Genomic DNA, 144,179 nt, shown 5'->3' on the forward strand with positions numbered 1-144,179 from the left:
GTCTGCTACCCAAACTTGTCTGCTAAGATGGCTCACAAACTCGCACCCCGGTCCACACCTTGTGTCTTCCTTGGTTACCCCTCTGAAAACCGGGGCTATAGATGCCTTTCTCTTGCCACTAACAAAATTATCTTATCTCGCCATGTCACTTTCGATGAGTCGGTGTTTCCATTTGCGTCGTCCTTCACAGCTAAACCCGACACTTACACCTTTCTTCAACCCGCTGACCATCCCCTTGCCCCCCACATTTATGACCACATCGCTGCTACCCCTCCTGCTCAACCAGACCCCCCTGCATCTCCCCCTCCTCGCCATAGCCCTACCCAACAGCAACCTACCCCTGCTTCGCCTGCCACACCCGCCACAAATCCTCAAACAGCCACACCCATGGACTCCCCTGCCTCCACGGTGTCCCCTGCCTCAACCAGCACTCAACCCCTCACCCCGTCACCACCACCACCACCCCCTCCCCCTCCCCCTCCTCCCCCTTCCCGCACCATGACCACCCGTGGTATGAACGGGATATTCAAACCCAAGGCTCTCATACACGAAACAAAACCGAACCTCAGCCCTCTCCCTAAGTCCCCCACCCTTGCCCTTCGTGACCCGAACTGGAACGCAGCAATGCAGGCCGAATTTAGTGCGTTAAAGGAAAATCATACATGGGATTTGGTACCCCGTCCCATGAATGCCTCTGTTATTCGGTGTATGTGGTTATACCGTCATAAATTTAAGGCGGATGGTACATTGGAACGGTATAAAGCCCGTCTCGTGGTTAATGGTAAGACTCAGCAGGTTGGTGTTGATTGTGATGAGACCTTTAGCCCTGTTGTGAAGCCTACCACTATTCGTACCGTCCTCAGCTTAGCTACCTCTCGTTCTTGGCCCATACATCAACTTGATGTAAAGAACGCTTTTTTACATGGGGAACTTGTCGAAACTGTTTATATGCATCAACCTCCTGGTTTTGTTGATCCCTCTTGCTCCCCATCATGTTTGCCGTCTGCGTAAGTCTCTCGTACGGTCTTAAGCGGGCTCCCGGGCTTGGTATCAACGTTTTGCTAATTTTGTCATGTCACGAGGTTTCCGTAGTAGCCAATGTGATACTTCTCTATTTATATATAACCACGGGGGTGACATTGCCTATCTTTTATTATACGTGGATGATATTGTGCTTACGGCCTCGAATTCTTCGCTTATTCGCCGCATTATTGCTGACCTTTCTCGTGAATTTGCCATGACTGACCTCGGGGTACTTCATCATTTTTTGGGCATCACTGTTACTCGTAATGCAGGAAACCTTTTTTTGTCACAACAACAGTATGCCAAAGACATCTTGGGTCGTGCTAATATGTCTAGTTGCAATCCATCGACCACACCCGTTGATACCGGCGCTAAACTGAGTGCCACGGCCGGCCCTCTGATCGATGACCCTACCTTGTACCGTAGTCTCGCCGGGGCACTACAATATTTGACGATCACCCGGCCTGATATCTCTTATGCCGTCCAACAGGTTTGCCTATTTATGCATGCCCATCGGGCTCCTCATCTTCATTTTTTGAAGCGCATTCTTCGTTATATCAAGGGCACTATTGATCATGGTCTTACTATCACTCCATCTCGTCCGCATACTCTCACAGCCTATTCCGACGCGGATTGGGGTGGTTGCCCGGACTCCAGACGATCTACTTCCGGCTACTGTGTTTTTCTCGGGGATAATTTGGTGTCCTGGTCGTCAAAGCGCCAGCCCACTATATCTCGGTCTAGTGCCGAAGCCGAGTACCGGGCCGTGGCAAATGCTGTGGCCGAAACAAGTTGGCTCCGAAATCTATTACTTGAATTACATGTACCTGTTCGGAAAGCCACACTCGTTTATTGTGATAACCTATCAGCTGTTTATCTCTCCAATAACCCGGTTCAGCATCAACGTACTAAACATATCGAACTGGATATACATTTTGTACGTGAGAAAGTTCAGGTTGGTACTGTCCGCGTTCTTCATGTTCCCTCCGCGTATCAATATGCCGACATTTTCACAAAGGGTCTACCGCGCCATTTATTTGATCGTTTCAAGACCAGCCTGAGCGTCCGTCCTCCTCCCGCTCCGTCTGCGGGGGTGTATTAGTAAATATATGTAAAGATATTTATGCCTAGAATTAGTCTTGTATATCCCTGATATCTAGCCGTATAGTTTGTAACCATATTCTGTACTCTCCTATATATTTGTCAATAAGATAACTCACCCATCAGGGGATTACATTCAATATTGACATTGACTTGGACGTCGAAATGTCTGGCATGGAGTATTCTGAACCTAAAGTTCACTTATAGGAACGACGATCCGTGGTAAAGCTAGGGGGTTAGTAGGGGCTCTCGCTCCCCTGGCGAATGTGATGATTTTCGTAATTTTTAGTTACATTTTTCGAATTTTTTCAAGTGTACGAATATATTTTACCCGTTTACCCCTCTAAAATTATTCACCCCCTAAGTTCAGTCATCTAGCCAAAACCCAGATAATCCTTTTTTTTTTTTTTTTTATCCAAACTACTTATTTTATTATCCAATAAAAAGCATGACATGGACAATTACATTTGTAACCTATTTGATGGTCGGCTTTTGGCCAAACTATATAGTCGGACTCCCACCTTTTTTTTTTTCGTCACGGCAATCAATCTTTTTTTCTTTTTTTTTTTTAGGGATAGCAATAGAATTAGACTTAAGGAAAAGACAGTTGAGGTTATGAGAACTTCTTAGTTTTGGTCATGACAAAATGACACGACATTTTAAAGATGAAAGGTTTATAAGACCATGCATGGGGACATTCATTTCAAAGAGGAAAGTAGACACTTTTAATTTTCTTTAAGGGCAATTTGGAATTTCATGAAATGTAGAGGGGCCATAATTAATACCTTAATTAAAGGATTATGTCGAGGTAAAATAAAACTGTAAATTCATTTTTACACGTTAAGATCGACTCATTGCTAAATCATCAGCAATATTGATAAATACAGCAATATCGATAAATACTCAGATTATTTTCCAACTCATATATTCATAATGAAATAGATCAACTATCAGTCATCTCTGAAAGACTGCTTCTACAAATCACTCGCTTATATAAGATACATGAACATTAGTTAACGAGAGTCTAATCTTTCACAGTCGAATGAAATCGATCTCTTTCATAAGGTTTAACACAAATTAATGATTAACCTAAATTAGCTTAAATTACTAACCCAAAATTAATAATCTTGATAAGCTACTAATCCCCTTTTATGCAAGCTTAGCCACTCATAATTTAAGTGGATGAAATAAAAGAAAAGACCCTCATCTTTTCCTTTATAATTTTCTTATACTTATATGATTACATTTCTCATCCAATTTGCTAAAAAATCAATCACGAGACACCCTTGAACTATCCCCTTTGAAATTCATCCTTTTTCCCTCTTCTTTTCATACATACACATCTACTTTTATTTATCACTTCTATTAACAAAACCGTGAAAAACTCTTCTTTATTTCCTTCTTGAATCCTCTCATATTTCCATTCACAATTCATAACAAATAATCCATAACTTCTCTATTTTTCTTCTCATTTTACTCGATTTTATCGGTTTTGCATTTACTATGACTAGTGTATATTGTAAAACTACACATCGGGTCGTTCTTTCACGTAAAAATCTATAACCTTAGTTTTCTTTTGGTGTATCGGGAGTCACAAGGGCCATTTCCTATGCTGCATGGTTACAGACATAGGTTATGAGCATCCCTTTTCACTGATTTTACCAGCTGAATTAGCTGAAGCATCACTGCTCACTGATTTTACCAGCTGCTGAAGCATCACTGCTCACTGATTTTACCAGCTGAATTAGCTGACATTTGATTATCTGTAACGTAACTGAAACACATGAAGATTCACTTGGATTCTCGTCTCACAACTCGTACCCAAAAACCATGCATTTGAATCAATTCATGCACTTCCTAAAATCAATCCACACCTTCAGAAGAAAAATCCAACTTAATTTCTTGTAATACAAGTAACCTCACAAAAAAAAACATGGAAGTATCATGCTTTTCATCAATAAGGCACATGAGACTAAGGAGAAAGAGGAGATCATTGCCTATAAGATCGATTTCTTCGGCGTCAAGAAAGAATTGGGATATAGATGGAGAGAACAACATGGAGAAGAAGAGATTTGATAGCTTAGAATCATGGTCAATGATATTAGATTCGGAAAACGTCGAAGCGTGGGAAGCAAGTAATAAGGATAATCAAGAAGAATGGACAGCAGATCTTTCACAACTATTTATAGGAAATAAGTTTGCTTCAGGAGCACATAGTAGGATTTATAGAGGGATTTATAAACAAAGAGCTGTTGCTGTAAAAATGGTGAGAATTCCTACACATAAAGAGGATGCTAGAGTTAAGCTTGAACTTCAGTTTAAGTCTGAAGTTGCCTTGCTTTCTCGTCTCTATCATCCGAATATTGTCCAGGTAATACTACTTCTAGTACTACGTATACTAGTACTACGTAGTAGTACTGTAAATGTTAGCTAGCTTAACTACGTCAAGAAATGAAACTAACCTGGTAAACAGCGTAGGTATATATATATATTCCTATATTACTCCGTATTTGGTTTATTTATTGTCGCATGTGTAGATGTCAGTTAGTTTACCTTGAAAATTATTATTGAATTGTGATGTTTTTAACGAGAGTACAAAAACTATTATATCCCAATGTCAAAATTACCAAAAGCGTACATGGTGCATGAATTATCCGACTTTGGAAATATTGTATGGTTTTGAGTTGTTAAGATAAAATCTCTTACCGAACAACTATTCTTGCTTTTGACGAAAAGGTACTTGTGACATCTCATAACCACCTTTCTTTTTTATCGTTATTTGAACTGGTTGTGAGACGTCTTAAACTTGTGACACGTCAGAAATCAGAGTTTGTACGTTTTTGTGCCTAAAAAGGCAATTGATTTAGTAATTTGACTCTTAAATAAAACAAAAGGGAAATTACTAAAGTAAATTAATACATTTGATTCTTATTTTTCTTAGATGATTTTAATTTTAATTAAATTCACTTTATTAAAAATTATGATTATTCTACAAATTATAAAGAAACATCAGTCTTATATGATTGCAGTTCATAGCAGCCTGCCAGAAGCCACCAGTATACTGCATAATAACAGAATACATGTCCCAAGGGACACTAAGGATGTACCTAAACAAGAAGGAACCATACTCCCTCTCAATCGAGACAATCCTTCGGCTAGCCCTCGACATCTCGAGAGGAATGTCGTACCTACACTCACAAGGAGTCATACACAGGGACCTCAAATCCAACAACTTGCTTCTAAACGACGAGATGCGAGTCAAGGTGGCTGATTTTGGGACTTCATGCTTGGAAACACAGTGCCGAGAGACTAAAGGGAACATGGGCACGTACCGGTGGATGGCGCCTGAGATGATTAAGGAGAAGCCTTACACTAGGAAGGTTGATGTTTATAGTTTTGGGATTGTTCTTTGGGAACTTACTACTGCTTTGCTTCCCTTTCAGGGTATGACCCCTGTTCAAGCTGCTTTTGCTGTGGCCACTAAGGTTAGTCTTATTTTTTTTTTTTTTTTTTTTTTTTTTTTTTTTTTTTTAAGTTAAGGGCCACTTTCAATATGATTAGCCTAGAGGTGTAACCGAGCTGATCTTAAGTCACAACATTATCCCAATGCCTCAATGGCTCCCGCAGATTGTAAGGTAAGTGTCGGATGTACGCAGCCTTATCCTTGTGTTAGCAACACAAAGAGACTGTTAATTTACTAATGACTTAAGATGAAAAATTGCATCGAATAATTACCACTTCATCAAAAAAGGAGCACAGACACTTTAGTTTGCCATTTTGTTTATTCTATGACAACTTGAGCTCGTCAAGCCCGAAAAATTGATGCATGGGCTCGTACTTGGCTCAAAACTCGTTTTAAAAAAAAAAAAAAAAAAAGGCCCAACTTCCTAATGGCAAGTTGTTCAAAGTGTCATTTAGTAAACAACTATCATTAGACGGTCTCATATGAGAATTTGTACTTAAATTAAAATACGAAAGTGTAGTATTATTGCGAGGGAATGACTCATTTTATTCATTTTCTTGGATGTTTGATAATGATTCACAGAATGCACGTCCACCACTACCAGCAAGCTGCCAACCAGCCTTAGCACACCTAATCAAGCGTTGCTGGGCGGCTAACCCGAACAAACGACCTGATTTCAGCTACATTGTGTCGGCCCTCGAGGAATACGACGAGTGTGTCAAGGAAGGACTCCCTCTTCCTTCACATAGACGTTTGGTGAGACGTAATGCACAACATGCCATTGTTGATCACTTCAAAGGCTGTATTATATCTTTAAATAATAATACAAGTAATAATAATAATAATAATAGTTCATCTATACCTGTACATGCCTAATTTGCATTGCCAACTTTTATTAGGAATCCTTGATTTTTATCTTCATTAGTTTATAATAATGTTGATTATTTAATATTTATGTTATTTCATTAAAAGTTTATGGTCACCATGTTACCAACACTTGGTCTAGTATGGATTTAGTCAATGTTAATCCATAGGATTTAATTTCAATCTCTCAACGTAACCCATCATAGTTATTAATATTCCGCCCCATTGGGAAATTTTTTTTTAATTATTTTAAATTATTATCCTATGCATAGTGGGCATAGGTTAGAAAAACCCTAATAATAATACTTCGTAAGACGTAATGACCTTCTCTTTGTCATTTTCAAATGATATTGTACTTTACGTCAACTTAATTATACATTTTTGAAATCATTGATTTCAATAATTTCGAAATGTATAATTATACTACGAGTATAAATTTCTTATCATCAGATAACGGCATAACGCGGTCACCTAGTTACATCTTATTACAGGTAACATTTACGTAATAGTCGTCTGCCACATTCTTCAGGTCGTCTTAAGGTACAAATTTGGGAACTAATTAAGATTAAAGTCAATTGTACGCGGTTATAAATAATTTGAATCTTAATTATTGTATGCTAATTGTCAAAACTAATGTTTGATATAAACTCTATTTAGTCCACAATATTTACTCCCCTTGTGTCCTTAAGAGTCAAGTTTGGTTTGCATGCATGCAAATAAGTAATTAAGTATACGTGAATTACTTGCATGCATATTCGAGTGCTAGTCAACTACGGAGTACTAATAATGCATGTGATGTATATATAGTGTATAGGTGTATACTGTATAAGGTTGATTCAATAATTAATACCTTACCAACAATTTAATCTAAATTGATTTGAAAATAACCTAAGTTAATAATGACATGAAAATAACCTGAGTCAATAACAATGACTTGAAAATGTTGAACATCAGCAGTCACAACATAATTTTACGTGAGTGGATGAACAACGGACTTAAGTTAACTATATATTCCGTATTTAAACAACAACGAACATTTTCAGTCATGACTTTCAGTGCACTTAGGCCCAGTTCTTTTGGACTTAAAGTCACTTAATTTAAGTTTACTTCAGATCCAATAAGTTCAGTTCAGTTCAGATCAGATCAGATTCTATAAGTTTAGTTCAAATCTTATAAGTTCGATTCGATTCGAGATCCTATCGATTCGATTCGATTCGATTCTATAAGTTCGATTCGATTCGAGATCCTATAAATTCAGTTCAGATCCTATAAATTCACTTTAGAAAAGTTATATACAGAGTATTATTTTAAAAAACCGACGCAAAAATATTTGACATTATTAATTATTCGATACATATATACATTATTATTTTTAAAACAAAATCATCACTCTTCTCATTATTTTTTATCGTAATGTAACCGTAGTATAATGTATAAACAAACTAATATATATAAAGCGGAAAAATGTTATTATCTTACCTTTTGTTTTAGACTATATTTTCTTATCAGTGTTCTCTCTTGGCTGCGCACTAATTTCTTGTAAAAATTTTATTTAATCTCAATAAAAGTTTGCATTTTTTATAATAATAATAATAATAATAATAATAATAAAAGTTGCGGTTTTATAAAAAAAATATTAAAATTAACAATAATAATAATAACAACAACAACAACAACAACAACAACAACAATAACAACAACAACAACAAGAACAACAATAACAATAACAATAACAATAACAATAACAATAACAATAACAATAACAAATTAATAATAATAATAATAATAATAATAATAATAATAATATTTAAGTTAAATTAATTTAAGTTAATTTAAATTCGGATCGTGTAAGTTCAGTTCAGTTCAGATCCTATAAGTTAAGTTCAGTTCAGTTCAGATCCTATAAGTTCAGTTCAGTTCAGATCAGATCCGTTTCAGTCCAAAAAAAACAGGGCCTTAACACGTTAAGAGAAAATGGGCAATATTTTGTCTATGTTACACCCGAGACCCGAACCCAACCCGAATAACTAATTTGTCGAGTTTAATCACGCTTCTCGAGTGTTGGGTCACGGAGGCTCGAGGAGGTTGTCCCCTCTTACATTATCTCCTCCATGCTATGCAACTCATGGGGTTACGACATAATGTTGGAGGATGCACATTCCTAAGAGCAACTTTACTACGTCCAACGTATTATTAAGAGTTATCAATTCACCGAACAACTCAAATTCCATATACAAGTACATGTAAAGGTGGAACAAAATCGTATAGAAGAATGGAATTAGTAACAAAAAATATTCTTCATGCTTTGTGAAGCACAAGGAAATGGAGTAATTATAAAAGTGAATACTAGATATGAAAGTTGGTGAAATAACAATTACTGTATACTCTGTATTATAAAGCAATAGACGATGAGAATATGATACTTTGTGCACATGTAAATTTTAAAACAAAATTAATTTAGCATATTTATTAGACAATAGAATATGATACTTTATGCACAATTAGATTTTAAAGCAAAATTAATTTAGCATATTTATCAAAAGCTATTTATTTGATTCATTTGGTCATATGTTTATTTGGCGTGCACAAAAACTTCATAATAATTATTCTGTCTTAAACTATTAATTATTTGCTTACTTTTTTATTTTTATTTTATTAATGAGTATATTTTAATCAAAGGTGAATAACAAACTGAAACGAAAACTATATTATTGTTGTTAAGTCTAACGGTCGAAGGCACTCATGCATGTTGAAGCACACAATGTTATGGGAAATGGAAAGAGGAGCATACATAAAGATATTGATGCAATAATAGAGGTTTAGGGATGGAAACAACTACGTGAAGTGAATTATTGTAGGCCACCGAGTATTGAAGACGGTTTGAATTCTCTGTTTCATTTTTGTGTATGGTTTTGATTGTGTTTTACTGTCTTAATCTTCTAACGCCTCACTCCTTTTATAATATCTAAATATTTATTTTTAATGTTTAATGTTTATTATGTGTCAAATGAAGAGATAGTAAGACACAAAATTAAACACGAAAATGAGATAGGAAATCCCGACTCATTGAAGACCATCGTTCTTTCGATTGACCATAAATCTAAATGATGATACTATCACATGAATAGTATTGAAATGACAAATTTTAGATTAGTTATTTGGACGACTGTCTAGTTAAGTTACCTCTCCAAGGGTAATTATTACTTCGTCCACCCAATTCATATTATGAGATTTTTTTTCATATTTTGAGATATTGAACGGTATCTCTTAAATATATACGAGTAAATATTAGTTTAAGTTATTAATCTAATTAAAATATAATTTATCATAATTTAATATTAAAATTTTCAATTTTATCTTCAAAATACACTCTTTTAATGAAATCAAAGTTAAAGAATTACAAGAAAAAAAATGAATATTAGTTCTTTTGCTAGGAAACTAAAGGGATATTTACTAGATGTAGGACATGAACAACAACACTAATTCTTATATAAAACGGTTTTACACAATTACTATTGTAAAATCATGTGTTATTTTACATAATAAGCCTCGTAAATACAGATTCCACTACTTATCATATTTGGGTGAAAAGAGTGTCAAAATAATTTGAATTGTGATTTATTTTTCAATGTCTTATTGTAGTCGATTTTACAAGAGACTTACTCGAATAACAAAGTACGTGAAACGTGACCATTTGAGTTAGTCTAACTTGATGGGATTCTATGTTCATAATCAGAGTCCAATTTTTGTCTGATAAATATAATATTACCGATTTATAGTAAATAAAATAAAACACAAATTTTTGGGTAAGTCGTATTACATAAGATGAGATTTTAAAAGTTCACCAAATGTATAAATTAACTTTCAAACTAACAACTTTCTAAACCTACCTCAAGAAATAGAAATTTTACTTTAGTTACACAAGCATCTTACCCAAATTTTTGCCACGCAATTAATAATTTGTATAACCACTCCATTATCCACAAAGATGACTTAGGATAATACTTAATTATTACTTATGTATACCTACTTATAGGATGATGCATGCATGATAAAATAGAGGGTAACCACAAATATTATAATTTTAAATTTAAATACCAACAAGATTAGGTGAAGAAAACTTCTGCATTTTCATAGATTCATAGTTCATTATTCTAATAAAAAAATTGACCTTGTGTAATCATATTATTCCCTATTCATAATCAACTTCTTTTAGTTAAATGTCTATATCTAACATCTTGATTTAATATGGATAAAAATGATCAGCCTCTCTTAAGACTGACATATCCGTCATAATTAACCTATTTGTATGGATGAGACAAATATTTTATTAGTCCTCACTTCTTACTTTTGTCTCATTTGCCATATTTAATCCGTTTTAAGTTTAAGACTGATGTTTCCATCTTAAACAAGTTTTATGGGATAAAAATGTTACAATAGAACTTTTAAAATTTTGGTGAATAGGTTTTTGACATATAAAAAATTCTACCAAACTAGATTGTACTCCATTCCATTTTTTTTTTCTTTTGGAGCCGTATTTTAATCAAAGGTAAACAAGTTATCATGGGAATGATGAGTAAAAGAATAAGGTAATTCTGCAAAGTGCCGAAAGTTAAATCATCAATACCCTATTCATTTAACAGAAAAAGAGGGAAGAAGCGTAGAAAAGTGAGTGAAAAGAAAAGGATGTCTTTCTTTTAACAAAGTGAAAGTAAAAAAAAAAACATCATGCTTGACATCTAAACTACTAATGTGGAGTATAGTGTAATTTCTACCCAATTGATTTATGATTGAGTGTTATTTGGTTGTAATTGATGGCGATTTCACGTGTTCGTACATGATTTTACAAATTGATTTATCAAATTAACAGTATCATCCGATAATTCCATCTCCGTACATAAAAAATTTATGAATTGATATGAACTAATTAGAATGTAGCTAACCTTGACTCGTAATCTTTGTAACACCTTGTCAATGACAATAATCACCACCAACCAACAAAAATTAGATGCAAAAAAATCCACCATAAGTTTTGGTAGATGTAGATAGAGCAACCCCTAACAAATTAACCAAGCTAAATACTTTGTGATATAATAAGATTGAGAACGTTAGAAAAACCGTAATACAATTAATGACTCTTTATACGAAGTATGTATTAATAGTTACATTTGATCATTATTTATAACTACAAATGAACTTTCCCTAGGTAAGTTCATCTTTAAAACTTGAAAACTAAGAAAATATCAAAACTACCCATAATCTTCTCTACATTGATATTACAAAATGAACAAGGGGTACTATTCCGTCTCAATCATCTATTTACATTTTATTTCATATTCATTATAAAGGGGTATTTTGACCAGAGTAAACAAATGATGAGCGCGGACAGAGATATCATACAAGATCAAAAACTAGGAGGAAGAAAAAAGTTTACATGTTGTACAACAAATACAAAGGGAAATTAAGAGAGCATAATTATATAATTACCATGAAATTAAGTCTTCATAATCTTCATTAAAACACATGATTTTAACCCCAAACACTTCCCCAAACAAAACTCACCATTTTCCTAACAATCCCCTGTTTTTCCCCTGCATCGTCATCAACTTGACCTAATCCACCACCATCTTCAACCGATACAACTCGACTCGACTCAGGGTTAACCCGGACCGATCCTTCATACTTCTCATTAACACCATTGCTATCATTACGTATAACATTATTAACATTTTTCTTCTTGTCTTTCTTGTTGACTCCTTGTTTCTTCTTCTTTTGAGCTAATAAATTTTCTTCTAGGGCATCGATAATTTCATGAATAAGTTGACGATTAGGAGAAGAATCCCAACGTGCCCAATATGATGTATAACAGTTAAAACAGTAACACGTAAAACACGTTACATGACCGTTATTATTACTATTATTATTATTATTACTACTCCCGTTGTTATTATTGTTACTGGTGTAAGGTTTCTTGTGTTTTTTGGGTGATGAGGAGGTTTTAGAAGGATCAAAGTCAAAGGGGGTGGTTGTGGTGGTGCAAGAGAGTAGGTAAGCCAAGACTTCTTTGTCGGAGACGGAGAGGGCGGCGGCGAGGGCGAGGATCGTGGCCGGGAGGGTGGAAAGGGAGAGGAAATGGGAAGAAGGAGGGGGTGAAGGTGATGGAGAAGGGTGGACTGTTCCTTTGCGATAGAGTTTCTTCATTGTGTTGTTTAATTGTGAAATGTGGTAGTTGGTTAGTTGTATGTTGTGTAGGAATTAAAGAGTGAGGGAAGGAGTCTTATCTACCATCTTGGAACATTTTGGTAAACATGTAGCTGTTTTAGTTGGGTGGTTAAGACGGATATATTATAGAGAAGATAAGTTTTGATTGAATTATGGATTTACGGTACTAAATTTTATATAAAATGATTGGTAAGAGAATTTTATTATTGGGATAAAGATAAAATAAAGTAAATATAAATTATTTATTAGGATAGAGAAAATAGTTAATAAGATAGAGTTCGTGTTTAACAATATTGTAGAAAAACATATAATCCCCTAATTGGGTGATTATGACTGATATCATATACCCCTCCATTTAACTCCGCTTTGCAAGTTTGTTTTATCACGTTTGTCAACGCAGCTTTTACGCATAAATATCATTAGCTGCGTATTTGCAAAATTATAAAAGTTAGATATTTTTAATGTACGCTTTAAGACGAATCAAATAAGATCTCACATGAATAAATTTTCACTTATGTATCGAGAGAAAATTGGAGTTGAATGTCCGCTTGTTAATAGTGCGCAAAAGAGAAAGTTGCAAAGTGAAGTTGAATGGAGGGAGTGTAGTACGTAGTAGTTAGGATACATTACCTTAATATGTGTCTAGATACATAGTCAAATATATGCAAAGATTAATAATTAGACTCATTCTGTTACAATTATTTGTTTGCGTTTGATTAAAATATTCCTCACAAAGAATAAAAATGATAAACAGATGATGGAGGCAAAGGGAGTAACTAAATAAATGTACAATCTAAAAAATATATTATTTGTTTACCTTAAATTAAAATACTAGATAAAACGAATAATAAAACAAGTTAATAAATTATTAGAAACAACGAGAATGGCTACATTGATGAGCATGACGACATATATTTGGAAGGGTAAAGTCAGTGAGTCACGAGCATGGGCGGACATTATTGATTTCCACTTTCGGGCCTGGGCTGGCAGCTGCTCCAACCTTATGGGCCGGGCCCAAATACTTAAATTCGGGCTTGTTTGGTATGAAAAAGTTACTGTATACTCTTTCCTTCTCAATCATTTTTTGATGAATTACTTTCGGTCTCAGTCATTTCTTGGTGAATGGAAATTAGTGTATGTAATGTAACATTGTTGCTTTTAAACTGTGTATCTTTAAAAGCTATAGTTAGGCTCCGTTTGGTACGACACTTCAGGTAGCTTATTTGACCAAAATTTCAGCTACCTGATTTTTTTGCAAGTATTTGGCAAGTAGCTTATTTGGTCAAATAAGGTACCTGAAATGAAATGCTAGCTCAGGTAGCATTTGAGAAATCAAGTGTTCCATTTTTTACCCATTTATTCTATAATATTAAATAATTTTCATATCCTTTTGCGTCATTTTACCAAAATCGGCTACTTTTTCAGCTAGTTTGCCAAACACATTTTTATATAATTAGTTACCTTATCAGTTTCTAATTTTCAGCTACCTTATCAGTTACCTTTTCAGGTTTCAGCTATCTTTTCAGGTAGTTTTGCCAAACAGAGCCTAGTGAATGGTAACAGAATGGCTAATAATTAAAATAGAATTTGGCAAATAAGTTACGACGTAGACTATCCCACGATGGGAAGATGTCAGGCAGGTGCACCTCCTAAAGTGCAATGGAGGCCATGAGCCTCCATGATCGCTCATAGACCCCGTCCAGGTAAGTATGTTGCTTGATCTTCCACGTCTCGCTCGCTTATGTACTGTTTTCGCTTATCTTTTCTTGTTATTTCTCTAGTGTGGGGGATGTGTTAGCCCGCGATGCCCAAGATTCTTTCCTGATTCTCACCGTTACCACTCTCTCTCAAATCGAGCTTCCATCGGCATAGACTGCTTTCTCGATTGAAAATTGTCGGAGCATCCTTGGTCGAGAAACTGATACATCCTCAGGATTTTGCCTGTAATGAAAATTTCTCCTGTCGGAGCTCAAGTGATTATTGTCGGAGAAGAATGAAAGAAATTAGGGGTCACCAACATACTTACTTAGCTGGACGGGGTCTATGAGCGATCAAGAAGGCTCATGGCTAAGAATAAGCACTAGTGTCTTTGTAAACTACCTTGTGAATATTCAGAGATGAAGACCTGGGAGGCTTCGGCCATCGCCCTGGCTTTAAAGTTTACACACTTGATGTGCAGCATTGCCTCAACACTTCCACAGCACAGAGACGGAAATGTGAAGCGTCAATTTTGTAAAATGGAGTAAACTAAGCATCGAGAAAATCTTATGGTATTTATTCGATGGCATTGCAAATCATCAGTTCAGGTACAGTTCTTCACTCATGATGGGATTCCCGCAGAATTGCAACAGACTAACAGAGATGTGAAATTCAGCATATCAAAATATGTTTTCCGAATCATAAGCTTACATTCCGGTATAATGGACAGTGTGTTAGACTACATAAGAGAAGGCGAGTGAAATTTTTCTCAGAAAATTGATTCTCATAACGCAGCATTCTGTTTTATCGTTTAGAGAAAATACAACTGAAATTTCCTATAATTACTGATTTAATAATCAAGCTCATCTCATCATGCTCCTTACAGCAGACCAACAGCTTCTTTCATGCCACTCAACAAAACAAGATGCAGCTCACCTTCAGGCTTGCAAACGAAAAGTCGGAAATACATGAATTTCATAGCAGCAGCCGAATCCATGCATAGTCAGTCACCTCCTCTTTCTTCACATTGGCGCTTACATCTATTGTCTTCCTAGAAAAAGAGGACGAGAAAACAATTCAAATGAAAACTATGGCGATTATACAAAATCATTTTACATTGCAGCCTAAATCATTTTACTTCCATTTGTACACCCTTTCATCGCTTCTATGAAGCTCATGAACAGTTGTACACAGCAGCCTTGCAGGCAACATCTTTCACAATGCGCCAAGAAGGTGAACACACTGAGGGTGTGTTTGGATAGCAACAAAGGAGGGAAAGGGAGGGGGGGGGGGGGGGGAGAAGGAGGGAAGAGAAAGGGAGGGAAGGGAAGGGGAGGTCGAATGGGGTGTGGGTGTTTGGATACAATTTCCCTCCAAATCTTTCCTATTATGGAGAGATTTTGCTTTGCCTTGGAGGGAAAATGGATCCCTCCAAATCCCTCCCCTCCATTTCCTTCCCCCCTTATTTGCTATCCAAAGAAGGGATTTTAAATCCCCTACTCTTCCTTCCTTTTCTTTCCCTCCGAATCCCTCAATCCAAACAACACCCTGAAGGATCAACGCATTCACCTCATATCAGCAACTCGAGCATATTCCAAGGCAGCATCAAGGAAGCATATTACTACTTGCCAACTTCTTATTTTACAAAGTTTATTTTAATTCAATACCTTAGCAATGAAAATTGTGTCTAGAGTTAATAATGAATTAACGCTGAACAATATCAAAAGACAAATACTAGCAGCTCTTAATAAAAATCACAACACTCGGATGTAAGACAATAACTCTAGGGATCTGTTTGGATAGGAGGATTTGGAGGGAAAGAGAGGGGAGGGAAAGGAAGGGATGATAAATCCTTTGTTTGGTTAGCAAAATGGAGGTGGAGGAATTTTGAGGGGAGGGAAAATGAATCCCTCCACTTCCCCCCTCCAAGCCAAATTATTTCCTCTCCAACAAAGACAAGATTTGGAGGGAAAATGACCTCCTCCATTCTCTCTCCCCTTCCCTTCCATCCCTTTCTCTTCCCTCTTTCTCCCTCCCCTCCCTTTCCCTCCACTTTTGCTATCCAAACACACCCTAGGTGATATCCAAAAGTCGGACTTTCAACAGTTTAGCATTGAAAGCTTCAGATTAGATCAGCTATTGGGTATTGACTTGATCAACATCAAACGGGACAAAGTACTAAAGTAGCACATTAGTGTTCATGAAGATTTTGAAATCGCAGATATTTTCATCTTTTAGTAATCAGTGCCCCAATCCTTGGAAGGTAAAGAATAATGTCACAAGAGTATCCCTTTAGACAATCAAGTCATATGATTCAAAAATTGTACTCGGTAAATCATAAGAGATCACTAATAGGTAAAAGAACTCTCACAATGGTAGATCAACTTACTTGAGATTCTCTTTACGCTAAACTCAGATATTGATCAACAGTCTCTTTCATTGTATCCAGCTGGGCAAGGACATGTTCCAGCTTCTTGCAAGAGATCTCACTCGCTAACCTCGCACTGTAATCACACTTCTCAAATGGCCTATACTCACACACACTCTTGATTTCTTCACGCAAGGTCCCTTGAATGTCCTTTAGATACACAAAAGCACACACCAACATATTTTCAAAACTTACAACTCTAATAAACCGACGCTAACCCGAAAAACAGTATTATACATATATATTCATCACCTACTCATCAATCAATGCAATGACTCTGAGCATATTCAGTGTACCAATTTGTGTCATCGTCCACAATTTACCCCCAACCACCCACGCTACAACTAGCTATCTTGCAAATAAATTCGACATCAACAACCAAATGCAACCACGAAATTCACCAACTTTGCATCAAGTTCCTATCTTTAAGACCCTAAGAACGCTTCTGATCCCATCTAGCTCGAATCCGGAATTATTCAGCTGGTAAAAATCAAAGAAACAACAAAACCATCTTCCCTAAAAAAGAAACTAACCCATTTTTTTTCTAGCTAATCCCACATTACAGAACATACTCCCTCCGTCCCGGTCAATTGTTGTCCTTTGGTTTTGGCACAAAGACCAAGGAAAGGGAAGGGCGCCAATTATAAGATGACAAGTGGATCAAATTGAGTGTGAAGGATCAAATTGCTCATCAAATGCAATCCTAAAATAGAAAGTACAACAATTGATTGAGACACCCAAAATAGAAAAGGACAACAAATGACCAGGACAGAGAGAGTATTTAATAACATAACAACAATTACTCGTATAAACAGTAGCGGAACCAGGATTTTCAGTTAGGGGGTCGAGATATCAATGCTATAATGTAAACTATAAACCATCCGATAACAACAACCTCAATGGCTTCTGCAAATTGTGGGGAAGGGGATAAACTAATTTAAAAAACCCGATATTCTAACTAAAAGTTTCTAGCCCCCTTAATTCCGCCACCGCGTAAAAAAGAGAGTTTTTGAGCAAAACCTTGATTAATTTCATGAATTCGCCGCAATTGTTGTTGAGTAAATCCTTGCGGGGTCCACCTGGGTTCGCGAGTTCGTCCATCACTCCTCCAGCTAGCTCCATAACCCTAACAATTCTCTGCAATTACATACATTAAAGAAAACAATTAGATAATAAATTATAATTCCGAGATTTAATTGAAATTAAACTATGAATTGATAATGTAAACGAGAAATTGAAGTGAAGTAGTAGTAATTAGGGAAGAATTTGAGGGAAAAAGTTTACGTTTTCGACGTTTTGAAGGCGTTGAAGTGAAGTATTGTGAGGTAATTTTGGGGAATCCATGTTCATCGTCTCTCTCTCTCTCTCTCTTTTGAGGGATGTCGAATGAATAAGGGTTATACGACTTGTAATTTTATAATAACGACCTTGTTATATATAGTCGGGAAATTATCGGGTATACTCGGTAGATTAAGTGACGATGATTTTAGATTTAAGTAAAAATGGGATATTATTGGGTATACTCGGTAGATTAAGTGACGATGATTTTAGATTTAGGTAAAAATGAGATGTTTTTGAAAAGAAAAAGTGAGATTTTTGTTCGATTTAATGTAAAATAGACTAACAAACACTTGAAATCTAATCCGTCTTGGCTTGACTACTCGATGGTCCGCAAGTTTTGCTCAAAAACTCGAAAACTACTACTATAACTCTATAAGGTTTGGCATGAGTAGAGAGTCATAGGCTCGTAGCACAATAGTCCACAACCAAGCACGATAATAATTTCCATATATTTTCTACTCTATCTTTTTGTAAATTGTACTCCGTACCAAAATATGACAGACATTATTAGGTTAATTATACTCGGAATTGACTTGTTCGATATTTCTCATCGTCAATACATAGCTTTTCCCGTAAAAGAAGTTGTCTTACGAATTACATTCAATTAAACCCCTTGGTCTTTAATTAAGATCACCATACAGCATGCAACATCTCGAGTCTCGACAATAACTTACGCACCTTATTTAATCGTAAAATCGAGCGCCAAGTATTTGACAATTTATGGGCCTAGCTTCGTAGCTCGACTACTCCAAAAGTGCAAAGCATGTTGGACAACTAGAGAAAAAAGAACCTCCCAACATCCAGAAAACTATTGACATCTTTTACACCAACATTTTCCTTCAATAAAGATATTCTCTGATTCATTCATTAATGGCGTCCTCTAAGCTTCAAGCTTTATGGAATCATCCTGCGGGACCCAAAACTAGTACTTTTTTTATCTCTCCATTTTTTTTTTTCATTTTTTTTATGTACATCCTAAGATTTTGAATTGAGACTCTCCCATTTGATTGGTCTTTTTGTTATAAATTAGTGTACATTTGATTGGTCTTTTTGTTTTATAAGATTAGATAATAACTGGGTGTGTTTGATTTTGCTCGATTACCTATTGTTTGATTTCTGATAATTGTGGGAATTTAATTGTGTTTGTTAGAGATGTTTGGATGATTGTGTGTTTTGGGAATTTGAGTTATGAAAAGATTGAAACTTTTTCACTGAGATTCTTGCAGATTTTGTAATTCTGATTATGATGCAATGAGTTTGCTGTATGATGGAGTTAAAATATTGTGAAAAACAAATTTAAACAATGTAACAATTCAACAGGATTGGGTAAAAACAGTTCTATGGTATGAAGGTAATTGCTTTTCAGGTTTTAAGTCGAGTTTTCGACTCGGTACCTAGGAACCTCACCCTGTAGCAACTGGGAGAGCTCATGGCATCCAGTCGTAGAGTCCGACTTAATCTAGCTTTTGATTTGATGATCATTGTTTGCTATCAAATTTGTGGACTTTATATGGTTGCTACATTTCAAACCTTTGAATTCAATATGCGCTTTAATAAATGCTAGTGGATTTGTGTGTCTGCGCGCACTTGTACCAATCTGTAATGCAGTCCTTTAGTTATATGCAAAACCAGAGGGAAGATGGTGTGTTGGTAACATATCATCAAACCGTCTTGCCAAAACCAGTTGCACACTGTGAGACACTCATGTTATATTCCATTCGTTAAACTACTGAAAGCTATGTTTTGAGCTCTTTTTGTGATCGTTTCCATGTTGATTCGATTCAAGGACTAATACAAGGATGCTTAATGAAAACTATATCGCTCTGAAAAGTGTGAGCTTCAAAATACGAGTGATTATAAAAGTTTGTATCTTGACCGTTAAAATTGGGTATTGATGTTGACTGGAGATCCTTTGGTATCTCTACTGAGCAATGGGATTGTTGACCTCCTAGAAATGAGAAGCTGTTGCAGTAATCTTGATGATAGGAGAGAAGGGTACTTGTTGATAGCTTGGTCCTTGAAAGCATTCAGATCAAACCGCAGTCTTATATGCTGTTGTAACTTGTAACATGGCTAATATCGGGGTACAAAAACCGGTTCTGGCCAAGAAGTAGCCTCCATGTCAATGAGTTTTACCAAGCAAGAGCCTTGTCACAGTTTGAGCTAAATGTGTAAGCTTGTGATGTAATGAAGATGATGGATGATGCTTGGAGCTAGAGCCTAGTTTTAGGCTTTGATGTGATGACGGTGTTACGATTACTAGACAACTGTTTATTTATTGACTGGTTACCTTGCTTTTGTGTGTGGTGAATTGTGATTCAGTGAGCATATTGGTGATTTTTTACGACTTATTCTAACATGATTACAGTACTTTCAATCTGCCTCTTTGGTTGAAATCTTATACTGAGTATCCTAATCCAATTGCGATTGTGCATGTCTTATTGATCTCTCCCACGACTTTTTCTGGTGCAGTTCACTTTTGGGCTCCTACATTCAAATGGGGCATCAGTATAGCCAACATTGCAGACTTTGCTAAACCGCCTGAGAAACTATCATATCCCCAACAAATAGGTATCTCCCAGATTACCGATTAGAATTAACATCTTGCATAATATCACCTGTGTTCCTTTGATGGAACTTCTGTAACTTTTGATGCAAGGACTGTTTACTAACTTCCTTTCCTCCTTTCCTCAGCGGTTGCATGCACTGGCATTATCTGGTCTCGCTACAGTACAGTAATTACCCCTGTGAGTTCTTCTCTCTTTCTTCCACAGCATGCAAAACTCAGTTTTTAAGGTGGTAGTAAATCCTGCATGGGTTTGTAGTAATCCCTATGTCATTCCCATTATCTTATTATATCTTCATTAATGTTGAAATCTGTTGTGTGAAATGTTAACAGCTCGCGGTATGCTGGATCTGTTGTGTGAAATGTTAACAGCCTTGAACAATCTGTTTCTGATACCCGAACCAAATTGAATGTCTGATTTTATAGTTTTCTACAAATTGTTTTGTGCTCATGGTGTCTCCCGTTAACCTGATACCTTCGCCTTTGTTATTGTTGTGATTTGATGTGGTGCGTCTAGTAGACGTTGCTCCTTGAGTTTGTTATTGTCCGTGTTCACTGCCCAAGTATGCTAAAACACGTGTTCTATGAACTGCAGAAAAACTGGAACCTTTTCAGCGTAAATGTGGCAATGGCAGGAACTGGTCTTTACCAACTTAGCCGAAAAATTCAGTAAGCATGATCAGTCTTTCATTGTGTTCAGTAGGCAGATTATTGCACTAGAGCTCGGCATTTCCGCTTCATGCCACCCAGTGTTCCTTTTTATATTGTTCATTATGTACATCATACTAACTGTTTCATACTTTCGTACATCATTTCAGGCACGACTATTTCCAAGAAGCCAAACCCATTCCGGCAGAAGAATAATGTCTCAAAGACGCAAACTAATGTCTGAAATTTTCTTTCTGATTTTCTGATGCAAAACTTGTTTTAAGCATCCTCTAGACTCTGATGCCTTCAATTTTTTGTATACCACTCGACACTCCCAACATTACGCAACATTGCATTATTGTAGTTCTCTTGCATGTCTCAGAAGTTCCGGTGTCCATTTCAGATCACTGTAGATAACTCAATGTCTTGAAACCATACCAATTTCAGGTCATCGTAAATCGTCTTAAAATTTCCGGTATCCATTTCATTGATCATTCAACAGTCCAGTGTCATTTATGTTATCAAATTCATTTCTTGTCATTAAATTTCACTCAAAGGTTTTAAGTTCAAACTTCGTTATAGGCAAAACCAGAGTTTTGATGATAGTCATGTATGACGGGAATTTAATCGAGAATGAATCCTCTCTATTTCTTCCTCTCAAGGCTAAATTTCACAGGATCCCAATTAAATCTAGTCCAACCTTTAATTTTATGACTAATCATAACCAAAATTACTCCAATTAGACACATGATTTCATAATTAGTATACTCATTTTATGTCCATATAATCAAAAGACGTCATGATTTCATAATCAACGTACCCATTTTATTATGGAAAAAAAAAAGAGTGGAAAATGTAGGCAACATTAGACGCAAAACTGAGGAAGTGGAAACAGTAATGCCTGGAAGATGCCTTTAAAAAATTAATTAATGTAAAGAGAAGGGTCTCTTAAAATGGCTGTATTTAAGCCATCTCCTCTTCTCTCCCTTCTCTATATTTCCGTCAAAAACGTATGAAAATGAAATGAATAAAGCGAAACAAAAACCCGTAAATAAATAAAATTACAAACTTGGCTAGTACAAAAAATGGGGAAAAATGTAAGAAGCTCGGTAAGCAGAAATGTTGATTAAAATTAACAACAAACGGCCAGAAAGCTTCTCATACGAGGAATTATTATAGCTATAGCCGTTTTTGGCAAATCAAGAGATCTAGTATTTTTATTAACCATCCTCTTGGTACAATATAGCTTTTCAACAGAATTATATATATGTCTCTTGTAAAAGAGTTTTACAATAAAACATGTTCTAATGATTTTGTTTAATAAAAAAAAATTAAAAAAAAAAAAAAAAAATGAAGAAAGAAATATTTTCAGAAGAACATATAGAGAGAGGTTGTGAATTGGAGTTGCTGTGAGATGGTTTATATAGTAGAGATTAGGGTAGAATGTAGGTCTTGGGAAGTGCATGGGCTGTGTTATGTAATGGGCTTTGTTTTGGACCTTTACACAAATTTATGATTTACCCCGACTTGGCCCATATCGTATGTGGTAGACTTGACAAATGAGTTAACCGGGTCGGTCAATTTGGTTTCGGATTATTTTCGGGTTTGCTAGAACTCGAGTCGGATTGTGGAGGGTCGGGTCAAATCGAGTTCAGATCGTTTTCAAGTTTATTGTTATCGAATTCTTTAGGGTTAATTGCCAGTTTGCCAAAAAAAAAATAAAAAAAAATTATCGGCTTGGGTTATGTCATACGTGTTAATTTGAGTTCGGGTGTTGAATCGAGGATAGGTCGGATCAATTTTGTTAGGTCTAAATTATGTGATCATTAAATTGGACTATGTTATAATTCATATCTTATTTATATAAAACCAAAATCTGTCTAGGGTTTCCTAGGGTTCGGTCCTAATTTCTTCGCTCATCCTCTCTTCGAGGCTTCTCTTACGATTTCGATCGTAAGATTGGTCTTTCTTTGCGTTTCTTCTTTTGTTTCTTGTTTGCTTTCGTGTTACTTGCAGGTTGCTAATGGAGGGTCGATCAAGGGGCCAACGTAGGGATGGAAAACAGCCGATGGGATCTGATGAGGGGTTGTTTGAATGGGAGGAAGATACGGGAGGGACAACTGAGGAGAAAAAATGCGTTCTGGTGGGAAAACTCTGGGCATCGAGAGCCATCAACGTTAAAGCGGCGGTAGATACTATGATTAAATTGTGGAATCCATCGAAACCGATTATGGGGAATGTGATCGATGCGAAGGAGAAGACTTTTATCTTTAGCTTTGGTGCGGAACGGGATAGGGCTAGGGTTTTAGAAGGGCAGCCGTGGCACTTTGATAAGTTTGTCTGGTGCTTCGACGAACCAAATCAGTCAGGTAAGATCTCCGACGTACCGTTATTCCTTTTCCCAATTTGGGCGCGGATATATGACCTACCTCTTTCGGGTAGAACGAGTCTAGAGAATGCGAGGAAGCTTGGAAATTGTTTGGGGAATTTTATGCACTTCGAACACGGTCCGAATGCTGAATTGGATAGGGCCATCCGTGTGCGGGTCTTATATGATATTCGGGAACCTCTAAAGGCCTCCATTCCTATACGGATGAAGGGTGGCTCCACGAGTCGATTTGCTGTGAAATATGAACGACTCCCGACATTTTGTTATGGGTGTGGTCTCATTGGGCACGGGGAAAAGGACTGCGAGGAGGGGCCATATGATGAAGAAGACTTAAAGTTTGGGGAATGGTTGAGAGCTTCGCCATGGAAAGTGGTCAAAACGGAGAAGGAGGGCACGGGAAAGGCTGCTAGGAATTTAAGGCCGCTGTTTGATGAGGTGGAGAAGGAAGACTCGAGGGACATAATTTCAAGTATGATTGAGAAACTTCAACATATTGCTCTGGATTTAAAGTCGAAAAAACATAGTGAGAAGTGGAATGGTAACACAGAGAGGGTTGGGGAGGAGGAAGGTGTGTCACGGATGGCAATTGGCGAGGGGCAACAAGCTGAGGAGGCTGACGGGGGTAGCAGAATAGGGGAGGTGCGCTCGTTGGAGGGGATGGGAGGAAGGGAGACTACCTGTGTGCCTTACGCTGTGGAGGTGCTGATGGGGGAGGGAGAAGGAGGTGAGACGGTGGATGCGAGGCTAAAGGGGGGACAGGAAGCTGATGGGAGTGGTGGATGTGGAACAGTTCGGGGCTGGAGGAGGTTAGCAAGGGAGGGAGGAGAAGAAGGTGGGGGGCAAAGTGGTACGACAGAAGCGGGACTGGTGACTACGAAGAGGAATAGGGAGGAGAGTGGATTAGAGGGTGGGCAGAAGAAATGTAAATTTACTTATGACGGGGGCGTCTTTGAACCTGAGGCGGAGGTTGACGGTGGTCAACCCCGCCGGGCCCAATGAATATCATAAGCATTAACTGTCGGGGCTTGGGCAACCCCGACACGGTGACTGCGCTCCGTGAGCTTGTACGGAGGGAGGCCCCGGCCATACTATTCTTATGCGAAACGAAATTGTGTGGTCGTGAAATGAGGAGGGTGCGTGAGAAGATAGGGGGTTACTTTGGCATTGAGGTCGATAGTGTTGGAAGGTCGGGAGGATTGGCGTTTTTATGGAAGAAGGATATTGACTGTACTTTTATTTCAGCGTCCATTCATCACATGGACTTTCGGGTTCGTGGGGATGGAAATGAGTGGAGGATAACTGGTTTTTACGGATGGCCATCTGTGACGGATCGTCATTTGTCGTGGGAGCTCCTTCGCTTACTTCAGTCACAATCGCAACTCCCTTGGGTTTGCATTGGCGATTTTAATGAAATTATGTACTTGACTGAGATGAAGGGTGGAAGCCGTCCACAATGGCAGATGAATAACTTTCGGAATGCGCTTGATGACTGTGGCTTGCGGTGTATTGCTTGGGAAGGGTATAACTTTTCGTTTGATAATGGACAGGCCGGTGAAGCGAATAGACAGAGCATGCTTGATAGAGCGGTATGTACTGGGGAATGGACTGATTTGTTCCCTTTTGCTCGATTGTACTACCTAGCTAGGGATTGGTCGGATCACGCGCCAATAAAACTTGTCCTTAATAGGAAGGAAACGGCTGAAAGGCGGGAAAGGAGTTTTAAGTTTGAACAAATTTGGGTGGGGGAAGAGGGAAGTGGGGAGGCAGTGGCGCGTGGGGTGGCGAGAGGCAGGGATGATTTGGTGACTACTTTAGAGGAATGTGCGAAAGAACTGCAGGCGTGGAAAAAGACGGGAATTAAGCAAATTAGCCGGAGTATTGGGGGAAAATTGAAACAGCTGTCCAAGCTAAATGAGGAGGCACGGTCCGTGGAAAATATTCAGAGAAGGAAAAGGCTGGTTGCGGAATTGGCAAAGCTAAGGGGGCAAGAAGAGAGGTTTTGGAGGCAACGTTCGAGAGCACTTTGGCTCAAAGACGGGGATAAGAACACTAAGTTTTTTCATACAAGAGCCGGGGAGCGCAAAAGCAAGAACCACATTGCCAAGTTGATCGATGATAACGGGATTCAGCGAGTGGGGGATGAGGAAGTAGCTAATGTAGCCAACGCATATTTTCAGGGGCTATTTCAATCTACCCAACCGATGGTCACGGATGATATTCTAGTGGGAGTTGGAAATAGAGTTACTGCAGCCATGAACGATGGCCTTCGACGCGCATATACCGAGGAAGAAATCACTGAAGCGCTTAATCAAATGCACCCCTTGAAGGCTCCGGGACCGGATGGTATGAACGGCCTCTTTTACCAAACGTATTGGGACCAGGTGGGTCCGTGTGTGACAAGGACGGTTCTCGCTATATTAAGGGGAGAGTTATCACCGAGGGAGATAAATAAGACCAATATAGTTCTCATTCCGAAGAAGAAAGCTCCTGATAAAATCCGCGAATTCCGACCCATTAGCCTTTGCAATGTAGCTTATAAACTGGTGTCAAAAGTACTTGCGAACCGCCTAAAAGTCTTTCTTGGTGAAATTGTCTCGGAAAATCAAAGCGCATTCACCCCGGGGAGAGCCATCTCGGACAATGTCTTAATTGCGTTCGAAATTTTCAATTTTATGAAGGGACATAAGGGAAGAGAGGGTTTTATGGCTTTGAAGCTTGATATGGCGAAGGCGTACGACAGAGTGGAGTGGGTCTTTCTGGAGCGGGTCCTTAGGGCGATGGGTTTTGATCGGGCTTGGGTTCGAAGGGTAATGGATTGCGTCTCAACGGTCTCCTTCTCGGTTCTAATAAACGGGCAGCCATCAAGTACTTTTATACCTGCACGGGGCTTGAGACAAGGTGATCCCCTTTCACCGTATTTGTTTATCCTTTGTGCGGAGGTCCTTTCCAGCTTGATGAGACGGGCTGTGGAGCAAAACAGCTTGCATGGTGTGCGGATTGCGCGGACTGCCCCATCGATATCGCACCTCTTATTTGCAGACGATAGTATCTTTTTCATGAGGGCATCGACCGAAGAGGTTGAGACTGTTTCGAATGTGCTTCGACGGTATGAGAATGCATCTGGGCAATTGGTGAGTCGTGAGAAAACTACGGTTTCGTTTAGCAAAGGCATACCGAGGCAGAAGCGAAGTAACTTGGCTACGCGATTGGGTGTTGTGGAAGTGGAGGAGCAGGAGAGATACCTGGGATTGCCAACTGTTGTTGGACGATCAAAGAAGGTGTTAACGGACATCTTGAGGGACAAGCTGAGTAAAAGACTAAGTGGGTGGCGCGGGAAAATATTGTCTAGGGCTGGTAAGGAGGTTCTTATAAAGGCAGTTGCCAATTCACTCCCTACCTATGTTATGAGTATCTTTAAAATTCCCGTCAGCTTCTGTGACGAGCTTAGAGCTTTAATCTCTCGCTTCTGGTGGGGACATGATGAGGGGAAGAAGGGGATAAGCTGGGTAGCGTGGCGAAAGATGTGCAAACCGAAGGGTCTTGGGGGGATGGGCTTTCGTGATTTCCATATGTTTAATATCGCTTTAATCGGAAAACAAGTTTGGAGATTGCTCACGGTTCCTGATTGTCTGTTTACGAAACTGATGCGGGCTAAATACTTCCCTAATGGAGATGTTATGTCGGCTTCGATTGGCAACTCACCTAGCTACACTTGGAGAGGGATGGTTGAAGCGAGGGAGGCGCTTATGACGGGGTGGAGGAAAAGGATAGGGGATGGGCTCTCAACACGGGTTTGGTTGGATGCATGGCTGCCAGGAACGCAAACTGGAAGAATTATAACACCACCGGTTCAAGGGTTCGAAGATTTGAGGGTGGCTGATTTTTTGGAAGGGGATGGACTCCGCTGGAGTCATGAATTGCTTGCACAGTGGCTGCTGCCAATTGATAGGGAGCGAGTCACCAATATCCGTATTAGTCCAAATAAACCGGGTGATGTTTGGTATTGGGTCGCGGAGAAGGATGGCATCTATTCGGTGAGATCAGCTTACCGTAGGCTGGCAGGGGAAGCGGAGTCAGTGGAGGTAGGAGGGGCGTCAGATTGGGAGAAGGAAAAATGGTTATGGAATCGGCTGTGGAAAATCCCGGTATGGCCCCGAGTGAAGCTCTTCTTTTGGCAGCTGTGTAGCGAGGCGCTAGCAACAAGGGCAAATATAGCAACGCGAATACGAGGTGAGTGCTCTTTTTGTTCTTTTTGTAATTCTTATCTTGAGTCGGATTTGCATCTTTTTCGTGATTGTGCAGTAGCGAAGAGGGTTTGGGAGGGCTTGGGTTTGGACGAGGAGACAGAGGACTCGGTTGGAGGGGTGAGAGATTGGGTGGAGGCTAAATGGAGGGCCATTGGAGGGCGTGAGCATTCGGTCTTTATGGTGGGTTGCTGGGCTCTTTGGGAACATCGAAATAAGGTGGTATTCGATGGGAAGGAGGTGGATCCATGGGGAGTTATCCGTAGGGTGGAAGATGTGATGGAGGAGATCGAAGGGGGAGGTTTTGCTAGGCCGAGAGGTGGGGTTCATGAAGGTGGAGCTGGTGGAGGCGGCAAGCAGCGAGGATGGGTGGCTCCTCACGCCGGACATGTGAAGGTGAACGTGGATGCGGGAGTGAAGGAGGGAAGGGGTGTGAGTGGTGGGGCTGTGTGCCGAGATGAGCGGGGTGAGGTGCTCTGGGGACTATCGTGGGTCGTTGAACAGGAGTAGGAGCCCCAAATGGCGGAAGCGGTCGCGATATATGAAGGAGTACAGGAGGCCTTACGAAATCACCACTCTCACGTGATTATTGAAAGTGACTGCTTGTCGGTTGTCGAGGCACTCAGGAAGGAGGCACCAGGGAGAAGCAATCTTGCGTTAGTTTTAGCAGATACTTTATCGCTTTGTAGTTCCTTTATTTCAGTTCAATGGGTGTATACTAGCCGTACGAACAATAGTGTCGCCCATGCTTTAGCTCATTTCTTACCTTTTGTTGCTGGTAGAGTTGTATGGTCGGATAGTCTACCGCCGACTGTGAACGATGCTGTTTTATTTGACTCGTTATCTATGCAGTAAAGCCTTCGGGCTTTCCCTTTCAAAAAAAAAAAAAAAAATATTTCAAGCATTCTCCTTAGCCACATCATCACATTATTTTTATTTTTTTAAGTAAATGTGGGACCCACAGAAAAAATCCCCTATCTATAAAAGCTGAAGCAATTAGAGGATTGTGATTGGTCCCTGATTTGTAGGAAGTAAAAAATCTTTTATTTCAAAATGCAACCCACGTTCTATGAAATAGATTAATTACCATCTCTCTTCTACCTAACTAGGTTCCTGCTTTCATAAATAAATTCATAAATAAATCAAGATTAGATTAATTAACATTATGCTATGCTTTCATTTCATAATTAATCCGTGAATCAATAATTAAAATGATTAATAATTACATCCAAAATAACCAATTAAAAAATCAATATACTACGTTTATTATAATTACAAAACAAAAAAAATCTTCATTTGTTACTGATGTCTTCACGACACAATTTAATGCCCAATTAAAATTTATGCCACTTAAAAAATTCAATAGTGGTATTAAATTTACATTGCTATGATTTTAAAATACAAAATCACTAAAAAAAATATCATAAATCATAATTTAGAAAATAATAATGTCGGCATGATTAAAAAATCAAAATAATTATAACCAAATTAAATACATAAATAAATCCGGTTGAAAAAAATGAAGCTTGGATTGAGCAACTTAAAAAAATTGGTGCAATGATTAGAACTTGAGTTTCAATCAAAAATTTTACCTGGAGGCATTCAACAAAAAAAAAATCATGAAAGCAGGAAGATCTAAGGTAAAAATAGATTGAAATAGATAGATATGTGAATGTTAGGAAGTCCATAAATTGTGCAAAGACTCCATTGTATTGTGTGAGTATTTAATAATTAATGTGTTTTATAGAATATGAGATTGAATTAAACGGGTTGTGTATATAGGAGGAATATATATGACATTTTGATTATGAATAAATGGTTAATGGATACAAGGTTAATGTGATAGAACTATAGAAGGTGATCAAGTGAGTTAAGTGAAGGAGGCGGTTGGAACTTGGAAGTATGTTCAAGAATTTAGGTTTAGTAATTATGATGGGTTGGGCTAGGTAGACTTGGATATAGACGTGGTAAATGGGATATTCAGGTTGAGTTCGGGTCGGGTCACATCGGATCGGCCCAATAATTTATATGATCACTTCGAATCGGGTTATATTGGGTCGGGTCAATCTGGGTCGTTTATGTTATTTTGGGTCATGATTTTGCAGTAATTAAGTCATTTTAGGTCAATCGGGTCACTTTGGATCGGGTCAGTTTTGGGTCGGGTCATTTCGGGTGTATTGCGTCACTTTCGGGTGATACATTCCCGGTCATTTTCGCGTCTCGGATCATTCGGATCGGGCCAGCTTTGCTTGGTCTACTTGGATAAATGGATAGTTGGATTTCATTACTATTTCACTTTTTGTCAATAAAAAATATGAGAACTTAATTCCGGATTATAATTTAAGCTACGACATATTCGGTACTGCCTTCGGTTATTTGTTTGCTTTGGGTTTAGCACATAGACAAAAAAAGGGGTAGGTCAATCATTAGATGACAAACGGACCAAATTGAGTATCGAGGATTCAATTCTCTATTATAGGCATCCCTAAAATAGAAAAGCAAACAAATAACTGTGACGGAAGGAGTATAAACAACTAATTTACATCTCACATTTTTTTAGTTATAATTCGAACATTCAATTTTATCATATCAAATCCATAATTCTCAGAATAACAAATCATATGTAATAAGAAGTTAGATAGAGAAATCATGAAGTACTTCACCTAAATATTTAGGTCTCATTATATTTATATGAATTATCAGACGTCGAATATCAGAATTTTAAAAGAATCCCGTGCAATTTTCTGCACGGGTGTAAAACTAGTATGAAATTAATTGCTGGAAAATTATCATTATGTTTATATTTACGTTTATATTTTCTACACGTAAATATTACTGAATAATAACGAAAAAAATAATTTAAAACGTAGATAATTCAGCCTAAATTTTACTAATAAATTACACCAATTGTTAAAAATTCAGTCCAAATTTGTACTACAATAATAAATTACAATAACAATTAAAATAAAGTACAAAAAATACATCAACTATAACAATCAATATTGTTACAAAAATACTAAATACTAAATTTAAGTTAAATTAACCGTAAATAGAGTAAGAAATTAAAGAACAAAATACTAGAATTTTCTTTTAAAAAAATAAAAAAATAAGTTATTATCTCATAAATATATTCAGTCAATATAACTTTTCTATATGACATGCTTATTGTTTTATATACATTGCATTTAATACGAGTATACTTAATACTCTATACCATGTTTTAACACTGCATTTTTGCAGTGTTTTAACCTATTATCACTATAAGAGAAATAGGGTATAAAATATTCATGTATTTTAGTTAATATTTTTTAAATATTAATAATTATTTACGACAATGTCTGAAAACTAGTTTGTATTTATTATTTACAATTAAATAGTTGTGGAAAAATTATGGTCAACGTTTGTTAGATTGAAACCAATTGGCGCAAGTAAATTACTTGGGACACAAGTTATCGCAAACGACTATGAATCCTAGTCCTAATGGAAGAAAAAAACGTCGTAGTAGTATATATATAATCAAAATCCATCATACTTGTCATTACAATTCATTCGTATTAATCCTTGCCAAGTTCAAGACAAACATTTTAATTCGATATTAAATTTGAAATAAGATGGAATCTTCGAGTTCAAGTTCATTATCTTCATGGCCGTGGTTACCGGATCCTTTGTTGGAACTAATTTTGTCGAGATTAAATCCGCTATCAGGCGACTACTTTCGATTTGGGGCCGTTTGCAAAGATTGGTATAAGATAATGAAGGATCATAGGAATGTTATACGAAGTAAAACCCAAATACCATTGTTAATGATCCCTAGTAATAAAAAGGTAAAAAGTAGGAGAAGTTTCTTCGACGTTACTTGTAGTCGAAGGTTCGATTCACTCCATGCTCTTGTTCCGTATAACATTAAGGCTTGTGGTTCTTCACATGGTTGGTTAATTTATCTTGAAAAAACTATGAAAATTGTTTTGTATAACCCTTTTCAGTCACATTCGCGTAAAAATAGAGAAAATATAGGTGTTATCAAATTACCTCCGGTTATGTCTATACCGAATGCTATACCCTACGAATATAGTGTGTCTAAGGTTATGTTATTCGGGAACCCGTCTATAACCCAAAATTACGTGGTACTTGCGTTTTACTCCGCGACCAATAGTTTGGCTCTTTTAAAAGGATCATCATCATCAGCTCCTAAAAAGTGGATTTATCTCAAGGATATCAGAAACGATCTCTACAAATTTTATACGGATGCAATTATGTACAAGGGTTTTATTTACGCCGTGGCTGCGACCAGGGGGATCATTTCTATCGACCCATACAACGATTTGGTCGTCAAGGAGATTTTTAGGTGGCCCTCTATGTATAATATTCCAACATATTTGGCGGAATCGTCTAAGGGTGATTTGTTCATATTGAGGAGAATTTTGGACGAAGATGATAATTCTTTATTCCCGACCACGTTCAGTTTCGAGGTGTTTAGGTTAAAAATGGAAGAGAACCCGTCCATGGAAGAAGTTGATAGCCTAAATGGAGATACGATCTTTGTAGGCGATGGCAGCTCGATATGCATTGCTGCTTGTGACTTCGATAACTGTCAACCAAACTCTATATATTTCAGTGATGACGGTTTTTTTCCGATAATTACTTATCCGGAAGATTACCATTGCGGCCCCCGTGATACAGGCATATTCAATTTAGAAGATCGTAGTATCAAACCTCTGTATCCATATGATCTCTCTCATAAGTATTTACCTCCCGCTATTTGGGTTAATGTTGAATATATAGCTCCCTTACTCCCTCTGTTGCTGCTTCTCTATTCTCCATCAGCATTATCAAGCTGCCAAGCCTTCGTCAGCACTCTGGAACTATCCAGAAGCTTCTGTCCACATCAGCATTGCTTGATTCTGTTAGAGTAACAACCTGTAAATAGTTTGTTACAGATACTTAGTTAGTTAGAGATATTTTACAATCTGATTGTATATATAAGGAGAATGTACATACTTGTAACTTAATTTTTGGATCAATAAAATCCACACTTTATTTACTCTGAGTATTCTTACTTCTTCAGAGTATTACAAACACAAAACAACAGAATTCATAATATTAGAATTCAATATGGTATCATCGTCAAACCTTGATCCTGATTAGATGATGTTCATCATCATTTTGATGCATTTTTGATAATCAATTGCGTTTTTTCGCCATTTTTGCATCAATTTTTCTTCAAATTGCGTCCTTTTTCGCCAGATTTCTCAAATTCTAGTCGTTCTTCTTATTTTCCACTTAAAATCACCTAATAACGTTTTGTTTTTCTTTCAAAATCGCATAATCAGCGATATTCTTGTTTTTTGGCGCAATTTGTTACTCCAGACTTCCGCTGTTCTTCGCTTTAAGCTACTGCCATGGCGACTCCTACACCTTCATCTGTGTACAAATATCCTTTACACCTTACTACTGGTGATCAATCTCTTCTGCAGTTACTTCCTCAAGTCTTCTCAGGGAAGTCCTTCTTGCACTGGTCCAGGAATCTCCGCATTGCCTTGATTTCTAAGAATAAGCTCGGTTTTATTAATGGAACCTGTGCTAAACCAGCTGCGACTGATGCGCGTTATCATGATTGGATCAGGACAGATTATACTGTCATGCGCTGGATTCAGTTTTCTCTCGCTGAAGATATCGCCAAGAGTTTCTCATATGTGACGTCTAGCAAGCAGTTATGGGAGGAACTCAACGAGCGGTTTAATCAGTCCAATGCTCCTTTCCTCTATCAACTGCGTCAGGATGTCAGTCAAATCAAGCAAGGAGATATGTCTGTTGCAGAGAATTATGCTCAACTTCGTTCAGGATGGGAAGATATCAGGTCCTTGGATCCCCTACCTGAATGTGATTGTGGAGCTATTTCTTCTTGTACTTGCAACTTGCTGAAGAAGATTGTTACTAGAGAAAACACGCATCATATTCTTGATTTTCTCATGGGATTGAGTAAGAAATATGATGCAATCCGTAATCAGATTCTTACTCTTGATCCACTACCTAACATCAATCAAGTATATGCTAAAATTCATCAGTCTGAAGTCCAAATGAGCATTACTGCTTCTGCTGAACCTGTTGTCAACACTGACAGTGTTGCACTTGCTGCTACTGCTACTCCAAAGAATGTTTGGAAACGTGACACCAAGAAGGTTAAATATGACTCTTCTGGTGAGCAGGCAGATAAAACCAGCAAACCTGCATACTATTGTACTCGCTGTGAGAAAGAAGGCCATACTTTGGAGTATTGCTGGGTTCACAAAAGAGAACAGGCCAAGAAAGCTGCACATTCTCAGAAAACAGACCCTGCAGTCCCAGCATCTGGCAGCAGTGGGAATCGTTTTGCAGCTAATGTTGCAGAAGTGAGAGGGTATGAGACTGACACACCTCTGGAATCTGTTGCAGCTACTTCTTCTTTGATGGATACTTCTTTTATCCAAGCTGTTGCTAAGGAGCTGTTTAAACTACAGTCTCAGAATACAGCTGATACAGTTGGCTCTTCTTCCTTCTCAGGTACTGCCCTTGCTGCTAGTGCTCAATTATCTAGTGATGTTGCCTCTGGTGTTGATTGGATAATTGATTCTGGTGCCTCTGACCACATGACTTACAGTCTCTCTCATTTCCATAACCTTAGACACTTGGCTAAACCATTAAACGTTACCTTACCTGATGGCCAAGTCAAGACAGTGTCTTATGTTGGTGATGTTTCTATTTCTCCAACGTTTATGTTGCACAATGTCTTATTTTTACCTGATTTCAAACACAATTTACTCTCTTTAGGTAAATTGCTACACAATACTCACCTATGTGCTAATTTTACTCCTAATGGTTGTTTCATTCAGGACACTTTAACTAAGAAGATCCTATGTTCTGGATTGAAGTTTGCAGGCATCTATCATCTTAGTAGTCATAATAAATGTAATCAGAATACTTGTACTTCTGAGTCTGATAGCAATCCTTTTGTTTCTGCCAATGTAGCATCTTCTGATGCATATCTTTTGCATGCTAGGCTAGGTCACAGTGCTTTGTCCACTTTGAAACATGTACAGCCTCAGGCAATTTCTATCATCAATAACAAAAATTTTCACTGTGATACATGTTTATTAGCCAAGCATCATAAAATTCCTTTTCCTGTTAGTACCTCTGTAACTAAAGCCCCTTTTGAGCTCATCCATATTGATCTTTGGGGAGGGTACAGGGTTTTGGCATTAAATGGCGCTTCTTATTTTCTTACTGTTGTAGATGATTACAGCAGGATCACCTGGACAATGTTGTTAAAACATAAATCTTCCGTCCATGAAACAATTGGTCATTTTTTGAACTATGTCAAAACTCAATTTAACACTACTGTCAAAGTTATACGGTCTGACAATGGCACTGAGATTCTTCAGAAAGACTGTGCCACTTTGTTTGCTGCTAATGGCATTGTTCATCAAACCTCTATACCTGGAAACCCTCAGCAAAATGGGCGGGTTGAAAGGAAACATCGTCATTTGCTTGAGGTTGCCAGGGCTTTGAGACTCCAAGCAGGGCTACCTAAGAGATTTTGGGGTGATATGATCCTGGCAGCTACTCACATTATTAATTTGCTTCCAACTTCTGTCCTAAATTGGACAACTCCTCATGAACGATTATTTGGCACACCACCTGATTATACACATCTCAAGGTCATAGGATGCTTGTGTTATGCTGCTAGACATGATGTAGATAAGTTTGAGGATAGGGCAATCAGGTGCATCTTCCTTGGTTATCCCATGGGCAAGAAGGGTTATAGGCTATATACTTTGGACAGCAAAAAGATCATCTACAGTAGGGATGTCATATTCAGAGAACATATTTTTCCTTTCCTACAAAATGACACACGAAATTTCTCTTCTCATAACATTCCCATCACCAATTCATCTAATGTCCCTTTGGAAGATGAAGATATTGAACCTCAATATCATATCACCACATCTACTGAACCTACTCCCACCAATTCTGGTTCTCAGAACACTGGTGTTTCTGGTCTCACCACTCAGACTCCCTCTTCTGATTCAAGAGCTGCTGAAGTGAGAAAAACCACCAGAGCTAGACAATTTTCTTCACGGTTGATTGACTTTGTTTGCAAAGGTTTACCACCTTCTATTACAGGAAATGCTGTTGCACACACTGCTCTTAGTGCAGTCCTCAATCTGGAAGGATATTCAACACAGTATCAAGCTTCTTGCTTTAATGCTTTTCAACTGTATGAACCTTCCTCCTACAATCAAGCCAAGACTGATCCTAATTGGCAAAGAGCTATGCATCAAGAACTTACTGCACTTGAGCAAAACAATACTTGGATTTTAACTCCTCTACCACCTGGCAAAAAGGCAATAGGAGCTAAATGGGTTTACAAAATTAAATTTAATCCTGATGGCTCTGTTGAAAGATATAAGGCCAGGTTGGTGGCAAAGGGGTATAGTCAGATTGAAGGAAAATATTATAAACATACCTTCAGTCCAGTGGCCAAGTTCACTACAGTTAGATGTCTTATAGCAATAGCAGCTGCACAAGGATGGCCATTACATCAATTGGACATTAATAATGCCTTCTTACATGGCTTCCTTGATGAGGAGGTTTACATGAAGAAACCTGAGGGTTATAACAAAGGGGATCAGAAACCTGAGGGTTATAACAAAGGGGATCCTGGGGATGTTTGTTTCCTTAAAAGATCTTTATATGGCCTCAAACAAGCTTCAAGACAATGGAACCTTGAGCTATCTAAATTTCTTATCACTCATGGGTATAGCAAAGCCAATTCAGACTATTCCTTGTTCACAAAGGGAGACTCCATCAACTCATTTGTAGCTATTGTGGTCTATGTTGATGACCTCCTCATTACAGGGAATAACTGTACTGCAATTCAGAGCATTAAAGACCAATTACACAAGGCCTTTACCATTAAAGACCTAGGACATCTAAGGTACTTCCTTGGAGTTGAGATTTCAAGGTCATCTGCTGGGATACTCTTGAACCAAAGAAAGTATATTATGGATATCCTCAAGGATTCCAACATGACAAATGCTAAACCAGCAAAATTTCCCCTTCCTACTGGTCTAAAGTTGTCAGTTACTGAAGGGCAGGTTTTGGAAACACCTGAACTTTATAGACGCCTTATTGGTAGGCTGCTATACCTCAATTTCACCAGACCTGACATCAGCTATAGCGTTCAACAGCTGAGTCAATTCTTGTGTGAACCAAGGCAGCCACATTTAAATGCTGCACTACACCTCATACGATATTTGAAAAGAACTATCAATCTGGGATTGTTCTATTCTGCCCAAAACAATCTCGTCTTATCTAGTTACTGTGATGCAGATTGGGGTTCGTGTGAGTATACTGGGAGGTCTTTAACAGGGTATTGCATATCTCTTGGCAATTCTTTAGTTTCTTGGAAAACCAAGAAACAAGCCACTGTAAGTAAGTCTACTGCTGAATCAGAATACAGAAGCATGAGCCAAACAGCCAGTGAGATTGTATGGATTAATGAATTGCTCAAAGAACTACACATTGCATTACCTACTCCTATTACATTACATTGTGACAACAAGGCTGCTCAACAGATTGCTGAGAACCCGATGTTTCATGAGAGAACTAAACATATCAGACTAGACTGTCATTACATCCGAGAACAGATCACTTCTGGACTACTTAAAACTACTCATGTGTCTACTTCTCAGCAACTAGCAGATGTTTTCACCAAAGCTCTTGGTCAGCAACAACATCATTCTCTTATTGCCAAGTTGGGACTTATGGATACTCCACCTAATTCCCACTTGAGGGGGGGTGTTGAATATATAGCTCCCTTACTTCCTCTGTTGATGCTTCTGTATTCTCCATCAGCATTATCAAGCTGCCAAGCCTTCGTCAGCACTCTGGAACTATCCAGAAGCTTCTGTCCACATCAGCATTGCTTGATTCTGTTAGAGTAACAACTTGTAAATAGTTTGTTACAGATACTTAGTTAGTTACAGATATTTTACAATCTGATTGTATATATAAGGAGAATGTACATACTTGTAACTTAATTTTTGGATCAATAAAATCCACACTTTATTTACTCTGAGTATTCTTACTTCTTCAGAGTATTACAAACACAAAACAACAGAATTCATAATATTAGAATTCAATAGTTACGCCTCTGTTTTAGCTAACGAATTTTTTTGTAATCTATATAGTATTTATTCATTCACCTTCTGTCCAAAAAAAAAAAACTCAATGTATAATTGTATATGATATTTAAACATTACTTCTTTATTAATTAAATAAGTTTTTATACGAGTATTTGATATTGGTCCATTTTCCTAAATTTGGTATTTTTGTTAAGGTTCTCTCATTTTGTAACAAGTATTCCCGTCAAAGCTACCGTTCTCCCTAGGCACACCATTTAGATCAAGTACGTAAGAGAATTCTTGTAATATTATGAATGAATCAAGTAGTTACAACTTAAAATGTTGGATGCAATCTTCCTTATACTCCCTTCTATTCCGAATAGTTGTCCTATTGTTTATTTCCGTGTATTCACATAACTGTAGTCTCATTGTCTCATTCTTGTAATATTTTTTCTTACATAATGACCATACTACCCTTGTTATTTTTCATTATTTACAACTTAACCCATCCTTAGCCCATCCTATTAGTACTTTTCATTGTCCATTTTCGTCTATTCACTCACTTTCTTAATTCTTGTGTTATTAAACGATTCTTACATAAACCGACGTTAGCTAGATTGACTTGTAGTCAAACTTTCATAACAAACTTCCAACTAACAACCTATGAATATAACTAACTCTAACAGAATTGTATTCCATATATTCCGACAGGGCTTTAGCCTTTAAACAAACATTTTATACATTAATGCAATAAATCTGTGAGATATATTTTAATAATCATATTCCGATAGGGCTTTAGCCTAAAATGAAATAAGACGACAAATGATCGGGACGGAGAGTAATTCCTTTAACGACCAAGTACTACTATATATATTACCCATTTAGTTTACTTTGCCTCTCCCTCCCTCCTCTTCATTTCTGCCATTAAATTATTCTCTTACTTTTTACTCTCAATTTACTTTTGACTACTATGGCTTTTAATCTTGATTTAGCCATAAAAAATGGGGCCTGATGAAGCCACGACCAAAATTGATAATGCCACGAATTTTTCTATGTAAATGCAAATTGCAGGTAAGTAGTACACTCGATAAATTCGTGGCGTTAAAGCTTTATTCTCTGGCATTATCATTGCCCTAAAAAATAATTGCGTTACTTGTCAAAAGATTTTCAAAAATAAAATGGAATTGAAAGCACATTTTAATAAAGTTCACAATAAAGATAAATATAAATGTCCACACAAATTGTGCAATGTTGGTTTTGGTGAAGATTATGAAATGGAGCATCTCAAAAACCGTCATCCCTAGGTGAATTCTTGATTTCAAATTCTTTTACGTATTGTTTGTACGTACATATTGTTCCAATATGAAGTGAAGTCTTGTTTCTTGATTTAAAAATTTTTAGTATTTATCCCACGTTTATTGCATGTTCATAAGTTCATATGGGGAGAGTACGATTACATTAATCGGAGCACAAACTCCGAGTAAGTATGGTAATGTTTGTTGCAAGTTTATCGTTGGATTCGTGCAATCAATACACTTGATTTCGATCAATTTATTCAATTCTTGTTTCTTGATTTCATATTACAATTCGTAATGGTTTATGAATTGCAATATGAAAATATGAAAATGTAATAAATTTGTTTAGGTATTTACGTGATACTGTATGGGTTTAGTGCAGGCTTTGGTATGGTCAAAATGGAGTATCGAGCAGTACGAGCACGAGTGCAGCTAATTACGGAGTACGAATTAGTTAATATTCAGAAATCAGAAATAAGTATGTTTTCAGCTTAATTCTTGTAATAAGGCATAAGCCAGTTCAACTTTCTTGAAATGCACTACTTATTAATAAGCTACGCTAATAGACTAGAGTATGATAAACACTAGAAATAAGTTGAGTTCGCTTTTACGATAATTCTGTTTTGCGGTTACCGATGTAATAATCTTTATGACAATTGTTGTGGATATAATTGTTGTGGATATTTGATCTGTTTTTGGTGATTTCAATTCGTTTATTACGTATTACAACCCCCGTTTCTAGTTCCTCGAGTAGGGATGTCAACGAGCCGAATTTGGGCAGGATCCAATAGGATACACTAAGTTCTGGTACGAGTGGATCTCTTAGCTATTCTGTCTACCTGTATTGTATTGTCAAACATGCATGCCATCCATCTGCCAGGTCAAGTTATTGGCATGGTTGTCGCAAGTTTGATTTGTTGGGGTAACTTTAGCTTGTTATGCTACTGTTGCTACGAATGGCATACAACCACGCTGTTTTTTTGCTACGAGAATCGGCCACGAAGCCATACTTAATCTCAGCGGGAGGGATACACAGTCAATTGACTAACCCGGGACATTGAATGTCACTACTTCAATAGTCCATGCTTTTTCCGTCTGAGTCTTAGTGTGGCTCATTGCCGTTTCTTCAAACCTGAAACCCAAACTGTATGAGCGAGTTGATGCATTGTATACAACAAATTCACTATATGCTATATTATCCATTTTTTAAATGGTTTTAGACATTAGAATCCCCTGTTAGTGGTTTTGGGATCATGTCAAATAGCAAAATGACCGATTCAAGCAAAAAAACAGCGTGGTTGTATGCCATTCAGGCGAATGACTACTCCCATGTTTAGGGTTCATGTCAAATACCAAAATGGCCAATTCCTTCCCTACACAAAATAAGTTGCCCAACGAAACACTTGATACCGACTGCATAGTAAGGAATTCACAGGCGACGACAGGCAGTAGATCAGAGTCTTTTCCAGCCAAAAAGTCAAACACATAACCAGTTAACAAATGACCATCACAGTATTCTGCCTACCTGTATTGTCATACATGCAAGCCATCCATCTGCCAGGTCATGTTATTGGCATGGTTGTCGCAAGTTCGATCTGTTGGGGTAATTTTAGCTTGTTATGCTACTGTTGCTGATATTGTCTTCGGCCTCCCACCATGAGGGAGCTCACAAGAATCGACCACAGAGCTGTATATATAATGCCACTTCTTCAATAGTCGATGCTTCTTCTGTTCTAGTATGTGTGTCTCATTGCCGTTTCTTCAGTCCTGAAAGCCAAACTATATGAGGGAGTTGATGCATACAACAAATTCAGTGTATGCTATATTATTCCAGATAGTGGTTTTATTGACACATAAACTAAGTTAGTAGCCATTTGCATTAAGCTCAAGCTTCCTTCTTGCATGCGTGCTCCTCCAGACGCACAAGTTGAAAGCCGCCAAGCGGCCCATTTGCCGAAATTTTTTATATGGTTAAGATTTTAGAATCCCCTGTTTAGGGCTCAGGTCAAATACCCAAATGGCTGATTCAGGCAAAAAAAACAGTGTGGGTTGTATGCCTCGCGGGCTAATAACTACTCCAAGGTTTAGGGTTCATGTCAATTACCAAAATGGCCGACTCCTCCCCTGCACAAAATAAGTTGCCCAGTGAAACACTTGATACCGACTGCATAGTAAAGAATTTTAAGGTGACATCAACGGGGGGTGTAGATCAGAGTCTTTTGTAGCCAAAATGTCTAAAATACACAACCAGTTAACAAATGACAAACTTTACACAGGTTTTTTTGTTGTACAGTGTGAGATTTACATCTTCAGTTCTTGTCCCCTTTGCCAGCGTCATTGTAAATTTGCATCCTTTTCTTTGTTTCGGAGGAGTTACGACCATTATATACGAGACAACATTGTTTTGATATAGTGAGCATGGTCAATACATTTGGAAGCTCGTGTGTCCATTAGTAAGGTTATAGTGTCAACAATGAAATCATGGGGACATATTCTTAAAATAAACCAGACCAGCAAGGTTTATGGCAAATGGCAATTGATGATAGCGTTATAAGAGAGGAAAACAAAAGAGGAAGGATGATCCCTAGAAAGGAGAAACGGGATATATGCAGAAATCAGAATGAGGAAGATTGAGCACGCATTGTGGTGTCACCAAGTGTTGGTGAATACCCTTCCCCTCAACTCAATACGCCCCCCAAAAACTACTGAACAATATAGGTTATGGGTTTTCGTAGCTCAGGTCAATACAAGCTAAAAGATCCCGAGACAACACCCCGTGACTCTGTGAGGTAGCATGTGCCAAGGACACTCCAGGGGAAATGCCAATGTAAATGAATTTTTAAGAGTGGTGTCAACCATTAAATACACTCTAGCCTCAAATGAACCCTACCCGATCCCTGACCTGTTCAATCTATAGACTAAGGTAAACAAATGACTGGGACGGGGGGAGTATAAGACTTTCTGATGCAGAAAGTACACAAATCCGACAGTAGCAGGAGAAGGCATTAGATATATACAAGCAATGGACATTTGTGGCACAAAACTTTCACACGTCACTAATACACACTTTTCATGCTCACTATATGAATTGTGTAATTTACCCTCACATCAACCACAGACATAAAATAATAGAAGAACCAGAAGAGAACTCGGTACCTATATTGAAGTCAGGATAGCAGCAGCATCATGAATGGGACTCCATTGAGTTTGTAGAATATCAAGACAGAGCTCCCATCAGCATATAGTATATAAGATGTAGAGAATGATTATGTTATTGAATGAATATTTACGTATACAATTACATGAGCTTATATACAAAACTAGCTATCCCTAAGATCTTGCATAACAAGATATACAAAATAAGGAAAGGATCAAAACTAAAGATACATACAATAAACCATACATATGGAATGGCAAATAAGATAAATAAAAGATATACTTTCCTATGGTACAAAAGATTGCATAAGATAGTTTATTCCTTAATATTCCCCCGCAAGACGGACTGTCCATCGAAAAGGCCGATCTTGGATAAAAGAGCTTCAAACCGAGGCCGAGGTAGTGGCTTCGTTAGAATATCCGCTAATTGATCATTACCACTTATATGAGCAACATGAAGAGTGCCAGCTTGAACCTGTTCACGAACAAAATGAAAAGCAAGAGCTACATGTTTCATGCGAGAGTGAAATACAGGGTTAGCGGAGTAGTGAGTGGCACTTAAATTGTCACAGTAAATTGCAGGAGGAGAAGTGAAGCGAAGATCGAGCTCAGTAAGAAGGGAGTTGACCCATAGGATCTCAGACGTAACATGAGCAACTGCGCGAAACTCAGCTTCAGTAGACGACATAGCAATGGCATTTTGTTTCTTGGAGGACCAAGCAATCGGATTCTTGCCAAGATAAACGATATAGCCAGAGGTGGAGATGTAGTTGTCCGTATCTCCGCCCCAATCCGCATCACTAAAAGCGTGTAGCTGGAGAGGATTTTGACGATGCAAACGAAGACCAAGATGCATCGTTCCATGAAGATACCGTAGCAAACGACGTAGGGCAGACCAGTGAGCAAGCTGAGGACGTTGCATGAACTGGGCGAGTCTGTTTATAGCAAAGGAGAGGCCAGGCCGTGTGAGAGAAAGGTACTGCAAGCTGCCAATGGTGGAGCGATAGGCCGTAGCATCACAGGCAGAGGTATTTGTTTCAAGTGTAAGGGAGGGATAAGTAATCATGGGAGTGGTAGATGGTTTGCATTCAAGCATGTCAAAGCGCTGTAGAAGATCATGAATGTATTTCGTATGGGAGAGTAAAAGTCTTGAGGAAGTAGGAGTGACCTCAACGCCTAGGAAGTAGGAGAGGACACCCAAGTCTTTGAGAGAAAAACGAGAGGCCAATTGTTGGATAAAATTGGTGAGAAACTGAGTTGACGGTCCTGTAACAATAATATCATCCACATATACGAGAACATAAAGAGTATTGCCATTATGAGTGTAGATGAAAAGGGAAGGATCAGCGAGGGACGCTTTGAAACCGAACTGGAGCAGGTACCGTTTAAGTTCATTGTACCATGCTCGGGGAGCCTGTTTAAGGCCATAGATAGCCTTCTGAAGCCGGCAAACATGAGTAGATGTATCATCATTGATGAAACCGGGTGGTTAGGTCATGTATACGGTCTCATTGAGTGTGCCTTGGAGGAAGGCATTGTTGATGTCGAGCTGTCGAAGGGACCATCCTTGACTGAGAGCAATGGAAATGAGCAATCGAATTGTGACGGGCTTAATAACCGGACTGAAAGTGTCAGTGTAATTGATGCCATGCTTTTGATGAAAACCTTTGGCAACCAATCGAGCTTTGTATTGTTTAATCGTATTATCGGGATTGTATTTGACACGGAACATCCACTTGCAGCCTACCACAACGTGAGCTTCATGGGCAGGGACGAGTGACCATGTGTTATTTCGAAGTAACGCGTTATATTCCTCAATCATAGCGGCACGCCATTGGGGTGAGGCAAGGGCTTGTTTCGACAAATGTAACGTGACGGGATATGTATATGCGATTTGTGGTGGGATCGAGACAGTGATAGGCACTTTGAGTAGTTGAGTAGCCTAAGAAGACACAAGCGATTGATTTTGGATCGAGTTTATGGGAAGTGTAGGGACGAAGCCAAGGGTAGCAAAGGCAACCAAAGGCACGGAGTTTGTTGTAGCTTTGTAATTTGTTGAAAAGACGGAAATAAGGAGAGTCATTGTGGAGAGTAGAGGTGGGTAAGCGATTTATGAGGTACACGGCTGTAGCTAGTGCGTGAGGCCAGTAGACGGTGGGGATTTGGGCGTGAGTGAGGAGCGATAAGCCAGTTTCAACTATGTGACGATGTCGCCTTTCAGCGTACCCATTGTGTTCGGGTGTGTGAGCCAGTGAGGTAAGATGTGATATACCGTGTTGAATAAGGGTGGGAGTAATTTTGATATATTCACCTCCATTGTCAGAGAAAAATTGGATGATTGGACGATTAAAGAACTTTTCGACAAGGAGTTTGAATTGGTTGAAAATTGCAATTGTGTCGGACTTGCGTTTGAGAGGGTATAACCATGAATATTTTGTGAAATGATCAACAAATAAAACATAATATTTATAGCCATCACGAGAGTGAATTGGGCTGGACCAAACATCGAAAAAAATCAATTCTAAAGGAGCAGATGACGTAAGTGTAGAAGTAGCAAAAGGTAATTTGTGGCTTTTATTGATTTTGCACGCATTACACTACTCGAAATTAGAATCGGAAATAGATAAATTTGAACTACGCTTTAGGAAAGAAAAAACATTTGATGAAGGGTGACCCAAGCGGTGATGCCACAGCACAGTGGAGATGGACGACGAAGCATGGAAGGCTTGAGGTGAGGACGGTTGCCATGTATAGATGCCACGATCAACGTTGTCGTGGAGCAGTATCCGTCCCGTTGAGGCATCCTTAAAGAAGAAGGCAGATGATGAGAACTCAATAATAGCATTATTATCGAGACAGAATTGAGAGACAGACAATATATTACGAGAAATTAAAGGAACATGAAGGACATTGCGAAAAGAAAGAGAAGAGGAATTAAAGGGAATGTCGAAGGAACCTATATTTGAGATTGGGAGCGAGGAGCCGTCACCAATCACAACATCGTCTGGTCCTTCATAGGGAGCATGAAGAGAGAGCGTGGACAAGTCATTGGTGATGTGGTGCGTTGCACCACTGTCGACGAGCCACGATTTGGGTGCGGAGTCAGATGCAGTAGCGGTGTTGGCTTGAGGTCGATAATTGGAGGAGCGAGGAGGGCGAGTGTAAGGTTGAAGGGTGAAGTTAGGATGGGTTTTCTTGAAGTTGCGACAGGACAGAAAAGTGTGGCCCTTGTAGCCACAGTACTGGCAGACGGAGGCTTCTTTGGGTGGGACATATTGGTCAGGTGATTGTGCGGATGAAGTGTAGGGCTTAGGAGGGAATCGTTGCTGCTGGTGGGGACGAAATTGAGCAGCGAAGGCAGTAGTGGGTAGTGGTGTAGTTGTTGTGGTTTCAGGATTTTGGAGTTCGTAGTTGATTAGTTTTTCGTGCAAGGCTTCGAATGAGATTGGTGTGTCGCGTGCTTCAACGGTTTCTTTGATAGCACGGTAGCGAGTGGAGTCAAGGCCACGGAGGACCTTGGCGATAATGTCCTCGGGATCCATGGGTTTGCCGAGATTAGCTAGTTCAAGAGTGCAGGTTTTGATTTTGTGTATGTAGTCGGTTATGGTTTGGTCCGGGGTTTTGGTGATGGATTCTAGTCGGGTTTTGATTTGAAGAATGTGACCCCTCGAGGGGTTGGCGAAGGTGGAGGCTAGGGTGGACCACGCATCTTGTGACGATGTTGCTTGAGTCACAAGCGGGACAATAGAACTATCAAGAGTTCCGACTAGAGAGGCAAGTAGAAGACGGTCTTGTCTCGACCAAGAGGAATAGGCAGGGTTAGGGGCAGGTTTATTTTCAACGATGACAGTTTTTGCGGGACATGGGTGAGAGCCATCGAGAAATTGGAAGAGTTCTAATCCTTCAAGGAAGGATTGAATTTGGAATGCCCATTGAGTGTAGTTGGTGATGGTGAGGGTTTTGCATTGAGAGAGATTGACGAAGATGATGGGAGTATTGGGTTCGGCAGTGTTGGGGAGAATGAGTGCGTGATTGGCCATGATTGAGGAGGTAGATCGTAGGATCGAAGGCGGTTGATACCATATAAGATGTAGAGAATGATTATGTTATTGAATGAGTATTTACGTATACAATTACATGAGCTTATATACAAAACTAGCTAGCCCTAAGATCTTGCATAACAAGATATACAAAATAAGGAAAGGATCAAAACTAAAGATACATACAATAAACCATACATATGGAATGGCAAATAAGATAAATAAAAGATATACTTTCCTATGGTACAAAAGATTGCATAAGATAGTTTATTCCTTAATATAGTAATTTTCTGAAACATCTCATTAGGCAAGTCTGTTTGGAAAAGAGCATCAAAAACAGGCTGAACACCAGGATTTGCGATTTTGTGCTACCAAAACCGGCATATACAGCAGCAGGAACTTTCCCGTCATTGACTTGAAAATGCTTGAGTGTCGGTGTAATAATAAACAAGTCTCTCTTCTTGAGTGTCTTATAGAAAGCCGTGTTATTCACTTATCCATATCAATAAATCCAGCAATGATAGTACCCTCGATAACTACAATGAGCTCAGTGACACGGTGTGTGTGTGTGCAGGGGAACTGCTCCTCCTACGGCCATGTCTACATTAACTTAGGAAGGTTAATGACGACGGCTTAAACCATTATATCTTGTGCCTACCGGCTACCACGCAAAACAGCAGGTCTAGAGGAAAATTGTTCCCTTTGACGAACAACGTTGGGATTCCAATTATCATAATCAGGCAAGAAATTTTATTTAGAGCCAATCCTCAATCACTATCACCACCTAAAAGCATCATCATTGTTATTTACGAAAATTAAGACCGTAACAAAAGCACAATCGTCGTTGTTTACGAAAATTGGTATCAAGCATGTCCTAACTTCATCTCTTTCTATTCAAATCATCAATCACTACCACCACCACCACCCAAAAGCACCATCTAAAGGTTTGTTATCTCGAATTCTAGCAAAATTTATTAAGTATTAATCATCATACGTAGTATATTCACAACACCTCCATTATTTTCTAATGTGGGACAAATAATATACCATCTTTTTCACACCTAGCTCGATATCTTACCTGAATCCTGAAATACGGACAATTGCTACTTATTATACCTAATAGTAGTTATATTTAATAATATGAGCAAATACTATATGTTAATATTCGTATGTTCAACAACCAATCCGATTAATAATGAGCAAATACTAACAAACTAATCTTATCTAGAGTATAAAATTTTTCGCGCGTATATAGGTAACATTTGGACAATTTTATCTTATTGCTAACAAACTAATCTTATCTAAAGTGAAAAGTTTTTCTTACGTATAAAATTAACATTCAACGAATGATTAGGACGGAGGGAATATTGGACGATTTTTACGACTTGCAGTGTGTTAGGAAAGTGAAACAGAAAAGCATAACAGTTTGTTTAAGACTCTGTTTCGTAAAACTAGCTGAAAAGCTAGCTGAAACCTGAAAAGCTAGCTGAAACCTAAAAAGCTAACTGATAAGGTAGTTGAAAATTAGCAACTGATAAGGTAGCTGATTATATAAAAAAAATGTTTGGCAAACTAATTGAAAATATAACTGTTTTAATGAAATGACTTAAAAAGATATAATAATTATTTAATACTTATATTTAAGGAGTAAAAAAGGAAAATAAAATAAAAGCAGGTACCTGAAATCTCAAATGCTACTCTAGATAGCATTTTATTTCAGATACCTGATTTGATTAAATAAGTTAATTGTCAACGGTTACAAAAAAAATAAAGTATCTAAAATTTTAGTCAAATAAGCTATTTTGACCAAATAAGGTATCTAAAATGCATTGTCAAACAGAGCCTAACTGATGTTTCGCATTTAATTGAATTCCCATTCATTCTTTAGGAATAGAATCCTACTTTTGTAAATTTCCTTGGTTTAGACTTAGGGGTCGCTTGTTGCCACCATCAAAACAGCTGAATTGAAAAATCCTAGAATTTGAAAAAAATGAGAGATGTTTGATTATCCCAAATTTTAAGATTTTTTTTCTCATGAATTGTCACGTCCTATGTAATAGAGGAGGTTGATTACCTACCCTAAAAATCTTTCAATTCGTACCTAATTTTATAATAAATGTAACTCTTTTTTTTTTGTTGAATGTGACCATTTTCATTGGTAAACCAATTTTTTATATGTAGAGAGTCATTTTTACTTCAATTGCAAATGACTTAAAAAAAGTCTTCTAGTAATTTTTTGAGAAATCGTCCCTTAAAAGACCAGTTATATACCGAAAATATACCGAAAAATAAAAGGAGTTGTTTGGTCTATAAGGATGATACGAGTACAACACACTATATAACACTATAAAAGTTGTAGCACAAAAGTAGGCTTCTTGTTAGCTTATACATTTGACTTTGGCTATTTCCATCAAATCAACATAACAAAACACTAAATCGAAATAATTAAGATCACAAAAACAAATCAAAATACTCTTTTGAACAAAATCCCCAAATCAAATTTACCAAAAAAAAATTAGAATTTAAAGATTCAAGAAAATTATTCATATTTTCTTAAATATTAGTTAAAAAAAATGCCATATCAAAAGAGAGGAAATGTGATATTTAGCCCAAAGGTATTAAAAATGGCTATGGGAATTCTAGGCATGTGTGTTATAGGCTACATTGTTGGTCCTCCTCTCTATTGGCATCTCCTTGAAGGCCTCGCCGCGTTTCGACACACTTCTTCCTCCTCGTCTTGCCCCCCTTGTCAATGTGATTGCTCGTCTTCTTACCCTTTTCTTTCTCTTCCACTAGGTATATTGTATTTGCCATCGCTTAAAGTTACGTACTCTCGAATTTAATCTAGTGTTTTTGCGATTAGTCTTGTGTGAAACTGTTGTATGTATGAAATAAATCGTTGATCTTATTATGAGTGTCGTAATTTAATGTGAAAGTGTCGTATGTATAAAAATAAATACTCTTCGGAACAAACATTGCCGAGGATTTTAGACTAGCAGGGGCGAAATGGTTATACTATCAGGCAACCTCGAAAAAAATCGAAAATTTTAACTAAAAATTTCGAAATTTTCAAATCTCGCTCCACCACTAACGCGAACTGTATAGGTCAGAACCTCGTTTACCCTCGACTTAAAACAAATGCTGATGGGTTTCGAAATCAGGTTAACATCAATTATAGAGGTAAGAACCTCGTTTACCCTCGACTTAAAACAGATATGACACGAGTACATGACACAACCTATTTGGCAGCTCGAGTACCCAAAACCTTATCTTAAGACCCAAGACCGCCTCTTAAGCACTACGCTAAGACCGGTTTAGCTATTTTGACGACTGATGTTTTCTTTTATATTCTGATTGCAGGACTGAATACGTCATTCACAGGTTAGGCTTTCTCACAAAATACTATCCTACAACCAGTTGTATAATAGCATTGTACAGCCGGTTCAAAGTTGTTGAGCTCTTATACAAAGTTGTTGAGCTATTTTACGAAGTTATTGAGTTTAATAATTATTCAGTTAAACTCAATAACTTTGTACCATAGCTCGATAATTTTGTTAATAAAGCTCGACAACTTTGTAACAAAACTCAACTACATTGAATAAGTTGTATATACAACCAGTTATATAATACATTAACTGGGGCTGTCTCGCAATCTATAGTAACAGCCGATCATTTCTTTCTAATAGAATCGTAAATTTTGATCAATCTTACTTTGTGCAAACTATCAGATTGTATGAAACACGATCCAGAAGTAAGCGAAGAGATGGAGAAGCATTTCGCGGAACTAGTAGCAGAAGAGCTAAGGCAAAAAGAGGCAGAAGCTTTAGAAAACCAGCAACGGTCAGAAATGGCGTTACTTGAAGCCAAAAAGATCGCGTCTCAATATCAAAAGGAAGCCGATAAGTGCAATTCAGGGATGGAGACTTGCGAAGAAGCTCGAGAACGTGCAGAAGATGCCTTGGAAGCCCAAAGAAGGGTTACTGCATTGTGGGAACAAAGGGCTAGGCAAAAAGGATGGAACGACACGTTTATTACTCGAAAAGCTCGTCACAGCAGATACTTAAGTCATTAAACTTATAATCTCAAGCTTGTTATATCTTTGTGCTACATAGTTTCTTGGACACGATACGACTGTCGAAAATGGATTTTGCAGGACCTTTACAAATCCACATCTTTGAAACTGACATCTAATTCTCGTATGGCAACAAAACGACTCCTTATAATCAAATGACAAAGTACTCGTCTATTTAAACATGAATTCATATCTCACAGACGAGATTTTTTGGCTGAAATTCTACTTCGTGAGTTATTGAAGGCTGTCAGGGTTTGAACCCGTGACCTTTGGCCATACTGACTCTGATACCATGTTAGATAAACCATCTCAACCAAAACCTTAAGGTGATGGTTGAGGTCCAACTATTATATTTATTCCTATTATTCGTGACAGTTCTCCTGTCCTTACTACATAATCACCCAATTGCATCCGAATCCTGGATCGACTAACATGAATCGTCATATAGAACACTATGAATTATGGTAACATTGACAATTTGTCACGCATTCATTAACATTAATATCAAATTAATACTCGATTAGAGTAGTTTATTAGTCTTAGTTAAGCTTTTAGTTATGTACCTAATTAATTCCCCAATAGTTGAACAAATTTTAAGGACCTACACAATTACAAAAGTTCAGAACTTTATCCCATTAAGGAAAAATAAAATTTGATGCAATAATGCAATCTATTTAATGTAACCAACAACTAATCCGTGTTCTACACAAATTATACTATAAGACCGTCATATGATGTGATAAAAAGTGACCATTTCATGGTAAAAATTGATCATTTTATAATAGTATAATGTGATCACTGTTAATCATAAATAAAGTGTACTTTTTTTTACGGTCATACCATACAACGGTCGCACACAATAACTACAATACTGCTACGTGAATCACATAGCAAAATGTGTTTTTTGCATGACTAGGAAAATACCAACATTAATATATTTTTTGATTGAACTAAACGTGTACATAGTAATATGTTCAAATTTTGCTGTCAAGTTCTTGTAGGCAATCTGTAAGAATCACAGTTAATGCCTTAACCTAATTTGTTTTATTAGGTCCTACAGAAGTAGTACTCTTGTAGTGTGTCAATTAATCATGGTACTAAACAGTAGCGAATCCAGGAAAATTTCTTTCTGGGGTCCTGATTAATATTTAAAATCTATACACACATAAAAAAGATAAAAATTATTTTTTTAGCCTGAAAATTAAATAAAATACGCAAAAAAAATTCTGTTTCCGGTGTCTGCGCACCTCGGAATGCCGTGAGTAGATCCGCCGCTGGTACTAAACCCGGATAGCAATAATGTACCACAGTCGACTGGTCGAGTTACTAAGGCCGAAGGTTATCGATGTACTGAGATAAAGTTTCTAACCGATTCTTAATACTTAATATCATACATTAAATTACAGAAACTTTTTGAGTGTACAAAAGTTCGTGTAGGACCGTCTCATCGTATAATTGAGTCACAAAACTTTCTAGAACTATCACAGTACCACCTATATATACTGCTGTATGTTGTTCAGTAGGACTGACAACAAAACTGTAACAAAAACTGAAGTACATAAACTCGTGTAGGGCGGTCTCGTCTAAGAAGAGTAAAAATGAGAGGAATGGAAGGCAAGTTTGCAATGATAGTGCAGTTAGTGATACTATTGCTTGTGATTCATGGAGGAGAAAGTGAAGGCGGTGAGTTAGTATACAATTACTATGAGACGACTTGTCCGTTTGTGGAAGACATTGTAAGGAATGAGATGTTGAGTATTTTTGTTGCTGATGTTACTGCTCCTGCAGCTTTTCTTAGACTTCTCTTTCATGACTGTCAAGTTCAGGTACGCCTTCGCTTCCCTTTCGTGCACTAATGCTGCACGAAAACAGCATTGCTCTATTTAACGTAGAGATAAGACTGCGTACATCTGATCTCCGTATTTACATGATTTCATCTCTTCTGAGCTTCAGTTCATCATGCATTGCTTTATCCAAGTATTCAGGATCTTGTTTTTGTTTCGACACATTTTACATTAGAAGTCATCTGTGAGATTTCGCAATATAAGAAGTGCAGACAGCTTAGTAAGCTAATTTACCTTGTTTCGTGAAAAATCATAGAATCCCGACATAATAGAGGCAAATTTCCCTAGAATCTGCCGCGGTCCATCAACCATTATAGGTCATCTTTTGCTTCAATCATAGGTCAGTAGGTCACTGTGATACGCATTGGAATGCGCACCACTCCTCCCATAACTGCATCATTATAACGCGACAGAATCAATCATAACCAAAAATAATCATGTTAAGGGACCATACCCAAGTCATAAATAACACCATTTATTGACTTACATCTGTACTTAAACACAGTGGGCTGCAGTCAACACGGCCGCTATCTAGGTACATTGATTGGTTCAGTTTCTTACATTATTGAGAGTCTTTGAGACAATCGGATGATAAATGCTGCACGAACTCTGACAATGCAGGGATGTGATGCATCGATTTTACTAGCTTCACCAGACTCAGAAATACATGCTTCCAGAAACTTGGGTATCAGGAAACTTGAAGCAATTAATCAAATAAAATCGAGCTTAGAGGCAACTTGTCCAGGGCAAGTCTCTTGTGCTGACATAATAGCCTTAGCCGCCAAGAACTCAGTCGCGCTATCAGGTGGCCCGTTCATTCGAATTCCTCTAGGAAGAAAGGATTCTAACACTTCCAGCTCCATTCAGGCTGATGCTCTTCTTCCTTCAGTTACCATCAATGTCGATCAACTAATAAGTATTTTTGCGGCCAAAGGAATGAATCTTCAAGAAACTGTTGCCATTCTAGGTAAGCAACCGATAAAACGTTTTTTTTTTTTTGTTTTGTTTTTTTTTTTATGACGAGGGGGTTGAGTCCCCCCGGGCCCATGCATTCCCGCACCACCACATGGACCATGTAAGCCACCCCCTTCGGGGATCTATCGCCCCAGCTTTAGTAACTCTGAGCTTTGAAAAATACGATAAAATGTCTATTGATAACATGACTCGAAACAAATAGAATCTAACCGGTCACAAATTCTCAGAAGAATTGACCAATCCCGATAGTGACGCAATTTGAACTGAACTGAAGTGAACTAAACCCGAGCTCTATATAACCCAATCCAAAACCGATCTAAGTGGCCTAAAGCCAGCTTATTGAGACACAAAAAAACTGATAACAGACATTTACATGGTTTTTACTTTGCAGGGGCGCATACGTTAGGTGCAGCGCACTGCGTCAACGTTGTGGACAGACTTTACAAGCCAAAACCGACAGATCACATGGATCTTCAACTTCAGATTGCAATTAGAGCTGCTTGCGCTAATACAGTCCCTGCAGCAAACATGACACTAATACCAAATGATGCAACTCCGACAATATTTGATACCAGTTATTACTTTGGTATACTCGCGGGCAGAGGCTTATTTAGCATTGATTCGAGCATTTCAGTTGATCCACGAACCATGGTGATTGCCACTCAGTTTGCTGCAGACCGGAACTATTTCTTCCGGACCTTTTCTTCTGCCTTCATCAAACTCGCTTCTGATAATGTTCTAACTGGTAACATGGGTCAAGTCAGGAAGCAATGCAACCGTGTAAACTAAAAAAATACGGTATTAAAAGAAATGATTATACAAATACCGACATCCAAATACACGGTAGACGCTTGAAATTCTACGATGAAGTTCATAATACAAGCATAAATTAAGTAAAAATGCGAAGTTTTACAAATGCTTTCAAAATTGTGTGTAGTTCAAAATTGACTGAAAGGTCTATCTATCCATTGTAATTGCAGTTCAATCAAGAACATTTAAAGAAAACGGAATTTACAGTAGAATGCCTTCCGTCACTTGATCTTTTCTGCCGATTTTTTGCAACATTTGCCACAGTATAGTTAAGCTCTACACTATACAACAAACTATTCTGCACAAGTATACGTATAATCTAACGATATTATACTGCTCATATGCTGCCACCAAGATTGTTGCTGAAGTTTGAGGGTTAGACATGTTAAAACGTCGAAATATAAACATCTTGTGTGGAGAGGGATAACCATGAATCGTCATATACTGAAATCACCTAATCCCTCGCTCAAAAACCGCATAGCAGCTGCTTGGGTGAACTTCCTTGCAAAAAGGAAGCAAGGAACCGATGTAGAATTGACTCGGCACCACTCTGTTCTATACTCTGTCTCGTAGTATATGTGGTTGATATCCTGTCAAGAAGAATCAAGATTTACACAAGGAAATAAGAAGATTTTTTCCCGGGGTAAGGGGAAATTTTTAATTCATTAACATCAAGGATCATTCGGGATGCACATGAACCCGCTTTTTTAACCATTATAATCATATCAGACGTTTGAACTCGAAGAAAAAAAGCAACCACACAAGAAGATCCATTTCTAAAAAGCATTGCCTAATCTGTACTCCATTCCAATTATCTCTCTATTTTCTTTCGGTTATCCCAAAATAATTAGTCCCTTTCTCCATCTATTAACGGAAAAAGTGAACTTAATATGCTATCCCTAATTAACATAATAGGATATACGAGTAAGTGATGCACACTTAAAAGATTGTCCACGTAAGAGATTTTAATGAACACCATGATACAATAGATAATAAGGATATGAAATACGCGTTAGTCAGTTTGCACTTTGCAGTTAGTGGTGTTTGAGCATAAACATGTCCTAAGATCATGAAATTTCCCACCTTTATTCCTCTAATCCGTCGGGGAGTTGTAGCTGAAGCGCTGAAGGTAACAGGATGCCATCCTTTGCCTTCCATTTTTGAGGCAGATTCATTCCACTCAGTGTACGTCAATGTCCTACGTTCAAGTTCCTTCTCAAGGCCTGCCATCTATAAACAACTCTACGTTCAGATTCTATATCATGTGATCATTAACTGTGCAGCATGGGCATGGTACAAGTGGAAAACACAGGTATCACAAAAATGCAGCAGTGACTATCATTGTATTAAAACCCTGGCTGCAAATATGGTGCAATAGCTAAATCAAGGGCACGATGAATGACTTCGAGATGAAAACTAAAATCAAATTTAATACTAGGATGAGTTCAACATTATCATAGTTAAAATGGTGAGTACGAGCGTCATAATTTCAGAGAGAAAATATTTCAGCCACACCAGGGGCAGAAAGAAGAGACGGCACTCACAGTCAGCAATGTCGGCAGATAGTGCTCATCAGGAATGCAATTGTGCTGTTTTTGGAGTTTCTGCATTTATAAGCATATAAATAGTTACAAATCAAGACTATGTAAGCATGTAACTGGGCAGCCAACCTGTTGTGTTTCAGCCTGTTACTCTATTAGACCACTTTCACTCAGACTTGGGCTCAAAACGGCGTGGTTTTTCCGTGTCACACTGTCACAAAGCTATTGCAAACGTGGTCTTGATTTCGCAATCAATTGTAACTGTTCAAGGGTTCTAAACTTCTACCAAACCCTGACATTCAGATGTTTACGAACTAAACCAAACTACTTTGGGACAAAAAAAAAACCTAAAAACAACCGCTACTGCATAAACTTCGACAAAATATGACATGAAATGTAGATATATGAAATGAAATGGCTGGAATATGTGAAACTAACAAGGGACCCTTAGGCAGCTAAGAGTTCAAGGTTCAACGATAAGCCTTGCTGCAGTGAACATACCCCATATTGGCCATATGTTGAAAAGGCTCGTCAAAGAGCCTTGAAAAACCCTCATATATCGAAATAATAAATCCCACGGTCACCCATGCCAACATTATTTTAGGGATCACAGACTACAGCAGATAATTTGATGTGGAATATCAAGAGTCAAGAGTCAAGATTGACTTACCAGATTCAGCTTTGCATTCTTATTGTCAACTGGAGGACGTCGCTGCAAAGAAAATATTTAGAAGCTAAACAGATGAGTAAAAAGTTTGGTGGTTCATTTTTTCTGCATTAAACAAACTAAATGGCACAAATCTTATGCCCAAATTAAGGCTATTAAGTTGGTTAAAAAGGTGAATAATAAACGCACAATGTATAAGAAATGAAAACTTCAGTACCTTACAGAACTTTCTGAAGACTGGAAAGACAATCTCATCGTCGACCATGACTTCTGCGTGTCTCCGAATCAGAGTGAACCACTATGTTTGCCATGTCAGAATACGAAGTAAGAGCAAGGAAAACAAATGTTCAGTTGAATGCTAAACATTATCAGACGAATATTTTGAAGATTCACGGTGCAGTTACTGTATGAGTATGACCTTGCTGAATAAAAAGAAAATGGACAGCAATAATCTTTCATAGTCACTAAAAACTGCAATTGCATTTCTTCAACAGCAGAACTTATAAGTGGCAAAACTCATTCACATTACCACACCCACTGCGTAAATGATTAACCCCACAAACTACTCAAGTAAACCGATTGAGATCATTACATCAGCAGTTGGCCTTCATACTTACGGCTTACCAATGGTAAGATCTTTTGCACTAGACTCTAGAGGTACTGGCACAAATGATCAACCCCACAAGTCATTCACCAAAGCCATGAACCAAATTGAGGTCATAATACCAATAGCTGGCTCATGCCTGTTAATGGTAAGATTGTTTGCAATAGACTATAGTGGTACTGGCAGATCTGGCACTTGCCAGCAGAAAATCAAGAATCCAGTGAAGTGCCGTGCCCTTTTCTATATGTCAGTTAACTAAAAATTTTTTAGATCAGATAACTAAGACTCCAAGTAGCGGTTGCATTTAATATACTGCAACGATGTATCTTTGGACTACTACTTGTGTCCTCCTTTTCAATGTCGCAAACTGTTTCTCCCAATCCAGTACAAATACTTGGCGAAAACTGACATTCCATTCACTGGCAAACAGCTTTTTATGAATCCAACATTGGGGGAAGTGCAACATATTCCACCTTCCAATATTTATCATCATAGTGTACGCCGTAAACTAGGATAAAGTAAGAGTTACGGTACAGATGACAACTGCACAAACTTGAAGCAAAATCCTGCCACTTGATCTAGCCTATAACTAGTACCCAATATTCAGAAGCTGGCTATCAATTTCCGGAAATTCCACAGGTTCACACTATAGTTACTGAGATTACATCATTACAAAGCAAAGAAGAAGTTGATTACCTGTGATCCTTTACGCCATTTATCTTTTGGTATTATGGGCGACATCTTTGTGTTATAGCGACCTTCCTTTTTATCAAGAAAGCTGGTATGAAGTCAAGGCAAGCCAAAATTAATGTCAACAAAAAAAGCAATGCAAGCAAACTAAGTGATGAATGACATCAAAACATACTAACCAATATCAAAAGTTTTAAAAGTTACCTGTCTACGAAACTTTTGGGAGATCCCATAATATAGTCGTATATATAGCTAAAATTGTACAGAGGAACACAACTGCATAGAGGAGAAAAACTCATCAGAGGAGCCATCATACAAATAAAGCGATCACATTTCAGTAATAAAGAAATTCAAACACTACATAGAGATGATAACAACCTATCTGAAAGAAGAACAAATCTCTGGTTGGCAGGGTCCTCGAGTGCTGCATCGAGCAATAACCTTTCGGCTTCAATCATACTTGATTCACCCCATAATACCTGCACTTTAGTTTGTTCATTCCCAGAACAAAGAAAGGTCAGCAAATACACGACAAAAACTCCAGTTCCAAAAGTAGGAAATCAATTACTCAAGAACCTGAATGCTATTCTTCAACTGCCGGCCATAAAACAAAGGCGAGCGGGTTGTTGATTCATCAAACACAAACCCAGGTTGAGAGTGAACATAAATTGAATAGCTTGATGCCTCCACTCCCTGCCACACCCCAATAACCTCATTAGCCACACTCACTAATCGACAAAAATGGGAAAAACAAATGATCCTATCCCTTTTTCCATACTAATAGTAATGCTACACAAACACTAGTTCAGTAATCAAGTTCCAATTTTCCCTAATACTTGAATTTGTTCGTAAAGTTGCTACCTTTACCACAAATTCATACATAATACAAACTTTACATACAAAAATGTATCTCAATTTTTCCATACTAATAAGCAATGCTACACATACTCTAGAACACCAATAAACTTCAAATTCCCTTAATGCTTAAATTTTGTTCATAAAGTTGCTAAGTTTACCAAGTATCCATACATATTCACATTAAACATCCACAAAAAGAAATTACTGAAATGATGATCAAAAACACAATTGCTAATGAATAAGCGATAGTCTTGCTTAAAACCGTCTTAAACTTACAACATAGTCCGCATAACTATGACATGAACCACATAACATGGAAAGACAAACACTATTACACTTAAGAGCTTCAAAATTTCCTCAAGGCTTGAATTTGTTCACGAAGTTACTAACACATAAGAAATGATGATCAAAAATACATTTGCTAAGAAATAAGCTTAAGAAATAAGCTATAAGCGCTAGTCTTGCTTAAAACCGTCTGCATGTCCATTAAACAATACAAATTCTTACTTTTGATGGTCACAAGCTTGTGACGACTCACAATCAATTTAAATAATAATGTTAAAAAAAGGAAAAGGAGTTGTGAGACGTCAGTGAAATGATATATAAAAGCATTAGTCTTACTTAAAACCGTCTTAAACTTAAAACATATAGTCCATATACTCGTATAGCAATTAAATGAACCACATAACACGGAAAAATAAGACGGTCTCAAATGCGATTTTGAATACCTGAAAAAAGGAACCCCAAAGAAAATCCAAAGGAAGATGCCGGCGCGTGAGGAACAAAAACGCGATCTTCGGAACACCGACATACGTAATTTCCTCACGCCGCGATCGGCGCGTGGATGAAACTACATCCAATGATGATGATGATTTACTTTGCAACGCGATTAAGCTGATTAAACACAGTATAATCACTGTAATTAACATAATCACTTTACAACCTCTTCGCCGCCGCACAACCACCGCATTTCTCGCCCTCGCTGCTGCCGCCGCCATTGTTGTCTTTCTTAGAATGTTGATGACATTGTTAAAATGAGTTGAATTGTTAATTAATGTATTAATTGTGATTAAGGAATTGATTAATGTGATAATAGAGGGAAGAGAAAGAGGTTACGTGTGAAATCAGAAATGGAGGTTCTTTAATGGAGGAGGAGTAAGGAGTTGTATGTATGATTAAATTAATGTTTAAAGGTACTTTGGTTTGTATGAGCTGTGATTCCTGTGGGAGAAATGAAGAAAAGTGAGGGAGAATAGTGAATGTTGATTTATTTTGGAGAGGTTTAAGGGAGGAGGTAGGGATGTCATTGGGGCGGGGCGGTGGTGGATATAAGCTCCCCCGTACCCGTACCCACCAAGCAATTCCCATACCCATACCCGTCCCACCACCCGTGGCGGGTACAAGTTTCCATACCCGTACCCGCCCCACCAAATGAAAATCTAAACCCGTACCCGCCCCGTTTACCCACCAACCACCTACGTCATAATTTTTGACGATACTTTTTTAAATAAAATGTAGTTTAATCACTATGAATTTCCGTAAATTTTCATATTTATAATTGTAGTTTAAGATTTTCAATAAAATTAGTAAAGAACATTATCGAAAGTCATAATAGTATATATATTTTTTTAAATAATTGGTGGGTAGGCGGGTTTTTGGTGGGTATGACGTAAAACCCATCCCCGCCCCACCACCCATGGCGGGTGGAATTTTTGTACCCGTACCCGCCCCACCACCCGTGAAAGTTGTACCCATACCCACTCCAATTGGGGCGGGTGCGGGCCGGTACCCACTTATACCCGCCCCGCTGACATCCCTAGGAGGAGGTATGGCGGATTGGCGGTATCGAATGCCACTTATGAGCCGGCAAAAGCTGACCCGACCTGAGGAATTCGACTCGACCCGCTCAAAACCCGACCCAATATAACCCGAAAATTGGGTGATTCGAAACCGACCCGACCCGATAACATCCTTATTTTTTCCAACCCGGCCTGAACCGACTCGACTCGACTCGTCCCAACCCGTGATCCGATATTGACTCAACCCGATACATGACCCGATATTGAGATTGACTGTGAACGTATATAGCCTACACAAGCTCTTCAATGAGATTTTGTGTTAAAATAATGACCACTATTGAGTATCGGTATCCATCTCTTAGGTGATAACTGATCGTAAGGGTGGAGTTTAGGGACGATTTGTAGGAGATTAATGTGAAGTTGTAAGTGTATAACGGTTTATTTTATAACGCTCATTTTTAGTATATTATAAAGTTACGATAAAGTAATTTATAAGAGTAACATTACATAACAATGTTATGAATAGAATTGGTTACAAAGTAAGAGTACATTTTAAAGGACAAATTGTTAAACTTTGTATCTTTAAATAGTCCTCATATTTCAGATTTAGATACAGTATCAGTATACTTTTCTATTTTCGGATATCTATCCATAAAAGGTAAATTGTGTCACACATTACATTATAAAGGAAATACATAGTAAAGTATATGGAGTAACATTTGTAGATTTTGTACATGGATATTAATTCATCTTCCTTACTACTAAGAGAATAAAATTCTCAAGTAGTTTTCCCGCCTAACTTACACTACCTTTAATGGGCCAGTCTAAGTTGGGTCGTCAACTTTTACTAAATCAAATTTGCTTTTGCGTCAAGTCTAACGTATGATTTGAATCAATTGAAAACCTATACATGGAAACAAATGTATGCTTTGACTTTTCGAATAATGCAATCCTATACTACAACCTCTCAAATTATGCAATCTTTACAATATTATCCCGAAAATATACAATCACAATCAATTGTCTCTAATATATTATGCAATCTTACAACATATCAATTGCACTCTTGAATTATGAAATCTTTATTTCAGGAATATGGACTATGGAGTATTTTTTAAATAATGTAAACAAATTTTATGTATTTTCTTATAGGAAATAGAAAGTGAAAATGTTAGTTTTAATAATTTTTAAATCGTCTTTTTAGACGCGTAATATATTATTTTTGCCAATTTTCTTAATAAGCTAAGGCTAATATGTTTTTTAACTAGATTTTACATTTAACTTAATTTTATAAATTAGTTTCCCTTATCGATTTAACATTATAGTGTTATAATTAATAGTAAACTTTCTTTTCTATTTTCTTACTAATATTATATTTAAAGTAGTATATTATAACATTAAATTAAAAGTAGCTTTAATTTATGCAAATAATTTTATTAAAAGTTCTTCTTTATAAATTTCATCTTAAAAATACCGTGCTGTAGCACGGGAGCTACACTAGTCATAGCATTAAGCCTTTAATATTATGAAGAAGTAATTAAATAGTCTTTCCGTTTCAATTATTTATTACCTTTTATATACATTATGAAAACTGAAAAGTTTTTACCTAAATTAAATGTAAATAAATAATTAAGACGCGAGTAGGATATCGAATTACGACATAATATGTTGAAGAAGCATAAAGGGAAGTATCTAGTGATGTGAATGTTAAGGTTGTCACGAGAAGACGTGCACAATCAAAAGTTCACAACATATATGACATTTAATATCTTTACTTATTAATAAAAATAAATTAACTTTCTCAATTCTCATTATTTTCTTAAGTTTAACTTCAATGTTTTCAAATAAAATACATACATTTTAAATTATAACTAATAAATAATAGTTAGCTATTCATGATAAATAACGTTATTATATAAATAATTTTGTGACTTATCAAATATCATATTAATTAAAATAAATGCATTCGAATAATGCAACAATCAGCATTAAGTTCTTAACTTAGATCATTTTACGATACGTTATCTTCCAAATCAATTAATATTTTTTCAAAACGATGTGAATACAATCTGATGCATTTTCCAATTTTTAATGTATAACGTGTGATGTTTATGTATCAAATATATAGGGTCAAAGCTCAACTTATTCGAATATTTTGGTTATGTATGTCTTGCATATGCTATGTGTCAAACAACATATTTTTAAGAAATTTGTACCTTTAGTTTTTTTGAAACAACTACATATGAAATAGGGTTAATTGATAAACAACTGGTTTAGATCCCGCGCAATAAATGTGCGGTATTTATAAAGTTTTTATTTTGTATTACTTAATAATTCTAAATTAAAACCTCATTAATTTTTAATATTTCACGTTATTATATTTTGATATGGAAAAAAATTAAACTGTAAAGTTATTCAAGAAAATTGAGTAAAATTGAACTGTAAAATAATAGTAGTATCTAATTAATTGTTCATTTTTCTCATTATTATATTTTGCTTCGAGAAAAAAAAAACTGAAAATTAATCCAAAAGAATTGAGTAATGTATTGAATTATATTTTTTTAAAATTATTTTTATACCACAAAGCTGATGATTCCAATTTCATAAATTATCTCAATTTTTTTTTGTCATGAAAATAATCAAAATGATTTATAGTTTCGTTAATACAAAGTATAAGTCAAGTCATTCTTAAATAATAACATCAATAAAAGATTTAATAGTTTATAAATTTATATTCTAATTAAAATATTATAGTTTAGTGTTTAGTGAAAATTATATAATTTGATAATAAGATTAATTTTAATGAAATACATTATAATGATTAATTTCTTTATTTAGTGAAAACAATTAAATAAATAGATTCCTTATTTAAAAAGATGCTTTTTGGAGGGAAAATTCATGAATTCACCTATTCATTTAATAAATAGGGGATACCAATATAAGGACCTTTTTTCATAATCAGTAATAACATAATCAATAATTAGTAATCAGTATCGAAATATTAACTTTTTTTTGCAATAGGTATCAAGTCGCCTGAAAACTCCATCTCAACCTACTCGAAAAAGTCCAAAAAGCCATCATTTTTTATAAAGGCTATTGCCTAATCAATACCTACCTTTGCGATGAGTGTGTTTAAATTTCTCGTTCATTTTTGTGAGGAGCTTCGATCAATTGTAACACAATTTTGGTGGGGTGATAGTAATGGAAGAAAGAAAATACCTTGGGTAGTATGGAGTAAACTTTGCTTACCAAAGGAGGCTGGGGGATTAGGATTTCAGGATTTTAAAAGCTTCAATATGGCGTTGCTAGGGAAGCAGGCGTGGAGGCTTACAACGAATAGAGAGAGCTTCTGGTCACGGGTTATGCAAGAGAGGTATTTTCTGAATGGGTCATTCATGAAAGCGGAGGTTGGTTGGAATCCGAGCTATGTGTGGAGGGGTATTCTTGAGGCAAGAGAAGTACTCAAGAAAGGGATTAGAAGGAGAATATGGAACGGGCATAGTACGTTTTTCTGGAAGGATCCTTGGTTGCCAGGAACGCAAACTAGGAGAGTTCTTATGCCAAGAGGAGAAAATGATGAGCAGATGATGGTGGCTCAACTATTTCGGCCTGATGGTTATGGATGGAATAAATCGAAACCTACCATATAGGGGATATCATCGTCCTCCTTATCCTGCGGAGGACGATAGTGGGGATAAGTATATGTATTGGTTTTGCAGATGGAAGAGCCATAGCGTGTCTTGGGGTCGTCATCAAAGATATCACAAGCTGTCACTCCAGCAGTCGTAAGGGCAGCGAGTGAGGCGCCACAAAGGGCATAACGGGCAAACCCAAAGGCTCCCACTAAGGCCGCACCATGAATTTCATACAGAATAGTATCCTTATGCAGAGTCTCTCCACTGTATTTAAAATAAGCATTCTGTGAAAGACAATTGCCTAAAGAAAACAAGGCCAAATTCCCTCCTATACATGGAGCTTTGACGAGGGCGTTGCACAATCTAGACTCGAATCCGCAAGTATTGGCTTTGATGAAATTGTAGAAGAATCCTATTACATTACCTATCGCAAATCTGATCCCTGCACCGCCTGTTGTGGCGTAAGTTACATCTGTAACTATCGTAGCACGATACACATCATCATTTGGAGGCCCTTTGTAAAGTATTCGGCTTTCCATGACGCTCTTAGTATGTTTATTTTCAAATATCTAATTTTAATAGTGCTAGAGATAAAAAGGAAAGGATGTTGAATGGAGCAATGATGTTTTTCACTTAATAGTTAATAAGTTTTAAATCACACATGCCGACACTCTACGAAGTCTAAAACGTATTCATAAATCGAGATAGATAGAAATATGTTTAGGAAATTCAACTAGAGTTCACTAGAATGAAGGGAGCCACTTTTTCACATCATTTCACTCACATGAGTCGATTCATGTAGCTTCTTCAACCACGAACGAGCATTATCATTTGGTCTCATCACACTATCCCAGGCGACGCTTGGAAAAAAAAAACCAAGCAATTATGAGTAGTTTTAAGGGAATGCACATCCTCTAAAGGCTAAAAGCAACATATAAAATGGGGGAAGTGGTTATTGACCCCCATAACTTTGTGCAATTGTGAAATTAATCCCCATAACTTTCAATTAGAGTAATTTGGCCCAATAACTTACGTAATAAGTAAAATTAAACCCCTTTATCAAAACTCATGGGAATTTAATTTACCATGACAAAAAGAGTAAAAATGGTTATATTTTTATGAAAAATACAAAATAAAAATTTACAAAAAATAAATAAATAAAAACACAAATTAGATAAAAAAAATTAAAAATACATTACAAAAAGCAAACAATTATTATTTTTATATAAAGTACAAATTTTTCAACTTTTGTTTACAATTTTTATAAAAAAATTTCAATTGTAAAATATTTTGTTAGGTACTTGTGTTAAAATCAGAAATCGGAATAAAAGATTTTCATGACAAAAAATATAAAAAGTATAATAAAAGGGCAAACAAATATTCAAAATCTTCTATTTTTCAACATTTAAAAAAAAACTCACATAAAATTGTTAATTATTTTTTTTTCAAAAAATCATACCGAATTACAAACGTATGTAAAAAAAAGTTGAAATGAAAATAATAAATTGTTTGATTTTTGTAAAGTATTTTTAATTTTTTCTATCTAATTTATGCTATTTTTTTATTTTATTTTTGTAAACTTTTTTTTTTTTGTATTTTTCATAAAAACAGAACCATTTTTACTTTTTTGATATGATAAATTGAATTTCTCGTGAGATTTTGATGAAGGGGTTTAATTTCACTTATTATGTAAGTTATGGGGTCAAATTACTCCAATTGAAAGTTGTGAGGGTTAGTTTCACAATTGCACAAAGTTATGGGGGTCAATCACCATTTCCCCGAAAATAAAAGGTAATGCGCGTACCTCTGAGAAAAGTAGTAAAGACAAAACGATAGATTAGACATACGAATTGAAAGAAATGAGAAAAAGTAAAGTTCAATGAAAAAACCTAGGGTTACTCACGCAAACGATTGAAGGATGGAGTCTACATCATTAAACTTTATTTGGTCTTGCATTTCTGACAGCTTGATCATGTGAGAAGGGAATATGTACGATACATACCTTGGAGATCCTCATCACTCAAATCAATTTTATTGTGTTTCCGAATCTACAATTTATATACATTAATTAATCATCCTAAATTATATAGGAACAAAAAGGAGAGATATATAGGAACAAAAAAGAGTTCTTTCTCTGAAATTATTTACCGTAGGTTGTGTTCTCATTTTAGAGAGATGATAAAATGAATCCCTTATCCTGACTATTCCACTCTGAAGGACATTTTTCGTGTTAAATGTGGAGATATCACGCTGACGAAGTATACTTGGCGGTTTCAAAGTTGGACAACACTTGTAGTCCATAATTCTCTCTTCGTTGTATTCATCTCCAAGATATAAAACTTTTTTAAACACGGGATTATTTTGCATCTTCATCACTTCTGGCCAATTATAATCAAATGCATCTTGGGCTACTGGAAAAAGACAAAATCACCCAACAATAGAATATAATTAGTCCGCAAACGGCAGCCCCAGAAAACAACCATCTTTAGTGCATTATCCAACGGCTTGCATTCATCAAGTTATTTAAATTATACTGAAAAGCAATAATGAAAAACGGAAATTTAAAGATTTTTTTTTTAAAATATGTCCATTAGTGAAACTTCTAGCTTAATGAATTACCCAATTGAAGGATTTGAATTTCGAAACAACTTTGTAATCGTTGCGGCAAATATACCATTATGTTATTGAAGATGTAGTTTCAAGTTGTCTATTAATCAAAGATGTGACAGTCTAAAAGAAGGATTTTCTAGAATTAATACAACATTCTCCATTCTGTAATGCAACATCTAAACTCAAGAGAAGAGTGAAATTTATAAAAAAAAAAAAAAACTCAACTAAGGAACTAATATGAATATAAGTAAGAAACAGAAAACTCTGAATTTGAGCTATCAACAACGACGTGTAAGGCAGTTTTAAACTTATACTTATGTATAGCCTACAACGAGCCGCACAAAAATCTTGCCAAAATGGTGAAAAGACGAAGATAACGGTTGAACCGAAATTGAGAGCTTGAAAACAAAAAGAAATGTGTAGGGGGAAGAGAATGGAGAAGTAACAGGTGGTGTAAGTTCACTTTCAGATGCATAAACTCTGAAATTGAGTTATCCTTCAACCCTAGTACTAACTTTGAGATGCATGTTACACAAATTAACAACAAAATGCCCTCTTTAATTGTGGTAAATAGCTACAACATTTTTTTTTATAAAACAGAGTAAAAATCATTGTCTAGCATGGTAATTTACCCCAAACAAAAAGTTTCAAAAGTTACACTTACGGTAATCTTCCATTTTGGAGTTGAGCACCAAAGGGTGACGTGGCGACACCAACCACTGGGACGGATACTTGTATCAACGAAAGCAAAACTGCCCTAAATAAACTACAAAGTAGTTTCTAATAGTGCAGAGTTGGATACAATAAAACTGGATTCCATCTTTTTGTAGAAACAATATAACGAACTTCGGCTCTAACAAAATATCAATCGACAAGAAGTTTTTGGAGTGGCGTCGTGTTAAAGCATTCTACCGCCAATTAAGTTGTAGATGCTTGTTGGAATTGGGTAGGGGAGCAAGTTTAGTATCAAGTAGTTTTTAGATTGTACTTTTCTGAGAATAACATGTAGCTTATCTAAAGTTTTTTCCGCTACAATTAATAGCTACGTAGACGATAGTATTGTCATGGACCATATGAACGATAGGACCATCATCTCGGACTTGTAAAATGGGAAAATTACCAACCGGTATAGTTACCATTATTACGTATCAGCTACAAAACAAAAAAAAAGGAAAAATTTAGCCTAAGCTTTCTGGGGCCCTGCGAAAGTCTAAATTGGGGACCTTAAAAAAATTTAGCAAGGCAAATCATCATGTATTTATTTTTATTCTATTTTATTTTTTAAAAAAGAAGAGAAAATGTTGAAAGGATTTGTAGCACTAAACAGAACCATTAAAATTTGGCTTTTTATTCTAAAAGTAAATTAAACAATCATTAAACATAAAAATAAATACGATTAGAGATTTTATTGTTAGAATAAATCTTAGGAGCAAAATCAACATTAATTTTTATTTTAATATACAAATGACCGGGAGGAAAAGAGTATAATAAACAAGATGAAAAAATTCGAATACAACAACTACAATAATAACAATAATTGTGGCAAAACATTAATAATCCGTGGCAAAAATTTAGTAAATTGTGGTCATCCCCACTAAACTAAAAGAATAAGAAATTCTCAATGTTTTCCCGCCCAATTGATTGACATAGTGGTGGACTATGCGAAAATTATAATAATTGCTATTGATTGACTAACAAAAGAAAGTGGAACCCATGTTATTCTATACAAGTTTATTCAACTCAATTGATACAATCTTCTACACTACATTCTTAACCGAGTATAAAATAAAGTGGGTCTGATTGATTGACTAATAAAAGAAAGTTAATATATGTCTTCGTTTGGATGTGTCGTATTATTTTTGTATATGTTTCCGTTATAAAGTTAATATATGCGACTTACTTACATTTCGTCCATTTAGATGTGTCGAATTATTTTTATATATGTTTCCGTTATAAGGTTAATATACGATTTACTTACATTTTGTTTTTAACTCAATGTTCATATCCCTATAAGTAGTGACCCTATATTAGATTATGTTTTTCCATAATAGCCGGTTTTCATTATTTTTAATAATAAAAAAAGGTTCGCTCAAAAATAATTTAATCTAAAAGTCCTTTAAATAATACACTTTTCTTGAAAATATCACTACCATTATAATCAGTATATTACAACTTATTATAAGTGCAACTCATTTATATAAATATCTTAAATTCTTACTATATAAGTCAAGCTCACAAATGTCGCGCTTTAGCTCTAAAATGCCGTGCTTTAGCACGGGATCTCAACTAATATATTATGAAATAGGGTTATTTAATGAAAATACTATGAACTATTAGGGTGCTTCTCAAAATACTACATGTTTTAAATTAACTAGGAATACTACCAACTAATACCCTCATTCCCACATAATAGAATAGGTAGAAGCCTAGAAGGGCTACCTGTTATACCGGTAGCCCTTATTTAAAACCTTTTTTTTAACTAATTATTATTCAGTCATACTTCCCTTTTACATTTTCTTCTCCTTTCCCCCTTCCTGTCCATGTTAGGGGTTGTTTGGTTGATCAAGGAACTTAATTTTCCTAGGAAAATGAAATTCATGGGAATTAAGTTCCCTCATCCAATTCAGGTGAATTTCGGAAAAGTGTTTGGTTGCTCATGTAGGAATTAAATTCCACAGGAACTTCCAATGACCAAGGGGGGAGTAGGTAAGCAACTTCCCACATCATGTAGGCATTGGAAGTTCCTGGGAAGTTCTAATTCCTACATTTTGTAAAATTTATGGCAACCAAACAACCCATGTTTTTCAAAATCATGGGATTTTCCAATGCTTATGTTTTCTAAGTGGCAACCAAACGACCCCTTACTCTCCTATTTTTCCACAGCATTATTAGTCTCTTCTGAAAAATGAGATTGATTCTCCATACTTATCCTTATTTCAGTTTCAATATCTTCATCTTTTTTGAATGTCCGTTTGTATTATTCCTCGAATTGAGTTTTCTGGCAAAATGAACCACACATAAAAAGAAAGTAAAGATAATGAAAAACTTCATAAATACCTGATAAATGGAGAATAATAAATATCAAAAGTCAAAACAAAGATCTCATACGCATGGCGCATCAGTTGTCAGGCAAATAAGCATGAGCCCGAAAGACATGGGTATGGAAACAAGGTAAAAACAGGGGCCATTATCTAATATACTATTATAATGTCCTTTATATATTAAATGAAACATTTTTCAACGCTGTAATCTGTAAAATTTGATGTATAGCCCCATAATTTATGGGGTGATTTGCTATATTTCCCGCTTAATATTTAGCTCATTAATTTTTTTTAACTTTTTAAATCTGTATATAAAATGAATTAAAAGTTGCATAAAGTGCCTTATAAAATGGAAGACGGTTTATTTAGGAAAAAAATTGTGCTCCCTTATGCCAAAATTCTAGGTCCGTCCCCGGGTAAAAAGGGCATAAAAACGACAGAAACAATGAAGTAAAGATTTGACAAATCCCACTAAGATACCCAACATCTTAGTTGATGAACATTTATTAAATTGAAAGAAAATTACTAATTAGAATCTTAATTGCACTTACAAACTAAGGAGGACCGTTTTATAATTGTATGTGCAAAATACCCAATTTGAGATTTGTGAATCAATGTATTTGATGAACAAGATATACCCTTTATTTATAAAAGAAATTCAAGGAGATGGAGGCAATACAACCGCACAGGAGGATAAAAAAACAAGAGGAGTGATTGAGAATTTTTATATGGAGAAAATTTGCAGGTATCTAATTACAGTACAAGGGAAGAAGATGAAGCTCTTCATAAAATAAAATAAAATAAAATAAAAAGTGGGACCCGCCTATATTACCTGCTATACCAAGTAAAAAAAGAGAGTAATTCTATTATATGGGAGGGGGTGTATTAGTCAATAGTATTCTCAGTTAATTTAATGTATGTAGTATTTTGAGAAGGAACATAATAGTTCATAGTATTCACATTAAATAACCCTATAAAATATGCAAGTCGTCCTAGACAAACCGCATTAATATGACATCATCCTAATTATATCAACCTAAAATGGCTTTATGTATACCTTTATCACAAATTTGGGTAAAGGTAAGAAGAGCGTATTTAGCAACATTATAGCACGGGGCATTCATTCTAGTAACAAAATATACGGTTATATAACAATATAACAATCAACTTATCAAAACAAATAAAATTTGAGTTTCATTAAGTAGGGAAAGTTTTGCATTTCAATTTTATTATTATAATAATAATAATAATAATAATAATAATAATAATAATAATGCACTTTTTGCATTTCAATTTTTTATTTACCTTTTAACCTCATGGTAACGGTATTTAAATCGAAAGTAAACAAATAATCGAGACAAAAGAAACACAGACGCACAATCAAAACAATTCCTATCTCTTAAAAAGTAACTTAGATCATGTTTACCTAACTAATTATCATTTTCATGGAGTGACGACTCTTCAATGAATTAGTAATGCAATAAGATAGACTGGGAAAAAAAAAATGTAATAGAAATGTCAAAGCCATTAGATTAACTAAACGTTTAGTCTAACACTTGACAAAACTACACAAATATCTCAAATTCCCCTATAATCTACCCCCTCCCCACTCTTCGTATTACCTCTCGTATCCAAGGTCAAACAATCGACACTCAAACACTTCATTTTAAACCAAACAGAAAATATGAGATTCTTTCGTAATATAACCAAGCCCGATCTATACATCAACTTTATCAGATTTTTTGTCAATAAATCTTTTAACAACATTAGCCTATATTCCCTGCAATGCTTAGTAGTTAGTAAGCAACTAGCTCGTAAGTCCTCGATGTATGTAATGTAGTACGATTTTCATATGTTCATATGTTTGCGTGATGATTCACTGCTCCTCCTGCTTGGTGACAGAGAGTTTCTTCTGGAGTTCCGTTTAGTAGGGACCACCACCGTGTCATTGTCTGACTGACTCTCGATTGTTTCATCATTGTCTTTGTCGTCTTTGAACACGGGATGAATGTAGGCCTTCTGAAGGTATCTTTTTAAGTTGAAGTCTGGATCCCTTGAATGATCAAGAGTATCTTTCATCACAGCTTCCTGAAAATACCGAAAAAGGTTATACAAATTTCGTCAAAAAAAAAATTGGAAAACAGGGCGGCAGAAAGATGTTTTCAGGATAACCTGCAGAGGATAAGTCTTGAAAGCTGGCTCAAAACGCGCCTTGCAAAACCTATGAAACCATAAAGTGAGAATCGGAAGTATGACAAGGAACGGTGTTGTTGATGCAGCGCGCTTTGTGCTTAGTAACCCCATTAACAGCAACTGAGAGAAAACCATTGCACCAATAATACGTCCATGGACATCAGGCCAGAAAGCCGCTGCACTTTCATATTCTTGGTTGTACACGTTTATGATCTACAAAACACAAAAAAATTAGAGGCATTGAAATGGCAATAAACGAGATAAGTTGTACTCGTATATATTGTCCAATACCTGATGGCGATACACGAGATAAGAGAATGCAAAGAAGACTAATATGAATGGCAGCAGAATTGGAGTAACCACAGCGTAAACAAGACCAAGCAATACGTAAAATTGTATCTGAGGTTCCCCGGTGTCAAATCCAATACTTCCGGCATCCATTGCTTCTTCTCTGTCTTTTTCCGTCTTCACCAAAAACATGTTCTTCAAATGGTATATAATCAGTGGCTTCAATCTCAGTATCTCACCAGCAACACCGGCCCAGCCATCAACCATTATGTATGTTATGAAAAAGGTTGCTTTCATCGGAATTGATACTCCGATTATAACAAATATCCTGTCAGATCAAACATACAGAAATTTCGATAAACTTGACTATTTTAGTGTGAGACCGACTCATATTTGTGAATGCAGAGCCACATACTTATCTGCTGACGAGTGGAGGTACATATTTAGTTGTTCGAATGCAGAGCCAGCGATAACACTTCCAAGGAAAACATTAACGAAATTGAAGATATAGTATCTTGAAGCGGATCTCCTTTCAAGAGCTGATATAGCTTCATAGCCCTCAAATTTCGACATCATCATTAATAGTGATGGTAAGAAGATGAGGAAAAGCTTTAATGCAAGTCCCGGCAGGAAACCTTGAAGGACGGACTTGACAAAAGGCCTGCACGATAAATACATGCATGTTCAATAAGGACACGGAAAATAAGCGTGATGCTTTATTATACTCCATTTATCCTTTCAGATCGGTTTTTCATCTAAACATTTTAAATAAAACTGGGAAAAAATAATCAGTTGAAAGATCAACAAAACTTACATTTCTACAACAGGCCTAAGAAATGGAGCCGATTTCTGAATTCCCTCAATGCTTGCCAGGGATTGGACAAATGCAATAGGGATCATGAAGAAAAAGGTGAGAAAGAAAAACGTAACAGAAGTTATCAGCCTTCGGACGCTGAGATGAACGTATGGTACAGCTAAGTTTGGCCAATAGACATCGCGTGGCTCTGGGGCCCATTCAGTCAACCAAACAGTTGGATTTCTGGTTTGTTGAGTTTGAGCACAGACAGCAGCTCCCCATCGAGTCTTGAATGAGACAAAAGATGCTGGCATGATACAGTCTGGATCTTTGTCGACTCTCTCTCGTTCCTCAACAATCTAGCATCATGCAGTTGAATGAACATAAAATGATTTCTTCTGCTCGAAAAATTATACAGCATTCTGAAAACTGTCCTTAATTAACAGAAAGTGAAAAAGGTTTAAACTTGTTACAGAGCATTCTGAAAAATATCGTCACAGGTCTCAAAATTGTGATGTCTGATATCTTCCTCCGTAAAAAACCACTGGTAGAGATGATTAAGCGTTTTCTGGAGCTGTAAGCTCGGCATTATAAAAACTGACCGTAAATCCTTAATGAACAGAAAGTGAAAAAGGTTTAAACTTGTTACAGCTTCTATACTCAGATTTAATTACCTCAAAAACATCGACATATGATTACATAATTCTAAGAAAAGCAACACATCAGACCATAACGGCCAAGAAGTGATACCGACCTCTTTTGTTAGTTTCTCAATCTCCGCATCATAATAGTCTAAAGCATCAACCTTTGTTCCAAACAGGCCAAGAAATCCTGTCTGCAATATATAAAGAATAGAATTACTGATCCGAACATTCACCTTACGATTTTGAATCTTACAAACGATTAGTTTTCTGCTCAATATTTACCCTTGTCTTGGGCCTCTTGTCTTGACTTCTAGAATATTTTAGTTGGTAATAGTCACGCCAATTTTGCTTCTTTTTCCTTTCGTCAACCATCGTTGCCAGCTTATTTGCATTGTAGACAACCTAAAAATACGTAAATTCAACCAGGTAAACAAATATCCTATAACATCGTAAGGGCAGTAGAGACTTCTAAGCAGTAGTTGGAGCCTGACCTGCTGAGTAAGATAATGATCCCGATGATTGACCAAGAAAAAATGCTCCACGTTCTCAGCAACTGATTCATCAGGATCTGGAGGAACATTGCGTACCATAACCTACATATCAATCAAGTGAAAGATCGCTCTTATGATATAGAGACGAGATACGCACATTCTTCTTTTGATCGCTAGCAGATCAACATATTTGAACTCGTCCACCAGGCACAGAAAAACTATTTTTTTTGAGCAATTTGTCCAATTTATGTGCTTAAAATTTTGAAATTTTATATGTTCGTGAAAATATTTTAGTATTTTGAACGGGATCCAGGAAGCAAAAAGTTTTAAGTTCGCCACTGAAAACAGACTGCAAGAAATTAAAGAAGTATTACACCACAACAGTACAGCAGCAACAGAATCATCCTAAGTAGAAGACGCAATACAAATCCCGAAAATAACCCCAAAAACAAGAAAGGCAGCAAGAAAAAAGACAACTGACGAGCATATATTTGGTACGCTGTACTCAAAAATTTTGTTTCGCACAGTATAATTTTGCTAACATTAAGCAGTTGAAACTTTTCCTAGTGAAACTTCAGAAATCAGAAACAGTCAAAATGGATATTCTTACTGTGAATTGATCAGGACGTCGTCTTTCAGACGCAATAAATTGCAGCCTCATTTTTGCGACCATTGCATATTCCTTATACAGCACAAAGCATGCCCAAAACGTAAATGCATATTCCATCACTATATGAGCCCAAAACCTAAAATATTGAGGAAACATACAAGATAGTCGTAAGACAAGATAGTCGTAAGACCTACTGAAGCTTCATTAACATAGTCGGATTTTGATACGACAACTATATGTAGAACAATCTAAAAAATCTAGATATACATGTGTATGAGAGAAAGTAGTAGACGAGTGACACGAGTCAGAAGATCCAAACCTCGATGATCCACGCTGTATGTTTGAAATTGATAATTTATCAATGGAGCTATATGTTACTTTGAGTAACTCAAGTGTGTTGTTTGTATAATTAACTGGCACCAGAACTGCTAGCGCTAGAAATGTTACTGGAACAAAGATTTTAAGCCTACAAAGAGTCAAAATGCAAAATTGCGTCAGGTTAGCAGCGCAACAGACCGATCAAACATATCATTTCACAAATACTTTTAGGATAAAAGAACCACACAAAAATAAGATTCGTCCAAGAAATAGCTACAGAACACATAATCTATGCCGTATGAATTTTTAACGGGGAGTTACAAACAAAATTTTCAGGATCCGCCACTGGTATGTATAAAACAGTTAATGGCGAAATGAAAGACATTTCATACAGAAAAGTACTCCCTCTTTCCCGGTCAATTGTTGTCCTTTGGTTTTGGCACAAAAACGAAGGAAAGAGAAGGGGGCCAGTTACTAAATGACAAGTGGAACAAATTGAGTGTGAATGATCAAATTGCTCATTAAGTTCATTCTTAAAATAGAAAGGACAACAATTGACTGAGACACCCAAAAATGGAAAAGAACAACAAATGACCGAGACAGAGAGAGTAGTACATATGAGTATTTGACAGTCACATACCCGATCAAATATATCCGCAAGTATACTGCAGAATCAAGTCCTGCATGCTCAATAAGGTCTGATTCAGGCATTTTCAAGGCATCAGGCATCCAGTTCAAGAATTTCAAGTAGGACTTGAAATCCAGGTTGACAAATTTGCTCACAAAAGCTCCTGCATTATTCGGACTATTTCTTAAACCTCTGAGATACCATTTCGGAAAGTAAACCCTGTCGTTGAAAGGCTGGATCCTCAGGCAGGCAAATGCCAATAAGAAGATCAATGCACTTAACAGATTGAACCCTGCAGACACCCCTATATCTGCAAGGCTTGCCATCCTTTTCTTTCAGGAATTCTCTTCCCTTCTACGACACGATGGCCGAGTTTACATCCACAAACTTCTGAAAAGAATTTGTATAAGTTAAATCAGTAAGGTCTCAGAAAATGATATATTCAGATATTTCCAGCCAGAAATTCAGTTCATCAAAGTGCACAAATGTGGACAAACTACAAAGTTATTTGGTAGAACAAAGCGTCTTGCTTGTGACGGGTACATTTCGTCATAAGCTGAAGACGGGGTAAAATGTGACCCATTTAAGGGTAAAATGTGACCCATTTTACCTAAAAATTTACCAGAACAATTTCCTAAGCTATAATAATTTGTCATTAAAATGGTCACATTTTGCGTTAAAATGACGACATTTGGCCCGTCTTCAGCTTGTGACGAAAAGTGTCCTTAATTCGAGTAAGGATCCTCTACATTTCCGACAAAGAAATGGATGGTCCATTTGTCATCAATGGTAGATATTTACTCATGCATGCAATCTAAGTTACCTTATGAAGTATATATATATTCCTTAACTTCATATACTAAAAGTGAAAAATTTTGAAAAAAATTTCATTTTCTTCCATCATCAAGACATATTTTGCTTAACAACTTCTCACAAATAAACCTCAAAAATACCCAAAAATGTATTAAAACCATTTAAAATTGTTAATCAAATAAGCAATACACTATAAAATTTCAAATAATTCCAACTTCATTATAATGTAAGCAAACAAAAAAAAAAGCAAATCAAATGAAGAGTAACATAACATACATTATACAAAAACACAAGAAATATGAGAAATTAAAAGAAAATGACTTAGCATTAGGTGAATATACATCTAAAAATTAAAATGAAGGCCAACAAAAACCTGAAAAAAAACATATGAATAAAAATGGTAGGAGAGAAAAAAATGAACAACAAAGCAGGAAATTTTGGATTACCTTAATCTGCCTTAAACCCAAAAAAATCCTTACTTTTTCTGGGATAATTCTTGTAATTATGATGAAAATTACAATTAATTATAATTATAAATTATAATTAATTGTACATTAATAAAAATCCAATGGAGGGTCAAACTGAAAAATTGAAACCACCCCTCTCCCTCTATTAGAGAGAGTGTGGAGAAAAATATTGTTAGAAGACAGAAAATTAATTAATGATTAATGATGTTAATGATGATTTTTGGTAACAGAAAGTTGCAGAAGGAAGAAAATTTATAATGTATTATCTGGATGTTATTTATATTTAATGGTTGTAATTACTTGCAAAATTCTTTAGAGAGACGGTCTCTCATTAATATAAGTGAGAGACGGTCTCTCTAGAGATTAATTGTTGCATGAACATGCTAAACACAGACAATATACATACTGTCATAATCTTACATGTTTTGAGTACTCACCAACTAAATCGTAGGCTGTATAATCTATGCTAAAATCTAGAGTTTTGGCATTGCTTCTTGTAACAAAAATAATGAAATAAGACGGTTTTATGATGTGAGACAGATTTTTTATTGGTTAAATAATCATTCATTTGTCATTAGTATTCATAAATTAGAGTTCTTATATAGTTATATATAATTATTATAAAAGGGCAGTCTTAACCAAGCCTTACCTAATAAGACGGTTTTATACGATAATAATTATGTTTATTGATTTGAGATCATTCCATGTCAATTGTCAAACGTTAAAAAAATGGAGGTTGGAACAGGACAACTGTAACTGTAATGCTGTTTGTGGCAGCCCACTACGTGTCTACGTCTCATGTTGCAAACTTGGAAGACATTAATCATTGGATAAGTTAAATAATTTGCTCTGTGAAAATAATGTTCTTTGTTACGGGTCATCTCGGATTTGAGTCGATTTTAAAAATGAATTGTATTCGTTCAACTTTAAGACATTTTAGTTTTGATAATACAAAGTACAAAACTTTCTTTTACTAATGCTCCGAACCTGATCACAATTTGTTTAAAACGTCCTAAAAGCAAAACCGGCGGACTAAAATGAGCTAAACATTGAGACCCGAATTTAATTAGCCCCGACCTTAGGATGACAAACCATGCGGGCGGGGCTAATTGGTCACATCGGGTCATTTTGTGTCGTGTTTATAAAGCTCTTCAAAGCATGTAATTGTGTAGTTTACTTCAGGTAGTAATGTTCCGAGTCTGATTTAGGCTTGGTCAGCTTTGAACTCGGTATACCGAACAAAATGCAGGCATGAAATCCGAAACTAACAAATTACAGCAATGAATAACTAAAAAAACTAACTCGGAGCATGTGAAAATATGATCAAATGATGCCCATAAGCAACAAGGCTTGGCACAAGCAGCTGTTATAGAAATTGGGCACAGTTCAACAATGGCTAAAATCGGAACTCGGTCTTCCTGCACAGGTTTTACACTACAGACAAGTCATTAGTCAGTCATACATGCATGCATGAATGCCTCGGGGAGACGAACATACAGAAATAATGGTCCCATAGTTTTGAGCTCAAGCATGGGCGCATGGCCTTAAGGTTCACAGTCGACAAGTACATCCCTCACAACATGGAGATAGTAATGCAGGTGACATCGAGCTCCCTCGCATTCAGACGTTGGACCTCATCTCTTCCTTCTCTTATTATCAGTCTGTAAAACAATAAATTTGCAAATTCAGTTGATCAGAAAAATTGTTGCGATATTCTCTTGAACGTGTACATAAAATTTGTTTACAGGGTCGCCAGATAAAATTTGTTCATACAAAGTTTAGCCGAAATGCACAAACGATTTTGTTTTACAGAATATGACCTGAAAATCAATACAATAGTGCCTGCTAAACTCATTAAAAGTGTCAGCGACGAAAAGCTTTACAACAGAAACAATCAATATGACAGTAATAACTTCGCAGAAGCAGAGATAAATAGATTTTATTCAACACTGACTTTCACTAAAGTCATTAAAATTTCATAGAGAAGATGAGATGCGATTGCAATTTGGATGAAGTTTCACTACATCAAGAGTATCACTGTATCAGTCAAGCAGAACCGAAGTCGTTCAGAAATTTGCCCAAGTCAATAAATAATAAATTGACAATGTGAGCAATTATAATGGTTGCAGAAGGTTGCATGCCAAACGCAGTAGTGTTCATGATCATACAAAAATATGATACGAGCAACTATGAAAATGAAGAAAATCCACGTCAAGGGTTTAGGCTATTTATGCAGCTGGAGACGGACTCTAATGAGAGTTATTGAATATTGATAATTGACGGTGCATTCCAGACTAATTTGTACAAGAACGTCACAAAACAAGAGGGTAAATAAGTCCACACCTGACTACTATAACAAATCAATAAGAGATCAGCAGAGAGTAAAATTTAGAGATGCAAAAGAGTGAAATCATTATAGGTACCAAAGCCTCAATTTCCTACTAATTCAGAAACAACACATTTTCTCCTGTAAACGCAATTTCACAACTAGAATAGCAAGTTTGGGCAAATTTGTCCAAGAAAGACAATGGTATGGTTAGGAGTTGGGTCTGTATGGAAACAGGTATTGTCAGCGAACTACATAGCCATATCTGAACCATGTAGCGTTCTACAAACTCGAAGCCATCTTGGAATCAAACACCGACCCATGCAAAAATGGTTCAAGGCAATGAACAAAAAGTCGTGTACGTTGTAAACCTACGTATCCAATTTCTCAACAAAGTAGGGAAGATAACTCACCCTGCCATCAGCCATTGGTGATACAGAAAAGGAGTTTGTCCCTCTTTTTGGGTCGATTTCAGCGACACAATCAGAGCAAAGAAAGTGATCCAGCTTCTTTGCTTCTTCAATACTCATGCCCATGCAAGAAGGATGGAACCTACAAGCACAACACAAAAACTTATATGAGATGGTCTTACACGTGAGTATGGCCCATTAAATAAGAATGATAACACCAAACTACCAAAGTATATGATAGTTGTACAGGACTCACTACAAGCATGATAAACTTACTAGAAAATGAGAATGAAATTCATAACGGGAGACATTTTCCCCGTTTGACCAATATCATCATGCCAACGCAAAGGGTAAGAGGTCCTTCTGACTGGCAGGCAGTCAGCTACACAGTATGAAGAATCCACGACTAGCTAATGCCCAAGATTTTAGAAAACGAAAGATAAAGGACCAAAAGATTGCCTTGACACAGCAAACTAACTAGCATACAAAAGCGTTCGAAGACAAATTCGGCCATTACCAAAACCTATGTATGGAACGTCATGTTTAAGTTCTCAAGCATGAAACGAATTCTCATTTGAAGTGTTGGGCAGTTAAAGGAGGAGAAAAGTAGAACGTTTGATTCCATTTTAGTAAAGCAAAAGATGACCAGTTGATCATTAGCATTCACGTATCAGCCAACATTCTTAACAGACAGAGTTAGCCTAACCTACATGGTAGTTCATACTCGAAACTTTTCCAGTACTTTGAAATAGTGTCTAATCCTTACAACATGCAGTCATCAGACTTGATCAGGAAATTCAATCACATTACATAGATCAAATTAATATCGGGAAATTACCAGTCTTTGCAACCCTCACATTGCACCATGAGATCGTCTGGGTTATACGGCATCTCACATTTGCAATACCTACAAAAACAATACACAGCAAAACCAATCAGGCCTAACTAAGAAACAGCACAACCTAACTAATAAAAGCCACTAAAATGCCTAAATGATGCTGAACACTCACACAGCCACTCGATCAGGAGTAAAAGCACCGGTAGCAGCCTTATATTCGAATCTACAGAAGTAATCATCAGACCCAACATTCTCAAGCTTAGTGTAGTTCTTGAAGGAGTGAACAGTACACTTCCCTTCAATTGTATGGGCACTTTGCATATCATAATGGTCAGACAAGAACAACTCTTTCGCCCCATGAAAGGGCCTCCTTCCACCCATTGATTCCTCTGGCCTATAATACCATCTCACTTTCACCTTCACATTGCTTCGAATGTCAGCCTCAATCTTTTCAACACGAGCCACATATGGCGGGTTACCAACGTCCGAGGGCCTCATCAGAACACAATCTCCAGCTAATACACCAATGCCATTACAGAAATTCAGTCAAATAATCAATTATATCCAACAAACAAGCTATAACACTACTTACAGGCAGAAATGAGGTAAAATCTCCACAAGTGAAATAACACATTATTCCATTCACCTAGTGCCTCAAGAGCTCGCGCAAATTGCAGGTTAAGGACAGTCGGGTGTACGCAGTCTTAGACTTGTATTAGCAACACACTTTAAGCATAAATGTGGACTAAAAAAAGATTTCTTTCAAAAAACTAGCCCAACCAAGATAACAAACACACAATGCTACAAATGAGGTTATTTGAGTATTAAAAACATGAACTTTACAGCTGTTTCATGCAACAATGGCAGAAAAAACAATAGGGCACAGCATCAAAAATGGTATTAATCACAGCAAAACCAAAATCAGTAACAACAATAACAACATTACCCAATGCCTCAATGGCTCCGGCAAATTACGGGGTAAGGGGGTCGAATGTACGCAGTCTTACCCTTATGTTACGGTCCAAATACACGATTTCGAATGACCCCAGATAAAAATACAGCAAAACCAAAAATAAAATCATAAAATGAAAAATAAATAAACAGAGAAAATAAGAAATCACCATGAACAACTTTGTTGGTGCCTTTAATGTTGTAAGAATCAAGGTCACGTTTCCCAGGACGAGTTTTCGCCATTAATGAAGGTTTTGAAGCAAAAAGATTGAATCTTTCAGCACAAAAATGGGAGAAAATAAGAACCCTAGAATTTGGGAGAAAAATATAAACCCTAGATTAAATTTAATGGGTTTTTAAAGAATGAAGAGAAGAACAAAAGGGTATTTTTTTTTAACAAAGATTAAGATTAAGATGGGTGAGTGTATGAGAGAAAGGGTAGAAGCAAGTTTTAGAGTGAAGATGAGCAACAAAACATAAAATGGGAGAAAATTAAAGAAAATTGAAATTGGGATTATTTACTAAAATTAATTAATGTTTTTTTTTTAGGGAAATTAATTAATGTTCCGTTTTTACTAGTATTTGATTACTTGATTTGGATGTTGGATCCTACTCTCCTAGTATGATTTGTGTACTATATAGTCTTAGGTTGTCAAAATGTCATGTGTTTCAACAACTTTTTTTGGTTGTGTACTTTGGTCACAAGTTCTTCTTGACTTTCTATTACATTTTCGCTCTATCTTTTGTTTTTCATTTTTCCTTTTTTATTCGCATTTTGACGGGTGCGTTCACTCATGAAAGATTCTAAAGGATGATTCATGTCAGCCGACCCCAAATCATTTTGAGATTAAGGCTCTAATGTAGTTGTTGTTGTTGGTACTTTGGTCACAAGATTTAGGCTTTAAATTGATGGATGTGTAAATTGTAAATTAGGGTTGATAGGTGAGGTGACAATTTGGAAAACAAAAAAAAAAAGTAAAAAAAAATAGGAAAAAATTCAATGAATAAATGTAAGTCATATTTGCAAGTATATGGAAATCTTTGAATACTTGCAATTGAATAAAATGAACATTTTCTAAAATAAAAATCACCGTTTCTTCATAATTGATGTATAAGTAATATATTTGCAAGAAGTATATTGAAATCATCAAGTAGCCCTTATTTTGTAAAATATAATCCAGTTTTTTTAGATGAAATGAACTGAATTGAATTAAATTAAATTGAATACACTTGAATTGTACTAAATGAAAGTGAAGTCCAGAATAAGAGTTAATTGAAGTAGAAACTAAACCAACTATGTGAATATCAATTTGAATTAATCTTTATCAATTCTATACTTATTTCGTAATATATATACCGTAAACCATGCCTTAGTATTTCTCACATTGTTTTCATTATTTCAAATTTTGTTATGTCTAATAGATGCGAGTATCATGTTTTGTAGGAAATCTTCTTTGCAACTACCCTTCTTTTTCTTAAAATTTTGTCCCTATTATCACCATGTGCTTATATTTAGATCTGTTTATAGATAAAACACCGTTTTAAGTCATTAAAAAAGAGTATGAATCCTCTTCATTTTTTTTCTTCATTTACTTTCATTTCCTCTAATACAACAATATTAAATCATTATTCATTCCTCCATCTTACTAAATAACTAACCGTTCAGATCATTTCGGGATAAAATATGAGTCATTAAGAGCTAATGGGAGGAAATGAAGAGGGAAAGAAATGGAGAGGAACCCAATTAATTCATGACCTAATGTAAACAAAAAAGATGTACACAAATGATAAAACCATAGTTTTACTTAAATTTTCTCATACACAATGTTCTATCTTAGAACATCACATATATTATACTCCATAATATTATTCTAGCGGATAAAACGGAGATATTGTGGATATTAGGTCTCAGGTTCGAATCTCCTCCCCTCTATTATACGACTAAGTGTGCGCTTCGATAGACTGGAAAAAAAATAACAATATTATGCTCAATTGATTAAACAGTAACTTAACTATGTAGCATGATCACTAAAGTTTTGATTCCTTGTTAAAGAAAGATCAAATACACAATTACACACATTAAAAATTGATCAAATAAAAAGCCGGCAAAGGATATCCCTTTGAGGAAAAGAATGGCAAAAAACAAGCCAATTCCATGTATAAAAAGTCAAACATGCCCACAATTGAAATAATGGTACACTATCTAGTACACTCTGACCGCTTTCCTGTGACGGGCATATCCGTCATAAACTTGTGAAGGATGAAGTACTATTAATGTGGGTAGATAAAACAAAACAGATTGTTACCTTCTAGATACTTGCTTTTGTCTTATTTACTCCATATGAATAGTATTTAACCCGTCGTAAGCTTCCGACGGATATACCCGTCACTCTCAAATACTCTTGTTGTTAGGTACACAGAATAAGGTCAATGCTATATTATTATCATACGTAATAATGCACTTCATTTTGGTGGGTTTTGTTATCTGTATGAAAGTTTATGTTCTGTCAATTGTACCTACACTCACAACTGCATTTGCTACTAATGTCATGCTAATTACTTCTATTTAATTTGTTAGTTGGAGACATTTTGTTTGATGTCAATTCCAGAAATAATGGTTTCAGCATGCCTTATATAATTAAATTCACCATATCCATAATTAAGTTTTTTTTTTTTTTTTTTTGGTGACGAGGGGTTGAATCCCCCCGGGCACATGCAATACCCTGCAAACCACGTGTGTCATGTAAGACATCCTTTAAAATGACAGGTAACCGCAGCACTCCCGTGTAGGGAGTCGAACCCGGGACCTCTTAATTCGTTGCCATTGCAACGCTTTGAGGCACTCCCACACTCCACTACACTCAAGCCACTTTGGTTTACATAATTAAGTTCGATACCCATGATTTATACAAAACTATCGTCGAGATTACGATTTTGTTTGTATCAACAAATAATTTACTATTTACATATCGAAGCGCTTGTATATAATACCCCGTATCCCTTTAATGACGGATACTCCCGTCAAGAATTTGTGAATTCCATAAACACCACCTTTGACCTTTCAAATTTTGGGATTATCATAGAAATTTCACCCCAATTGTCAGATTTGTCATGACGAAAATTTTGTTACATGAAATTTATCGAAAAGTCACATCCATCTTGAATTGGTTCCAAGTTGTATACTTGTATGTATGACCATTCGATTAAGAATGACGCATGATGGGTCATGGGAGTGTTTACGTAAGCACATGCAGATGATCTATATATAATGTTGGAAAACTACAGTTATTACTTATTACACCTGCAATTCTGCAGAAATATGGGACATGTCATGCACCAGGTGACATGCCGGGGAACCGTACCAAGTCTCCTTTGTTTGTTCGTACAAAGAAAATACCTGACATTTCGATGCTAACGGGATTTGAACTATGTCATGAGTACCGCTTCTCATGACTTTGAGAACTAAATTAGTTAACACTTACACAATATGTTATTACTATGGAGTATGGACTAACGATCTCATTATATGAGTCCGTTTGATGAGAATCTTATCATGAGACGTCTCATATACGAACCACAGTACTTGGTAGCCATTCAAAATCACAAAACTTGTAAACTCAATAAATGCATAGACAATAACGTAAAATTATTGTCATTATAGACATGAAATGTCGATACTGTTTTCTAAAAACTCCGGCAAATCTCTCTCAATTGGATGATTTAGCACTTCATCTTAATTCTTAAGTTATAGAAGAACATTAAATCTCTATATATTGCATACAACATTATGTTGCCTAGAGTTTCTGGACGACGACGGAATTTGCAAGCCCGGCCTGCTCTATCGTCTGGTTATTGTCAGTGAGTGGCTTGGGAGGAAACCCGACAGTCTGAAGCTGGTAGGTCCTACTTCCGCCGGGCCTTGAAGCATCTATGAAAGCACGGATATCGTTGACTGTGTGATGGTAGTTGAAGTGGGCCACCATGCGTGTCCCATCTGCCAATCGGAGCTGGATAGAAGTTGATGGCTGATCTTGATCCACAATCAGCCCGGCAGTAGGAGGTGGGGCTGAGTTCATAGGAGTAGCATCGGTTTGTTCCGGTTCAGTGGCCGAGGTGCTACCACCAAGAGTCCTGGCAACACCTTGAAATGCAACAGTGCGCTTCTCCGGCTCCTGCAAGTATATACAAGCACAGACACTTGTATAAGACGGTCTTATACCTAAGTATAATAGGGTTGCAAAATCGGTATAACTTGATGTATTTACACGTAAGGACTCTGGCCTAAAATGGGAATAGAGATGTCGAGAGTGGAGAAGCGTCTTCAAAACAAACATATACGGAGTAGCAATACATTTGAAATATTTACGAGTTTTAACGATATATAGAGAGGTGTTTGAGCAATAAGTCATAAAGTTGCACACAACCTCTTCTACTTTTATCATACAGGCGTGAAGCGTCCCTATATGGCATTTCTAGGAGAAGTACGGTAGTAATAAGGGATTTCAAACCCATATCCTAGAGTAGCTAGGCACAACCGCAAAAATGAAGATTTTCGAGTAACCGAGTGAATAATTGTTTTTTACCAACATATTAATTCTGTTCAGATCTGAATGTTCATCCATACTCCTTAACTTTTTTTAAAAAAAAAAAAATCAAATTAAGGGGATTGCATGAATGGTGAACCAGAAGACGATGATGTGTTCTTTTACAATCAACTACCTCCTTCCTATTCTTTGAAATTGCTCCATTTGATTAAAATACTCACTCAAACATCTTAGAAGCTATGTTACTCAGACTCGTGTAGAAGTATCCGACACGGGTGCGTGTCCAAGTGTCGGACTCGGCTATTTTTTTTGAAAAATATGCATATTTTGGTCTAAAATGAGGTGTCCAAGAGTCATACCCATGTCCGAGGGTCGAGTGTCGGACACGGGTACGCGAGGAAATTTGAAGAGTCGGAGTAACATAGCTTAGAAGGTGGACAATTCCAAAGAGTCGGAGGTAGTATACATTACAAGGTTAGGATAAGAACTCACAGGACAGTTTTCATCTCTTCTGATGAGATTGACATGCACTTGAGTCCTCCTATCTGCAGGTTCAAGCTCTTTTGGACAATCCGACTTTCGGATACTCTGCATTAAATTATTACACAAGGTAAATGAAACATGAGAAATATAAACACCACCATTAATTGATTATTACTTATCGCTGTTCTTTGAAATTAAACTTTTCCTAGTCGAAGGGGTAATGGTTGCTCTTGTTTTTATTGTAAGGTAGCCGTCAGTCAAAGGAACCCGTCAATGCAATTTTTATATAGGTTTACGCAAACAATCTCTTGATATTGTGTACTGTTAACACATAGAGCCGCGTTCAGCCCACCATTTGTGAGTCATTGATGCAACAGGGCAATGTTATCTTGTAACGAAATAATAAATTCCATTACCTCTAGAAAAGAAGCATTTTCAGGGTCATCCAAGCTCCTTATTGGACCATCATTAATAGTGAAGCCATTGCGCCAGAAAATAATGTTGTGGACAACAGACTCAGGTGGCTGCGTAGCTGCAGGTACCGCATCCCCAGTAAGCGTTCTGGCAGTACCAGTAAAACTTCTTGAGCTTGAAGGCCGAAGATTGTCAAGAGGACCTTCAATAGCACCTAGCTCCCTTGCTTGGTTGAAAATCTCATCCACATCATTGCCTTTTGGTGGGCCTTGGACCAACATTCCACTAGAAGAAACATTTTGAAGCATTAGCAAACATTTTAATACAAAAACTTAGACGAGAGCGTTGTCTGCATACAACTTTATCATTTCATATTTTCATGTTACATCAATTAATAATAAGGTTCTTAACTTGGTGACGAGGAGGGCAGAGGAAACGTTGTCCCGGCCCTCCAGTTACCCATCAAAAGTTGAGCGTAACTTTGCTCAATTAATAATAGGGTTCTCACTCAGAATACAATTTCCCGCAGGGATAACAAAACTCTACGAAACATAGCTTATATATAATTCTGTCCCTAGCTAACATTCATTGGCAAACTCAAAAGAACCCATTCACATGTTTACAATGCAAGATGGCATCCGATGGAGCTGAAACAGGGTGGTTAGAGTAAGGAATGAGGAGTCCACTCAAAAGTTAACATCAAAGAAACTTAACATCCATATTAATAAGTCAGCTACATATCTGTCCACCTGATATATTTCAAATTTCAAGTGACATTCAGTAACCTTGTTTGAAAATTTTGCCATCTTATGACACCATTACCGCAGTCCCTCAATGCCTCGTGCAAATTGCGGGGTACGGGGGTCGATGAATGTAATTAGAGTGTAACTTCATTTTCCTGCAAATGCTCTTTGCCATGCCTGGGTCATAAAGGAATGGTACCTAAGCTAGGATTAACTAAATATATTTAGTAATTTTCCAGAGGGAGTTGGACTAGCATCAAATTTCGCTCGGCACTTTCTAGCAAGCCAGATATGCATCTGAGAGTCCAGTTCTCCACAGCTTAGACGTCCCATAGGAATTTGGCTCCAATCACTATCCGAGTGACCAATTAAGCTTTACAGCATGGTTGTCTAAAGACAAGGTTTTTCAACACAGTAGCCATCCAATTTAATATTCCCTTCATTCCAATCCACTTGTCACAGTTGTCAGGAACGATCATCTTCCTTGTTCCCAGAACTATTATATGTTTTGTATCACAATTGCCAAAATAAAGTAAAGGTCCTCGGATAGATAATCATCTCACACAAAAAGATTCTTCAAATAGCGAGCATTAGTGGTAATGGGCAACTCTCAAGAAAGTATTTTTTTATTCTTTTCTTTGCATCAAAGCCCTTACGAAAGTCAGAACTAAAAGTTGCTCAAGTATCCAAAGTTAACCTTTGTTCACAAGAAAGTATATCATATCATAGATCATGCAAAGGCAGCATCGACAACTCGTTCATAATAGAGAAATGTTGACTATAGCAGGAAATGAAAAACAAGAAGCGAGTATAAACTCCACACTAAGCATGAAGAAGCAGACAATGAGTGCCGTGGGAAAACTATCCTACATTATTCCTACCTATGTGGCTGTTACATTACACTTCACTGATAGAGCAATTGGAGAATCAAAACTATAAACATAATAAAAATAAAAACTTCCGATTCATTCTGCAGATTTATCTCAGAGTAAATTTTCATACTGAAATTGCTAATAAACATTGTAACTACCGCAGCAAACTTCTCTAAATAACCATGTCAAGTCAGAAAGTACTGATTGATCCAGTAAAAGAACTAAATTTTACAAGATAACAAAAAAGGGCATCCCTAAATTTGATTGAACAATTATCTACCTTCCAACCTTTTTTATATCAGTTAGGAATCAAAGGAGGACAATGAGTCCACATATGCAATCATTACATCCGATTCCATTATATAAACATAATTGGGATATCCTTTAAAGCACCCGAAGTTTTAGTCCATGTATAAGTTACAAAAACAACTCTGCCCCAAATATAATCTCAAGGATGTCTAACTCTTGAAAGTACACAAGATTTACACTCTAAAAGCACGCTCACTAACGAACAGCAAACAAGGAACATCTCTGCAATTGCTTCCTATCTTTTGCACTACCCAAGCCTTCAAATAAAGTGGTGACTAGTTCATCATCGAACTACGATACACCCACTGCTCTGCACGAATACTAATCAGCCTCAAGCATAAATTATAACCACCAAAATAGACGGACAAATCCACCCTTTTCACACAAAATTTCGAGAACATAACAATATAACAAACATTTGGGCTAAGAGCAGCATCACATCTGCGCCTTTGAAGATTGTCGTAAACATTTATTTTTTTCCTAGTACTGTAAAGATTACACATTTTCCATAATACACTTGCCATCCAGCTAACCACAATGTGTATACTACACACGACACCGTGCTTTGATCGTGACAGAAAAAGATTAGAACACGAAGGTAGATGGCTTTTTTCAAATTGATAAAGCATAAAACCCAAACCCAAGTGACTAGCACACCTTCAACTTCAAAAACAAAAATTGAAAAATCAGAAAAACCTAAAATAAACCACAAAACCACCAACAGATAAACCAAAAGACATTACTAAATTATGACAATGAATAAGAAAATTGACTACCAACAACAACAACACCACATAACCCGAGTGCCTCAATGGCTCCCGCAAATTACGAGTTAAGGAGGGTTTCGGATGTAAGCAGTCTTAGTCTTACCCCTACGCTAGCATCATGAAGAGGTTGTTTCCGAATTACCCAAGATGAAAATTGCTTCGAGAACTATCTACAGCTCGAGTTAATCATTCAACAACCTTAAAACTTTAATCATCGCCATAAAAACACCCAATTCCCAAAAAACAATCAATCCACCAAATTACCAATTCTCAAAACAGTAATCAAACTTCAATTAAAAAATCACAAACAACAAATTCCCTTAAATCAACAAAAAGATCACATCTTTATTATACAAACAAAACAAAACCCACACACCAAAAACCCTAATTGACCAAAATTAACCATAAAACAGTAAAAAAAGAGATAAAAAATCAACCTTTTTTCACCACCAGCGTAGTATTCTTGAGGAGCACCATCTGAGTCGCTGTCCGAGTCATGACCCGAATGACGATTCAAATCAGCGAGGGTTCGAATCCCACCAGCGGGTCTTCCACTACTGCTTGATCTCGCGGGTTTCTTGTCTTTGGAAGCCATGGATTCAATTGATTTGGGAGTAATGATTCTTTTGAAGAGTAGTTGAGGTGTGTTTTTAACTCTTTCTTTTGGAAGAGTTGTGGTCCGTGGACTTGTGTAACTAAGGCAAGGTTTGGGCTCTTAGATTTGTTTTATCCGTATTTGGGTGCGTAGTGGATAAACTCCGAGTAAATATGAAATCTATTGATCTAAGATATACAGTACAATTTTAAATCGTTATTGCTCATTCATGTACAAGATTTACTCTTTCATAGACTTTTGCCATTATTTTTCCACACAAGGGTTTTTTCCACACAATACCCTTGTGTGGAAAAATACCATATCAACGGCTTTCAGCCTAAATAGAAACGTTGAATTTTTGATATTGACTATTATAGGCAAGTGATTTTTGTTTTGTTTTCATGGATAGTTCGATTATTATTGTAATCTATAACTAGTACATCAAAAATACTTCTGTTGTCAATGTTAACCGCTAATGACTATTGAATCTGCTAGAACAATGAACGAAAGAACAGTAGTAAATAAATCATAAATTATAACTAGGTTTTATTCTAAAAGCCAACTGGATTTGATCACCTGTGAGAATTAGCCTTATTCAATCGCTAGCGGACTCAAAATTCAGTCGATTGTCGCAACCTTGAGATTATTGCCATCCCTAAAATGGTTGATGTTGATTCCAAAGTTTTTGCGATCGTTCTGATGGTTTCATTGTTATGATTCTAACTTCCAGCTTTTAAATCCACGTATTTCTTGTAGTGTGAGAGAAGTAACCTTAAGTTAGTGTTACTTGTATTCAATTGAAACCCTTTGTTCACTCATCAAACAAAGCTAAAAGGGACAAATAACTAATCAAATTACATGATTGAACACAACCATGTCAATTCTTAGGACATTGCATGTTATTTAGCTAACTAGTCACCACCACCACATGTACTATATACAAATGATTTAATCACTATATATTCTTGAATATCTAGTCAATATTATATAGTACAATTTATAGTTAAGAGACCACATGACATTACACTAAAGTCTCAAGCAAAGCCATCTACATGCAAGATGCAACTATTACACTCTAGTCTCCAAGTCAAACTTAAATGCATTTAATTTTCATAAAGTCAAACATTATAACTCTAAGTTATTTACAATGACACAACAATGATGTCAATATATTGACTTAACAAAAGTTCTTGGTTAGTAACATGTCTTAAGTTAAGACGATCCTAAACAAAACGTACTGATTACTTAATTCTCGAAACAACAAATGATATTATGAGCAATAGAACATTGTGTATCATATATTCATATAGTACGATTTGTACCAACATAAGGTATATACAAAAACACATAATAGTAACATAAAATAGAATAAAATCTTAATTGACTACTCGATTTATACTTAGATGTCTAAATGAAAAATGAAATAACGTCATCATACTACAAGATCTCGATTCCATCCATCGTCCTATGTAGTAGACTTTGTAGAGTGCACCAAAATCCCTTTCCTTGTTACCTTGGAATGTAGGATACATATATATTCTTGCAAGTAAAAGGGTGATATCGAGACTTGATACCACCTAAACGGTTAAGGCATCGGTAAGCTTTTTACTAAACAACCCTCGAAAACCAAACAAACTACCATTCCCGCCACCGCCCTTCACTCCACTTCCACTACTCCCACCGCCGTCAACGGCCACACCGCTCTCGCCGCTACGACAACTCAAATGTTGTCGATACCCGATACACACCGGCACCTTCACCTTTGAAGCAACCTTCCCTCCCCCACCACCTGGTGAAGCCCGGTTACCCGGCCCAGCCCTCTTCACTTGCCAAACCGGGCTGGCCCGGCCCAAATGAACACCAGCCCGACCCGGGCTACTAGGCCAAGCCCTCCTCAACGACTTAGACTCCCCTGAGGAATTGCTCCTGGAGCACGGCGCACTGCTCACTTTCCGGTTCGATGATGCCGATTTATTAGACCGGGTTGTATTATTCCCTGCAGACCGGCTCCTTGAAAATGGCCATATATTTATATTCAACTCTGTCGACCCCGAACCCAAACCTGAACCGCTATTCTTCTTCCTATCTTTTTCTTTCTTCTTATCATTTTTCTCGATTTTATTTCCATCGACTTCATTACCATTACTATTACTATTACTACTACCTCGCTTAAAAATCTCCTTCCACCGTTTTGACGCAGTAAGAATTAAACCACCATTTGACGTAATATGAGCCGACGGTTCACTCGAACCCACACTCGAACCCGGTTCAGTCTCCGCTACTAAATCACGTGAACCCGGTTCAGTCTCCGCTACTAAATCACGTGAACCCGGTTCAATCTCCGCTACTAAATCACGTGAACCCGGTTCAGTATCCCCTACAAAATCACATAAACCCGGTTTAGAAATAGAACACAGCGGAAGAATGAACCCATCAGAGAAAAGCTCATCAGCGGAATGAAGAGGACTAGTGGTGATTAAACCCGGGTTATTACAGTTGGTATTCCAAAACTCGAACTCAGGCGAGTTAGCTGAGTCAGTACTAATACGAGTCCGTGGTGGAGATAGTGTAAGAGCTCTTGAAGGGCTCTCCATAGTTGTATTATTATTGAGTTTATTTATTGAATGTTGTTTGAGGAGGAATAATACTATTTTGGTGGTTGAGTAGAGTTATTGAGTTGTGGAGAGAATGAAGGAAGGGAGAGTATGTGTGTGTATGGTATGGGAGTAAATGAGGTGGGTGCAAGTTTAAGAGGAAGAGTAGTAGTATGTACTAATACTAGTAGTAGTGTTGTTTCAAAGGAGGGTGGAGATACAAGGAAATGAGAGACACATATATTGCATTAGTATATGAGAGTTTATATGATATGATTATATGGTGTGTATTCAATGTTTGGAGACTTGGAGCAACCTATTTTATAGGGGTGGACATAAGATGGTGCTAGTTGGTACACGATAAATTGATAATACACAAAATTTCATTATAGACGACATATATCCGTCTATAACTAAAGACAGATCAAATACAATACCATATTCCTAATAAAATAAGCAACAAGTGGGGTGGTGGAGGCAAAGAATATCACAACTTTCAAGCTATTTGACCCGTCTTTAACTATAGACGGATCGGATATATTGGTCTATAGCAAGAGTAGTTGATGATAATATGATATTCCTCCACAATGTCAATAGTTATTATTATTTGAAATACTCGAGAAATTATTAAATAATGATAATTATTGACCGGGATAGATTAGTATCCTTAGGGAAGTCAAGATTTTTAGTTTGTTTGGAGGGGGATCTCAGCACAGGCGAACAACTAATGACATAATGAAAACTTGAAAAAACATTGAACATTTTAACTAAAACTTGCAAATTTTCCTTGGCGAGCGTTCCTGCTACTCTGCTAGCTAGCCTCCTAAATCCGCCACTAAGTAGTATTGAAATTAATAGCATTCTTGTTAACTTTGATAAACGAAACAGAATTTATCAAATTATAACTGTGTGAAATAGTCTATAGAATATGGATGGAAATAAAATTAAATCCAACAAAAATAGAGCATAGTCTTATCATGTTAGTATTGAACTTCCAAAGTATTAGTATATATTGATAAAACTTGAGTATGTTAGTATTGAACTTCCAAAGTATTTGATGCATGCATGGTGTTATATCTTTTTTTATAAATTTTTGTTTAAAGCAGATATATATACATGTATACATATGTTTAATACATTTCCAAAGTATAAAAGTAAATAATCGGATAAATTAAACCTTTTAAAATGGAGTAAATAAACAAATAACTCGATTGATGATCAAAACAAAGTGATCACTAATTAGTAATTAGACCATAACATGCAAATATGTGTGTTATTGGTTTAGAAATGTAGGGGTTATTGAAATTGAGTGGGAATTGAGAGGTGCCACTTTATTGGGTTTGTAGGTAAGTTGCTAATCTAAGGGCGTTGTGTCCCACTACTTTCTATGTGCTTTATTCATAGTTTAGATCCAACAAATTATGGTACAACTGATTTTGTTTTCCTCCTTATTAATAAAAATAATAATAATTGTATATATGACTTTCGGGTTTTTTCCTTAAATTATGCATAGTAATTTATTATAGCAATTCATAGATTTTAAATTATGTTCTTTTCTCTAATTGGAGATGGCAAGTTTTAGGCTTCTTATGCACGATGTTTTATTATTAATGATCCAATCATTTTTCAAACTATATTACATTATTGTAAGGTCAAATAATGCAATATTATTCAATAATCTTTCATAGTTTTCATTGCAAGTACGGAGTAGAATTTTTTAGTTTAATTGATAATGAATGACGAAAATGCTAGCGACTTAGCAATACCGTTGTAATTCTCTATAAGATCATAGCATCATCATCCACCGTGTAAATAAACTATTAATTTAACTTAAATTTTCATTTGGGTAATGAACTCATGACAAGTATTGATTTGAGACTTTTTTTTGTTATTTTATATCATTTGTCATTTGTCATTTGTTAATGTATGATCTATACCGACTCACCATAAATATCGATTATACTATTTTAAAATGTGATCGATGTATCCTAAACAATTTTGATTATTCAGACAAGTACAACTCGGTGTTACAACTTATAAGCTCAAATTTGTTACTCCATCATTTGCCATTAATAATTGGGGAAATTTCAAAGATGAACAATAATATTCCATTTGCATATATAGATAAGTACTATGACTCCTTATTTTTATGTAAACAAAAGTATCATGAACAGCAAACGTAGGTCCATAAAATTTTGTTATTACATTGTTGTATTTACATAACAAATTTTCTTAGAAGTGACTACACAATTCAATAATGCAATTTGTAAGAATGTACTTTCAAAACAATGATCATAATAAACAAAGAATAAAAATTAAAAAAAGAAAGAAAAATAATGCAATGTAAAGGAACAGTAATTCCTGTCTAAATCCGTTTTATACAAATGTTATTGTAAAATCAACTGATATTTTACTTAAATACCTCCACTAATATAACTTCCACCACTTTCGCTTTTCATAATAAGGGCATCAAGGTTTTGTGTATAACTTCATAATGTTTTATTGTAAACCGTTTTACAAGAGACTTACCCGTAAAGTAAGAGAAACTGAGAAACATTCAGGTGTGACTAGTTTACATATACAGTTTGTAAAAAGGTTAAGAAACTGTTCAAGTGATGTCATGTCAAAGGCCAAAGGGTTAAGGGTATCATGTGAAATAAAGATGATGTTGTGTGCTCACATTCAAAAAGATCATGACAGCTTTGCGTTGACATCTTTCATAATCCTTAACTTCATTATTATTCACTATTTTGCTTGCTTGCTTGTCTTATGATATGATTGTTATAATAATTAAGTAGTCCTATAATGGAGTATATCATATGTTATACTCTTGAGGAAAGTTGAAGGGGAAAGGAAAAATTAGTGGTTGTAGTTTTGCAACTGGGGTTGTAAGACTTGGTGGATATAAAACCGGCTTTTCAAGGTTCGGGTTTGGGTTGAACTCAGATCAAAAGTGAGAGAGACTTTGTTTTGGCTAGGGTCAAAACAAATCTAGCTCGAGTTTTGTAATCTCATCTGGTTGGATACTTGGATCTAAAGTATCCAACTAAATTACAATATTATCTTAGTTATGTCATATATTTTCGAGATTTAGTATTTTCGTTATACTTAAAGCTGAAAATTTGTCTTATTTTTCATATAAACGGAAATAAAGTGAGATGATGCACTAGATAATAATTTACTATATCATGTTTCACTTTTGTAAGTTGTATGCCTTAACAATGGTATCAACTAATCCTCCGTCCAGGTTATTGTTTACCTTTTGATTTTGGCACAAGACCAAGATATTATTAGATGATAAATAGATCAAATTAATTGTGTAGATTGTGGAAGATCAAACTGTCTAAAGAGATTCCTAAAATAAAAAGGTAAACAATTGACTGAGACACTTCAAAATAAAATAGGTGAACAAATGATCGGGACGGAAGGTGTAAATTATGATCGTATTGCTTTTCGATAGATTATGGAGGTAGGACAGGTGATATTAAAAATTGTATGTACCTCATTATTTGAATTTGTACGATGACAGTGCCTACCATTTGATTATGATGATTGAAATTGATGATTATGTACTCGAGTATATGTTTTAGCATGTTCTGTTATATAGGTTCAAAATTGTTAACAATGTTTTACATTACCTCCAATAGAGGTGTTAAGAGTCCAAATGAATAATTCCAGTCAAAAAATGTATTCTTGCATTGACTATATATGAACATATTAGGTCTAAATAATTTCATCAAGAGATGCATAATAAATTAATAACCACTCAATAAGGAGAGGATCACACTTTATAATTAACCGGACTTATATGAGTTGTTTAAACTTCTAAATTCGAATATAGTTAAACATATACGGTAAATTATTGTCATAAAATCTCTTATTTAAATGCAAGCAAGCTATTAGAGAAATAGTATTATGAGATAAATATTTTTTTCTATGTTTTTTTGTGTAAAAGGAGTTGTAATTTTGGCAATTTTAATGCTGACAGGGTTTGAACGTAGGTCATGAATATTATTACCTCTCAAGACTACGAATTAGGCTAGTTGAAATCTGCATATTTTTATGTATCTCATAGAAATATTTTAGACCTAGGGTTCCTGCCAGATAATGTATGGAGTACTATACTACTCTGTATAAAATTACTTATCGCGTAATATTATTTCTCTAATACGAGGTTAAAGGTTAAGACTCGAGCCTTTTATGGCCATAGAATTCTTTATCCCCTTCATTCTTGATAACCATAGGTCCATAGCTCAATAATGCCCACAAAGAGAGACCAAACCACGATATATATGTATCTAAAGCCATCAATACCCACATGCATGCTTAGGAGCCGATATTATCATTGACTCGAAAAAATATAAAATTGAAAACGATATAGCAATTCTAACTAATACAAAAGTCCAACTTCAAACACATTAAGGTCGTGTATTCTTTTTGGCATTTTATCTTTGTATTGCATGCTTAAGGGACCTCTTATCTCCAACCGTGTGACATTTAACCTTCCATTGTATAAAACCAAAATTGATAAACCCAAAAAATCTAATATTTGTGAATTATTAATAATGGTCGACCAATTGATTGAGCTTACTATATATGTCTTGTATAAAAAATTCTCACAATTTTGATTAAGACTGTTATACTAATGCCATAATTGTGTAACCCAAATCCACTTTTAGTTCAGTGCAACTCCATTCATCTTAGATTAATCTAAACCCACAATTTAGATTAAGATGGTTATACCAATGCCATAAAATCATCCCACAATTTCAGTTCTATTCATCTTAGCAAACTTTGATTTAGTTTAACTCAGTTCATCTTAATTCAGTTTAGTGTAGCTCCATTCAGCCTAAAAGAATAGGGTCTAGGTGTGTAAATGTGTAAACCAAACCCACCTTCATGGTTTAGCACTATTTAAGCCAATTAGGATTTACTTTTCACAATAAAATGTATGTATAATTGTGAACCGCCTTACTTAAGTACGAGTAGTTATGATTAGCTAAATGACCACCTTATGATCATCAATGGAAGCATACCGATGGTAAGTTGGTGCACGATATAAAATACGCATTATAAACTATATCAAATTGCAGATGCTAACTTAGTTGATAAAGTCGTAAGAGGTGATGGTGTGATATTCATGACCATGGTTCAAATTCCGTCAGCATTAGAATCACCCTTATAACTCCCTTTACACCAAAAAAAAAAAAACTCAGTCGAATTTCAATTCCGTAATATAAGTTGTACATTAATTGGATACCTACACATACCACTTTAATCTATTTATCATAATTAATAAATAAATACCAAAAACATTAAATCATGAAAGGATTGACTGGAAGAGAACAAAAGAACAATAAAATATATCAAAAGAGGCCAAAGAATGACAGATTGTAAAAGATTATTGAAGGGACACACAACACAATAATAATGAATAAAGAAGATTATGGGCAACAATATAATTGTGAGATTAGAAATAAGGTTGGCAAGAAGTCGTGGTGATCCAAGTAGGATGATGTACAAGTAATTTTGACAAGTTAGTATGCGTTTGTTTGCACGCAATTTTATGGACCATTAATTTTGTGACCTAAAATCAATATTTCATACTTAACTCCTTAGGGTCCCTCTTTGTTCTCATGCTAAAGTTCCCTTACAAATTACAATTAAGAAGATTGATAAGCTTGCTAAAGAATTGTTTGGCCTATGGTCATGTCCATGTGGTACATCTATGATATATGTAGCCATGTAGGTGTTTAGAGGGGCGGATTTTGTCATGGCGGGGGAGACGGGATTTAAAGTTTAAGGGATTATAGACTGAAAGTTTATACCCCTTTACAATAGGTGGGTATAATTATAACTCAAATCAACAACCAGATAGACTGGAGATTTATGCAGATGAATAAAGGTCTTAAAGTTATTTGATACTTTAGTATACTGATATTTGTGCTGAAATAAAAGAGTGAGAATAAATAATTTTCAAAATTTTGATTTGAAATCTTAAAGTTACACTTAAACTTTGATCGATCGACATATCAGATGAAATATTAGTTTATGCTGGTGATTGAAGGTCGCTGAGTTACTTGATATTTTAATTCTTCTTGATTGGAAGAAAATGTTCTTTGGTTTGAAGAGATTAATTTATAGACGAATTGAGTGATTTCATATTTTGTGCTGAAATTATACGAGTAAGCGAATAAGAAACTAACTTTCAAGATTTTGATTTGAGATCTTATGGTTATACATACAGTATAGAGCTAAAATAAAGTTTGAAAAATGGACAGATAAGTTAGAGAAACAATAAAGTAATTTGAAAAATCGTGACAAGTTGCTCAAATTATTAATATTTTTTTATTACTATTCTTTAGAGACGGAATAGATTTTATCTCCTACCGTTTCATCGCCTAATTTGAACCAACTATGGTTTATTTTTCATTTGCAATCAAACTATGTGCTATATTAATATTAGTTCCACATTTCTAAAGATTTTGTTATTATTAAACCATAAAATTATGTCCCAAGATTTGTCACTTATCGTGGCAAATGAAATGTATGTTTTCATTGGACAAAGAAGCAAAATGATAGCCTAAAGATTTTGTTATGTGGACGTGAAATTCTTTCGTTTACCTATTTAAGCCGATACATTGTCCAAGAACAAGGGGGAATGTATGTACCTCAAACGTTTACGTAAGCAACTACGAGTAGGAAAAAAAAATATGGAACAAAAAATAGAAATGAACGCCCACCGTGGGGCTCGAACCCACGACCACAAGGTTAAGAGCCTTGCGCTCTACCAACTGAGCTAGACGGGCTTGTTGTCCACATATTTATTTATTATTACAATATAAGGTTGTGACTGTTGTTACTTGTTAGCCCAACACCCCCATACTTATATAATTAAGCATATTACATTATCACAAATTTTATACTTTGTAGAGTATAATTTCGCGTGATATATGATACTGAAATCAACCTCGATAATAATGTATAATGCCGATCTATCATTTTTTATATACATTATAGTAAAGGATATATGTGAAATCATATTAAAATACACTTTGTATTTTTTATTGTAGATATATAATTATGTGGTTGATTAAGATTTGACCTGTGTGGTTTTATATGAATATTTGAATACATCTTATTATCATATACTTGTTAGTTTTCGATAAGTTTATATAGCTTTATACGAAGAAATATTTGAAACTTTACATTACATTTAATCCTACAAATAGTTTAGCTTTATACGTTTTATTATTATTTTGATTACATAAAGTCTAATTTAAACTTAACATATATGAGTAAATAATTATCTTATGACTTAAGCTGCGCAACATAAATAAAAGAGATTAACTTGAACCAAAATTGCCAAAGTAAAATTAATAAAATCTCAATGAATCAAAGTAAAATTTAACTGAACTCAAAACATCAATTTGAGATTGCTTTTCCTAGGTAAAAATTTTACATTGCTTGTACCATTAACGACATTGTTTGCATGTTGAGTTGTTGACCTCATCTCTACACAAAAAAAAAGACTCGTTTAAAATAAAATTAAATTATTCGTCTAATGTTTAAGATGAATTAAGTAAATATTAATTTTCATAGATAAGATGAATATTTTGTCATACTTTATAGGCATTTTATTTTTCTTTTATTTTAACGTATTCAATTCATTTTGCCTTTAAGACGGAAAAATTCGTTTTAAAAGAAACTAGAAGTCGAAAATTGCAACTAAAAGAAACACAAATGAAAGAAACTCTGACTACATTGATCATGGTGAAAAAGAGTGTACAGACCTCAAACGACAAATATAGTTTGAGTGTTTGACCTTCTAAAACCTGCATTCTTTAACCGCTTTGAATTCGATCTGTGAAATTTACTATGTTCTGACTTCTGACTTCTGACTTTATCTTTGCATATTCATCAGTCCATCTGATTGAAGACGACCATTATCCGTTATAAGCTGAAAACGAGTAATGATTCTTTTAAAAAATGCAAGTGGGAGATAGCATTTCAAAATATTGTGCTAACTCATTGTTTGGTGATCGTGTGAACCGAGTCGATCCAATAAAAAAATGGAAGGAAGTGAAAAAGGGAGAAGATAAAGACTATTTACAATAGAGAAAATAATCAAGACCGTCTTATGCAAGACTTACCATGAAAACAAATGCATGGATAGCTTGGAATTGGTAAAAGTAGAACTCGGAGCGTAAACAAGTCAAGCCAAGCCGAGCTCGAGCTCATCTATGATTGAACTCTGCTCAAATTGTAAAAATCGAGTTTGAGCCTGAATTCAAACTCTTGAATTCAAGGCTCGCGACTGGCTCATATAATATTTTAGGAGTCCGAGCTGTTTAAATATCATTTTTTCGAGCATTATTTTAATTCTAACTTAATATTTAAGCTAAAAATTCCAATTCAAATTACAGAGTAATATTTTTCAGTTTATTGGTTTTAAGTAACATTTCTGAAACTAATATTTAATCAATTTATCTGAAATTCATATTGTTTAAGTAAATATTATTAATAAACAAGTAATTTAAAAAAAAAATGACTTCCTAGTCAAGCCTTTGTATGTTTGGGCTGAGCCGAGCATTGATCAAATCAATTCCGAAGACTTGTCGAGCGGACTCAGCTTAGTTCCGGCCCTTGTTTTAACTATAGGAGGGAATATTGATTTTCTCAAGTACAAAGATTATTTAGAATAAGAAAAATAATCAAGATCGTCTAAAACAAGACCTACATTGTAAACAAGTTTAGAATAGAGGAATGAAGTATTGATTTTGCCAAGTATTTATAATTAGTTAATTGCTTCGACAAGTCGACAGCAACCATCAAAAGTACATCGTTAACATTCGGTTTAAGATCTCATGCAAACGGTCCCTTGCAAATTATATAATCATGTCCATGTGGTACATGTATGATATATGTAGGTGTTTAGAGGGGCCGATTTTGTCATTGTGGGATAGACGGGATTTAAAATTTAAGGGATTATAAACTGAAAGTTTATGCCCATTTATAATAAGTGGGTATAATTATAACACAACCCAACAATCGGATAGACGGAAGATTTATGCAGATGAAAGAAGGTTTTAAAGTTATTTGATATTTTCGTATATTAATATTTGGGCTGAAATAAAAGAGTGAGAATAAATAATTTTCAAAATTTTGATTTGAAATTTTAAAGTCACGCTTACTTAAACTTTGATCGGTCGATATAGAGATGAAATATAGTTTATGCTAGTGATTGAGGGTTGCTGAGTGATCGAGTTGATATTTTAATTCTTCTTGATTGGAACTTGGAAGAAAATGTTCTTTGGTTTGAAGAGTTATCAATTCATAGACAAGCTGAGTGATTTCATATCTTGTGCTGAAGTTACACGAGTAAGAATAAGAAACTAATTTTAAAGACTTTGATTTGGTTATAGAGCTAAAACAAATAAAGTAATTTGTAAAAACGTGAAAAGTTGATCAAATTATTAATAATTTTATTATTATTCTGATTTAGAGACGGAATAGTTTTTTTATCTTCTACCGTTTCATCGCCTAATTTGAACCAATTAGGGTTATTTTTTATATGCAATCAAACTATATGTGCTATACTATTATTAGTTCCACATTTCTAAAGATTTTGTTATTATTAAACCATAAAATTATGTCCAAGATTTGTCACTTATCGTGGCAAATGAAATGTATGTTTTCATTGGACAAAGAAGCAAAATGATAGCCTAAAGATTTTGTTATGTGGACGTGAAATTCTTTCGTTTACCTATTTAAGACGATACATTGTCCAAGAACAAGGGAAAATGTATGTACTCAAACGTTTACGCAAGGAAAAAAAATAAAAATAAAAAATAAAATAAAATACCCTGTAGATCACAAGGTTAAGAGCCTTGCGCTCTACAAGCTGAGCTAGTCGGGCTTGTTGTCTACTTGTCTTGTACATTTTACTTATTTTACATTACTAGTTACAAAATTGTTAGGCCTGTTTTTTTTTTGGAAAACGGATCGATCTCGAATCAACTTATAGGATTTGAACCGAATCAATCAACTTATAGGATCTCGAATCGAATCAAACTTATAGGATCTAAATTGAACTGAACTTATTGGATCTGAACTGAACTTATATGTGACACCCTTAAATCTAGCCTTAGTTATATACGTAATTTCTACGGAAAAACTGGTAGGATATGTTTGTAAATGGTTCAACTAGTCCAAAAACCTGCAATTTCAAAAAAATTTCTAACTAAACCATTCACAACCAATTCCAACTCAAGAAGAGTGTCAAAAACCCTGCAACAACTGATAACCTAATTTACATGCCATAGCTAAATAGAAAGTAGAATGATACAAACCCAAAATAGAAAAAGGGAGACATATGTCCCTTCAAATAATATACAAACCAAAAGATAAAAGGTTTACTATAATAATAGCCAAAAACTAGGTCCAAGGTTCCTTGCTCACTAGCTCGTCTGTGACCCCAACTAAGCATCAACAACCTGTCAATCGCATTTTATACAAACACGAAAGCCACAATTCAGTGGGGAGTAACTTCGAGTCCTCCCAGCCACGAATCGTCAAAATTAATGTAACATGTAATGTAACATGTAAACAATTTGATAAACCATTTACTTATCATGTATTCTAACAAATGACCCCTAAACTGACCAAACTAACTATCATGTGAATCATATAACAAATTGTAATCCAAACTCTATCAACCATAGCCGGCTTGCATCTCACCCTCTATGATTCATAGAATCATCAAACAAGAAAGGGCAATATATCAAAGACAGGCATAAGTTCTTAGTCCCGTCAATAGTCACTTTGTAACTCGAGTCTATACCACGAGGTAGGGAAGGTAATCGAACCGGTATCTTGGCTTAGCGGTTACTATTAAGAAAACATGGCCAAGAGACAACACAACCCTAGCCTAAAATCTGCGCAGACCTACACATGCGGATACACACCACCGCACCCAAGACCCACAACCTTTTTTTTTTAAAACAAAGTGAAGTGAGTACCCTAAGGACACCACCGAAGGGTTGGCTAGTACTTAAGCTGACCCCATACTATCAAAATAAGTACCTGAGGTCATGCCCCAACTTGGATATAAATCCACTAGTCAGGAACACAAAGGCTATCAAGCAGTGAACATATACTCGTCAGAGACTATAAAGACCTATCTATGATGAAGACCGAAATACTCACCTAGGACCTAGTCCCAGCTAGTCCCAGCTTGAATACTTTAGCCCACACCACACAAGACTCACCACACAAGTCATTTAAGACACCCACTTAACCATAAGAGGGCAAAAAGTCCTACTTACCAACATAAAATCTAATATTCTATCATGTGAAAGGCTATATACAGCATACAATCCAACAGTTCCTCAATAAGTACTCAATACTAATTTCCAATCCTAACAATTCTAACAATATTTAAGGCTTCAGGGGAAACTAGGGCCATTACTACAAAATAAGAAGCTATTTAAATTCAACTAACTAAATAAGAAGCTATTTAAATTCAACTAACTACACATGTGAAATAGAGATATAATAAATGGCCTAAAACAAGAAAAAGGCCGATTATCTAAATCATTCAACCGAATTTTTACCCGCAACCCCAGCCCTGCGACAGGTACGGGTCAAATTGCGGCTGACCAATCACTCAATTAACTGACATCGCATCAGTCAAAAGGACTAAGGCTCAGGTTTCGGCACAATCAACAAAGCATTACAATTATCCCTATACAATTCATTCTGAGCCTATTATTTACAAATTCATTTTGTAAACTATCCTAACATGTGATAACTATTAATATAAGCACAATTTTTCCATTAACATAATTTTTGTTACTAGTGTGCTTCAATTCAAAATACTACCATTTGTTACTTATACTATTCTATTATTAATTAACCCGAAAAGACCAAGATTGTACGAAAACCCGCGAAACAAGCACGGACCGACCCGGGCCAACCGTGGGCTAGCCGTGGGCCTGCCACGGGCCTGCCACGGCCTGCCGCCCTGCTGCCCGTCACCCTATACCTCTTAATTTTCCGTTTTTTCTTCATTTTAACTCGTTTTAACATCATCCAATCATTAATTAATCGTTCCATTACTAATATCCTAACTTAAACTAACCAAAAGGCTTAAATTAAGCATGCATGCAACCATATTTTAACATGTGAAAATTATTACTTAAACCAAAAATCACAAAACATCCAAAACAACAAAGATTGTGACGATAATCCGTCGAGTAACTCGAAATATGTTACCTTAAGCTAGAAAAAGAGCAATTAACACCTTGAAAACCCAAACCCTAACGACACTAGCCGCTATCCTCTACAATATACGAGTCCCCGAACTCGTCTTCCAATCCTTCACCTAAATAAACAATTAAAACACAATAATTAAGCAAAAATACCGAATTTCCGAAAATTGGTCTTAAAATAACTTAATGAAAACTGAAATTAGAACATACTAAGTCGTAGATCTCGGCGAGGGGATTCCGGAAAGGTAAATTATGCGAAAAACGGATAAGAAACGAGTGAGTTATGTCGATTTTTGGCTTGATTTTATATAAATGGTGTTTTTGTGTTTTTGTAAGATGTTGATGATGATGATAGGAACAAAATCAGAAAAAGAAAGAATAGGGGGAGGGGTGGTGCGCGTGAAAGGAGAAAGGAAAGGAGAAAAGGAAAGTGCGGGATTTTTAGTCGGGATTTTTACGAGTCGGTTTTGACTCGTTTCAATAATAATTAAATCCGTAAGTCAAACGCAAATTCCGTCAAGACCAAAGTCTTTAAACACGAGATTACAATAAAATTGAGTATTCATACGACCCATTTCCAAATTCGTTTACCCAACGTTCAAATGAATTGTCATTTTCCCCCCGATACGCCCTTATTTCGAAATAAAAGATTTTACATGGTTTAAACTATTTTTAAACATTTCAAAACTATCAAAATAAATACTTTTCTTCAAAATATAATAAAATTATATTTCTTTGAATTATTTTTACTTTGAATACATTATTGTCAAATTTTACTTGATTAATTAATTATTTTCGAAATATATTAACGGTCCGAAATTTACGGGGCGTTACATTATAGGATCTGAACTGAACTGAACTGAACTTATAGGATCTGAAATGAACTGAACTTATAGGATATGAACTGAACTTATAGGATCAGACTGAACTTACACGATCCGAATTTAAATTAACTCAAATTAGTTTAACTTAAATATTATTATTATTATTATTATTATTATTATTATTATTATTATTATTATTATTATTATAAAAATAAACGCAAACTTTTATTGAGATTAAACAAAAAAATTACAAGAAATTAGTGGGCAGCCAAGAGAGAACACCGATAAGAAAATATAGTCTAAAACACAAGGTAAGATAATAACATTTTTCCGCTTTATATACATTGGTTTGTTCATTCATTATATTACTGTTACATTACGATAAAAAATAATGAGAAGAGTGATAGTTTTGTCTTTCTACATGGTACCCCTACCCTTTTTATACATGGTACCCCTCAATTTTTTGACTTTCTACATGGTACCCCTACCCTTTTTAAAACATACATGGTACCCCTAATTGTTGTCATTATGACTAAGTGTACCCCTAAACTTTATTTTCCGTTAATTAAACTCAGTTTTAGGCGTTACGTGATTACTTGGACGCGTAACCAAGCTTGTCATTTATCATCCCATGACATAAGGACTCTATTAGGCTCAAATATCCATCTTTGGACGTGATAATTTGGCGTGGGATCAATAAATATTTCGTCAAAATTTTTTTAGCCCATATATATCAATAAATATTAGGATTGAGAAGGATATGGAGCCTAATAGAGTCCATATGTCATGGGATAATAAATAACAAACTTGGTTACGCGTCCAAGTCATCACTTAATGCCTAAAATTGAGTTTAATTGACGGAAAATAAAGTTTAGGGGTTCACTTAGTGATAATGACAATAATTAGGGGTACCATGTATGTTTTAATAAGTGTAGGGGTACCACGTAGAAAGTCGAAAAGTTAAGGGGTACCATGTAGAATATCCCTAAAAATAATAATGTATATAAGTATCGAATAATTAATAATGTCAAATGTTTTTGCGTCGGTTTTTAAAAATAATACTTTGTATATAACTTTTGTAAACTGAATTGATAGGATCTGAACTGAACTTATAGGATCTGAACTGAACTGAACTTATAGGATCTGAACTGAACTTATAGGATTTGAACTAAACTGAACTTATAGGATCTGAACTGAACTGAACTTATAGGATCTGAACTGAACTTATAGGATCTGATCTGAACTGAACTGAACTTATACGATCTGAAGTGAACTTAAATTAAGTGACTTTAAGTCCAAAACAACAGGGTCTTAGTCGTAGGCTTTTGCCCTATACCCCATAGTCCCATACGCAAACGATCCAAGGATGAATTCTACAGCATTAAACTTGATTCCATCTTGTGCTTCTGCCAGCTTAACCATGTGATGAGGATATATGCATTGATACATACCTTGTATATCCTCATCACTCAAATCACTTTTCTCGTATAGATTAACTTACAATTTATATATTTAAATCAGCTTAAATAATATAGGAAGGAGGAAGGAGTTTTTTATGCTGAAATTACTAGTTAGTTCTTTGAGGAAACAAAAAACATACTTACCACGTGGTCAGTTCTTTTTTTTTTCATCTTATAAATGTGATAGAAAGAATCTCTTATCCTAACCACTCCACTCCGGAGAACATTCTTAGGAGTATATGTGGAGAGATCATATTGAGTTCTCCGCAGCGGGCTTATAAAATTTGGTGCATGAGACCGGTCCATAAACAAGTGAGGTTTCATCCTAAAACCAATTGGTGATAGGAGGATGATAAGTCCATAATTTATACATATTTACCCCATTAGTTAGCTCCATTTTATATGTATTATGCACTACCTTTAGTGTTTATGAGCTAATATTTGCTTTCTAGTTCCATTTGTATGTTTTCTCATGTTTTGTAGGAAAATGAGCTAAAATGAGCCCAATTCTACTCAAGTACAAATACTAGAAGCATGAGTTAAGTTAAAGAAGAGATGATGGACCAACATGAAAGATGTGCATGGATTCGCATAGATAAAGTGATGGATTAATTTGAGAAATGCAAAATAAGGTCTTATGCAAAGTCAAGCCCAAGATTTGAAGTCCAATTAAGGTGGAAACTTTGGATGCTTAGTGAAGCTTTGGATGCTAATATCACATTTAACCAAGTGATTAAAGAGGCATTAAGGATTTGCATGAGATTCCTCTTGGCAATTACTCAAGAATTGAAGGAAAATTAAGAGTGTGCTTAGGATGTCATTTTGTGATTTCTCTACAAATTTTACTCCCTTATTTCCTATATAAGGGGTGCTAATCTCACACACCTTTGGACACACCATTCACATACACAATTTCTCATATTTCTCTCTAAGTTTAGTAGTTAGATTAGTTTGGTTATTAGCTTAGCTTAGTTTAGATTTACTTTATGTTATAAACATTTCAATACAAATTCCATTCAAGTTATATTCCAAAGTTTCATTTCAAGTTATTTTATTACAAGTTTTGTTCTTCCATTTCCATTTCCATTTCCAATTGCAAGGTAATTTCTTATTCATATTTTCATTATGTTTTCATTTATCATTAGTTTAATTTACATTTCTACCATGTTAGAGTAGTCTACCTTGTCTAGGAAATGCATAAAAAGTATTTGTAACATGATAAACTAGGATGTTATAATATCGTTTAATTGTTTCTATCACATGTTTGCATCGTCACGTTTAATCTTTGTTTAAAGGCATTATTCATTGATTAAGTTCGTTCATTCGTTCTAAAAGTCGAGAGGCACGGAATTGAATTAAACTAAGTATGTGTAGTAGGACGACCTAGTCATGGACGGGAGTTTTTCTAGGACCCGGTCTATGGTTGACACTAATATCGTAAGGTGGGTGTCTCTAAGCCTAAACAATTAACGATTTATCAACTCCTATGTTTAATTTGAGCATTTACATAATTTGCATGTGTGACCCCGCCTCCCTAGACATTTTATTTATTATTGTTTTATCACTTCAACCTAATCAATCAATCGATAATCTACCAAGGTAAAATTCAATCCATAACAATTAATTAATAACTCCCGTCTCCTTTGGGTTCGACCCCTAAGTACTACATTCATTTGTTATCTAGGGTATAAATATTATCTTTGTATAGGCGTGCGATAGCCTATCAGAGGAGTAGCCCACTTACTTATAAGCTAGTCCCTTCACACTCATTCTACCAATGTGGGACAATGCCCCTCACACACATATGGGAAGAGACCTCAACAATCACCCGCTTTCACATGTGTGTGCCAAAACTCCTCCCACTTGGCGGTACTCCGCGCCCGACACAACCCCGTGTCGAGCCGACCAGGCTACTCCGCACGATGCTACACCACATCTTTGGTCAACCAAGGGAGAGAGTCCAGCGGTGGTGCTACTCCGCAACCACCACGCTACTCTACGTCATCTCTAGCACCGTCACCACATCGCACCTTGCGGTCCCAAGCCGAACCATCGACTCTGATACCACTTGTTGAGTTCTCCGCGGCGGGCTCATAGAATTAGGTGCATGAGACCGACTCAAAAACAAGTGAGGTTCCATCCTAAAACCAATTGGTGATATGACGAGTAGCCCACTTACTTATAAGCTAATCCCTTCACACTCATTCTGTAATACCACGGTTTTTAAGGTCTTGTTACTCGGTCGAATACGGCTAACTCGGTCGAGTAGAGGGTCGTATATCGGCTGGTCAGGCTACTGTCCAGAAACACTCGGCCAAGTAGTGTAATACTCGGCCGAGTAAGGGATACTCGGCCGAGTACTCTTAGTACTCGACTGAGTATCCGGTCTGACGGGAATTATTTTCGTGGTTTCGTTAAGGATGATTATAGTTATAAAAACGTTTAACAGTTTCACTTTTCACTTTTTACCAAAACCTAAATCATTTCTACGTTCTCTAATCATCCTTAATATCTCCCAAGACCTTTAATTGTTCGTGAGTCTTTGTTCATCTCTCTCTCTCTCTCTCTCTCTCTCTCTCTCTCTCTCTCTCTCTCTCTCTCTCTCTCTCTCTCTCTCGTGACAGTTGCGTCGGTAAGTCACTAGTCTTATAATTTTGTTAGTTTTGTCTTTTAAGATTTTACCCTAGTATTGGAATTTGGGGGAAAAAGGGGTGATTGCATGTTGTGATTGGATTGTTGTGATTGTTGTTAGGTGAAGGATTTGTAGAAGAGCATTTCTAGCTTCCACTTGTGAACTCGTACTCGGATCTGTACTAAGGTAGGGTTTCCCTACTCAGTTGATTGCATAATTAATTTAAGATGTGATGATTGTGATTGAATTGAAATGATTAATATTGTTGTTGATATGTATTCTTGATTATTAGAGTTGTGGTGGATTGACTATGTTGGTGAGGTGCGTCCTCGACTGAGTGGAGTCACTTGCGGGAGTGGCTTCACGCCCTTGATTTGCCCTTGTGGAACCCGCCACAAGAGGAGATGTGCACATTAAGGAACATGGGTTGTTTGCTTGTTGCGATGAGCGAGGCTTAGGTGGGTAAGGCTGCGGTCCCCCACTGGCGATGTGGATTAACTGTTGCGGCAGTAATCTGGCATGACTACACTAATTTCTGTAAGGTTATGAAACGTGATTGGAAATGGAGAATGATTGTGGAGTTGTCGTCATTGTTATTCTAGTATATTGCTTATTTTGATTATACAGTCAACTGACTCCGTTGTTGTTTTGTAAAACTGTGGTGATTCATTCGGGGATGGTGAGCAGATTGTGACAGGTGATAGTTGTCTTTTGCTACGGGGACGAGCTGAGATGTCATCACTTCGAGTATAACTTCCGTTGTTATGAGTAGATGTTTTGGTGTTCAGTTGTATTGAGATTTTATATACATTTTCTTTTGGTATTTCTTTAAGACAGTGTAATCGTTTCAACTTTAAACTTTAAAAAAAGTTGCTGAATGGTTACTTTTGATATACTAACCTCGAGCGACCGAGATGGTAATAGCTTCTCATGTTAAGGTGGTCCTTGGTAAGAACCTTGGTATGTGGGGGTGTTACACATTCTACCAATGTGGGACAATGTCACTCACACACATGTGGGGAGAGACCTCAATAGATCAGCGTTACCAACAAGGCCGTCTCCGACATTTTGGGGCCTCGCGCAAAGTTTAAGAAGTAGGCCCCTAAATATATTTTTATTAGGGTAATTTGATAACTTATACCTTGAATAACTCACTTTTTCAAATCTTATACCTAAGATAATTTTCTTTAAAATCTTATACCTAAAATAACATTTTCTTACAAACTTGATACCAAATCTTATAAAAATCCCTAAATTAACGATTTTGCCCTTACTAATTTGATAGTCTTAGTGGTGGTAATCGTAGATATGTGTGTTAATGGGTGAGGCAAATGATAACAATGTTTAATTAGTAAGAGTAAAATTGTCAATTCAAGACTTTTTTTCCAGATTTGGTATCAAATTTGGAAGAAAATATTATTTTAGATATAAGATTTTAAAAAAAGTTATCTTAGGTATAAGATTTGAAAAAGTGACTTATTCAAGGTATAAGTTATCAAATTACCTTTTTTATTACATTAAATATGACATAGATTTGTAAAAAGTTATTAAAAACCCGTTATAAACGCAAATTTTTAACAAGACAAGAAACCTTTGGTTTTTCATAGCTAAAAATAGGGCTGAGCATCGGTCCAAGACCGGACCGGACCAAACCGGACCGAAGACCGAAAATAAAATTTGTGTGGACCGAAGACCGGACCTAAAACTTTCGGTCTTGGACCGGACCAAACCCGAAATATTCGGTCCGGTCCGGTCTTAGACCGAAATGGACCTAGAACTAATTCTTTCGCTATTTCGTGTATGATAATTATATTTAAGTTTCACTAAATTAAATGTCGATGAATAATTAGACGATTGTTTTTGAGAAAAAAATACTAAATATTAATTTATAATGTCTTGTGAAGATAAAATGGTAATTTAGTTTATAATATTCTAATGATAGTCTTTAGAAACATAAAATTCGGTCCATTTGGTCCGGACCTAAAATATCCGGGTTTGGTCCAGACCGAAGACCGAAGACCGAAGACCGAAAACTCAAAAAATAAGGACCGAGGACCGGACCTAAAAAATTCGGTCCGGGTTTGGTCCAGACCAAATGGTCTGGTCCGGTCCATTTTTCTGGTCCGGACCTAAACTTGCTCACCCCTAGCTAAAAACACTAATACCCAACAATAAATACAAGAAAGAATGTTGGTGCTGGTTCTATCCTCACATTTATGGTGTATGGTTTGGGGTTCGAATTCAATCAAGTTGAACATTTCTTATATTCCTTTTGTGTTAAAAATACATAAAACTTAAAACTGGTGATATAAAGGATCAAACACAGGATTTTTGAGACAGAAGTCAAGTATGCTACCAGGATCTTTGAGACAGAAGCCAAGTATGCTACCACTGCAACAACCATCACCTTGTGATATTATTTCGCGCTGTATAGTATATATATACTATCAATACGGGCCATGTTCCGTTGAACGGGTTGAACACCCTTAAAGCAGCCCTGGTTACGAAAAAAACTGGGCGACATCCAAGTTGTAACCATAATATGTTGCTTCTTTTGCGGTTTGTAGTATCTATCTCCAAAGTCTAAAACTTTCGTAACTACAAGATTTTGCCACTTCTTAATCACGTCGCGCCAATTTGTTGTGTTGGTTAGTGTAAATGCATGTTCGGCCTTGGGAAACATACTAACGGTGTCACGAATAACAAAATCTCCTAACAGTTGAATATAAGTGATGCGAATCCGGCAGTCCTAAAAAACAACATTCTTCAGTACATTTTTTAACGGCCTCCATCAAATTATAAGACGAGCAATTAGATATGGAAAAGATTTTAACAAATCCACCATTGACAGAGCAAAACCCAAAGTAAATAAAACTGACTCATTAAAATTGTCGTACGTGAGATATCAAAAATCACTCGCCACGAAAATCACAGAGTGGCCACCAGTTAAAACATTATAAGGGATATGGTTTCGTTGGTTAAGGATTGGTTGGTAACAGGTTGGGGTAGTAAGTTCGACATTCAAGTTCTTTTTGCTTGAACTCGTCTCATAGTAGTATGCAATTCATTTAAGTTTCGACCGACACATTTTATAGCAATGTAAACGGGAGTATTGTCATGGAATATACGAACTTTACGTCAGCTTCGACTCGTAATATAGGAAAATTACCGACTGTTTTACGCTTCATTATGACCTATCCGCAAAAATATAAGGAAAAATTATTGAAATTGCTATAAAAAGAAAACCAAAAAAACTAATCATATACAATAAATAAGGCTGGAAATTAACATAAAAGTTCATCTTTTAAGTATATAATTAGTTCTATTATCCGTGAAATTCAGGGGGTTAGTTATGTTGTCACATTAATAGTGTTATGGAAATCCGAATGACGATCACACCGGGCCTTGGGGACAAAATAACTCGTAAGAGAAACGTTTTTAATAATCAATACGTATTTCTTCATAATATATCGTCAAATTATATCTATGTTATGTATATATAATCACAATTTACTAAATTTTTGCAACGAATTGTTGGTATTTTGTCACGAGTATTGTAATATTTGTAAGTGTTTTCCTACGATTATTGTTATTATTGTTATTGTTGCTATCTTTTTATTTTGTTTTTTCCTCTTATTTTTTTCTATTCTCTCCGTCCCGGTAATTTGTTTACCTCTTATTGTTTTCACTAAAAACAGTTATCTACATAGTTAATTCAATCTAAAAGAAGTTTTTCTAAACAAAAATTTCTATATTTTTAATTGCGAACTATAATTCAATTTACATTGAATAATTCACATTGTTTTGAAAGAATATGGTTGATTTAAGTTATAATGCTACTCATCTATTATAATGCTACTCATCTATTATAAACATGGTCAGTAAAATTTATATTAACAATAAAAACCTAAAATTTATGTAATACTCCGTATTTGTTTTGATGTATTTACTTTTAGAATTAAAAGACAAATTTTATTGACTGTTTAATGCTACAAATTTTAATAATATTTTCTCTTGTTTTAAAAAAAATAAAAATAAATACATAATGATGTGCCTTGCTAAAATTTTATCTTTATTAATTCAGAAGACAATACTCAATCCAGAACGTGCCACGTCATTAATTCAGTTTTTTTTTTTTTTTTTTTTTTTTAGAAATACATGTTATGGTGGGACCCGTTATTGTGCAATGTATTTATTTCTTCAGAATTCCGGCTATACAAACATGCGACAAATTCCGTCTTAGAACAAATACTATGAAATAATTTTATACATTCCGAATAAATGAAATTAATGGCATATAAGCGGAATGAATTACAAATCGTAATAAATGAAACTAATTAAAAATAAATGAATTACATAATTTTAAAAAAAAATTGAATAATAATAAAATTACATAATTACGAGAAAGAATTACATTTAATTACGGGATTGAATTACATATAATGCGAATAAATTACATGCATAATTTTTAAAAACTAGATAGTATGATAATTTTTTTTAAAAAAAATCCTTTGTTATTTCTTAAACCATTGCATATGAACATAGATCGCTCATCTAGATCAACTAGATAAGTACAATAGAAATGCAAAAAAAAAAAAAAAAAAAAAATAATAATAATACATCCAAAAACATTAATACCGGCCCAAATACATACCCGTGCAATTTTGCACGGATTTAAAACTAGTTCTCTCAAAAAGAGAATGGTGTAGTTTTATGATTTGTCATGCCGTTTTATTATACAAATATCATCCTTTTCTTTTCTTTTTTTTGGATAAAAAATAAATACACCATGATATGGCTGACTAAAATTCACTAAAACAGGAAATGGTGTAATTTTATGGTTTGTCATGCTTTTTTATTATATACTAGTTTTGTTACACTACTACAAATATAGGGATAACAACGGTTCATAACCGTTGTTATAGAAAAAAGCGGACGTTGTTGTTCTGCCCGTTGTTAAAACTTTTCACAACGGTTACGTCTTCTGATAAAAACCGTTGTCAAAATTTTTAACAATGGTTTATAACCGTTGTTAAAAAAAGTCATTGTATTTAATAATGTTTGGTGGGAAAGTAATAACAACGGTTTTATGTCATTAAACCGTTGTTGTAAGTATTTTAACAACGGTTTATACCCATTGTTGTTACAAACTAATAAACTACCCGTTGTGAAAAGAGTGATTGGGAAGGTAATAACAACGGTTTTATATAATAAATTCGTTGTTGATAGTAATGCACGCGTTTAATAGTTTATTGGATGGAAAGTAATAACAACGGTTTTGCTAATATTAACCGTAGTTATTGGTTTTTTTTTTTTTTTTTTTTTTAATTACAATTTCATAGCATTTCTTTCCAAAACCTCCATTAATAATTTTCAGCAGCAGCTAACAACAACAACAACTATATGTTGTACAAACTAGCATACCTAGATCAAATCAACAGTTTCAACTAAATAGAAATTTCGACGAACTAATAAAGGTGCTGCAATTTCTTTCGCTGCTTGATGTGTCAGGGTTGACATATCCCGCAACATCTCATTTACTTGTTTGTTTTGAATATCATTGAGTGGATTAAGATGAGCGCTGCAATACATTTTTTTCGTTGGTGAATATGCATGATAAATCTGGCTGCCTCTTTATCCGTCATAAAGCACTTGCATCTTTGGGAAATTAGTTTACCATTCCTACGCATTATCCTCACGACATTGACATCACTGTCGTGTAAAGTTTTGAGGTACGCCACCAGAACACGAGGTGAATTCAGATAAAAAAGAAACAGTTGAACCCAAGATTTACATATCATGGTCATGTTTGCCTTATCCAAACAACTATCAAGAAGGTGGAAGATTTTTGAACTGAGATTTGGATCAGTTAAAACATCATATTGGGATTGGTTGCAGCTGCCGTTGAACTCGACTTCTTTATGTTGACCAAACCAATTGAGAGCATTATCTATTTTTGTTTTGACATAATATGCATGGAAGAGTTCTCTATCTACATCCAGATTATTGACTACCCAGCCTTTGTACCAATTTTCCATATTTTCATGTATGCATAATGGTAGAAATGAGATTTGGATAAGTTATTACATTCGATTCCAACACACAAAATACAGCAAGTGACATTTTTCTGTATGCATATTGCCATTGTTTATGAAGGTTAGATTTTTTTTACATGCTAAGTAGGTAACATGTTACTTAATGGCAATTAAATAAGTTAATTACATAATAGAAAATTTTCACAATGACAATAAGAGCTTCAAACTTAAAGATGAACTTGCTAATTAACAATCGAATTTACAAACTACTATAAACCCGTATTAGAATACGGGTTGGGTCGAATACGAGTCGGGTCGGGTTATACGAGTCTTGTGTCGGGTTAGGGTCAGAGTACGGGTCAGACATAAATTATGACATTTTTTTATTTTACCATTTTTCAGCAAAAAAAAGGTACTTTTTGAAATTAAATTATTTTGATATTATTATATTCGTTATTTTAATAATTATTTTATTATTAAATGGTATTAAAGTTATATAAAATTGACTTTTAAATTAGTTTTTCAATTAAAAATATTAAAATAATATATTTTTTATTTATTTTTATTTCAAATATAATACCTCCTCCATTCAACTCCACCCTACTACTTTGGTTTTTGTACACTATTCACAAATGAACATTTAACTGTAATTTTCTCTCAATACATAAGTGAAAATATATTCATTTGAGAACTTGTTTGATTCACGTAAAAAAATAAAGTGCTAAAGTGGAGTTGAATGAAGGAAGTATAAAAATACAACATTTTAATAATATTTTAATTTATCTTGATCCAACGGGCCGAGTTGAGTTTCGACCCTAAAATAACAGGTCAAACGGGTCACATGTCAAATGGGTCGCGGGTCAAGATTTATGGGTCTGTGATCTTAAAAATCGGGTAGGGTCGGGTCGGATTTTGACAATTCTAAAAGTGGTTAAGGAGTTATCATTTGAAAACAAGAGATTCAACTTGACCCATTAATAGTAGTCTGATAAAACCATGACGAGCCCATTATCCTATCACCATCCAAACATTGGGCCAAGTTTAGACTTTGAAATAGAGCTGACTAGCAAGCCTAAATCCCAAAACAAATATTCATATAAGACGGTTTTGAATAAATTTATCGTAAAATGTAGAGTTTTTTGTCAGAAACTACCTTTTATTAGGGTCATTTGTGAACAACTACCTTTCATTTTATTTTTGGCTTTCAACTACCTTTCATTTATTCATTTTGCGAAAGACTACCAAAAATCCACTTCCGGCGAAAAAAGTCAACTTTCCGGCATTGACTTACCATTTCATATTCAATCTAACTCTTTACTTCATAACCCTAATAATCGATGATAAAGATTGATTAAACCCGACATTAATCACCTCAATTTGTCTATCTCTTACCCGAATCAAAGCCTAATCACCGAAACAAAATCATCATTGATATTAATCTTATCATGCTAAATAATTCTTCAACAATAATGATCTATTATGGCCTTGTTGGCAAAATTAACTCCTAGTGTTAATTATTCGAAAATAATCATGGATTCACTCGTAGGATCACTTGTGTGCGACTATCTCATTAGTTTTCGTATACCAACCATCTTACCATGAAGAGAGAAAGAAGGTACTTTAATATGACTTGGATGGATAGTAGGTTGATGAATCATGAGTAGTCTATAAGGTTGTTGAAATGTAAGGGTGAAGGTGATGACGAAGACGAAGATGGAGATTGAGATGGTTGATGCGTTGATATTGCTTTGAACAAACTTTTGATAAGGTGTTAGGCATGAAGATGAGCTTTTTCGGATTTTGTTGGGTGAACAAAGGGAGAAATATGGGTTATATGCGTAAAAAAGGGAGAAAAGAGCAAGTCAACGACGGAAAGTTGACTTTTGTTCGCCGGAAGTGGATTTTTGGTAGTCTTTCGCAAAATGAAGAAATAAAAGGTAGTTGAAAGCCAAAAATAAAATGAAAGGTAGTTGTTCACAAATGGTCCTAAATAAAAGGTAGTTTCTGACAAAAAACCCTAAAATGTATTAGTATAAAACCACTAATGCCACCTTCGTCTTCTACTGGTAGCAATTTCTTGCCTTTGATTGCAGCTCGAGGCGGCGAATAATCCTACTCCTGCTCCTACTGAGGCTCTTTCTCTGCTTAATGGAAAATGGATTTTGGCGTTAAGTCACGTTTTGTTATATGAGACAGTTTTATGATTAGCGATTGTTACTCTAAAAACTGTGAAGTGTCACATGTAACATATGAAATATTAGGGTCACATATAGTCACGTTATTAAAAAAATGTGAAAATTAATCGCTTTATAAACTAAGGAGTTACTCAATTAATGACTCATTATATTAGCGACATTTGTGATTTATTGTGTAAATTGTTATGCTGGTTGATATCGTCTGTGTTACTTCCTTCGACCTTCGTCCCTATTATTTCCTTACCAATGAAGCAATTTTGACATCACAAACACAATAATAGAGAATTGAGCACGAGAAAATACTGATCAATAGACATCAAGAAAACTTTGCAAACAATGACAAGAGTTGGATCCAAAAAGCTAATAATAATCACTAAAATGAACATTATAAGCAATTGTTTGCAAAGTATTTCATTTATAAACGTGCATTGATGTACATGTATGAAGCAAACTCATACAACTCATTGAAACGGAGGAAGTATAATTTAAGTAAATATTATTAATAACCAATTAATTAAAAAAAAAAAAAATAACGAGCTCTGATAGCTAATGAACCGTGAAACAGAGAAGAAGAGAACGTAATATCGTTGTGTATTGCTCATTGATAATCTGCCAAATATATAGTACATAGGATAGAGCATATCGCTGAGAATCCGTAACACATCGATTTATTACCAAACCTAATGACTAACAAATAGGAAAAGATAAAACTAATTGCTAGTAAATAGGAAACAATTACTAATAATTAGGGTCGTATATTGTGCTAGTATATTTCGCACAATATCCGTCTAATACCCCCCCCCCCCTAAACTGGAGCATGGATGTCGAGAATGCCCAGTTTGCGAAGTAAGTAGTGAAATTGTCGGACACCCAAAGGTTTGGTAAAAATATCAGCGACTTGCTCGTTTGTGAGAACATGGGATGGTGTGACGAGTCCTTCCGTAGTAGCGTCCCGAATGAAGTGACAATCGATCTCGATATGTTTAGTACGCTCGTGAAATACAGGATTTTGAGCAAGATGTATCGCGGATTGATTGTCACAGAACAAATGCATGGGAACGGAAATTGGAACGTCCAAACTTACGAGCAACCCCTTTAGCCATTTTAACTCGCACACGAGGGCAGCCATGGAGCGATACTCTGCTTCAGCTGACGATAATGAGACCGTGTGTTGTTTCTTGGTCTTCCAAGAGACGGGAGAGTTACCAAGAAACACAAACCAACTCGTGACGGAGCGACGAGTTAATGGGCACATGCCGTAGTCAGAGTCGCACCATCCGGAGACCATAAGTGAACTGTAAGAACGAAGTAACACACCTTGGCCGGGGATTCCCTTAAGATAACGCACAACTCTTAAGGCGACCTCCATATGAGCTTCACGGGGGTGTTGGAGAAACTGCGAAAGAATATGGACGGAGAAAGACAAATCTGGCCGGGTAACTGCCAAGTAGACAAGGCGACCAATCAAACGTCGATATCGCTCTGGCTCGCTCAGTAACGGACTGGTGGAAACACCAAGTCTGTGATCGGGGTCCATAGGGGTAGAAGCGGGTTTAGCACCCAAAAGCCCGGATTCAGTGATGATGTCGAGAGTGTACTTTCTTTCATTAAGGAAAATACCTTTGGAATTTCGCGTAACTTCAAGTCCGAGAAAATACTTTAAGGGTCCCAAATCTTTCATTTTGAAGCAACGATGTAATTAGGCTTTAAACCGAGTGATGGCAGCGGAGTCGTTACCCGCAATAACAAGGTCGTCCACATTAATTAAAACATGTAACCGAACCATTTGAAAGGAATATGTAAACACTGAATAATCGGAATAGGATTGACGAAACCCATATTGACGAAGGGCCCCAGCTAGTTTGGAAAACCTGTAATAATACAGTTTTATGAGTCTTAGGGTACTCTATCGAGTGGGGCTTACTCTGTCGAGTAAGTTTGGTTTTACGCAAAACAGTAGTCTGCCCGATGGTTACTCGATCGAGTAAGATTGGCACTCGATGGAGTAAGGGTCACTCGATCGAGTAAGTGACTTACTCGACCAAGTAAGTCGGTTAACGGGTGATTTGCGAAGGGTTTGTTAATAATGCGGATTAATATATATTGTTCCGTCATTTGTTTCCTAAAACACTTTTGCAAACCTAAAATCACAAAAAGGAGAAGATTCAAGTTACGTTGCTTCGTCTCATCGCATTATTAGCAAATACCGGAGCTAGGAGTGTCGGTTTTCGTCGTTCTTTACATTTTTGTGATCCTTGCGTCAAGGGTAAGCTTTACATATAAATTTTATATCGTTTTGTTAAAGTTGATTAAACCCTAATTGGGTGATTTGGGGGTTTTTGTGGTTATATGATTGTATGTATGTAGGTATGTATAGGAGGAGGATTCGTTGAGGAGAGATTCTGAGTTAGCTGCTTGATCGTCTATTATTGGTGTTTGCATTTCAGGTAGGGTTTCCCTACTCGGTATTAATTACATGGCATGATTGGTATTGATGTTGTTAGTATTGTTGTTATTGAGTAATTATCATGTTGGTTTCTGATTTGGTGGTTGTTGATAGAAGTATTGTGATTACTGTATAACTGTCTGTGATCTTCGGGGTGCGTCCCTGGCTGAGTGGAGTCACTTGCGGAGTGGCTTCACACCCTTGATTCGCCTTCTGTGAAACCCGCCACAGAAGGGATGTGCACATTAATGAACATGGGTTGATCGCTCATTGGAGATGAGCGGGGATTAGGTACTCTGACGGCGAGGAGTACCTGTTGCGATGGGTACTCTGACAGGGCTACACACTTTAGTGTGTAGTCAGTGATGTGGAGATTGGAGATGGAGACTGGAGTTGTGTTGAGTTGTTTGAGCTGTTTGTATAGTTGTTTCATTGTGGTTTTGATTGTGTAATTAGTACTCACCCGAGTAATTGTTTTAAAAACTGTGGTGATCCATTCAGGGATGGTGAGCAGTTGTTGAACAGGTATGAGAAGATACACTTGGGTTAGCTGGGATGAGTCACCACGAGGCAGTCTTAGAGTCTTCCGCTGTTACATTTTAGTTGTTTGACACTTTTGGCATTTGGGAACTTTGCATCGTACTTTTATCAGTTTGGGCGTTTGAATATGTAATCACTTTAAACCGTATTGTTATTAAATTATGTGTCTTCATTGTCATTTGATTATCATTACCTCGGATAACCGAGATGGTGGTGTTCCCATACCTTAAGTAGTTAAGTGGTTCTGGTAAGACACTTGGAGTACGAGGGTGTCACAAAACCAGCAATGCGGAGCTTGACGGAGACCATACATGGATTTTTTAAGACGACATACCTTGCCATCGTGACCTCGACTAAAACCCGGGGGAAGCTTCATATACACTTCTTCGGTTAAATCACCATGTAAGAATGCATTATGCACATCCATTTGATGCAACTCCCAATTTTTAATAGCAGCAACAACAAGGAAGGTACGGATAGTAACCATCTTTACCACAGGTGCAAAAGTCTCACCATAATCAAGGCCCTCGACTTGATGATTGCCGAAAACAACAAGCCGTGCTTTTAACCTTTCAATCGAACCATCGGATTTATATTTGATCTTATAAATCCAGCGACAACCAAGTGCCTTTTTACCAGGAGGTAAGTCGGTTAAGTCCCAAGTACCATTATCTTCAAGTGCGTTAATTTCATCTGGCATAGCCCGACACCACCCATCATCTTGTATTTCAATTTTAAAAGAAGAAGGTTCGATACCTGTGGTTATGGCAGCTAAAAATTGCCTATGGCGGGATGAAAATTTATGACAGTTGGTATAGTTAGCTAAAGTATACGGCGTACCTGAAGGAGATGAAGGAGATTCTGGTGAGTCGGGAGGAGATGGACTGTTAATTGAGTCAAGAACATCGCCTTGAAGCCGCGAGTTAGGGAATTTAAGACGAAGTCCTCGGCCAAGATCAGAGGCAGGAGGCGAGTTGATGTCAATGTTATTGGTCCCCTCAACCCCCGTGTTCATGGACTCTTCAACATTCGTGTTTATGGGCTCCCCAACACCCGTGTTTTCCACGACAGACGCCTTGATGGCAGGCTCAACGGGGTCAGAAGGAGGTGAACTGGGATCGTCATTAGACGACGATAAGGAGGGGTCCAGGGACTGGGCAGAAATGGCATTCCCCGAATCAGAAAAATGAAAGACATCCTCATAAAACACGACATCGCGAGAACTTATCACCGTGAGTTTTTTGGTTATGTACAAAACAAATACAATCAAATACCCTTAAGTTCTAATAGGACGGAGGAACGCCAAATAATATTTCATATGGAGTTTTATGAATAAGGATTGCGGAAGGTGTTCGGTTAATTAAATAAGCAGTTGTAAGAACTCACTCACCCCAAAACTTCTTCGGAAGATTTCCCTGAAAAAGTAAGGCCCGGGAAACATTAAGAATATGCCGATGCTTACGTTCGACACGCCCATTTTGTTGAGGCATGCCAACGCAGGAAGTTTGAAACTGAACACCTTGTTGTAAAAAATAACCCGCCATATGATTAAACTCAGTTCCATTATCGCTACGCACCACTTTTACCTGTTTCGAAAATTGTGTGCTTACCACAGATAAAAAAATGCATGAACATACTCTTGTGGATCTTGGTAGCCCAATCTTCTTCTCGGCCCAATGCAGAATTTGGCCCAAACAGTATTCAAACTAAACTTAGGGTAAATATATGTGCTTTGTACCTTAAAAGTTATGTTTTTGGCGACGATATTGGCAGAGAAGATTTGGATGGTTTCGATGTAGAACGTCCCCCCGGCGGATTTAGCGGTGTCATTCCAACTTATCACCGTATTCAGGTAGCCTTCGCCTTGGAAAGTAATTGGTGGCTTTTTGTTCAGAAGGATGGTTTTTTCACTACAAAAAATAAAAATAAAAATCAGTACACTTAGATATGCATTTATCGTAAACAACAGAGAGTAATATCTATAAATTATGGCGATTGTAATTCGTACATAGAAAATAACATAATAGAAAATGAAATAAAATTAAATTGGACAAATTTAAAAAGACAAATTTTACTGTATTAGTCAGAATATTATGTTTGAATGAACTTAATATATACGATAAACAACAGAAAATGAAATAAAATTGGACAAAATTATAAAGACAAATCTTATCGTAGTACTCCGAATATTATGTTTGAATGAACTTAATATCTACGATAAAATAAAGTAATAAAAAATGAAATTAAATTGGACAAATCTTACCCTAGTACTCCGAATATTATGTTTGAATGAATTTAATACTACATAAATAACATAATAAAAAAATAAAATTAAATTGGACAAATTACACAAGGGCTTAATATAAATAAAAAAGTAGAAATAATGAACTTAATTCTAACTAGTGTGTATCCCGTACGAATGCACGGTTTTTTAGATTGTCATGTATATAGAACTTATAACAATTAGAGTTAATAGTAGTTAAATACACTTTAAATTAAAATTTTAAAATCTAGAATTGTTAGTTTGTAATAATAAGAGTTGGAATAGAGAAAATTTGACATTTTTACTCTGAATAAATTGATCTTGTAACTGAAACTATTTTTGTCAAATAAGTTATTTATGGAAAAAAAATTCTACTTTAAGTGAGACAACTTATGATTATTTACACACGTTTAAAGTCTCCGATGAAGCATATAGCTACTTTTGTAATTTTGGATTTTAAATATAATATTTGTGATATTTAAAATACATGTATTGGAAAATGAGATAATAACGAATAAAATACATAAGGCCAAAATATGAAAAGTTGCGATATTTGATAAGATATTGTGACACATATATTTATTATATATTATATATTGATTATATATTATGCCCAATATATGTTGAGAATATCCATCAAAAAGCAGGCCAAATTTCTATCTAAGTGTGTTTAGGTGAAAATTTCTAGTTTTCTTATTCTTTTAGTAGATAGAAGATTTATACGTGTTAACTTACTAGTAAATTCCAGCCGCTATCGGTATGATGTTGATTTATTTGCCTGTTGTTGGTATGGCGTCAATGTGGTTTTTATCGTTCGAAAATGATATCATAAATCGTTAATAGTGTGCTCCAACACAAATTTGAAGTATGAGTTTCAAAAGTTTTAGGTGCAATGAGTAGTATCTTAGTAGAGAGTAATATTACTTACTAGTAAATTCCGGCTGCTATTTGTAAGGTGATTCTTTGTTTTCCGGCCGTTGGTATAGCGTTGATGGCAGATTGTATGGTTTGGTGACACAACGGTTTTCCAGTGGGTTCAACGCAGAAGTATGATAAGTTTTTTGCAGGGTTTATAAACGTGGAAATTAAGGTAAGGAAAAGTAAAATGTTATAGTGATGCTGAGCTACTAGTTTGGTATGTAAGATTAGTTTAGACATGGTGAAGAAGTTTATCAGTAAAATAGTCGAGAGTTTGGGAACTAGAATTTTGTTTCAAATGTTCAATCTAAAATCAGAAATTTGAAATAATGGTTTATAACAAAGATTGTGAAAATCTAATATTTATAAGGTTAATTATATACTGCTCACTAATATTCCATTTGATTGTCAAATGTCAATTACAGTTCTGTAGTACAACCGTACAAGTTATATCTTCTAGGTTTGTTTGTTGTTTACTTTTTTAAGGCAACAAATCATCAACATCATTGACGAATTGTGTATGCATGCATTGAATTATAAGCATTTATTAGTTAGGGCATGATTATATTAGGGCATGCCTTCCACTACAACAAACCATACCATACTCCTATTATTTACACCTTTTCACACTAACTTAATCCTTATAAAATCCAATGTTTTGATGTCTATTCATTTGCAACAATTGAGAATTTGAACCAATATTACTATTTTGTTCAGGTTACGTATACATGCATGCATGCAACGTATGCATGCATGCATGCAACGTAGCAACGTAGTTGACTTTTTATCCGTGACAAACAATAATGCAATAATTAATGGAGTGTACGTATAGTCATAAAGCTAAGGCTGTTGAAATAATAGCATATGATTAAAATGTAAATTTAGATAATTTACTACTTATGCTATGCCCATTTTGAACATTTGTTCCTTAAAATCAAAGAAAGGTTCATTGGGTACGTAAAAATTTAATGTTTTCTCTACATATATTTGTCTTTTCTACTACTCCCTCCGATCCCTTATCAAAAGTATCATTCGCTTTCTGACGGTTAAAACTTTGACCAAGTAAAATAGTGGAGAGTTTGGGAACTAGAATTTTGTTTCAAATGTACATACAACTATTTAATTTTCGGAAAAAAAATTAGGACAATATTTGAATCCATTTACAACTATATTATTGTATAAGACCATTACACAAGATTAACTCAAATCTCCATTTTTTTTAACTAAAATTATCTAAGCAGAATTTTATATTTAATACTCCGTAAATATATTAGTCCACGTCCAAGGACATAAAAGCGTCTTTTTCCATCTTGTCAAAAAAGAAAAGAATGATACAAATTGACTTGGAGATTAAGGAAATATCACCTTTTCTAATTAGAGAAAAAACTAAAATTTGGGTTTAATCCTAAGTCTAGGTCAGAAAGCTTGACTAAATCGACCTTGTTCTTTTGCTTCAAACAAGAGATTTATTTTTCTCCTTATTTTAGTAATGTACTCCTAAATCCTAATATGAAGAAATTGGGGACCGATTATGAAGAAGTTTGCCTTGAAAATTTATAGTAATACGAATCAAGAAAGTTTGTATTTGAACACTACGCGTTATCGGAACTAATCACTAACACTTATATACGCGACTTTTTTGTAAAAAATAAAATTTTATGAAAGACTTTAATACTTTATTATAACAAATATATATATGTTTTGTCTTTCAAAGTTTCATAATTTTAGCGATATTATTGATTAAAGTTTTCAAAATTTAACCATCAAAAAGTAACAAAAAGACAAGTTTCATTATTATTATTGATTAATGTCTTTTTCTGAATTATTGGGAGTAGTAAAAAAGACAAGTATGAGTGAAGAAAGAATTAAACTTTTACGTATCCAATCAACATTAATTAAATTTCGTGGAACAAATGCTCAAAATGGGAATCGCATTATTGTTTGTTAAGGATAAAAGTCAACTACGTTGCTAAATTGCATGCATGCATGCATACGTGACCAATCGCAAGACTTTTTTATTATCATTATAAATGCTTGTTATATAATTCACATAAAATAACAAAAATATGTTTTGTTGCCTTAAAAAGAGTTGACTTTTCATATGAATTGAACTCACATATATTGTTTAGTTGTTACACCATTTTAATTCACATAATTTTTATTTATAAATACAAATATATCCTTATCTAATATAAATAACATTTTTTTTTCTAAGGTCAAATGCGTAAATTTGAATGAGAATAGATAAAAGAGTTTTCAATTATCTAAAGGGGTTGGTAATCAAACTTCTACATCACGTAAGAGTTGAAAAATCTATTCGAGTTGTAAATTTCCCCATTTTGCAATATTTGAGGCAACAAACAAGTATTTAATGGGAGTTTACAATTCTCATGATTTGGATGGGTAGCCAAACAATCACTTATATTGACATAATATATCGTTAAATTATATTTGTGTTATCTATACGACAACAAGTACTAAACTTTTACCACGAATTATCAGTAATTTGCCAAGATTATTGCTATGTTTATTAATGATTTGTCACGATTATTGTTATTATTGTTGTTGTCTTTGATTTTTCTTCATCTTTTTTACTAAACTCCATCCGTCGCGGTCATTTATTTAACTTTTATTATTCTTTCATTAAAAACAGTTGAATTACATAACTAATTCAATCAAAAGAAATTTTTATATTTTATTTGCGCACTATAATTCAAGGTTGATTAAATGATTAAAATTATTTAGAAAAAATATAGTGAGAACTATAAACGCTAACATATATGTGATGATTTTACTTTATGCAAATCAAAGAAAAAAAAGCAAGGTCAAATCATAATCAAGTTCAAATCATAGAAAAAACAAGAGAAAAAATAATTTTTTTTTATCAAAATTTATATCAATTAAAACCCACAACCAACACCACATACACAGTCAGCACAAAAATAAAATGAATAAAAAAAAGGCTAGAATTGATTAAGAGGATGGGGTTTAATCGTCTTAATGGCCGGCAGAAGTAAATAGTGGAATTAAAATATAAAACTTTAAAAATAAATTAGTCATTTGAATTAATAAAACATGCAGGCAAAAGAGTAAGAACCATCTTAAAGCCTGAAGACGTATCAAAAATTCGTTATCTTCGTCAGGATTGGATAGGCATATATGTGACTCATTTCACTCAATTCCTGCAAGAGTATGATCCAATTTATTGGTCCGAGTTGATTACCAAGGTTTTTTTTTCATGATAGTAGATTTTTCTTTTATGAAGTTTGTACGTATGTTACCAAGGAGGGAAAACTAGCCAAAGCGAATGGTACTACTATTCGGGCAAGTGTTTTCAATGACAAGCGATTAATTCAAGCAGCAATTGCACATCACGATATTGTATATTTTCTAAATGTCTAATTTTAGGATTCAAATTAATTTGAGAGTTGAGATACTGCTGGTTTTGTTACCCTAAATTGTGCTATGAATAACACTTTGATTCGTCTGAATGTAATCTTGGGTTATACGTTTAAGATATTTCCTCCATTTTCACTATTGTTTGTGAGTAAGACGACAACTGTAATAATCCCAGAAATGACGTATACCTGAACAACAATTCAACATTAGAAAGTGTGGTGATTGTCATATCGGGTTCCATTTATTTGTAAGTAGCTACATTGATAAATGAATGCATAATCCATCGTTCAATTTCAGACAGAAAGAGTGCGAAAAAGGTTTGCAACGTGTATGATTCTATATAGTATTATCGATTACTATCAAGAAGTTACATCTTCTTATAAGTCTCTCCCTCACTCCTTCATTTATTACGTTCAAACCTATAATCAATTCACGTACTTTCTATTCCTATTATATTTCGCAGTGGCTGATTAAATGTACCCGAGAAAAAAAGATCATTTCTCAATGACACGCTAGAATTACGAAAGCGTTTTGTCATTAGGAAATGTTCTAACAACAGTGGCAGGGCGAGCAAGCTAGCAGATTAGTAGCCTGCTCAAAACAATGAAAAGTACTCGGTATGAATTTTAATAGCCAAATTGACAAATTGGTAAATAAGGTTAGAGATTGTGATCGAATTGGTAAAAAAAATGAATAGCTAGACTAATACAGCAACATACATTTTGTGATTAATTATGTTTTGCAATGCAATAATTTAGTCTAAAACTTTTTTGGCGACAATGAAAGAAGGGATATTCTCTCGTAGTCTCGTGTACCCCTCAACTTTATCATTTTCTAATTGACTGTCTTTAAGAAGTCTTCAGTTTGAAAAAGAATTCACCGACATCTCAACTCGTAGTCGGAAATATGGTCGGTCAAAATTTATTCGTTAAAAAAGCTCTGACCAACCATAAGTACATGCTACGAGTTTAAAAAGCGGTGAATTTTTTTTGTATCAAATTTAAGATGATTTTAATAGAAATCGGTTGACATATGGTCAAAGACGAGTCAGTCCAAAGTAAATATCTACTCCCTCGCTCCATTCAATTCCGGATTGCACAGGTTCTTTTTTGGTTCATTCAACTCCACATCGCACCTTTCCTTATTTGGTTATACTTTTAATACTATAATTAGATCTGTACTCGGGCCGGACTCTCTTAGTCAGACCCGGGTCAGGCCTCACTAGGATATGCTTGGCCCGGGCCAAGGGCAGGCCTTACCAATTTATTTATTTTTATTATTTTTGCTAAAATGGCGGGACAGGCTTGCATTTTAGGACCCGGGCCAGGCCAAGCTCAATGGCGTCGGGCCGCGCCGGGCCGGGGCAGACCGTGCTGATGGCCAGCTCTAACTATAATACTATAATACCACTATTAAGACCCACTTCTTGAAACACAAATTACACACCGTCCATCCACTTATTTTACTTTTTAATACTCTAATATTTGTGCATAAAGTATATATGCAAAGTGGAGTTGGATTAAGGTAGTAGTTTATAGTACGAATTGGGGCAAAGTCATGTTTAAATATGGATAAAAATATTTTCAAACCTAAACAATGTGTATTTCTTGTAAATTTATATGTTTTAATGTCCAAGTATCAGAATCAGGTTTATATCTGACATTTGTGGGAGGTTTAGGTTTGAATTATTTAAAGTTAAGAATGTAGATTAAAGGGTAGCTCATGATCTCCGAAAAAATTGGGCTTGTGTCGAGTCGCATTTATGTGTTTGTTAGTTCTTACAATATTTTACAAAAGATATTGCATTTTCGAGGAAAAAGAAGTGGAGTAATATATGTAGTTGGAAAGAAGAGTGATTAAGAAATTAAGGGGGTGTTTGGTTGGAGCTTTTGGAATTGGTTGGGATGATTTGGAATGGAGTTAGATACCCAATGGATTCTAACTCCGCCCCAACCCCTTGGAATCTCATACCCACCCTCCCACCTTGGATTCAAACTCCATTCCCCCTTCTATAATTTATGGTGAAGCAAACAAGATTAAGCAAGTATGAATTTAGAACTCCATACTACTATACTATCAAACTCCATTGCATTCCATTCCAACTTGTTGAACCAAACGACCCCTAAGTTCTTTAACTATACGCTAATTACTAGGACGATCATGGCTATGTCGAATTGCAGTGTAAGGGCGAGTTGGAAAGTGCATGTTGCTTAAGGAATTGTAGCTTGGTTCGGGATGGAAATAGCCAGGCGATGGGAATACGAAGAATTGTTCAAAAGTGACTCGGCAACGCCTGTGAACGAAAAAGCTAATGGAAAAGTGGGGAAATTGTCCATGGTTTTTAATTATTGATGACATTCTAGAGTATAGGAAATGTTTCTCTTTCATTCGTTGTAATCATGTCAAACGGGAGGAAAATACAGTTGTGCATAAGTTAGCGAGACTGTGTCCATCTGAAGGGGAAGAAATAGTTTGTATATCTGACTTTCCTGCCATTTTGAAGTAGGCAGAGATTGATTTTGCTATTATAACAAAAACCCTCTGTTTGTTCAAAAAAAAGGTAATTACATTATGGGTATAATTTGAGATATGGGTTCTATGCTATGTGTGTACAATACAAGTTAGGGCTAAATAGTTGTCGTACACCATATTTTTAATGACATTAATTAACGATTTTATATATTTATGAGCTTTGTGCACATGTTTTATACTATTGTTGCAACTCTTACAAAACATGTACTCCTTTTCTCTTAATCATTTGTTTACCTTTGATTATAAATTTATCGAATTAAGGTAAACAAATAAATGAGATGGATGAAGTATGAACTTTTTTTAGCATATATTGGTCATGAGATTTACTGTTTTTAGAGCAATTACAAATGACTATTAGTATACTTTTGCTCTAAATGTGACATTTAAGATCAATTTTAAAGGATTATGATTTATTTAGTCACAAAATTCTTCATATAGTGGACAATAATAGCCATTCTTCTATGTTTCATACTACGAGGAAAGCTTCCTGATATACACAACTTTACACAACTTAGGCATGGAATAATGAGATGGACGGGGTACTTATTTAGCAATGAATTTAGATGCTACATGTCCCGTCATTGAATTGGACAAGATTTTATTGTTCTATATATATATATATTTGAACACAAATTCTCACTTGTGACGGACACTATCCATCACAAGTGAGTGACGGGTCACCTCCCTCTCACACAAATGCAAGTGGGAGGGCAAGTGGGGCGAAAATAGAGCGCCCCACTTGCCTCCCACTTGCATTTGTGTGAGAGGGAGGTGACCCGTCACTCACTTGTGACGGATAGTGTCCGTCACAAGTGAGACTAACTGATATTTGAAACCAAAATTTAAGTACTATTTTATATATACCCGTGCAATTTTGCACGGGTCTAAACTAGTTCTTTATCAATGTTTCCAGTAACCAGTTATAATTTTTGTTTTAACATTTTTGTTAGTTACTTACACTTAAATAGTCATACGAGGCTTTCGGATAAGCTAACTATAACTTGAGACGCAATCTCAACAACAAAAAAACATTTTATCTTATCTTCAAGCTGAAAGAAGTCAATGTTAGTTAATAAAAAACAAACTAAGCATTTGTTAAAGAAAGTTATGCTTTTATATCTTGCTTCTTTTAATAGAAAAATATATTATACAACTAAAAAATTCGCTACCCCACATTTTAAATCCTGGCTTCGCCCCTGGATATAACAAATAAACATACCTTGATTCATAGAAGAGCTTAATATTATCGTTTGACGATAAAATCGTGTTTCTCCATCAACATGCCTATAATATAACGAAAAAGAGATGTTAAAAACGAGTCTTTTATTAAAATAATGTTGACAAATAAAAAAGTTGATCATGGTGTCGAATCAGAAGCGACAGTTGAAGAGGGCGTTGATCGTGGTGTCATAGAAACGGTTTAGCAAGGATCGGATTGTACGCCGATGTAATGGGGGTTGTAACAGCAGTGATTCTGATGGAGAGCTGATCCCAGAGGTTGTGTGGAGGTGAGGTGGGAAGAGTGGTGGTGACTGGTGATAATGGACAGGCAGTGGTATACTGGTATGGATGGGTTAAATGAGGAAGGTAGGGATGGGGTTTTGGTTTGGGGTTGTCACTTGTCTAAGTCTAGTTGTACCCCAGTTTAACAATTAAATTTATTTCCCAACTAAAATGATAAATTCTTTATCTATTAACTATTAATAAAAGACTCATTTATATACTTGTGTAATACAAGTAGAAATATATAAAATACAGGGTATAGAGACGAGACAGATAGAAAGCGCCTACAGACTTAACAAGGAGAGAGCAAATAAAAGGAAATTACCAAGGTCTAAGAAGCCTAATACGAGTTGCATCCATTGTAGGCATGAAGTTCAGATACTCGACAATCTTTGGAACATAAGCCAAATTTTGCACATTCAATTATAATATTGAATATAAAGATGACAGAAGAAAAAAGCAGAAATAAATCTAGAGCAGTTCGTCATACCTTAAAGTCTTTTCCACGTGAATAATCTACCAGCAGGAGCTACATATATACACATATAAGCATAAACCGGGAACATTATTTAATTTCATATTTTTGAGCAAGTAATAAGGGTGAAATGAAATTAAGAGAAAATTTCAGAAATACTAACTCAATTGAAGAGAGATAATCATCAGCATCTCTTTTCCCGGTTTTTTTCTATCAACCAAATTTTTTGCAAAATATAAAAAGGGAGAGTAAAACAATTTAAAAAGTTTCGAAAATTGAAAAATACGGAGTAATATTTTTTGATTACGGTAACTAGACCAAGAGAAGAAGCGACCAATATATCTGAATTGTTGTAAGCATCGTAAAGTCTAATCTTTTCCCTGTCAAAAAAGCAAAAAATCATTTTTTTTTATCAAACAGCTTCTAAATATTAAAAAAAAATAACGTGATAGCCATGTTCATAGGCGTAATAAATTAAGTTGTATTAAATTTCCTAGGTAGATTATCAATCAAGTAGATATCCCTTAGTTTCCTTAATCTTGCTATTCTTTTGATATATCCTTCCATTTATTAGAATTAGAACTCTAATTTTATTCTTCCTTTTTCTCGAGTTAGTCAACATATTTTCTTTATTATCCAGTGATGAATAATCTCAACGCCAGGCTCTTTTTTTCTCTCGCGCATTTGGTGACAGCAAGTCACCACGGATACATATTTATGCAACCTAACTAAAGTCATATTTGAGTTACGTAACTTATATTTATTGAATAGCATAATTGAAAAAGCAACCCGTGCACGATATAAAACTAGTATATCGTTAAATTATATTTATTTTATCTATACGGCAATTCGACAACTATTGCTAACCTTTTACCATGGATAATTAATATTTTGCTACGATTATTGCTATATTTATTAATATTTTGCCACGATTATTGTTATTATTGCAGTCTTCGTTTTTTTAATTAAACTCCATCTGTCGTGGTCATTTGTTTAATTTTTATTGTACTTTCATTAAAAACAGTTGAATTACGCACAATAAATTAAGGTAGATTGAATGGTTAAAGGTCAAAAACATAGAAAAAAAAAAACAAGGATGTTAAATTTTATCAAAACCCACAACCGCCACTACATACATAGCCACCTGAAAGGTGATAATTGGTCAAGCTGGTGTGGTTTAATCGTCTTAGTGGCCTGCAGCCGCGGATAATGGAATTAAAGTATAAAATTTAAAAAGTTGTCAATTTTATTTTAAAAAAAAAAACGATATCTGAAATGATTAAGAAAAAACGAAATGTGAAAGATAGAACTTAAATAGAAAACTCATAAGAAAACCAATGTACTTGCCATGGCGTCTTAACGCTAATATTAAATTACCGAAATGTTATTAAAAAAACGTATTAATTAAAAAATAAAATAGATTGATTCTGCGATATGACAGTTCCTGAAATAGTGACGATTTTGATAGTCTTTAAGGGTGTTTTGCGCTCCGTAGAAGCCGCATCCCCAAAACGCGATCATGTAGAGTCGAGTTCTACATTTAAAATAGAACGTTAAATAGAAAATATAAGAAGAAAACGAAAAAAAAATCATAATATTGACAAATATTTTTATATAGCACTTTATGTATAAGACAACCCTAGTCACAAAAAGTCCAACAAAATTAATTAATAATATATTAAAAAAAATATAATAGTAATAACCTAATATTTTATATTGATGAATGATAAGTGATACTTACATATTTAAATATGTTAGTATTACTCAAAAGCATTTATTAAAATGAAATCAAATACAAATATATTCAAATGATTACTTTTCTTATAAGTCTAAATAAACAGATTCTAATGATGGTTATTTCAATTTAAGGTGGACAGATACTAAATGACAAGGTACTCCTCGATTTTAAGTTTTTACATACCGCAGTTAAAGAGTTCACTTCACATTGCTATATAACCGAGTCCATATGGCGTATAGTTCGATCTATTTATCTATACTCGGGAAAGAAAAATAAACTTCTTTATCAACGGTTTAGTCGTTTATCAAATATCACCCACGATTCCACGAACAAGGGATTAATCACTGTTATCGAAAAAAAGGATGACTTCTTCAAAACATGCATATCCGCTTTATACAATAACCACGCAATCTCAAGTTCTCAACCTCATTGGCATCTAGAACACTTTGGTTTATGGCTTTATATGCCTTGTGTGACGATCCGCACACTTGAACCCTTAGATTTATGCTTAGGTAATTTCATTTCCCTTGTACATTTGTAGTGTAAGTAATTTCCTAGTTTAGCATAGTTAGAATAGTTTTCTTTCAATAAATATGTATATCGCTATTCTGAATTAAACGTGTAAAATCAATGTTTCCTGCTACCAGGATGTAACTATCATATTCCCCTCTTTAGGGAGTACTAGTGAATGAAAATCTGCTTCTTACCTTGTGCTTTCGTATTGCTTGTTGTTGCTTTGTTGTGAACGACTCTTAGCCTTCACTTTACTAACAAGCCGTGTTTGTGGGATCGACACTAGGATCCCGACTCACACACCCGAGACCGATTACGAGTGCCTAGTGCTTGACAAACACTAGTGCCTAACGCTCTCGTTGCATCCTGTCGTGTATTGCCGAGACCCGAGTATCGTGCTAGTGAGCTATCTTTCACTAGTTCGAAGATCCTTGTCGCTTGCATCTTGCCTTGAGACGGGCAAGGGTGCGCGCCACGATCCGGCAAAAGTACCGGACCGTGACATTTGGTATCAGAGCCCGGTCTCCGGACGGGTTTCTGCACGCTGCATTTGTTCATCGAGATCGAGAAAATGGGCGAAACAATCGAGGACCGAGTGGATGCCTTAGAGGATGCAATCGACGTCAAGTTTCCCAAACTCGAGAGCATCGTTATGCGGATGGCCGCGAGCCTCGAGGAGTTGCAGAAGACGGTTTGTGACCTTGAGACGAAGGTGGACGGGATGAACACCCGCATCCAAGCGATCAGTGGTGCGATCCCCGATGATCGGGAGGAAGAGATCAATCATCTGCATCGAAAGGTCGAGATGTTAGAGAACACTTGCGCCACGCTCTTGAAAGCGGTGGCCAATGACGGGAAATCTGTGGGGAGCCATAAGGTGAAGGCACCTCCACCTCGTGCCTACGATGGGGCGAGGGATTCGAAAGCAGTCGATAACTTTATCTTCGATATGGAGCAATACTTCCGAGTAAGTGGGCTCGACGAAGACGCGGAAGTTGTCACGGCAAGCATGTATCTAGTCGACGATGCCAAGATGTGGTGGAGGGCTAGGTACAAGAAAATCGATGCGGACACGATTACGGTGACATCGTGGACCGACTTCAAGAGGATCTTGAAGGATCACTTCTACCCCGAGAACACGGAGTTTGTTGCTCGGAAGAAGTTGAAGGAAATCAAGCACACAAAATCAATCCGAGAATATGTGAGGGAATTCTCAGCGTGCATGCTCGAGATTACCGAAATGTCCGAGACGGATAGGACATTCGAATTCATTGACGGGTTGAAGAGGTGGGCACAACACGAGGTCATGAGGCAGAATCCCAAAACTCTGTCTTCGGCCATATCGGCCGCTGAGCGCCTGCTCGACTTTCATGGGGAACGAGAGGCACCAAGAGTTGTGGCGCCAACGGGGAATGCTGGTACATCACAAAGTGGGGATAATGGACAAAGGCCACAAAATAGCGCCATTTCAGTTGGGAACAGTCGGTTCCGCTCGCAAGGAAGTCAAGCCCAATCGGCGAGCACTACAAACTCGCCCTCAAGCTCGTCTTCGAAGGCGGGAAACTCAACTGCTTCCACAACGAAGAAATCGTTCGCGTGTTTTGTGTGCAAGGGTCCTCACAAGATGGCCGATTGTCCGAACAAAGCGGAGTTCAATGCCATGTTCAAGAAGATGCCGAAGGGGGCTCAAGAACTTCTTGATGGGGCGTTGGCCGACTATCACCAAGAGTGTAACGAAGACTCGAGTGATGGTGAAGACCAACCACGGATGGGCTCACTTCAAAGAATTAGCGCGATGGGGAAGTACGAAGATTCCTGCGCCAAGAAATCCAACGGGCTCATGTACGTGGACTTGATGGTGAATGGGAAGCAAGCACGAGCCTTGATCGACTCGGGCGCCTCCCACAACTTTGTTACGAAAGAGGAAGCTGATCGGTTGGGGCTAGTTCTGCGGGATGCTAACAGCTGCCTAAAGCCGGTCAATGGAAAATTGAGACGCGCCCAAGGAGTGGCTAAGAAGGTCGCGGTCCAAGTGGGTGAGTGGGCAGGGGAGCTCGACTTCACCACCGTTCTGCTGGATGACTTCAAGTTAGTACTCGGGATGCAGTTCTTTCAGAAAGCATTGGTGGTATTGAAACCGAGTGACGGATCGATGCTACTAATGGGGTCTATCGTAGTGAAAACGGTAGACAGCGACGAAGACAAGGGGCAGCATCGAATTTCGGCTATGAGGGTGATACCGACGCCGAAACAAGGGATGCGACCTTGGAGAATGCCTAAAGGTTCGGTGGAGCCGAGAGCGAACAAAACCCAGGCTAACTACGCTACTAAGTGGCCTGGGAGACGAAAGGAGAGTCTACCTCCTCACCGAGGAGTAGACAATGAGGGCCGAAATGCCCAAAGAAATAGGCCTCGTACCATCAGGGGGCCGCGTCGATATGCTGAATCGACGTCCTGGTTTGAGGGTCAGCCGACCCGGGGGAGAAGGCCTCGTACCATCAGGGGGCCGCGCCGAAATGTTGATTCGGCGTCCTGGAAACCTCCCGCATCCTGTAATGCAGGTGCTGAAGTGACAAGAGACAAGATGAAGGTCCGTTGGGGCCAGTACTTGAAGGAATCCCGAGAGAGGACTTTTCAAGCAGCGGCAAAGTGGACTTTCCCGAGAGACAAGGAGCACGTGGTGGACTTGGAGAACATAATGTTCGGCAGCTTCTATGTCAAGGAACTCCAGCCTATCCTTGAAGGGACGAAGAGGCCAGTCATTGTTTGGGACGAAGCGCACATTCAAGCCGAGTTGTGCAAGACAATCCCCAACACTGCATGGACAGTCATAGCTCACCGAGGAAGTCTCACTGAAGCACCATTCAAGATTTTTGTGTTGCCGAGGGCGGCAACAGATTAGGTGGGGGAGAGTGTGACGATCCGCACACTTGAACCCTTAGATTTATTTATGCTTATGTAATTTCATTTCCCTTGTACATTTGTAGTAAGTAATTTCCTAGTTTAGCATAGTTAAAATAGTTTTCTTTCCATAAATAGGTATATCGCTATTCTGAACTAAACTTGTAAAATCAATGTTTCCTGCTACCAGGATGTAACTATCATATTTCCCTCTTTAGGGAGTACTAGTGAATGAAAATCTGCTTCCTACCTTGTGCCTTCGTATTGCTTGTTGTTGCTTTGTTGTGAACGACTCTTAGCCTTCACTTTACTAACAAGCCGTGTTTGTGGGATCGACACTAGGATCCCGACTCACACACCTGAGACCGATTACGAGTGCCTAGTGCTTGACAAACACTAGTGCCTAACGCTCTCGTTGCATCCTGTCGTGTGTTGCCGAGACCCGAGTATCGTGCTAGTGAGCGATCTTTCACTAGTTCGAAGATCCTTGTCGCTTGCATCTTGCCTTGAGACGGGCAAGGGTGCGCGCCACGATCCGACAAAAGTATCGGACCGTGTCACCTTGTGTAACAGATAATTTCTCGTAAGTGTTACTGACGGTTTTGAAGTTCTATGGTATATATGTTCACGTCTTAGAGGATTCTAGGATGTATTGTTTATTGAAAATATTCTAGGCGAACTATCTCAGTAAAATTTGTTCGCCCAAAAAGTAAAATTAAAATGAATAGCAAGAATCGATCAAAACACATTTTCGATTTCTAACATCTCAAAAACTATAATAGTCGTAGTACATTTCATGATTATTCTGTATCGAACTAAAGATCACATAACATAACATATATATTCGATGTTGGTTTGGTTGTTTCGCTATTTCTTCAACAAAGTTTGACAATATCGAACATAGATATGCAGTATATTCCTAATTAACGTTCTTATTTATATGTTAACATTATACTCTGTATTAAGTTTAGCATAAAACCATATTTGTTGTGGATGGAGGCGTGATTGAAGGGAGGGTGAGTTGTTGCTGGTGTTGATATCCCACGTCAAACATGGTGTTGGACGTTGGTTTTCAACGTCTGGGATGGTGTCGGACTTTGAATTTTACCGCCGGCTTCGGACCTCTAAATTTCATTTCCACCTTAATTTCCATATTTAAATTGTTTTTTTATTTATTTTTGTTTATCGATGTTTTTCTAACGTTTTTTTTCGATGTTTTACCGATGACTCGTCGTTCACTATTGAATTCGATCGTCAAAATGTTGTATTGTTTTTTTTTTTTTTTAAAAATTGTTATTTGAGAGATTTTGGGAGATAATAGAGTAGAGAGAGTGTGTCAAAGGCACTGGTGGTCTTTTTTTAAAAAAAGTCGACGATTCGTTACAAAACGTTGACGACACGTTTCGCAACTCCATCTAAAATCTCTAATTTTCTATTGTTGGACCCTACGTATCTCAAGGGTAAAAGCCCAAGATTGCTGTATCATATAAATACCCAACGCCAACGACGTATGTAGCCACCCTTGTACTCGTTTATTAATTTTTTTTTACCTGCGATGTCAAATACAAAGGAATTTAGTCGTCCATTGAAAAGGTGCAAGTTTGTAGATGGTGAAAATAGTAAAAAAAGTGGAGATGAGCTATTACTTATTGGGATTGAACAAGAGAAAGATCCAAAGTGGGTTATTAAGCGTAATATTTACTATGGTGGTAAATATTTACCACCAAAAAAACTGGTAGGCACTTATCTTGATGTCACATCATTATTATCAAATAATGGTAAAACTAATTACTTGGTTAAATCTGATGGTGAATTTGTTAGTTTAGATTATGTCAAGGGTAAAAACCTTGTAATCTGTTGTGTATCCTTGCCTATGACTCCTGGTGATCATTCTACTGAATGCTGGCGCGCCATGTTACAAGCATACTCTTCGTCTTCATCTTCTGATGTCAATTGTTTTGAAATGGTCGTCGCTGTCACTGTTAGAAGACGTAAGGATAAAAGAAAGGCGATTTTTGACCGTTTCATGTCTAAGTTACCCTGTCTTGCAATACCATTCCCTGACTTAGACACCCGTAAATCTATATGCTCCTTTATCGGCTTTCAGAAATACTCGCCTTGCAATAGGGTTTCCGCCATTCTGGTTAGTCCCACTGGAATGATTTTACGCTACCTTAACATCCCGCGGTTTTTCTATTACTATGGATTCGAGTGGTTTACTAGTACAACCAAGGAGATTGATGTGCAATATGACCTCTTGAGGTTGAGGTTGGATCCTTTTTATAAGAGACTTAAGTGGAAATATTTGTCCGAAGCTAAAAAAACCAATGTTTTATTGAGTCAACCATTGTCCCTCGATAAGGATATTCTACTCTGCGACTCATCTCGTGTGCTTTCCACATTCACTCAAACCCCTGGCCGATCCTTGACTGTCTCGGACCTGAGCAAGAAGTATGTGGGTTTGTACCTGTGTACTAATATGGGATTTATAGACGAACTTAAACTAATCCATGATGAATGCATAGCAAACAATCAGGAGCTTGAGATACTGCTGGTTTTGTTACCCATTTACGACAAACCAAAGTCGTACTATGATCAACTCCTTGAGTCGGCCGACTGTACCATGATAGTACCTCAGTCTAAAATCAAAGGCAAGAAATTACTCGTATATCTTGACAGGATTGACAGCGAGTTTCAACCATCAGAAGACGGAGGTAAGCTTTTCCGCTTGCTTAAGAAGCATTATCCCAAAATTCAAGCAATGGGGTGTATTAGATAATATATGTGTCATATATTGGCCTAGTCCAAGGCCCGATTATTCTATTGTAACCCTAGTAGTACTGTACCTATATATTGATATGAGAATCAATGGAAGAGGCAGACATTCGTTTTGATATTCTTAACATGGTATCAGTGTCTTCCAAAATAACAAAATTAAAATCTTAAAAAGTACAACCCTAACCGCCATGACCAACGGCGAGGGTCCGAGTTCCAAAATCGATGCCTCTTCCCCATACTATCTCGGTCCTCAAGACCGCCCTGGTGATTCCATTACGCCAATTCGCCTTACCCTAAATAACTTTGATGATTGGGTACACGACGTGAGTGTCGCCCTAAAATCTCGTCGAAAGTTCGTCTTCGTTAATGGTACCATTAACGAACCCAAGCCCCCATGTACGGCGGATGATTGGGAAACTATTCACGCCATGCTTGTTTCGTGGCTGACACATACTATTTCTCCCGAGGTACGTGCTCTTCTACCAAAATACAAAGATGCCAAACGATTATGGGACGATCTCCATGATCGATTTGGTGTCGTTGATGGGTCTCGCATCCAGCAGCTAAAGGCTGCCCTCCGTGACTGCCGCCAGACCGAGGAGATGTCGGTGGCCGTGTACTATGGTACTCTCTGTCAATTATGGGATGATTTAGACACACACGAACCGATTATTACCTGTGACTGTTGTTCGAATTGCACCAGTGGTAAGCAATACACGGCTCGTCGCGAATCTGATCGTCTCCATCAATTCCTTCTTGGCCTTTTGTCTAGTAAATATTCCTCCCTTCGTTCTGTTATCCTAGCACAAGTGCCTTTGCCAACAGTAGCTAGGGCTTTTAATATGATTTTACAGGAAGAAAGAGTGCGGGGTCTTGACCAAGCAAAGGAACCCGCTACTGAAGTCGCAACCTTTAACGTTAAACCGCGGTTCGATGCCAGACCGCCGCCTAAAGACCCGTCCCAAATGACGAGAACTGAACGGCAACAACTCCATTGCACCCAATGTAATCGCAAGGGACACAACCGGAGCATGTGTTTTGATTTGCTCGATGAAATACCGGACTGGTGGTACGAACTAAAAGGTCTGAAGCCTCCATCTACTCGTGGTGGTAAATCTGGCCGTGGCCGTGGGGGGGGCAGAGGGAACTCCTTTCGTTCCCGTGATGAAGGCGGCAGCAGGGGAGACGGTTCAACAACCTCGGCCAACAACACCGTTCCTGCTGCTACTACTGGTGAATCCTCGCAAGGCGCTTCCGCATCTTTAGTAACCGTATACGGTACCCCAACGCATACTCATTCGGGTAAGTGGTTAATTGATACGGGCTGTTCTTATCATGTCACAGGAAATCTCGCACTCCTGGCGGATGTGAAAAGTATCCCAACTCGTAGCGTGGGCCTTCCTGATGGGTCAATTGTGAGAGCATCTCAAGTGGGTCGCGTGGCTGTGACGTCTACTTTGATCCTAGATTCCGTTTTATTTGTGCCAAGACTTCACTGCAATTTAATTTCCGCGTCGCAATTGTGTGATAATTTAAATTGCGAATTCATTACTAATGCCAATGTTTGTATTATACAGGACCGGGATACGAGGGAGACGATTGGCATGGGTGAAAGGCAAGATGGACTATACTACGTGCGCAATGATAACGAGACAGTGAACACGGCTGAAGTTGAGCCGTCTTTAAGCTTATGGCATACTAGACTGGGGCATCCGTCTGAGAATGTTGTTAAATTACTTCCTTTCTTACGAACTAGCAAACAAACTTTATCAAAACCATGTGAGGTTTGTCATCGTGCTAAACATATTCGCAATAGTTTTTCTTTGAGCAATAATAAAAGTGTGCGTGCGTTTGAACTGGTTCATTGTGATTTATGGGGCCCATACGACGTTTTGTCTACATCTGGTGCTCGATATTTTTTGACTATTGTTGATGATTTCTCGAGGGGGGTATGGCTATATTTGTTGAATGCGAAAACAGAAGTGTATCATAAATTTTTATCGTTTATCGCACTCATAAAACGACAATTCTCAGCTGAAATTAAAATTGTGCGGAGTGACAATGGTACAGAATTTCATACTTTAAAGCCATATTTTGTTGAACATGGGATTTTATTTCAATCGTCGTGTGTGGGTACTCCTCAACAAAATGGGAGAGTTGAAAGAAAACATCAACACATATTAAATGTAGCACGGGCTTTACGATTTCAGGCAGGGCTACCCATTAAATTCTGGGGCGAGTGTGCTTTGGCCGCGGCATTTGTCATTAATCGCACACCATCCCGACTGTTGGATGGTTTAACCCCATACGAAATTCTCTTTGAAAGAGCACCCAATTATGAGATTTTACGTGTCTTTGGGTCACTTTGCTTTGCCCATAATCAACGATCCAAGGGTGATAAATTTGCAAGTCGGAGTCGAAAATGCGTCTTTATGGGTTACCCAGCGGGACAAAAAGGGTGGTACTTATATGATCTTGAACGACGAGAATTTTTTGTGTCCCGGGATGTTAAATTCTATGAGAAGCAATTCCCATTTATTGCGTCAGGCCGTGATCCTGCACCTATTTCTCCGACCTCGGATATGGGTGTTACTACTGATGTTTATTGGGATGAGGAGCACGAAGAGCCCGAAACCGATGCAGAGACCCCTGTCAACACGCCCGTGACAGCAGCATCCCCGCAATCCTCGCCTGAAAACCCACATCCCCCACCTGATGACGAGCTTATTGCCACGCCCCCACCAGTTCTGGGTCGAGGCCAACGTACGAAAATTCCCAACAAATCCCTGCAAGATTATGTAACTCATTTCTCGGATGATGACAGTGATGACCATAGTCCATCTCATGCCTCTCGCGTCCATGTGCCATCGTCTTCCTCAGGTATCTCTTATCCTTTAGCTAATTATCTTTCTTGTGCAAAATTCTCGCCTCCCTATCGTTCATATTTGGCAGCTTTGATGACCCATACCGAACCTCGGTCCTTTAAAGAGGCTGTCAAACACGAAGGTTGGCGCCAAGCTATGCAGTCGGAAATGCAGGCCCTCATCGACAATGATACTTGGACAATGACCCCTCTTCCTCCTGGTAAGAAAGCTCTTGGGAGCAAATGGCTGTATAAGATTAAATACAAGTCGGACTCCTCTATTGAACGATTAAAGGCCCGATTGGTTGTATTTGGGAATCATCAAACTGAGGGGGTGGACTATGCTGAGACGTTTGCACCCGTAGCCAAAATGACGACGGTTCGCAGTTTTCTATCTGTTGCTTCTGCGAAGAAGTGGCACCTTCATCAGATGGATGTCCACAATGCCTTCCTCCATGGTGACTTGGAAGAAGAAGTATATATGCGACTCCCACCAGGATTCAAATCCTCATCGCCTGGTCAAGTGTGTCGCCTAAAGAAATCACTTTATGGACTCAAGCAAGCTCCTCGATGTTGGTTTGCAAAGCTCGGGTGTGCCCTTAAGAAGTACGGTTTTACTCAAAGCTATCATGACTACTCACTGTTTACATATGTTCGAGATTCGGTGCGTTTGAATGTGTTGGTCTATGTCGATGATCTCATCATTTCCGGAAATGATTTACCTGCACTTGGCGAATTTAAGGCTTACCTCAATAAGTGTTTTCATATGAAAGATTTGGGTGAGTTGAAATACTGTTTGGGTCTTGAAGTGGCACGCAATTCAGATGGTATTTTCGTATGTCAACGGAAATATGCATTGGATATTATATCGGAAGCAGGTCTCCTCGGGTGTAAACCGGCTCCCACACCCATGGAGCAGCACCATCGTTTGGGCAGCTCGGATAGTCCTTCTCTCGTGAATCCCGAGCCTTATAGACGCCTTGTTGGGCGTCTGGTGTACTTGGTAGTGAC

At 36.3% G+C, this 144,179-nt stretch overlaps 13 protein-coding genes, 1 long non-coding RNA gene and 2 other non-coding genes across 16 annotated transcripts; 6 read left to right on the plus strand and 10 right to left on the minus strand.

Annotated features, from left to right (window-relative positions):
- Positions 1–3,838: 3,838 nt before the first annotated feature.
- Positions 3,839–6,506, plus strand: LOC141593972 (serine/threonine/tyrosine-protein kinase HT1-like). The gene is made up of 3 exons (XM_074414191.1): positions 3,839–4,495; positions 5,154–5,609; positions 6,170–6,506. Exons 1-3 carry the CDS (start codon positions 4,058–4,060, stop codon positions 6,461–6,463), a joined length of 1,188 nt encoding a protein of 395 aa, XP_074270292.1. The 5' UTR covers positions 3,839–4,057; the 3' UTR covers positions 6,464–6,506.
- Positions 6,507–11,574: 5,068 nt separating this feature from the next.
- Positions 11,575–12,756, minus strand: LOC141593973 (uncharacterized). The gene has a single exon (XM_074414193.1). The coding sequence runs from the start codon at positions 12,650–12,652 to the stop codon at positions 11,981–11,983; it is 672 nt and encodes a 223-aa protein (XP_074270294.1). The 5' UTR covers positions 12,653–12,756; the 3' UTR covers positions 11,575–11,980.
- A 2,305-nt stretch (positions 12,757–15,061) lies between these two features.
- On the minus strand, positions 15,062–18,221 carry LOC141595925 (mediator of RNA polymerase II transcription subunit 11). Its single transcript, XM_074415887.1, has 4 exons — positions 18,084–18,221; positions 17,820–17,936; positions 16,761–16,949; positions 15,062–15,422 (listed from the first exon to the last, which is right to left on the minus strand). The coding sequence occupies exons 1-3, from the start codon at positions 18,147–18,149 to the stop codon at positions 16,773–16,775; spliced, it is 360 nt and encodes a 119-aa protein (XP_074271988.1). The 5' UTR covers positions 18,150–18,221; the 3' UTR covers positions 15,062–15,422; positions 16,761–16,772.
- A 631-nt stretch (positions 18,222–18,852) lies between these two features.
- Positions 18,853–21,732, plus strand: LOC141595926 (mitochondrial pyruvate carrier 4-like). The gene is made up of 5 exons (XM_074415888.1): positions 18,853–19,065; positions 20,613–20,711; positions 20,835–20,887; positions 21,302–21,375; positions 21,525–21,732. Exons 1-5 carry the CDS (start codon positions 19,011–19,013, stop codon positions 21,568–21,570), a joined length of 327 nt encoding a protein of 108 aa, XP_074271989.1. The 5' UTR covers positions 18,853–19,010; the 3' UTR covers positions 21,571–21,732.
- A 715-nt stretch (positions 21,733–22,447) lies between these two features.
- On the minus strand, positions 22,448–22,542 carry LOC141598058 (small nucleolar RNA snoR109). The gene has a single exon (XR_012523260.1). It is a non-coding gene; the product is annotated as a small nucleolar RNA snoR109 (small nucleolar RNA).
- A 162-nt stretch (positions 22,543–22,704) lies between these two features.
- Positions 22,705–28,497, plus strand: LOC141597480 (uncharacterized). The gene is made up of 3 exons (XM_074417945.1): positions 22,705–22,763; positions 23,371–24,665; positions 24,986–28,497. The coding sequence occupies exons 1-3, from the start codon at positions 22,705–22,707 to the stop codon at positions 28,495–28,497; spliced, it is 4,866 nt and encodes a 1,621-aa protein (XP_074274046.1).
- Positions 28,498–31,598: 3,101 nt separating this feature from the next.
- On the plus strand, positions 31,599–32,900 carry LOC141597481 (putative F-box protein At5g55150). Its single transcript, XM_074417946.1, has one exon. It carries the CDS (start codon positions 31,599–31,601, stop codon positions 32,898–32,900), a length of 1,302 nt encoding a protein of 433 aa, XP_074274047.1.
- A 16,188-nt stretch (positions 32,901–49,088) lies between these two features.
- Positions 49,089–50,933, plus strand: LOC141595931 (uncharacterized). Its single transcript, XM_074415892.1, has 3 exons — positions 49,089–49,437; positions 50,002–50,022; positions 50,370–50,933. The coding sequence occupies exons 1-3, from the start codon at positions 49,215–49,217 to the stop codon at positions 50,711–50,713; spliced, it is 588 nt and encodes a 195-aa protein (XP_074271993.1). The 5' UTR covers positions 49,089–49,214; the 3' UTR covers positions 50,714–50,933.
- A 1,302-nt stretch (positions 50,934–52,235) lies between these two features.
- On the plus strand, positions 52,236–54,563 carry LOC141595933 (peroxidase 29-like). Its single transcript, XM_074415895.1, has 3 exons — positions 52,236–52,539; positions 53,179–53,524; positions 53,924–54,563. Exons 1-3 carry the CDS (start codon positions 52,312–52,314, stop codon positions 54,319–54,321), a joined length of 972 nt encoding a protein of 323 aa, XP_074271996.1. The 5' UTR covers positions 52,236–52,311; the 3' UTR covers positions 54,322–54,563.
- LOC141595932 (glycosyltransferase BC10-like) lies at positions 54,449–59,998 on the minus strand. The gene is made up of 10 exons (XM_074415894.1): positions 59,431–59,998; positions 58,421–58,537; positions 58,223–58,323; positions 58,049–58,120; positions 57,851–57,932; positions 56,768–56,848; positions 56,554–56,595; positions 55,887–55,946; positions 55,426–55,572; positions 54,449–54,932 (listed from the first exon to the last, which is right to left on the minus strand). The coding sequence occupies exons 1-10, from the start codon at positions 59,698–59,700 to the stop codon at positions 54,780–54,782; spliced, it is 1,125 nt and encodes a 374-aa protein (XP_074271995.1). The 5' UTR covers positions 59,701–59,998; the 3' UTR covers positions 54,449–54,779.
- Positions 59,999–71,294: 11,296 nt separating this feature from the next.
- LOC141595927 (protein OSCA1-like) lies at positions 71,295–77,260 on the minus strand. The gene is made up of 12 exons (XM_074415889.1): positions 77,015–77,260; positions 75,768–76,145; positions 75,129–75,275; positions 74,810–74,945; positions 74,200–74,301; positions 73,991–74,110; positions 73,819–73,899; positions 73,083–73,423; positions 72,684–72,929; positions 72,272–72,596; positions 71,960–72,193; positions 71,295–71,875 (listed from the first exon to the last, which is right to left on the minus strand). Exons 2-12 carry the CDS (start codon positions 76,079–76,081, stop codon positions 71,636–71,638), a joined length of 2,286 nt encoding a protein of 761 aa, XP_074271990.1. The 5' UTR covers positions 76,082–76,145; positions 77,015–77,260; the 3' UTR covers positions 71,295–71,635.
- A 1,095-nt stretch (positions 77,261–78,355) lies between these two features.
- LOC141595929 (chromatin remodeling protein EBS-like) lies at positions 78,356–82,171 on the minus strand. The gene is made up of 5 exons (XM_074415890.1): positions 81,731–82,171; positions 80,782–81,124; positions 80,610–80,678; positions 79,775–79,913; positions 78,356–78,696 (listed from the first exon to the last, which is right to left on the minus strand). Exons 1-5 carry the CDS (start codon positions 81,801–81,803, stop codon positions 78,670–78,672), a joined length of 651 nt encoding a protein of 216 aa, XP_074271991.1. The 5' UTR covers positions 81,804–82,171; the 3' UTR covers positions 78,356–78,669.
- A 2,992-nt stretch (positions 82,172–85,163) lies between these two features.
- On the minus strand, positions 85,164–90,430 carry LOC141595935 (plant UBX domain-containing protein 4-like). Its single transcript, XM_074415897.1, has 4 exons — positions 90,130–90,430; positions 87,004–87,286; positions 86,597–86,692; positions 85,164–85,732 (listed from the first exon to the last, which is right to left on the minus strand). Exons 1-4 carry the CDS (start codon positions 90,285–90,287, stop codon positions 85,355–85,357), a joined length of 915 nt encoding a protein of 304 aa, XP_074271998.1. The 5' UTR covers positions 90,288–90,430; the 3' UTR covers positions 85,164–85,354.
- A 1,101-nt stretch (positions 90,431–91,531) lies between these two features.
- Positions 91,532–93,168, minus strand: LOC141595934 (uncharacterized). The gene has a single exon (XM_074415896.1). It carries the CDS (start codon positions 92,879–92,881, stop codon positions 91,865–91,867), a length of 1,017 nt encoding a protein of 338 aa, XP_074271997.1. The 5' UTR covers positions 92,882–93,168; the 3' UTR covers positions 91,532–91,864.
- A 6,449-nt stretch (positions 93,169–99,617) lies between these two features.
- Positions 99,618–99,690, minus strand: TRNAK-CUU (transfer RNA lysine (anticodon CUU)). The gene has a single exon. It is a non-coding gene; the product is annotated as a tRNA-Lys (tRNA).
- Positions 99,691–103,158: 3,468 nt separating this feature from the next.
- On the minus strand, positions 103,159–105,520 carry LOC141593974 (uncharacterized). The gene is made up of 3 exons (XR_012521971.1): positions 105,364–105,520; positions 105,158–105,266; positions 103,159–103,377 (listed from the first exon to the last, which is right to left on the minus strand). It is a non-coding gene; the product is annotated as an uncharacterized LOC141593974 (long non-coding RNA).
- Between the last annotated feature and the right edge of the window lie 38,659 nt (positions 105,521–144,179).

This window comes from Silene latifolia, chromosome 8, assembly GCF_048544455.1.
Source record: "Silene latifolia isolate original U9 population chromosome 8, ASM4854445v1, whole genome shotgun sequence".
Lineage (NCBI taxonomy): Eukaryota > Viridiplantae > Streptophyta > Magnoliopsida > Caryophyllales > Caryophyllaceae > Silene > Silene latifolia.

What these genes read in the sequence shown, in the direction of transcription:
- LOC141593972 (XM_074414191.1), top strand. Translation starts at nt 4,058, where the DNA reads ATGGAAGTATCATGCTTTTCATCAATAAGGCACATGAGACTAAGGAGA. An exon ending in ATCATCCGAATATTGTCCAG is followed by an intron (nt 4,496 to 5,153) that starts GTAATACTACTT and finishes ATATGATTGCAG; the next exon opens with TTCATAGCAGCCTGCCAGAA. An exon ending in CTTTTGCTGTGGCCACTAAG is followed by an intron (nt 5,610 to 6,169) that starts GTTAGTCTTATT and finishes AATGATTCACAG; the next exon opens with AATGCACGTCCACCACTACC.
- LOC141593973 (XM_074414193.1), bottom strand. Translation starts at nt 12,652, where the DNA reads ATGAAGAAACTCTATCGCAAAGGAACAGTCCACCCTTCTCCATCACCT.
- LOC141595925 (XM_074415887.1), bottom strand. Translation starts at nt 18,149, where the DNA reads ATGAACATGGATTCCCCAAAATTACCTCACAATACTTCACTTCAACGC. An exon ending in GCCTTCAAAACGTCGAAAAC is followed by an intron (nt 17,937 to 18,083) that starts GTAAACTTTTTC and finishes ATGTAATTGCAG; the next exon opens with AGAATTGTTAGGGTTATGGA. An exon ending in AATTCATGAAATTAATCAAG is followed by an intron (nt 16,950 to 17,819) that starts GTTTTGCTCAAA and finishes GTGTATCTAAAG; the next exon opens with GACATTCAAGGGACCTTGCG.
- LOC141595926 (XM_074415888.1), top strand. Translation starts at nt 19,011, where the DNA reads ATGGCGTCCTCTAAGCTTCAAGCTTTATGGAATCATCCTGCGGGACCC. An exon ending in TCCTGCGGGACCCAAAACTA is followed by an intron (nt 19,066 to 20,612) that starts GTACTTTTTTTA and finishes TTTCTGGTGCAG; the next exon opens with TTCACTTTTGGGCTCCTACA. An exon ending in ATCATATCCCCAACAAATAG is followed by an intron (nt 20,712 to 20,834) that starts GTATCTCCCAGA and finishes TCCTTTCCTCAG; the next exon opens with CGGTTGCATGCACTGGCATT.
- LOC141597480 (XM_074417945.1), top strand. Translation starts at nt 22,705, where the DNA reads ATGAAGAAAGAAATATTTTCAGAAGAACATATAGAGAGAGGTTGTGAA. An exon ending in GGTTGTGAATTGGAGTTGCT is followed by an intron (nt 22,764 to 23,370) that starts GTGAGATGGTTT and finishes TGTTACTTGCAG; the next exon opens with GTTGCTAATGGAGGGTCGAT. An exon ending in AGAGGGTGGGCAGAAGAAAT is followed by an intron (nt 24,666 to 24,985) that starts GTAAATTTACTT and finishes CTTTTATTTCAG; the next exon opens with CGTCCATTCATCACATGGAC.
- LOC141597481 (XM_074417946.1), top strand. Translation starts at nt 31,599, where the DNA reads ATGGAATCTTCGAGTTCAAGTTCATTATCTTCATGGCCGTGGTTACCG.
- LOC141595931 (XM_074415892.1), top strand. Translation starts at nt 49,215, where the DNA reads ATGCCATATCAAAAGAGAGGAAATGTGATATTTAGCCCAAAGGTATTA. An exon ending in TTTTCTTTCTCTTCCACTAG is followed by an intron (nt 49,438 to 50,001) that starts GTATATTGTATT and finishes TTCTGATTGCAG; the next exon opens with GACTGAATACGTCATTCACA. An exon ending in ACTGAATACGTCATTCACAG is followed by an intron (nt 50,023 to 50,369) that starts GTTAGGCTTTCT and finishes GCAAACTATCAG; the next exon opens with ATTGTATGAAACACGATCCA.
- LOC141595933 (XM_074415895.1), top strand. Translation starts at nt 52,312, where the DNA reads ATGAGAGGAATGGAAGGCAAGTTTGCAATGATAGTGCAGTTAGTGATA. An exon ending in TTCATGACTGTCAAGTTCAG is followed by an intron (nt 52,540 to 53,178) that starts GTACGCCTTCGC and finishes CTGACAATGCAG; the next exon opens with GGATGTGATGCATCGATTTT. An exon ending in AGAAACTGTTGCCATTCTAG is followed by an intron (nt 53,525 to 53,923) that starts GTAAGCAACCGA and finishes TTTACTTTGCAG; the next exon opens with GGGCGCATACGTTAGGTGCA.
- LOC141595932 (XM_074415894.1), bottom strand. Translation starts at nt 59,700, where the DNA reads ATGGCGGCGGCAGCAGCGAGGGCGAGAAATGCGGTGGTTGTGCGGCGG. An exon ending in AATGGCGTAAAGGATCACAG is followed by an intron (nt 56,849 to 57,850) that starts GTAATCAACTTC and finishes TGGCAAACATAG; the next exon opens with TGGTTCACTCTGATTCGGAG. An exon ending in GACGGATTAGAGGAATAAAG is followed by an intron (nt 54,933 to 55,425) that starts GTGGGAAATTTC and finishes TCTTCTTGACAG; the next exon opens with GATATCAACCACATATACTA.
- LOC141595927 (XM_074415889.1), bottom strand. Translation starts at nt 76,081, where the DNA reads ATGGCAAGCCTTGCAGATATAGGGGTGTCTGCAGGGTTCAATCTGTTA. An exon ending in ATACAGCGTGGATCATCGAG is followed by an intron (nt 74,946 to 75,128) that starts GTTTGGATCTTC and finishes TCAATATTTTAG; the next exon opens with GTTTTGGGCTCATATAGTGA. An exon ending in ATCTCGTGTATCGCCATCAG is followed by an intron (nt 72,194 to 72,271) that starts GTATTGGACAAT and finishes TGTGTTTTGTAG; the next exon opens with ATCATAAACGTGTACAACCA.
- LOC141595929 (XM_074415890.1), bottom strand. Translation starts at nt 81,803, where the DNA reads ATGGCGAAAACTCGTCCTGGGAAACGTGACCTTGATTCTTACAACATT. An exon ending in CACCAACAAAGTTGTTCATG is followed by an intron (nt 81,125 to 81,730) that starts GTGATTTCTTAT and finishes TTGGTGTATTAG; the next exon opens with CTGGAGATTGTGTTCTGATG. An exon ending in CACCAATGGCTGATGGCAGG is followed by an intron (nt 78,697 to 79,774) that starts GTGAGTTATCTT and finishes ATTGTTTTACAG; the next exon opens with ACTGATAATAAGAGAAGGAA.
- LOC141595935 (XM_074415897.1), bottom strand. Translation starts at nt 90,287, where the DNA reads ATGGCTTCCAAAGACAAGAAACCCGCGAGATCAAGCAGTAGTGGAAGA. An exon ending in TACGCTGGTGGTGAAAAAAG is followed by an intron (nt 87,287 to 90,129) that starts GTTGATTTTTTA and finishes TGTTTCTTCTAG; the next exon opens with TGGAATGTTGGTCCAAGGCC. An exon ending in AAAATGCTTCTTTTCTAGAG is followed by an intron (nt 86,693 to 87,003) that starts GTAATGGAATTT and finishes AATTTAATGCAG; the next exon opens with AGTATCCGAAAGTCGGATTG.
- LOC141595934 (XM_074415896.1), bottom strand. Translation starts at nt 92,881, where the DNA reads ATGGAGAGCCCTTCAAGAGCTCTTACACTATCTCCACCACGGACTCGT.